Source organism: Xenopus laevis, chromosome 5L, assembly GCF_017654675.1.
Source record: "Xenopus laevis strain J_2021 chromosome 5L, Xenopus_laevis_v10.1, whole genome shotgun sequence".
Lineage (NCBI taxonomy): Eukaryota > Metazoa > Chordata > Amphibia > Anura > Pipidae > Xenopus > Xenopus laevis.
In genome coordinates, this window is record NC_054379.1 from 144,320,403 (window position 1) to 144,464,581 (window position 144,179).

Consider the following 144,179-nt stretch of genomic DNA (forward strand, 5'->3'; position numbering starts at 1 on the left):
TCCCACCCTTCCCAGCTATAGTCAGGTGATCCCACTGGTGTCTAATAAAAGGGCAGCCAAGTTTGGGAGTTTTACTTTGAAAGCAGCTAGTAAGTTGCAGGTAAAACGTATTCGTCCCTTTTATAAAATGTATAATGAAGCAATAGAATTCTTAATGAATCAGATGAAAATTAAGCATAGGACTGTCCAGATATGGGATGACTTTGACGTAGTTGGCCAGCTTAAATATATTGCAATATATGGACAAACAATCCCTGTTTTGTTTAAAGGGTAAGGCATTTTTTAGTAGCAGTATGCACAAAATGTCTCTGTCTTAAATATATTGATAATGGGTTGAGTGCAGAGGACTCTTGTAGTTGACTTTATGTTTTTTGTGGTCACACCCTCATTGCACCCCCGCCTAATGATTTTAAAAACTAGTGGTGAGCACAACTTTCCCTTGTTTGTTATATATATATATATATATATATATATATATATATATATATATATATATATATATATATATATATATATATATATATATATATAAAAATATATAGTCTCTGTTGAGCCATAGAGCCACAGTGTGATACAACAATTGGCCTCATGGCCATGAACAGATCAGCCAAATTTGGAAATTTGGTTTTGTACTTGGGTGGCCAAATCGGGAAAAGATTAGGTTGTTTAACAAGGTCTTCAGGTATATTGTCAACATTGCATTTTAAGCAATGTAACTGTGTAAACCTCTTTTGTAAATACAATGTAAAATAATTTTTACACAAATTTAACTGAAATGGGGGACAAAGCACATTGTTGTTTCATAACGTGTTGTAAAAAGGTGAGGCTACCAATAGAAGGCTTTTCAATTGGAAAACCTTAATAATATAAGGACATTCAAAGCAGCCGGTTCCTAAAAGCTTAGCATCCCAAATTCACGCAACAGGGCTCTAACACCTCTGGTAGCAGAAAAGCCCAGATTGCTGCTGCTTCCGATCCACTGCTCTGTAGGGGCCCCAGGATATGAAGGGCTTAGCATATTCATTCCCTATTTCATTTTGATAGTAGTATCAGAAACATACACAGATATTTTGGTTTGTGGAAACCACCAACAGGAGTTTTTCTATTAAATAAATTTAAATATAAATATACAGCATCTAGTCTCATTTGGGGAGGTTGTGCCTCTCTAAATCCTCATTATTATAAAAGCAGTACAAATGAATGCACATAGTAAACAGTAAAGAAATGTTAAATGTATTTAACAGCACCTTTGCCAGAGACCTTTCTTTCTATAACCCAAACCAATTAAAGAGACCAGTAGTGTGTTTTACTTACCGCTAAGTATGTTGGGTCCAGGTGCAAAAGCTCCTTTTCTTCAGCTTTAGGGTGTCAAACTAGGAACATACACAAAAATAGGCCGGCATACTCCTGCCCACAACAAAAGTAGTAAAGTCCCAGCAGCTCAATTAAATGTAAAAACATTCTAGTTTATGTTTGTGAATATTCCCATTCATCCAGGTCATAGTAATTCTGTAGAAATAAGTCAAATCAATTGGACTTGTTGTGGTTTTTTTTTCTTGAAGATGTTTCACCAGTCATTCAGTTTTATAAGCACCACATTTCTGTCTGCTTTAAACGCAGCAACACACTGAGGCAGCAACTGTTTCACCCAAAATACCCAACCCCAAAGCACAAGAAGAGTAACATTAAGGGGCCCATTCATTAAGTTCCAGTGAAGGAATAGAAGAAAAAAAACTACTTCGACCATCGAATGGGCTACTTCAACCTTTGACTACGACTTTGAATCGAAGGATTCGAACTAAAAATCGTTAGTCGAAGTACTGTCACTTTGACCCCCTAGTTCGCCACCTAAAAGCTACCGAACTCAATGTTAGCCTATTGGGAAGGTCCCCATAGGCTTGGCTAAGTTTTTTTGGTCGAAGGATAATCCTTCGATCGTTGGATTAAAATCCTTCGAATCGTTTGATTCAAAGGATGTAATCGTTCGATCGAACGATTATTCCTTCGATCGTTTGACTTCGATATTCGAAGTCGAAGGATTTTCATTCCCCAGTCGAATATTGAGGGTTAATTAACCCTCAATATTCGACGCTTGATGAATTTTCCCCTATGCAGTGCAGTGAAGAGTGCACTTATTTGTATGTGGGAGAAACTAAACAACAGTTACCCCCGTGTATGGCGCAGCACTGAAGAGTCAGCTCCTCTGGTCAGAACTCAGCCGTGTACCTACATCTAAAACAAAAAGGACACACATTTAAAGACTGCCAAGTCCAGATTCTAGACCGGGAGATCGACTGGTTCAAAAGAGGTGTTAAAGAAGCCATATATGTAAAAACTGAAAAAACGACATCTAGGGGCAAATTTACTTATGGTCGAATATCAAGGGTTAATTAACCCTCGATATTCGACTGCCGAATGTTAATCGATTTACCGCAATTCGTTCGGATTTTAATCCATCGATCGAACGATTTTTCTTCGACCCAAAAAAGATTGCTAAGCCTATGGGGACCTTCCCCATAGGCTAACATTGACTTGGGTAGGTTTTAGGTGGTGAACTAGAGGGTCGAAGTTTTTTTTTTAAAAGAGTACTTCGACTATTGAATGGTCAAATAGTCGAATGATTTTTAGTTCGAATCGTAGTCGAAGGTCGAAGTAGCCCATTGGATGGTCGAAGTAGCCAAAAAAAACATTCGCAATTCTAAGTTTTTTTTATTCTATTCCTTCACTCGAACTAAGTAAATGGGCCCCCTATTGTCCGCCACATCCAATGCTATTATGCATCTGGAAGGTTTAATAACACATCAAAGCTTCAATCATGCTCATACAATCAACACCTAACTTCATGGCATCCTTGCTGATTATGATAAACAGATTATGCTGATTGGAGCAACATTCCAGAGGATATATATTCCCGAAAGATCTTATTTACATGACTGGTGAAACGTCTTCAAGAAAAAAAACAGAGCAAGTCCAGTTGATTTGACTTATTTCTACTGATACATTCTAGTTCATTTTAATCCGTACACCGTTATAAAAAGCCTTGCGCGTTTTGTGCCTCGGGGGGGCACTTACTTTCTATATCTTAAATTCTTTATCAAAATAACATTTAGTTCCATATCTTAAATGTGGGGGAAAAAAGATTCCACCTGAGTCATATGATTAAGAAACCATACTGAGATGCAATTTCCTCAGTTTGCTGGTTGTTTCATTTTGTGTAATAAAACCATGTTGTTGTTGCAGAAACCATAATTATATCCCTAGATGTTACTAAAGGTTTGAGACAAGGGGCCTTCCGTGTTCCCTTTCCCCAGAGACATCAACTTTGGAGAGACCTGACAGAAACTTTGACCAGTAAAACGATCCACTTCGGGGGAAACACTTGTAACATTTTTAAGAACATCATTAAGTTTATTGTTGCTGGGGCCTTCCTAGAATCCCAGCGAAACAAAGAGATGCGAAACTCCAGAGGTTTATAATGTTGGAAGCAGACGTTGAAGTTCATCTCTGACATATTTTAATTCACTTCAAGGATAAAAAAAAAGGAATATAAAATTAAATATACATATACAGTATAGGGGCAATGCATTTCCAGCACAGGGTCAGATTCTGAGAAGTGGAAGGACTTTTGGAGTGGAATGATGGGTTCAGGTATGGGATCTGTTATCCAGAATGCTCAGGACTTGGGGGTTTGCCGGATAACGTATCTTTCCGTAATTTGGAACTTCATACCGTAAGTCTACTAGAAAATCATATAATTAAATAAACCAAATAGGCTGGTTTTGAGTCCAATAAGGATTCATTATATCTTAGTTTGGATCAAGTACAAGGTATTGTTTTATTATTACAGAGAAAAAGGAAATCATTTTGAAAAAAATGGAGTCTATGGGAGAAGTCTTTCTGTAATTCAGAGCTTTCTGGATAACGGGTTTCAAAATTTAATGGCCGACATATTGTCTGCTGCAAGTAAACCACACTATGGAGCAAATTTACTACCGGTAAGTGGCCAACGCTAGCGAAAATTTGCCAGCGTGACGTAATTTTGCCACTTCACACCCTTAAGTAGCGCTCTGGCGAAGGGACGTAACTACGCTAATTCAATAAGTTGCGGATTTTCATGAAGGTTACCTCTTGCGCCAGACTTTACTTCGCCACCTCAGACCAGGCGAAGTGCAATAGAGTAGATAGGACTTGCTTCAAAAAAAGTTTTTTCTAAGTCCCAAAAAACGCTGGCGTCTTACTTTTTTAAGGGTGATAGGCTGAAAAAGATTGTACATTTTTTTGGGGGGTAGCTTCCTTCCCCCTACATTTCCTAACATATGGCACCTAAACTATACAGTGGGCACATGTGTAGGGCAAAATAATAACTCTATTTTATTTTATGAAGCTTTCCCAGGCTTGTGTAGTGTAATGTATTTGCTGCTACATATACGTCCATTGTACTTTAACTTGCCACCGTGTGCAAATCAGGCATCGCTAGCGTAACTTCATACCGCTGATCATATCATCGCTAGCGCAACTTCGCAAACGATCTGTAACTTGTGCGCAACTTCAGATCTTCGTGAATTTGCCCAACCCTGGCGGATCTATGCCTGGCGAAGTGCGGCGAAGCCAACGATGGCGCAACTTCGGAGGTAAGTAAATTTGCCCCTATAAGTGTCATAATAGCCCTTAACATTAAGTTGACCCCAGATAATCATGTATTTTTAGGTGAATTCCAGACGGCCAAAGATATCTTTCAACTCCAAATTGCAAACAGTCATGTCTCATGTGCTTTAAGGCGGGCAATGTATTTTGCGATACTTTTTGAGGTTAAGTGCCGAATTTTTTGGGCAATTGCAAAAACAGTATTTACTGTCCACAATGCACCTTTCCCCTGGAGTTGAGTTTGACACTGACAGAGGCATCTCTTTGCCTAAATTAAATGAGCTGTACCTCCTTCTATATGCAACTGTGAGTGTGTCTGATGTGTTTTTTGTACTCCTTATCTTGCAAAAGCCAGGTCCCAAGCATTCTGGACAGGACCACCATCAGAAATCGCAGAGCCCCATACGACAAACTTTCCTGGGCTGCGCCCACCGCAAGCCCCACCTACAGATCCGCCCTCCCCACCCCACAGAGCTGCCCTCCCCACCCCACAGGTCCGCCCCCCACCACACATTAAAAAATTATCAGAAAATTGGTGGCCAGGGCCCCTTAAACATCCATGCCTTCCCGAAGTCAGCAGCTCTCAGAAAGATGGGGGGCCCGGCTAATCAAGTAAGTGTGGTGTAGCCGGGCCCCCCTTACCCTCGGGGCCCCTACAACTCTCCCCCCAGGATAGCTGCCCTGATTCTGGATAATAGATTCCATACCTGTACATGCAGAAATGTGAGAAAACAGTTGAGATGCAGAACAGTGTAAAAAAAACATTTTGAAACGTTATCATTTAAGTGTATCATAGTGGCACTGAAAAACTGCAGCACTGTCTATGGGGGTCCATTGGCAACACACACAATTGCATGACATTGGCCGTGTTTGAACATTTCTTTTTCATTCTGGCTTACTGTATAACTAGGTAAGGTCAGAGAATGGTTACTATGAAGAGATGTGGATGATACGAGAAGGGAGTTGGGTTTTTGCAGAGCATTATTACTGTGAGCTCAAATGAATTGGTCACACCTGCATTTGCTCAGTAAGCTGAAACCTTTACACCACAGGCTTGTAAAAGAGAAACCATAAAAGTAATGGTAGTCTATTTTAGTGCAACGTAGGTGTTGCTGAAGTCAAAATTAGAACAAAAGGGCCATAAAACCCAAAGTAGTTTCATTTGATAACTAGATTTCCTGCAGAATTAATGTGCTTGTCATAAAGTCACGCAAATGAATAATTATGTTGGTTTAAAAAAAACCCAACATATTGTTCTTCAACTTAAGCTTCTTCTTCTTCTTCTGCTTATTGTTAGCACCCCCCATTTTCTAAACGCATCTCCTCCTACAGTTTTTGGGGTACAACACCCAAACTCTCCACACTTCTTCGTCCTATAGTGGAGCAGGTTGCTTTTGCTTTTCTAAGCGATCCCACCATCTGCCTTTTTTGGGGCAGCACCCTCAAAACCCCTATTTTTCCATTGACTTTGACAAAGAAGATTTTCAAACATCTGCCACTCTTACAGCTTTGAGGCTACAGTCACCAAACTTAAATCACATAGTTATGGGATCAAACTAAATGAAAAGGTAATATTTGTTGTCTTCCCAAAAGTGAGAGGAGCTACGAAAAGCCAATCAGATTTCACCCATTAACGTTCACGGTGGGAATTGAACCTGCTGCTATTTTCACAGTATTAACACCAGGGTCCCCAAACTCTTCACAGGTGGTCACTAGGGGGACTGCAATTTTTGGGTTTGAAAAAGTAGGTGGAGCCACAACTGCCAATCAGATTTCACCTATTGAATTTAACTGCTGCCAATGTTAGAGCTTTGAAGCCGCGCTCAACAAACTGGAATCACATAGTTATGGGGGGTGAACCCAAATGAAAAAAAGACCATATTGGTTGGATGCCCTAAAGTGGTAGGAGCCAACAATAGCATTGGCTGTGAATGGGGAATTTCAATTACTGCCACTGTTACAGCTTTGAGGCTACACTCACCAAACTTGAAACACATAGTTATGGAATAAACCAAATAAAAAGGTGATATTGGTTGGATGACCAAAAGTGGGAGGAGCCTACAACAGCATTGACTGTGAATGGGGAATTTAAATTGCTGCCACTAGAAAACTTGTGTGGCGCCAACAACAGCCAATCAGATTTCATTCAGTGCGTTGACATGTTATTTCAAACCAAGTTTGTTCTTAAAATTCCCTTTCTAGTTTTTTTTGTTCTTTCATAGGATCGCCAAACTTCCAGGCCACTGATGATGACAAACACAAGTATATAAATGTTTCCAGGTAATAAAATATAATATTAAAACAAGTAAAAAATCAACAGCACCCATTTAACCCATGCTAGAGGGTTGATCAACTGCTACAATATATAAAATGGCAGAACTTGGTCTAACCTGGACATATTGTAACCCAATATTGCTTCTAGCAAGCATTCAACCTACAGTATTTCTCCATAAGGGTACCTGAATTAGCCAGACATGCAGAGTTTGAGAAGCACTACTAGACTTTCTGTTTGGACTAAGCTGTGACTAGAACAGATCAATAGCGGGTGGGATGTCAGGAATGAATATAATGGTAAAAACTGAATAAGGGTATAAGGCAGAGATGCTTATTCTTTTTAATGTGTTAAAGCCCTCCTTTGTGGTCTAACATTTTATGTCCTTACAGCTCATTGCCTTGATTCAGCACAGGAAAGCATTGTTGTAACAACTTCAAATTATTGACACTGACTTTCAAAGCACTTCATAACTCTGCCCCACCCTACCTCTCTGAACTCATCTCTATATACTCACCCAACCGCTTACTACGCTCCTCTTCTGACCTACTACTCAACTCTTCTCTCATTACCTCCTCACACGATCGCATTCAAGACTTTGCAAGGGCTGCACCCCTCCTCTGGAACTCTCTCCCACGGTCTGTCCGACTTTCTCCCAACCTTTCCGCTTTCAAGAAATCTCTTAAAACGCACTTCTTTCGAGAAGCCTACCCTCACTCTGCTTAACTACCAAACGCAACACCGCATTTCTCTCCACTTAATTCGGTCTTGCCCACTCCCACACCTTGTGTATTACTCCCTTCCCTTTAGAGTGTATGCTCTTTTGCATAGGGCCTTCCTCACCTTTGTGTACCGGTATTGATTGTGATGTATGTAACTCCATATGTTCTATGTATATAATTCATGTGATTTAGTTGTATAATCACATTTACTTTACAGTGCTACGCAATATGTTGGCTCTATATAAATACATGTTAATAATAATAATAACTGTGAAGCTATCTAGGACAGTGGCCCCAACCTTTTTTAGCCGTGAGCCACATTCACATGTAAAAAGAGTTGGGGAGCAACAAGCATGAAGCAAGTCCCTAGGGTGCCAAATAAGGGCTGTGATTGGCCCGTATATGGATTGGAAGCCTATAGGAGGTTCTGTTTTGCAGTAGATCTGGTTATGTTGCAACCAAAACTTGCCTCCAAGCCAGGAATCCAAAAATAAGCACCTGCTTTGAGTCCACTGGGAGCAACATCCAAGGGCTTGATGAGCAACATGTTGCTTGAGAGCCACTGGTTGGGGGTCTGTATTTTAACAGATAATCTGTCGTGTATTTGCTTGTTTAGCTTTAAAACTTCTACACAAATAAATTTAAAAGAAGGCGACCATAGAACAAGCTGTATATCAAATGTAACTTTCCAACTAGGCTCCATTATTAACTCTTTTTAGCCACCCTGGGGGCCCACACAATTGGATAACCCTTCTGAACCTCTACTGATAAGAAAATCGGTTTTGTTCCTTACTGGCATAAATAACTGCAGAAAACATGAATCACAAATAACCATGGTGCTCTAATGGTGTTTCTGTTTTTTCTTTAAAAGGCCAGTTACCAATGTTTTTATCTGATTAGTGAGAAAATATTGGAGAATGCCAGTAATCCCGATAAACATGAGAAATACCTGAGCGCTAGTAATCCCTCACAATCAACACCCCAGCAGCCTTTACTTATCCAGCAGTATGAGCTATTCCACTAAATACTAACAGGATTTGTTTTCTACTTCAAGGGCTCTGTGGTTAGAGAGCTGTGTCTGTATTGATCAACGTCCCCCATACAGAACAGTCATATGTGAACTCGTTAAGCAATGCCACATATTTTGTAAATTAAGAAAAGATTTTATTAGTTCATAGATGCAAACTATCCCATAACAGTTCCCAAAATGGTTTTAGTTGGACTTGAACCTTGTTCTTGGTGCACCAGCAATTAATATCATTGGCACAAAACTCAAAAACTTTTTTTTTTGTATTTTATATATAAATATATTTTCATAGACGAAACAATATCAAACACTCAATTTCATCAGATCATTTTTACATGTTACTTCATGGATACAGTAAAACCTCAATTTTATATCCCCTGATTTTGAATCTTCCTTCATTTTTCATTGCACAACATATTTTTGTGGCTCCACAATATACAATACATTTCCCTGATTTTTTCATTTTCTAAGATTTTACACCATTTCTTTTTTAGGTCCCCTGAAAAATATACAATGGGGGTTCTACTGTATAACTATATGATATTGAATGATATATATTTTCTATATGGCACATATGAACAGAAAGTAAGACAATGTGAGACATAAAGGCCACGTAACAGTTACAGTGTATAACACATTCATATTACAGGTATGGGACCTGTTATCCAGAATGTTTTCCCAGATAAAGGATCTTTCCATAGTTTGGATCTTCATACCTTAAGTCTACTAGAAAATCATGTAACATTAAATAAACTCAATAGGATTGTTTTACCTCGAATAAGGATTAATTATATCTTAGTTTGGATCAAGTACAAGGTACAGTTTTATTATTACAGCGAAAAAGGAAATCGTTTTTAAAAATTTGGATTATTTGGATAAAATGGAGTCTACGAGAGACGGCCTTTGCATAATTCGGAGCTTTCTGGATAACAGATCCCATACCTGTATTTGATAAGAATAATTTAAACTAATTAGTTAACTGAAACATAATTGGCTGGAAAAATGCCAATGTTTCCTTTGAGCTTTCCCTCCCACCAATCATACTGCGAATTGGTTTTCGTCAGCACTGTGATTTTATCTCCAGCTTGGAAGGGGAGGTCGCCCGAGTGTTGTCCTTCGAAAGGATAAAGTGCCGTTGCTACAACGCAGTCTCCTCGGGAGCTCCCTACGAAAAAGAGAATATAACATTACTAAAAGGTGCATGAATCATTTTGTGAATGTATATATTGTAGAGAATAGGTATTGGGCTTTATCCTCTAAAGGAGAGACAGTTTTAAGCTTAAATAAGGGGTTGGATTGCTTTTTAGCAAGTGAGGGAATACAGGGTTAAGGTATGGAAGATAGCTCATAGTACAAGTTGATCCAGGGACTAGTCCGACATTTTGGAGTGATGAAGGAATTTTTTCCCCTCTGAGGCAAATTGGAGAGGCTTCAGATGGGTTTTTTTTGCCTTCCTCTGGATCAACTGGCAGTTAGGCAGGTTATATATAGATTTAAGGTTGAACTTGATGGACAAGTGTCTTTTTTCAACCTAACTTACTATGTTACGATGTAAGTACTTTACACAACAAAGAGTCATAGAGAACACAGACAGAGCTACGCGCAAACAGAACAAAGAGAAAGAGCAAGACACAAGTTCGGAGCAAGCCATGAATCCTTCCTACAGGGGGCCGGGTGAGGATTATGGCAAATCAACTGTGCTTTGGCCCTGCTCCAGACTTGTACAAATGGGACGTTGCCAACTTTATTATGTGCTTTTTATACTGTTTATTAAATTTCTTCTAAACATTCCTGTAATAAATTAGATTTGTGTGTCAAAAGCTTGTTCAAAACACTCACTTCTAATCCTTTTCACACCACATATGGTACATTTATAACTGACATTATGACTATTTTTTTTAAAATTAATATATCAATAGAAATATTGAAATGACAGTTGTAAACATTCTAATTAGGTGTAAAACACAAGTCAAGTCATTTTCTCTCTATACAAGACAGCAGTAACACAACTTGTAGGCAGATTTCCCATTGGACAATTCTTTTCCATCTGTAATTCTATTTGAGCTGCCTGCCCCGATAAGCTGGGAAATGCCAAGGTTGAATTTTATGGAAAACTCATGCCTTCTTTAAAAGATGAATGTGCCATTATAATGTTAAAAAGCATCTATAAAATGTGTAGTATCTCGGCCAATAGACTCTTAAGCAGTGATCCCCAACCAGTAGCTCGTGAGCAACATGTTGCTCTCCAACCCCTTGGATGTTGCTCCCAGTGGCCTCAAAGCGGGAGCTTATTTTTGAATTCCTGGCTTGGAAGCAAGTTTTAATTGCATAAAAACAAAGTATAGTGCCAAGTAGAGCGTCCTAAAGGCTGCCAGTCCACATAGGGGCAACCAAATAACCAATAACAGTCCTTATTTGGCACCCCAAGGGATTTTTTTCATGCTTGTGTTGCTCTCCAACTCTTTTTACATTTGAATGTGGCTCACAACGTTGGGGACCCCTGCTCTAAAGGGTCCATTGACATAACTGTAGGCATAGAACAAAGTGCAAGGGGTGCAAAGCATTGGAGGATATTGTATTCATTTAGGGCAGGTGGTGGGCAGCCCCTGGGCATCCCCTAGAATGTTTCAGGCTTGTGCAATGAGGGTGTGCAGGCTAAAGAAGGGACAGTGGCAGCAGTCTCGATTAAGGATCCGCACACACGCTATTTATATGCAGTATGTTCAAAACTAAAGACGGATAGAGGCCACATGGTTGGGGAGAGCTGCCTTGCGTCAGACATTGTTATACTCTGCCCCTTGCAATGGATTGTGATGCAATTCTTTGCCCCTGCACCCAGGGCATTAGTAAATGTCTCCATAAAGCCCTCTGTTCCATGTGCTGAATATTTAATCCAGAGTAGGGAACAGGCAGCCGTGTTGGAAGGGCAAAGTGTTTTATGCACGGGGCTGGAAGGACTTGGTCTTGGTTAGTGACCATTTCTGCCCTTTTTCACAATTTTTTCTTTTCTTAATTCCCACATCTGCTGGTTTTTTTTTTTTTTGCCTCTGTGTTTCTGTGTGAACAAACGCCACAAATAGCCATCTCTTTTGATAACTTGGCCAGTGTGTGGCCAGGGCGACTTTTTGGGAAAATTACATTTTTTAACACAATATAAATCACACAATGCATATATTATTATTCCTTTTTGAAGTTGCCTTTTCCATTCCAAAACTCACCCTCCCAAATCTAAACATGCTCCCCATATATAAGCTTATATCATCCTTCTTCCATATGAAAAACAACATACAGTAAGAGTAGATGACAATGTTACGTAGCCTGGACATGGTTCTTTTTGGTTTGGACTCTGTAGAATTGTGTGCATGTGGCCAGCAGACTGTACTTGGACTGACTGGTATTGGGCAAAAGGGTTTCTCTGCTTCCAGCAGCTGTGGATGAACATTACGTTTATGTCTTGGCACAATATTGTTCAAGTAATTATTGGATCCCTTTTATTAAAGCAAGCAGAGCTCTCAGTACAAATGGCACTGAGATGGTTCACTTCTTCACAGTGACAGTGACATATTTATACTTTTTGTCTCCTAACCTTACAAAAATTTATATACAGTGATACACCAAAGATACCTGAATGTCTTGGAAACAAGATTCCAGAATTAAATTTTAAGGGGGTTATTTATTAAAGTCTAAATCCAAAAACTCAAAAAATAGATTTTTCTTTAATATATAATCCGAATTTTTAGTGGAAGAAAATACTAAAAGTTTTGGTGATATGTTATACCCCGAGGCCTCACGAGGAAACTTTAGACGACTTCAGAAAACGAATCGCTCCGAATGCCATCCCGCAGGCGATTTCGATTCTAGCCAGTGGGAAGGCAGTTCGGGGACATAAGTAGCACAAAGAAGAAGAGATTTGTCGCCAGGCGACTAATCTCCCTGAATCTCCCTGTGTGTCTCTGCCCTAAAAGTTCGAATCCGAAAATAGTCCATCTCCAAGGTGTCGGGTACCTGTAGAAGTCAATGGAAAAGGACCCATTTCAAATTTGAAGATATCATGATCTTCTCTGAGTTTCGGCCAAAAATCCAAAAAATTCTGGGGTTTCAAGCAATTTAATGAAAAATAAAACCCGAAAAATATGTGTTTTTTATAATGAAAAACGGAATTTTCCCAAGTTTTTTAAGGAGGCCTAAAAAAATTATACAGTGGGACAGTTGCAGACCTCTACTAGAACTCCCTTGAGTCATGGGGGTATATTTATCATAAAGTGAAGTTAACAATCGCCATAGTCCGCTACAGTGAAATTCCGCCACTCTCCATTCATTTTAATGGGATTTTGAAAGGGCAAACTTTCACTTTCACCCATTGATAAATAGTCTTTTAAAAATCCCATAGAAATGAGTGGAAAGTGGTGGAATTTCACTCTAGTGGACTGTGGTGCGCTCTAACTTCACTTTTTCATAAATATATCCCTTTGAGACCTAGGGTAGGTTTGAATACCATGCCACCCTGCCAGCACAATGTGAGAGTATGTATATAAGCTATGCAAACACAGGTGACATGCCAGCAGGCATAATTTACTGATCAACTTTTTGAAAACACAGATTGGTTGCTACGGGTTACTAGGCCTGGAGCACATCGTTGCTAACGTTTGTTACAATTTACCTTAATCCATTTTAGTGACCCTGTAAATGATTTTCAAACGTTGGCAGCTATGCATGATCAAACGTGTTAAGCATCAGGATTTATCACCAGATTACAAAAGAAAGGAATGTCTGTGTATGCTGACAAAATATAGAAATATAACTGCACTGAAAGAAAGTGCTAAAATAAGAACTCCATATATATATATATATACATACATATTTACACATCTGCTTTATCTGCAATGATGTAGAATGTTCCGAACATCAGAATCTGGTATTTGTTTACACATTTTTTTTAACCTTACCGTTGGCTGATGTTACATTTGGCTGAAATTATATTTGGCCTAAATATTTTGTTTATACTTTATTTTCCTGATATGTAGCTGGGAGATGAAAATGTTTGCAAGTATACCATTAATCATTACATTATGCCTGTGATGTTTGATCGGCGGCTTACTACTACGTGTGTTGGTTACGGCTCAGGAATGTGGAGCTGTTCTTGGAAGGAGAAGCTAAAAATAGTGCAGCAGCGGGTATTCTTCTGCTAGAAAAGCACCGAGAAGAGACTTGCAGCTCTCAGATTCACACAAGGAAGGACACCGTGGAATGGTACTAATGGCCATGTCCACTAATGGAAAGCTAAACATAAATAGGAGAATTTACTCATCTGCACTAATGCAGAAATAAGAAGACAAAAGAGGGGAGATGTACAATTTTCCATTGCTGAGCAGAGCTTTAATATATTTGTAATAAAAGTGATTTTTTAAGTTGTCTACGAGCTTTTAGCTATTTTGATCATTAGAGGCCTCTACTCACAACTCTATTTTGTTTAGTACTGAAGATCACCTGCGGTTGGTGCTTGCATTTTCTACGTTTGGTTCCCCAACCTTTTTTACCAGAAAGATAAAAAAAAGTTCCCGGGGTACCAAATATGGGCTGTGATTGGCTATTTGGTAGCCCCAAGTGGACTGTCGGCCTGCAGGAGGCTTTGTTTGCCTCACAGTTGGTCTTTATACCTCAAAAACTTGCCTTCAAGCCAGCAATTCAAAAATTAGCATACACTTTATGATCTCTGAAGGCAACATCAAAGGAGTTGTGTGAGCAGCATGTTCCCCATGAGCTACTGGTTGGGGATCATTACTTTAGTCCCTTAACCAAGTCTCTCTAACACACTATAGGGTGTTAGAGAGACTTGGTTAAGGGACTAAAGCAACGATCCCCAACCAGTAGCTCATGGGGAACATGCTGCTCACACAACTCCTTTGAGTTGTACTGTTTGAATACTTTCAAACAGTACAAAACATCATATTGTTCAATTATGGGCCTATTTCTAAGTTATCTGCTGCCCCTTGGTCCAATCATGGACTAAAGGGCATGCTCCATGAATTGTTCAATTTTAAAAAGTAACAGGGAACAAAATATTAAATTTTCAAGGTTGAATAGTCATGATTTACCCATCAAGAGCGAATCTTGAAAATTCAAATGAAAAAGATTCAGCAGCTAAAACCTAGTGAACAACTACAGAAGTCAAAGGGAGATGGATTTCAACATTCAAACTATTTTTTTTTCATGTTTTTTTAAAACAAATTTGTAAAAACAAAGGGAACAACTCGCTTTTTAGTTGGAATTGAGTTTTCTTTATAACGTAATACATCAAGTTTTTCCAATTCAGGTACTTCATAAGTATGCTAGCAATCACGAAAAAAAGATTGTACTTCTTAGCACTAAAAATCTTGCATGTGAAGAATGGTTATAACACATAACATTTTCAATATTTATTGGAAAAAAACGCAAAAAAAACTCTTAATGTAAAGCTGTCAAGGTCATGAAGAAGTCTTAGCAAATTGTAAAATATTTAGCTACTTCAATGTTTTCAAAGTTTATTCTCTTGTAAACGCACAAAGAATATGGAGTAAATGAGTATTTCAAGGTTTTTCTATTGCTACTTGGATTTGTTCCATTTTTTTTATTCGTTCATGCTTTTAGATCTTTTAATAAATAAATACACATTCATGCTTTTTTTAAAATGTGAGTTTAGTCGTCATTCATCGATAAAAATTTAACACAACAATTGATTTTGATAAATAGGCCTTTAGGCGTCTAATGTGTAGTTATGTATAGCTCTGTGGTCAATGCATGGACACAATATGGATAGGAATCGATTATAGGACTAATATTCAATATAAAAAAAAATCTAATTTCATAGTATATGGATATCCTATGTAGGGTATTAGGAAATCTTGAATCTCTCATTGAAATGTCTCTGTGATTGAAAATGCCTCTGGTAATAGGAGATAATATTTACAAACAATATAATCACTAAACAAACAATAACTTCAAAACACTTGTACATTGGAATGTCCTTGTTTGTGTAATTTCTAAAGCAAATATGCGTCAAACTTGTCCCGTAGCCTTGGGCTTTTATATGGTCGAAAAAAATGCCTAAGTGACTTGGCTTATACATATCAAACACTGTAGGGGGTACAGTATATGATCCTATATATTAATAAGTGCTATTAGGTGTTCATTTGTCTCTTTTGTAATTGTGAAGCTTGTGATTTTGATGCCTCACCCTTATTCCTGACCTGTGTGGGAGTTTAACCATGACCTGATGCAGGGGCGTAACTATAGAGGAAGCAGACCCTGCGGTTGCAGGGGGGGCCCAGGAGTGTAGGGGGCCCAGGGAGACCCTAATTAATTATTCAATTTTAATATATCTTGGTAAAATAGGCCAACTTATAAATATTTTGGGGCCCTAAATTGAATTTGCTATGGGGCCCAGTAACAACTAGTTACGCCATGAAAGTGATAACCTTATCAGCTCACACAAGATGGTGCTAAAGTACCACAGAATCTAAAGGCTAATGTTCCTGTTTTAAAATGTGCTAGAGGGATCTTGTCATCTATTTCCATGAACATTCTTGCCTTTCGTTATTTTATATAACGAGAGGCAAGGAAAGAGAAAAAAAAAAAAAACCCTTTCTCTGGATTTTAAGCGGTGTTATGTGTACAGCCAATTATAGGATCTAAAAAAATTCTCCTGAACTGCCCAGCATAACTAAAACAAAATCATTTAATGGAAACTTAGCATCAAAATGTAGTAATGACATATAAAATTACAATATAGAGTTAATATAGTGTAATGCTATTATTAATAAAAAGCTAACTGTGTTGGTTTGGTAAACTGGGCAATAATTAGGCATTTTCAGTACTTATCGTACTATGCTTACTATCATTAACCTTCCTCCCAACCCTTTCTTCAAACTACCTAATGTATTCAGCACCCTTCACCTCCAAATTGCTTTAACCTGGTGCAAGTCCAACGGCTTCCACCTTCCATCCGTTCAGTCAAACCATATTAGATATTGACAGCACCAGTCAGTAGTTTCTTTTCTTAAAATGCCTTTATGGGCCCTGACCCCAAACATTTGACAACAAGTCGCAGAAAGATGGCGTCACATTTACAAATGTTTGGGGTCAGAGCCCATGTCCTAATAAAGGCATTTTAAGAAAAGAAACTACTGACTGGTGCTGTCAATATCTAATATACCTAATGTATTCGCCATAATAGCTGTTGTAGGGAGAGAATGCCACCAGTTCACATTTGCCGCAACTCAAAGGACTAGTAACACTAAGGGGCAAATTCCCTAAGTGGCACAAATTCGCTAGCGACTGATTCGCCCACTTCGCCAGGCGTAAATTCGCCAGGACAACACTAATTCCCTAAGATGTGTAGTTGCGTCCAGGGCGCCGAACGCTGGCGAAGTTGCTCTAGCATTGGCTAATTTGCATACGGCGGGAAGTGAACGTTGAATGGACGTATATGTTGCAGCAAATACATTACACAAGCCCAGGGAACCTCAATAAAATAATTGTTATAATGCCCTACACATGAGCCCAGTGTATAGTTTATGTGCCATATGTTAGGACATGTATGGAGGAACCTGGTTACCCAAAAGAAAATTTACGGTCTGTTGCAGGCTATCACTCAGAAAAAAGCAAAAGACGCCAGAGTTTTTTGGGACTTTGGCACTTCGCCTGGTCTGAGGTGGGAAGGCAAGTCTGGTGCAAGAGGTAATGTTCAGTAAAATCCGTATCTTAGTGAATTTGCGAAGTTACGTCCGTTCACCAGAGTGAAAATTTGCCTGGCGTTAGAGTGCGAAGCAACGCTAGAGCCTATCTCCTTTGCTAATGAAGTGACACCTGCGCCCCATAGGGAATCAGTGTAGTTACGAAATTACGTCACGCTGGCGAATTTTCGCTAGCGTTAGTCACTTCGCCCTTTAGGGAATCAGCCCCAGGGGTGATATGATAACTATGTATAAATATATAAGGGGATCATATAATAATCTCTCTAATGATTTATTTACCAGTAGGTCTTTCCAGCTGACACGAGGTCACCCATTCTGATTAGAAGAAAAGAGGTTCTGCCTAAATATTCGGAAGGGTTTTTTTTTACAGTGAGAGCTGTGAAGATGTGGAATTCTCTCCCTGAATCCGTTATAATGGCTGATGCATTAGATAACTTTAAGGGGTTCGATGGCTTTTTAGCAAGTGAGGGAATACAGGGTTATGGAAGATAGCTCATAGTACAAGTTGATCCAGGGACTAGTCCGATTGCCATTTTGGAGTCAGGAAGGAATTTTTTCCCCCTCTGAGGCAAAATTGAGAGACTTCAGATGTTTTTTTGCCTTCCTCTGGATCAACTGGCAGTTAGGCAGGTTAAAATAAGAGTTCAAAGGTTGAACTTGATGGACGTGTCTTTTTTCAACCTAATTTACTATGTTACCATGAATTAAAAATATTTCTGTGACAAGAGAAATGTTTTCATTTTATAGTTCAGTGAAATCCATCTCTCTGGTTATTCTACACAGATTATCAACTATGTTAATGTAGGCTCTGAAATCATTGTTCCCACCATGGCCAATAATTTGTAAAAACGATATTCAAGTCTCTGATGCAAACTTTTTTTTTACCATTCATGGGTAAAATATTCATGTATTGAAAACACGATTATTTTTTTGGTGAAACTGGTCCTTTAAGATCAGACCTCTTTTCTTTATAATTTCAAGGAATGTTGTCGTGTCCTCTAGAAAAATCTGCTGGCAAACAAGGAAACAGAGAGTTTATATATTTGTTCATTGTGATTACATCCCCTCAAGCACCTCTTCTCCTGTACAAACAATCACAACTTAGGCAGCCTTTCTTCATAACTGAGATCTTCTTTTCCCGTTTATCGGTTTATTCACAATTATCTGGACTTAAATTGACCATATGCATTCACGGAGCATGAGTCGGATTAAAAACATTTATTGAAAAATATTAAAAGTCATAAAGCACACCATATTATCTTACTGCTCCTAGCTTTCTGCATCTCACCATCCAACTCTGCTGCAAATCTTTGTATTACCATTGCCAATTATTCAATTGTGGGGTAGGTGTTAAAATGCATCAGTTTACGTTTATCTAGCAATTTGTTGCTTTCTTTAGTGAATAGTTTGGTATGTCCATTTTATTGCTATTGATGTCTGTTAGATGACCAGACTCAGAGATTCTTCTGTCTTTAACTTGTCTTAATTAATCAATTGCTGGCCCTCACCCATGTGACCCTGCTGTATATCAGGACATTCATTCTAGGGGAAGCATAGCAGGGGTGAGCATGGCAGGAGAGCCATGGCAGATTTAACAACTTAAGTCCATCAAGTTAAAGTACAGAAAGTTTAAGTACAACATAGAGTTAGACAGAGTTGAACAGCAGTTGGATCAGAGTTGGACTGGAATCTCCAAGCAAACACTGGACATCACTGCTCAACAATTCTTCAATCAACAAGATAAGACGGATTATACTGTCCAACTATGTTTAATCTGATTGCCTTCTTTTTCTCTCCCTCCTCTATACTTCTGCATATATCCTCTGCACTCCAACATCCATCAAACTATCCTGAAATTGAAATCTCCTCTTCACTGCTCCCATCACCCTCTCTCAATCTAAGCACACTATCTTGTATTGTTATATCTATTATCCTCTCTCATCCCATCAAACAATACAGTGCTCGCACTGTCAAATCTAGGTCACACCTTGTCTCACTCTCACTATTACTGTTACTTGCAGCTGGGGATATCTCCCCAAACCCTGGTCCAACTCACTCATTTGTACCCTCACTTATTCCTACTCTCAGGCATTCAACAAGGTCTTTTTCAGTCTCTCAGACTTCACGCACTTCTAATCTTGCAAACCTAATTCATATAAAACCAGCACCCTCCCTGCCTTTCTCATGTGCCCTCTGGAATGCACGGTCAATCTGCAATAAACTAACAGCAGTCCATGACCTCTTTATAGCTAAATCCCTTCACCTTCTTGCAATCACTGAAACATGGCTCTCCCCCTCAGACACTGCTTCACCTGCTGCCCTCTGCTATGGAGGCTTCTCACTTACTCACACTCCTAGACTGGATGGCCGTCATGGCGGTGGGGTGGGATTTCTTCTCTCCCCCAAATGTAGGTTTCAAAATCTAACTACACCGACTTCTCTCTCCTTCACTTCTTTTGAAGTCCACAGCATACGTTTGTTTTCTCCAATCTCCCTGCGTGCATCTACTCTCCTTTCAGATACTGCTTTCACCTGCACCTTCACAACCATCTCTCTCTACCCACACGTACAGAAACCTTAATGCCTTTGAACCACAACAATTATCAACAGTATCAGCACAATCCATATCTCATATTAATACTCTCTCCTGTCCCAATATGGCAGCTTCTCTCTACAACGATGCCCTTTCAACAGCACTTGACTCCCTTGCACCTTCTACCACCCGTCACAGCCGGCCCGCTAAACCCCAACCCTGGCACACTAGTGTAACATGGTACCTCAGAAGATGTAGTAGATCAGCTGAGCGACGGTGGAGAAAGTCACGAACTGATCCTGACTTCATACACTTCAAATTCATGCTCTCCTGCTATAACCGAGCTCTATCATTAGCCAAAGAACAATACTTCTCTTATCTAATATCTACTATGTCCTCCAAACCACAGCAGCTGTTTGCCACATTTAACTCACTCCTATGCCCCCCTCCACCTATTAATGTTACCGCCCAAGACCTTGCTCATTTCTTTAATGAAAAAATCGATCTCATTAGGCTGAGCATACCGTCCGACAACAATTTCAGACCAACGTGCAGTCCACTCACATCTACTTTGCACTCCTTCACCCCTGCAACTCTAGATGAAGTTAGCAAACTTCTAGTCAGCTCAAAACCCACCACCTACTCCCTTGACCCCATACCCTCTCGCCTTCTCCACCCAATCTCTGATACACTCTCTCCTGCACTTACCCACCTATTCAATCTTTCACTCTCTACTGGTACCTTTCCATCATTATACAAACAAGCACTGATCACTCCTATCCTCAAAAAACCTTCCCTTGATCCCAGCTCTCCCACTAACTATCGACCAGTCTCCCTTCTTCCATTCGCATCCAAATTACTAGAAAGGCTTGTTTACAAACGCCTGATCCAGCATCTCACTCACAACTCCCTTCTCGACCCATTGCAATCTGGCTTCCGCCCATCACACTCGACTGAAACTGCACTCACCAAAGTAACCAATGATCTTCTATTGGCAATATCTAAAGGTTATTATTCCATTCTAATCCTTCTAGATCTCTCTGCAGCCTTTGACACAGTTGACCACACACTCCTCCTTGACATTCTACATTCAGCTGGCATTCGGGACACTGCTCTTTCATGGTTTACATCTTATCTGTCTGACCGTTCCTTTAAAGTTTCCTTCTCTAACTCTACTTCTACTACTTTCCCACTCTCTGTTGGAGTTCCTCAAGGCTCTGTTCTTGGCCACCTGCTGTTCTCGCTCTATACAACTTCACTAGGAAAACTCATTCAGTCATTTGGACTTCAGTATCACCTTTATGCTGATGACACCCAGCTCTACTTGTCTACTCCTGATCTTTCTAATTCTGTCCTTTCCCAAGTCACAGACTGTCTCTCTGCTGTCTCCTCCTGGATGTCACAGCGCCACCAGAAACTGAACCTTTCTAAAACAGAACTCATCATATTTCCTCCAAGATCTTCCCCTGTCCCTCAGATATCACTCATCGTAAACAACACCACCTTTCATTCCACCACACAGGCACGCTGCCTAGGAGTCATCTTAGACTCTCATCTGTCTTTTTCACCACACATTCAAACACTTGCAAAATCTTGCCGTATTCAACTGCGCAACATTGCTCGAATACGACCCTATCTCAGTTCAGAATCAACTAAAACACTGATTCAGTCTCTCATCATCTCCCGTCTTGATTACTGCAACTTACTCCTCACAGGTATTCCAACAAGTCACCTTTCACAACTCCAATCTATTCTAAACGCGGCCGCTAGACTCATTCATCTAGCTCGCCGCTCAACATCAGCTGCTCCCATATGTATGTCACTTCACTGGCTCCCAATCTCTTCTAGAATCCAATTCAAATTACTTACACTCACATTCAAGGCCCTTAATAATGAAACCCCTCCTTATATTTCATCTCTAATCTCCAAATACTCTCCTTCACGAAACCTACGCTCTGCTTGTGATCTTCGCCTCACTTCTCCTCTGGTCACTTCTGCCCATTCTCGTCTACAAGACTTCTCTAGGGCTTCTGCTTTTCTCTGGAACTCTCTGCCTCGAGCTGTCAGACTTTCTCCTTCTTTCCAAACTTTCAAGCGCTCCTTAAAGACCCATCTGTTTAAAGAGGCCTATTCGATGTACCTTAATTAATCATTGCTGTATCAAAAATGACAAAGTGTTTATATAATCCTAATGTCTCAATTGTACCCTAACCTTTTAGTTTGTAAACCCTATTGTACTCTGTAATCCTTGTCTGTTATCCACCATTTATTCCCTGTTTGCTATAACTGCAGTAAAGCACTGCGTATCTTGACAGCGCTATATAAATAAATGATGATGATGATGATGATATTATCCATATATTTAGGTAGTCCCCTTCTGAAGATTTTAACACTCACAATCCCTTTGTAACTAACCAACTAATGATTTTCAGGGTTTTCGAATGAACTTTATCTATTTCATAAATTTTTTGGATTAATTAATGGATCTTCGTGATGTATTTTTCTATTTTTTTATTTCTCTATTTTTCTAATGATTTTTTCCAATTGATTTATCTCTATGAATTCTTGCTGAATGACTATGATTATGTATTTTCTACAATGTCCGGTTCCCTGCTCGCCTTCTTACGTGAAATGTTACATTCTAGGATTTATGAAACATCCTTGCGAATAGATTTTTTTCTGATACAATGTATAAAGTGGTTGAAATTGTTTATATCAGATTGACTTTGATATGTGGGATTTGATACCCACAACTAACTGCTTAAGTGTTAATGTTTTTAATGGGATGTGGCTTTGTCTATTTTAAATAGTCACGTGGATGTACGGATACACGGCTTTTGAGAAAATTGCTGCAACCACATGTTAACTATGGTGTGCTTTATTACTATTTTTCTATAAATAAATAATGTATATGATTGGATTGGACTCACCACGCTCCGGGGGCGATACCACATGTCAGCACAGAGGAATATCCAAGATGAATTGGTGAGTATTAAAATAGTTTCCGACAAGACAACAGAAAGGCGGCCATACTATGTATGTCTCCACATATGATCTCTGTCTATTTAGCCTATAGGTGTTTTGGTAGAAAGGAGCAATTGACTTGTATTTGAAGGCCTTCTTTACAGTTTCAATAAAGTTTCTTGGAGAGTAGCAAAAAAAGGAACCAATTCTGGTTTTGGTGAGAAGGGCTGAAAGGAGCCAAAAAGCCCTTAGCTAGCAATTGTATGTAAAGTATCTGTGCTATAAACCAGCTGGATGCATAGTTGGCCAAAGGGACACAAAGGAGTGATTTGCATGTCTCCGCCCATGATGCCTTATGGGAGAATCAAAACTCGAATTTTTGGTATCTAGGCAGTGCTGTGTGTATGGCATGCGACAAGTAAATAACTTCTGATTTCAGAAGGCATCACTTTGCAAATAATGTTTCTTATAATTCTAAAAGGGGCATCACCAGTGCTAAACATCTTTGAATACAGTATAACATTCTAACCCTTGCTGCTGCTGCTGACTGTCACATCTTATTTTTATTACGTTTATGATCCACAGATACCTCTAGGCCATTCTCCAATAAAATGTGTCTATTGCAGTCCAATTACAAGAGCAAGTAGTCCGCATATTTTGTTTCTTAAATCCCAAGTGCCTAACCTTACATTTAGCCATATTGAACCTCATTGGCCAATTAGCAGATCGGATCGGCAGTTTATCAAGATCCCCCTGCAGGATGACACAGCCTGGATTGATTGTTTTTTTGCATAGTTCTGTGTCATTGAAAAACACAGATAAGTTGCTTTCAATGCGATCATCCACGTCATCAATAAACAGAATAAACAAAAGTGGCAACCGTAGTCATGTATCATTGACATTATCCTCTATACATAATCCTTCAGCCAGTTGTCTATCCATATACAAACAGCATCACCAATGCCAACAAAATATAGTTTATGTTTCAAAAGCCTAATACAACACATCTATTGCTATATCACAGTCCAACTTATCATAAAACACTATCTGGCATGATCACCTAATATGATTGGTGCTTTTAATGCAGTTTTCAACGACTTAAAGGGGCTGTTCACCTTTAAATTAACTTTTAAATTAAATTATTATATAGAGAGTGATATTTTGAAACAATTTTAACATTAATTTCATTTTTTATTTTGAGTTATTTAGCTTTTTATGCAGTAACTCTCCAGTTTGGAGTTTTTAGCAATCTAGTGGCTAAGATCCAAATTAACCTAGCAACCATGCACTGATTTGAATAAGAGACTGAATTATGAATAGGAGAGGACCTGAATAGAAAGTTGAGTAATTATAAGTTGCAATAACAATACTTTTGTAGCCTTACAGAGCATTTGTTTTTTAGATGGGGTCAGTGGCTCCTATTTGAAAGCTGGAAAAAGTCAAAAGAAAACTGTGAATAATTGAAAAAAATTTAATAATGAAGACCAAGGGAAATGTGCTTAGAATTGGCCATTCTATAATATACTAAAAATGGACCACCCTTTTAGGGCTAAGGGGCGCCCCCTGGGATCATACAATTCCTGGTGCACACACAAAAACCAAGGGCACACATACATGTTAGATCACATGAGCCAATGAATGGGCAACATTCTGTCTTTTACTCCCACAGTTAAAGTTAAAGCTGCAGTATTTCTGGTCAGGTGATCTCTGAGGGAGCACACAGTTCATCACAAAATGGTGGCTCAAGGTAAATATTTACTGATGCCTATAATCCAGTTTGGTAAGATTCTTTAATGGGCCACTTCATTTGATATACAGTTGGGTCCATAAATATTTGGACAGACTTTTTCTTTCTAGTTTTGGTTCTGTACATTACCACAATGAATTTTAAATGAAACAACTCTGATGCAGTTGAACTGTAAATGAAAGTCCAATTAGGGGATTACGTAGAAGCCCTGGCCTAGCCACTCGCTAATAATATACAATTTGAAAAAGATAGATGCATCGCTGAGGAAGGGCCATGTGGTCCCGAAACTTTTGATCACTGTGAAGTGTCATGAGCACCATGGAATAAAAATTGGGAACCCCCTATTTGCAGCAGACAAAGCAGTTGAACTGTAGACTTTCAGCTTTAATTCAGTGGGTTGAACAAAAAGATTGCATAAAAATGTGAGGAGCTAAAGCCTTTTTTAACACAATCACTTAATTTCATGGGCTCAAAAGTAATTGGACATGGGGTTCAAAAGTAATTGGACAATTGACTCAAAGGCTATTTCATGGGCAGGTGTGGGCAATTCCTTTGTAATCAGATTAAAGAAAAATAAATAATTTAACATATATGGTTTCCAAAAATCCCTGTAACTAAAGTATCTGCATTTTATATGAACCCACACTCTCAATCTTGTCAGGGCTGATACTGTAGTTTGTTGGAAAAAATAAACTCTTACATTTTAAGTCACTTCTTTTTAATTCCAAAAATATTGTCTCCAGGACTGAGCGATGTCTATGCAGAAGTATTTTGCATTCATAGACGAGAATATTTCCGCCCTGATGCCTGTTCTGTTCTTGCCTTTTTATATTCACTTGCGTTTTGAGCAGATAAAACAGAAAAAGATAACAATGAACTACAGTATCTGGTAAAAGAACCTTATGTTACAGATGTTTATATTGTGTGGAATTATTCTTGAAACCGTACGGTGAGTCATTTCATTGCCACGGAATCCATTCTTCAAGCCTTCAGGGTAAAACAATAGAGGTAGTAGCAGTTTTTTAGTTCAGACTCATTATTCCTTCAGCTGAATGTGTATATTTAACATATCCCATTTTAGTCTACTACTTTCTATTCTTCATGATGATAGCTTCATATGCGCTCAAGGAAGAATTAGCAACTCAGGCATTTCCTCTTAATAAAAATCAAAAATGTACTGTTGGACAACAGAAATAAGAATCATAAAAGGAATTATAGATACGGAGTTCACTCTTGTGTCCAATGTAAGGTTGAAAACTAATCTAATGTGCACATCATATTGTTTCATTCTTCATTTCTTATTACTTCCTGTAGCTACTGTGTGGTTCTATAATCACCATACAAATGACCAAGGGGTTCTTCTCTGATGTCACTGGCAGCATGCACAATAGTCCAGTTCAGAGCCGGACAAAGCCGGCCAGTCGCCATAGGCAACCCGGCCACCTCACCCCCTCCCTTGTGTGCGCTCCTTAGCGCACTGACGTCACGTGTGTGCCGCTCTGTTGCATGATGATATCAGGAGGGGGTGCCAGAGAGCGCACATAGTGTGCAGAAGAGGGGTAAGTGGTTGGAAGAGGTACGTGCCCGTCGCCCCCTTCAACTTTCTCTAGGCACGTGACTCTTCTGCCTACCCCTAGTTCTGGCCCTGGTCCATTTAAAGGATCACTAGAAACCCTTCCCTATGTTTGATCACAGCAAGAACAAAGAAATATGGTTTAACTATACCGTTATTACTCTGGAAATTCCCATACTATGACACTCCTTGAGAGCTCAAGATAGACAACAGAGAGAAAACTCAACAACACATGGGGGTAAATTCACTAAATTTTCAAACAGCAACCGCTTTGCTACACTCTGCGCCACTTTGCCAGGCACAAATTCGTTACCACCAAGCTAATTCACTAAAATGCGAATTTGCGTCTCAGCAGTCGAACGCTGGGGAATTTTCGATATCGTTACTTCGGCCGGGCATGCATTTCATAGCGAGGTTTCGCTTGCGTTCATTTCTGCCTAGCGAAACTTCGGTAGCACGCTTGCTCTTAGGTTCATTTGAATAGGGCGGGTACCTAAAAGTCGTATGAACGTCTTTATTAGTAATGTTTGTTGCAAATGCTTGAAGTGCCCACTTTTTCAAACACATGTCCAATGAGCCATAATAAAGACAGAGGACATCCCCTAATGTCCTCGACATAAGCCCACCCTCAAACAAGTGTGGCATGCCCCTCAAATTAGTTTTAAAAAATTCCTCACACATATAGTAAATCTTTAATAGTACGGACTTTTGAAGGAAATCCCGCTTTAAAAAAAGAAAATTGTCAGCGTTTTTTACAACTTTAATGAATTTCCGGCAGACAGGATATGATGTCACTGACATAAGATTGAGGAAGATGTAGCTTCGTTTTATCAGTTCGAATGGTCTGAGGTGGCGAAGTAAACTCTGGCGAAAGAGGTAACGTTCACTAAAATTAGTATCTTAGTGACTTTGCGGAGTAACGACCTTTCACAAGAGTTTGCATCGTCTGGCGATATGGTGTGAATGAACGCTAGTGACGGTCTCGTTCGCTAGCGAATTGTCCTCTACTCCTGTTAGTGAACTAACGATGTCCCTGCGGATGAGATTTCTGGTGAATTGTCGCTAGCGACCGCCACTTTGCCCTATAGTGAATCTGCCCCATAGTTGTGAGCAACACCTCGCAGCGCTCACACCACCCTGTCCTTCAACCTATTCTTTGTGTCTTTATGCTGTCTGATTGGTGCTATTTGGGTCACGGTATGGGTGTGTATGGTGGCCTTCCTATAATTCTGAGCTTTCTGGATATCAGGTTTTAAGTATTACAGTGATCAGGAAGGAATCTAATAACATACTTTGCACATCACGACAGTGGCTACAGACAAGGTTCTATGAAAAGGTGAACAGGATGGATTTATATATTCTCTAAACAAAATAACTTATTATTATATAGGCACATCTACTTATTATTATTAACATGTATTTATAAAATGCCAACATGTTGCACAGCATATGTCATCGTGCTTGCTGACCATTCATTCAATACCAAACTTTTGCTGTAGAGTCTTCTGAGCACTTTTGCAATTTACATAATTTTTTTTAGTTTTCATGATATTAGCAGATTGTTACTAGACTGTTATACTTTCAATAAGCCCCAAAATGGGCTTATTTATTTCACCATTCTGAATTCTTTTTACAACTGTGAGCCAGTCTGTGACCTGATTCCAATCTAAAGTCTTTCTATCCGGTCTGTCCTGAGAAGGCATCACTGTAGCGCAAAGTTGTCTAAATTTAGCACTTGGCATCCCATGACTAACCCTAAGCTTTTTCTGGCAGATTACTGAATTAGAGCAGGTCATGCCAGGGAACAAACTACATGGGAAATATACAGCTGTACGAACACTGGCTTTTCTTTATGTCTGACAAAGGAAATCTACTCTAAAATTTGCTGCACCACCGCCCCAACCCAAATTGCTTAAATCATTATGCTGCAGATATGCTGAATTCTCCAGCAAACATTTTCTCAGAAATCATTGTATTACATGTTATTAACTGCTAACAACCTAAAACTGAATCCAAAATGCTTTTAAGCATAGTGCCATTGCAGGGGTTTCCCCCAGAAAGTGACAGATAATCCAGATTAGCTCTTTAGAGTGGTATTCTCATTCAGCAACAGGAAACAGTCAGTAAGGATTACTGCAGCTCAAGGCTACATTACATTTCTGAAACAAAAATGTGAGAGGTCCTGTGGAAAATAAGAATGGGATTTGTTTATATAAACATGCTTTGTGTCAAACAATATATATATATATCTCAAAGTGACCTAAAATTGCACTAAAATAGCATATGTCTGGGGTTCCAGGAAAATCTGGATTATGCAAGTCTGGATGCTACTATGCTGAGCTTTATTTGGAATATTGAAATGCCACAATAACATGGTTTGCCCAGAAATAAAAGTGTAGAAGATGAGATAACAAAAGAATGTATCAAACGGGTTACTGTACTATTGCTGCCCTTTCGAGGTCCTCCTCCAACAGCAAGAATCCTCGAGGGGCGGAATCACGGGGAACCCGCAGTTACATATTTTTCTCTATCTTTTTTCTTGTTCAGTCTACAGTACTCATATTGTAACATATATGATCTACTTTTGAAATGATGCATCAGCCCTGTAGTTTCAGCTTATATTACAGACACCTCATTTTCTGCTTGATAATTAGTGACGACCCATAAGCTTAGCTTCTCAACAGCTGCTCAGAGCCCACTGAGCATGTGAGTGTCACAGACACTTTCCAAGATGGTGACCCCCTGTGACAAGTTTGAAGTCCTGGATCATTGCTGCTATTGAGATGCTGAAACTTTAGGCTGGTGCAATAAGTTCAGTATATAAAATATGGCATTTTTAGCCACATTCAATTTTAGGGTTTGCTTCTCCTTTAATGCCTTCATATTAAAATGGGATACTTATTTATTACTAAATGTACTGTTTATTCTGCAACTCTCAGTCTGTAATTTAAACTGGTATCTTGTTGCTAGTGTCCAACCTATCACAGAAACCCAACAGTGGCTTTAATGCCATGCTGTAAAAATAATATGAGAGGGTCTGTAGGGCTAAATTTGAAAAGCAATTAAAAGTTTGGGGGTATCATGTTAAATAGGCAAAATAGAAAGGAAAATAGTCCAAAAAGCACAAAATTATTGATTGAAAGCAAATGATTGTCTCAGAATATTCATGTTGACTAGTAATATGTGGGCTGGCCCAAAACCCCCGGTGTGTTGGGCGGGTTCGGGTCAAAGGCAAAAGGGAACAGTTGCATAAATTAAGCCTTCATGATAAATGAAGTCGATATGTTAAAACTGAATTCAAAGTAAACCTCCCTGTCTTTCAGTTATTCTTTATGTTCTTTAACTGCGACATTTAGAAAAGTCTAGTAATGAAGTACCTTAATGAGTATCCATAAAGTGCCTTAAACAAAACGTATGAAATACATGGAAACACAACCGTCCTGAATCTGTGAGAACTTGGTCATTTCCCTTCAGCAGAACCCACAAGATTGAGCCCATCATCACAATAATTCCTGCCTCTAGTCCAAATGAACTGATAATGGTAACCATCTAATAAAAAATAGTCTAATAAGTCGAATACTAATAATTTGTCTTTTTTTTACATAACATAACATAACATGTATATTATTAAATATTAACCCTATTTATTAAAAATATGTTCATTATTTAAGGCTATAAATAACTCATGCAATAGTACTGCATGCATCTCTGAGTAATGATTCAGCTTAAAAGGTGATAGGATCAAACATTCTATTCTAAGCGCTGGTACCATCTTAAAGCATCTCTTTATAGCTATCCTGATCCATAGAGGCGGCAAGTGATGGTAGAAACCTTTCAGCATGAATGGGATAATCTCTGGGAAGGAATCCCCTGTAAGCAGCAGACTGACTATACGCTCTGTGGATTTTCCTGTTAACAGTAGGGGATGTAGGAGCAATCGGAAACATAGAGGGGACCACCAGATGGATTAACATGCTTAAAAGTTAAAAATAAATGTCAAAGCTTAAACGTAGATAGATGGGGAAAACATCAGTACACATAATAAGTACTTTATGGTATTCCTTTTTTGATATCTATTGAGATTGACACTGCAGAGCTTATGATACATATGCCTACATTACCTCCTGCCTAGGATCTCCTTCAAAGGATATTCAGTGTAGGGATTGGGTTGTATCTACATCACTTTAATAGTTCTCTACCATGATAGGAGGTTTATATATTTTTAAATGTGGTGACAGCAAGACATATGCAAGCATGCCTATAAAGCCTACATTTTTACAGCTACGTATTGCCAGTGAGTACATTGTTGCAACTGAAATGCCAAATCCTGTGCAACTGTAGGACATGGAAGTTCTCAGCCAAGGCCATGGGACACCCACATACTTCAGGCTGCCTTCCTAACCGTGAGACCCAGCTCGTTTTAAAGATAATATATAAAAAACTTCATTGTGAGGTTGATCTGAACCACAAAGTGCTCTGTGTGTATTGCACTAACCTTATAGTCTGGGGAATGCACAAATCCATACTCTAAAAAAGGCTTATTGTGTGGTCTTTAGTTCATATGCCTCAGCCTGCTCCATGCATGTGAAGGCCTCAATGACTCTAGTATCCTTCACTGTTATTGGTATTACTCTGTCTACAAAAGGTTAGCAGTTCAAAAGCTGGAGGCAAAAGGGAACCGTTGCATATATAAAGCCTTCATGATAAATGAGCTCCCATAATTAAAACATATCCATACTGTAATATTAACAGAAAGGAGTAAGGTTGATGTGCGTACATGGAGCTAAAATGCTTATTTATTTTAGATCTGTCATTCAACATTTGTACAACTTGGACTTTCATGGAGGCAATGGCTTATTTTTGTAGATAGCTACTGTTAATTTCCCTATCATAATTTTTCCGATAACATTTCTGGACTTGTTGAAATAGGCACTAAATAAAATATGTGAAAACGAATGGCGTTGATTTTTTTTTTTTTTTTTAAAAATGTGGTTATTGTGAATTGGACGGGACCAACTTTGATGAAGTTGTAATTGGTGAAAAGCAAAACTACAAAACGCAAAGCTTACACTGTAGTTGTAGAGTGATAGAAAGACCCAAGTGCTCATTTACAACCACTAAGTTAAGTTGCAGTTATGCAAGTTTGCCGCCATCAGTTTCACCCCCCCAAAATAAATCCCAATTCATTAAAGGTACTTGTGCTACTTCTGCACTCAGTCTGTCCCACCACCTTCTTGTGAATTGTGCCTATGGACACAGGGAACCTACCCTACAGAGAACCTAGCTGCCTGCATCAATACATACAGCACAATTGTGTTTAGAGACACAAAATCCAAATTTTTCTGATTTTTTAAATTAAAAAAGGCAGACCAAACAATTTGACCAAAAGCACAATTTAATCTGTTCAGGTTAAAAACAAAAAACCTGCATCACTCGATTTTTTCTGTTTTTTTCCCAAAAAGCCCAAATTTTTGGGATTTTTGCCTGAAAAAGTTGGATAATTGGGCTAATTCCAGTGCAGAGCACATAAACTTCAAAATAGGATAGGGACCTCTGCCACTGACCTCAGCAGGTCTGAGATGGCAGATTTTAGGGTTTGGACTTTTTACAGCATCGGCTTTAATAAATCCCGAAAAAGTTGAGTCTTAAAAGAAAAACCTTAAAAACTTGAGTTTTGCCCCAAAAAGCCTGACAGGAGTTTAATAAATAACCCCCTGAGTGTCAGAAGTGACAAATTACCAACATTGAAGATTTTCCACAAAACTGCATCTGATTCACATTGGAGCAAGTGCAATTGCATGCATTTATCGCATTGGTCACAGTGGTGTTAAAACTCATTGCTCGCCAACCTGGATTACCCTGGAATTAAGGGAGTAAATGTTGCATTGTGTATAAAAAACTGCACGTTTTACGCTGCACAATGTTCTCAAAATCACTTGTAAATGAACCTACATATAATGTAATAGAGTGCTTTTGGTTTGCATCTTCTTAAGGATAGCTATACCATCATAGTTCTAGCCACACCTTCTCTTTCTGACAAAAGTGAACCATGTATCCCCTGATGACGGACTCTTCTGATTGAATTTTCAGAACAGTTTAGGTCATGTCCCAATGCCCCATGATCACACTGAGATATGCCCAACAATGCCCCCCATTTAGTGATTTTTGTTATGCCAGTGATGCAGTTTGTTACTACTTCCTTTGATCTCCACAGAATTAAAATGTACTATATGCACCGTATCCTTTGAAAGAGCATTTTCTCTGCTTCAAACACAGTGCTGGAGGCATCACCAGATAACCAATTGTATGCTTCACATTAAATCTCAACATCACGGTCTGATAGAAATCAGTGGATGAAGTGTTTCCTTCAATGAGCCTATCTGGAAAGATTAATAACCCTATCCCTAGCTTGTGTGCTAGTTCACTATTACAGTTCCGCCCTAATAGCACATGTAGCGTGAGCAAAATGACTGGACAGGTTCAGTATTTTTGTAATAAAGATATAGTCATTTCATATTTAGTTTTACTGATACTCTATTTTTCAAAATGTTCAATTTTTCCTATTGGTTTAATTACATTATCATTTTTTTTTTATTTGTTGCGCTTAACAATACAGAATGGTAGCACTGAAAACATTTTTTGTTTTACACTTGAACCCTCCTCCATGCTTCTTGTAAGGGAAAAGTAGTTTATTAAAGGGGTTGTCCACCTTTGAGTTAATTTCAGTACGTAGAGAGTGATATTCTGAGATAATTTGCAATCAGTTTTCATTTTTTATTATTTGTGTTTTTTGCTGTAGTTTCTACGTGGGGTGGGTGGTACAAGGTTTCCTTCTCAGTTGAAGATCAACTTTGGCGTGAGTGACTAAAACTTTAACTCAAAGCTTGAGCAAAACATAAAGGGGGCTAGATGTGTGTGTTGTCAGTTAATGTAATTTTGAAAGGTAAAAAGAAAAAAGGGAAATCACTCAAGTTTGTAACTTCCCTTTTTTCCTACCTTTCAAAATTACATTAAGGGGCCGATTCACTAACTTCGAGTGAAGGATTCGAAGTAAAAAAACGTAGAATTTCGAAGTATTTTTTGGGCTACTTCGACCATCGAATGGGCTACTTCGACCTTCGACTACGACTTCGAATCGAAGGATTCGAACTAAAAATCGTTCGACTATTCGACCATTCGATAGTCGAAGTACTGTCTCTTTAAAAAAAACTTCGACCCCCTACTTCGGCAGCTAAAAGCTACCGAAGTCAATGTTAGCCTATGGGGAAGGTCCCCATAGGCTTTCCTAAGTTTTTTTGATCGAAGGATATTCCTTCGATCGTTGGATTTAAATCCTTCGAATCGTTCGATTCGAAGGATTTAATCGTTCGATCAAAGGAATAATCCTTCGATCGTACGATCGCAGTATTTGCGCTAAATCCTTCGACTTCGATATTCGAAGTCGAAGGATTTTAATTCCTAGTCGAATATCGAGGGTTAATTAACCCTCGATATTCGACCCATAGTGAATCAGCCCCTAACTGTTTGCTGACCTTATTCAGGCCAATAAAATAGACGTGCCTTTGGGGGGTGTGGTATCGCGTGGACATGGCTATATTTTTTCTGCCGCCCTACGAGCGCCGACTGTTTTTGTCCCTCTTTTTTATTCTCAAATGTTGAGAGGTATGCATCTGAAAGAAAATAGCAATGGTGTTGGGCAATGAGGACTAAAGCTGGACGCAAAGATTTCCCTGCAATATCAGACGAATCGTACGTCCTAATCTCACGACCTGCCACTAACTAACCATTCAGATCAAACAAAGCAGTAAAGAACAGATCAGCCAATGTTCTGCCCCACAGCAATCGTTGGAACGTTTTAGTCAGACAAAGCGGACAATGACAGTCTCCCACTGAAGATTGTCAGATCGGCAATACATGCAGAAATATGATCGTCAGCCGACAGAAATCTTTTAACCTGTCCGATCGACTGAACGATGGCAAGATAAATGTCGGGACACTCCACACATGATCCGAAAATCGTATGAATCGAAAAATCGGATCTTTGCGTCTATGGCCATCTTAAGTCTTTGTTTAGTTGGTTAATAATTGGCAGCTATTGTTAAAGAATAATATGTGGTTATTGTCTTCTTTGTTGGGTTGTTTACTTTGTAGAAAATATGGCCTTATTAATGACATTACAATTACAACCAAATATAACGTGGTGCATTTTCAAATATAGTTGTAAGCAACAAGAGGACTCCTACTAGGACTCCTTTGTATCTACCCACTAAGGAGCAAGGCTACTCAGGGCAGTTCAATTGCCCAACCTGAGCTTTATATACCCTCCTCCTATTACCTTTTGGCCTGTGATTTGAAGAATAAAAGGGACGTCTGCTTGGAGTGTAAAAGGCAGGTAAATTAACAAGTGCGCGTTATTTCTCTATTATGATGTCAGAAAAATTAGGTTTTTCTTGGCGGTAGTAAGCAAAGGAATTAACAGCTAGAGAAATTGTGCAGTGAATGTTCACACTTACTGTCCGGAACACTGTGGCTAGGAAGATCTGGGTAAACTTTGTGTACAGGTCTTGTAACTGAAAAAGAAAGATATGGTTATTTTGCCAGTTCTAGTATAGAAAAAATACATAAAGTACAATATCTATGTCTTATAATTTAAATATAAAAGAAGGGTAGCCTGCTCACAACTACAGCCACCTCTACAGACCTCCCTTCCATCCGGAACGGCACCACCGGAGATTTTTTCCCCCCTGAATATTTTGGTATTTCATAACTATTAGGACCACCTTATTCTGTTTCACTCAGGGTTACCAGATCCCTAGAAAATTCAGGGACACCAGCTTGAAGGCTGCACTGATCATGCAACCCTGCCACATGCATTTATTAGAGGTGTCCCTGAATGTTCAAGGGATTTGGTATCATTATTTTAAATGGACATGGGATCAGTTCTCAAGACAGAGAAAGAGAGCGGGAAAAGAAGAGCACTCCCTAGAAAATTCAGGGACACCAGCTTGAAGGCTGCACTGATTGCAATTAAATGCAGCCCTGCCACATGCATTTATTAGAGGTGTCCCTAAATGTTCAAGGGATTTGGTATCATTATTCTAAATGGACATGGGATCAGTTCTCAAGTCAGAGAAGAGACTGGGAAAAGAAGAGCACTAAGTGGTGCTTATTTATTAACACTGGGCAAAATTGCTCATGGGCAGTTACCCATAGCAACCAATTGGCGAACAGCCTTTTAAAGCCAGCTGCAAGTAGCACAATGAATGCAGCAATTTGATTTGGTTGCCGTGGGTTACTGCCCATGGACAAAGTTGCCCAGTGTTGATAAATGACCCCCAGTGTGTTTTCCAATCTTATATGCAGCAGGGAGGCTTTGAAATCGCTTTCAGACTCACAGTAGCTGAGAATAACCCCAAAAATACTTCTTACAAATTTATTTATTTATAATAAATATATATTCTATCATGTGTACTTTATAAAATGGCTGCAGTGTTCTTTAAAGTTCAAAATGCAACTTACGCTGGCCATCATTTCCACTTGAAGATGGGAAGGAGCGCGGCCTGGATGACTTTGCTTCCTATAATAAAAAGAAACAATAAACTAATATCAGGTATATTCAGCCTGTGCCTCTTAAGTTGTTGTTTAGCCAAGTAACTGCCATAGAATAAAATGGGGGAAAATTGCAGATCATGTACAAAATTAACAAGAGCATCCATAGGGGATACAATACGGTGTGTATTAATTGGCTTCTGTCAGAGGCTGGCTTGCATGATTGGCTGTCCACAAGCCCTATTCAACTTTGTCTGGGGAGCCCTTACCTAAATACATTTGTAGATAGGAAGTGTATATCAGGTTTTTCCAAAGTGCAAGAGTAGGCTGAGTGGAGTAACTTCTAGGAATGGAAAAACAGACACACAGGATTCCCCAGGTGGAGAGGAGACTGCAACCTTCCGCCTCTGATTCACACGGCCATTTCTCAACAATCCTGCAGAACCATATCTGCCATCGTCCCCGTTTCCTGAACCCCCAAGTGCCATCCTCAAACCGACCCACCACTGCCCACCATCTGGAGTTACACGATAAACCTTCATGCTACCTCCATGTGACCATTCTGTGTCTTCAGCCAGGTAAGTCGCACACATACTATTGGGCAAATTCACCAAAGCACAAATTTTTGCTGGCGAGCGCTTCGCCACACTCCGCACTTTGCAGGAGCAAATTCGTTACCACTACGCTAATTTACAAAAATGCAAAGTTGCGTCTCAGCAGCCGAACGCTGGTGAATTTTTGATATTGTTTCTGTCTAGTGAAACTTCGCTAGCACTCTTGCGCTTAGGTTCATTTGAATAGGGCGGTACCTAAAATTCATATAGACGTCTTTAATAGTAATGTTGGTGCAAATGTTGGAAGTGGCGCTTTTTAAAACAAATGTTCAATGAGCCAAAATAAAGACAGAGGAGATCCTCTAATGCCCTAGACATGAGCCCACCCTTAAACAAATGTGGCATGCCCCTCAAATTAGTTTAAAAAATTTGTTCACACATAAGTCTTTAATAGTTAGGACTTTTGCAGGCAATACCGCTTTAAAAAAGGAAATCGCCAGCATTTTTGACAACTTTTAAAAGTTTTTATTTTAAAATTTTCAAACATTCAACATACACAATATGAATAGTAGAGGTAGAGAGAAAAGAAATAGATATTAGAAAAGAAAGTTGTGAAGGAAGGGGGAGGGGAGGTAAGGTACAGACTGGCATATACATTATATTAGAATACTTGTAGTTAACCTGTTTGTACTTTCAACCAGGTACCCCAGACAGCATCAAATTTTTCAGGGCAGCCCCTTGACAGATAGGTCTGTTTCTGATTTGAGAGAGAATCATTTATCAACTTTTGCCAATATTGCAGTGTAGGAGGGTTAAGTGACTTCCAATGCATTAATATGGCTTTCTTGGCAAAATATAAGAGCTGTAGGTAACAAAGTCTAGAGTAGGAGCGTAACTGGAGGTCACCCGTTATCCCCAATAAACAATTTTCCGGTGAACGAATACTTGGTAATGCGAGTTTTTCATTCAAGAATTGAAGTACAACACTCCAAAATCCCTGGATTACCGGACAGGTCCAGAATACATGAAACAAGGTACCCGGTTCCTCTCTGCACTTGGGACATAGGTCTGAAACATTTTCATAAATTTTAGCCAATCGGTAGGGAGTTAAATAGACTCTATTCAGGAATTTTATTTGTATAAACCTGTCCCTCATAGAGATAGATAGCTCAGTGACTAACTTGAGAGCGTCCTTCCATTTCTCGTCATCTAAGTCAGGAATATCACTTTGCCATTTGCCCTTAATCCTCTCAAGGGGGGAGGGACCAGCGGTAGATAGGATAGTATACAACCAGGATAAGGGTTTTGTTAGGTCCACTCTATGTAAATATGTCTCTAAGGTTGTCATCTCTAAACTTACAGGTCTCACTGGAAATTGTACATTAAAAGCATGTCTTAATTGCAAATAGCGAAACAGCATATTTGGGTGAGGGTGTACTTCCCGTTGTAGTGAAGCATATGTTTTACATTCACCCCCAGAGGTTATATCACCAAGCGTTTTTATCCCCAGCTGTGCCCATCGTGCAATGTCAGGGAGTGAGTGAAAATTAGGTAGGTGGGTATTACCCCACAATGGTGTATAGGGAGACCAGGCTGTAGAGGTTCCCCTGGCTAGTGTTTGAGACTTCTGAAATACCTGTACCACCGTGCGCATAGAAGTAGTGGTAACGTGATAGGGGGAGACACCCCTGTAAGGGAGTTTGGCAAGGGCCTCAAGGGAACCAATCACTGCGACTTCCAGGACCACTGCCGAGTTGCTCAAATCAGGGACAAACCACCAGTGGGCATATACCAATTGGGCCGCAAGGAAATAAAGTTTGAGATTAGGCAGTGCTAGGCCTCCTCCAGTAACCGGTACCTGTAGCACCCTAAAGCTCAATCGAGGGTGTTCTCCTGCCCAAAGAATGCTTCTAATTATTTTGTCTATTCTGGCGAACCATTGGGCTCGAGGGTTTATGGGAGAATTATGGAAAACATATAGAAATTTAGGTCGGTTTTTTTGACAACTTTAATGCATTTCCGGCATCCAGGATATGATGTCGCTGACATAAGATTGAGGAAGATGTAGCTTAGTTTTATCATTTTGCCTGGTCTGAGGTGGCAAAGTAAACTCTGGCGAAAGAGAGAACGTTCAGTAAAATTCGCACTTTACTGAATTTGCAGATCAAAATTTGCTCGCCAGAGGAAAAAGTCACCTGCTGATAGAGTGCAAACGAATGCTAGTGATGGTCCCATTCACTAGCAAATTGACCTCTACGCCTGTTAGTGAATTGGCGATGTCCCTGCAGATGGGATTTCTGGCGAATTGACGCTAGCGTTGGCCACTTTGTCCTTAAGTGAATCGGCGCCTTTGTTTTGGATTTTTTTATATTCCGTACATACTACTTTCCATGTTGCGTTCTATTCTTTCTGAACTAACTGCTTGTTCTGATGTTTGAAAAAAAAAATGTAACAGGTCAGATCTCCTCAAGGTCTGTTAATTAGCCGGCTTCTTCTACATTGTTTCACGGATCAGAATGTAGAGTGAAAATCAGCCAGACAGATATCATGTTCAATAGAAATTACATGTACAAATAACTCTACATGCCTGATAAATGGCACTAAAGCAACAGCATGTTTACACAGCAAACATACCTTTCTTTGTTCTCTAGCCATTTTCCTCATGTTAACGCTCTGCTCCTCAATTTCATATTTTTCCGTAAAAGAGTCAAGAATTTCATAAAGTTCTTTAGCCTCGGTAGGACGAAATATTTCACCAAACAATATTTCATATGCGCGAATATCGTCCTGACCGTAAAACCTACACAAATAGTAAGCAAACATTTTAGACAATGAAACAGGAGAGAATATGAGTATGTGTGATGATTACAAGATTATCAGGACATTTATTCTTTTAGAAGTCTACATGAAATGCACCTAATCAGTTATAAAAGCTGAACTACTATAGTGGAGTGTAATATAGAGTATTCTTGACTTTACACAGACTTTAGGATCCAGGTATGGAATCTGTTAACCGGAAACCCATTGTCCTGAAAGCTCCGAATTACAGTTTTTTTTTTACAATTTTTAAAAATTATTTCCTTTTCCTCTGTAATAATAAAACAGTACCTTGTACTTGATCCAGCCTAGGATATAATTAATCCTTATTGGAAGCAAAACCAGCCTATTTTGTTTTTTAAAGTTTAAATTATTTTCTAGTAGACATAGAGGTAAAACCCTCCCCCTACACTGGTTAGAATGAATAAAATGAATATCCAAATAAAGGAAATATCCATTATCTACAAAACCCAAGGTCTCAAGTATCCTGGATAATGGGTCCCATACCTGTATATATAAGCTTCTAGGGGCAAGTGAGTATGAGTTAAGCATCAGATTTGATCTACTAACCTTAAGGAATCAAACGTCTAATAAAAAAGGATCTTTGCACAAACTTTTTCTAACAAATAATCACTGCTGCAGACTGTTGCACTCGAGAGTGCAGATGATACCATCAGATATTCTATGTAAATGTCCTTGCCTCAAAGCACTCTGCACATAAATGATAAAGAACATCCTGGTATTTCAAACTTTTGGGGAAAAAAAATAGGCTTATAGTGGTGATATATGTCACCCACCTGCTGTTGAGTTCTATATTACACATGAAACAGACATGACTGATTACTGCTACTTGCTAATGACCAGAATGTATTATTTTACTCTCTATATAAACCAGTTTACAAGTGTAAACCTACTTTCTGTTGGTTTCTTTTCTTTCTATCAAACCAGAACCTTCAAGAGATATTCCAGCAAAGAGTCCACGAGACTTGCAGTAGGTGTATACAGCAGCCGAGCTTCGTATGGCCACATCTCCTTCCAAATTTCTATGAAAACAGAATACTCATGAAGCAGCACCCTGCAGTTAGCATAATGAAGACACACTTGTAAAAGATCCAAAATAAAATCATATTAAGGTTGATATCTTGTCCATTGTTTCTAAATGTAATCGACACACATGGTACATTCCATTTTCCCAAGATGGTCTCCTGCCAAGACATTTATGAATAAACATTCGCACTAAGGTGCCTTTTGTAAAGAAGCCTCAAAAAGTAAGTTGGTGCTGATACAGCGAGTTATCAGAACCAATCTTAAATCTGAGTAGAATGAACATCACAGTATATTGTCAAGTAACTTCACTAGCTCTGCATATGCTGATCAGGATACCCTGCACTACGCTGATAACCCCAATAAGCTTGAAACTGATCTGTAGCATGAGAATCTGATCAGCATACTACCCAGTGGGTGAGCTTCCACTATAGCATATTCTATGTAAATGAAAATTTTAGGTGCAACAGTGGGTTTCCTTCTCAGAAGTCCTTCTGCTATACATCATCGTGTTATGGTGGTAATACATGGGCAGATGTAAGAGAATTCAACCCTAAAGTAAAAAAAACCCTACCCACTACCCTACATAGACCCCCTCCTCCCCTCCAGCCTAGCTACTATCATGGCAAATCCCCCTAAGTCTTTACTTACCCCTCGGTAGCCATCTTCTGGCTCTTCGGTAACCTTCAGAATGAGAGCGGCGATTCAACAATTTCCATGACTTTCGGCGCAAGCGCAATTGTCGGGAGACAGAAAATTGCTCTAACTGCGCATGAGCCGATATGGAACTTACTTCTGAAAAAGACCGAAGAGAAGAAGATGGCTGCCGTGAACTACGCTGGACAGAATCTGCACCGAGGGGTACGTAAAGACTAGCAGCTAGGCTGGGGGGGGGGGGTCTATGTAGGGTAGGGTTTTTTAACTTTTCTGTTGAATTCTCCTTTAAAGGAGAAGGAAAGCCCCAGGGCGCAAAACCCCTCCCCCCTCCCGTGTATTGCCCCCCCTCCCTCCTCCCCCCTGGCCTACCCCTCCCGCTGGGCAAATGCCCCTAACTTTTTACTCACCCCTCTGCGCAGGTCCTGTCCACGGAGTTCGCAGTCGCCATCTTCTCCCACGCGCGTCTTCTTCCTGCTCTGATCGGCGTTTTCTGGCGCATGCGCAGTAGGAACAGGTACCGGTACGGCTCTACTGCGCATGCGCCGAATGTCACGAAGTGAAATCGGAAAACTTCGTGACATTCGGCGCATGCGCAGTAGAGCCGTACCGGTACCTGTTCCTACTGCGCATGCGCCAGAAAACGCCGATCAGAGCAGGAAGAAGACGCGCGTGGGAGAAGATGGCGACTGCGAACTCCGTGGACAGGACCTGCGCAGAGGGGTGAGTAAAAAGTTAGGGGCATTTGCCCAGCGGGAGGGGTAGGCCAGGGGGGAGGAGGGAGGGGGGGCAATACACGGGAGGGGGGGAGGGGTTTTGTGCCCTGGGGCTTTCCTTCTCCTTTAAGCTGCTGATTTGGCCCATTCAGACCGAGTTGGAAGTATTGGTATTGGTCCGTGTATGGACGCCCTCCATTTAGCACTAAATCAAGATCGAAGTCAATCAAAGCATTTTGATGTAAATATTTAATGGATTAATTGTTCACCTTACCTTCCTAATGGTCCAACAGCAACAGTAAAATTGCCTCCAAGTGTCAGATTGCCACCTTTTGCAAAAGCTCTAACAGCCCGTTCATGGTTTAGGATAATGACTAAATCAGACACCTGTTATATGTACAAGCAGAAAGGCACATGAAATAGGATTTTATAGCTCAAGCATAATTTGTGATTATGTTACTACCACAAGATGTGTTCTAGCTTTAATCAGACATATTTATATACCATGTGTATGGGGTTGTATGTTGAAGTGATGTGTGGGCCAGCCAGAAACCCACAAGACCCATGGGTTTACCCATGGGTTGGGCGGGTATGGACTGACTGCCACACCCAATTTGCTGGTCACGGACGGCTTCCTGTGATGGCATCTATTTATAAGCACGTGCCAGCTCCACACGCTTTTATGATGTCAGAGATGGTGGGTCGAGTACAGGCCTATAAATAGAAGTGCCAGGTGGGTTCGGGCCATGTGCCTATTGGGCTTAGGGTCTCGACTTTTTGTCGACCCGCACATCGCTAGTATGTTGGGTTTTGATCATAGTCTCAAAGGATTGTTGTAACTTTGGCTTGTACAGAACACTCAAATACGTTCTATGAAGATAATAAGGAGGTTTTGCAATTGGAGGTTCCCCTTTAGAAAGCCTTCAAACAGCATTGTATGTCTTGCAAACTCAAAGAGAATATTCATCTTCGTGTGTCAGTGTTAATCCAGTAAATGCTTTAGAAATGTTGTCCAAAAGGCTATCCATCACGTTATCCATAACAATCATATTGATCTACAATAAAGCGTCTCAGTGGTCCCCCTAGAATGCACAGTTTTGTCTCTCCCATGGATACAACCCAGAATAAATGTGTTCTCCTTGCTGATATACAGATAGCATTTAGGGGAATTTTGTCCCACTATTGCTGGTCAGTGGTGGAACTACCGGGGGAGAAGGGGGTGCGAGTGGACCAGGGCCCGCGCCCCCTCAGGGCCCCCCGGCAGCTCGCTCGCCAGTGAAATCCGTTGTGTACGGGGGGGGGGCGGGGCCCGGCTGTGCGTCACGCACCAGGGCCTGTCCCCCTCTAGTTACGGCACTGTTGCTGGTGTATAGATGGGGTTATGTAAAATCAATGTTCACGGTTTTCTGTTTAATTCTAGCAATGATTTTCAATGTACATATAGAGGCAAGCCCCAAAACAGAGTCAGAAACACCATATATCAAATGCACTTAAACATCAGTTTTAAGGTTGTTTATAATGCCCATATAACAGCTATCCTATTCTAGATCATGTCTCTGGTGGTTTAGACATTTCATTGTGCGTAAAGAAAGCCCGTTAGAAGTATTTTGCCTAATTTTGACCATGGCTGAGGCTCCAAAAAAATTACAATAAGGGCAATAAGGTTGGCAGTTGCTGAAAAATGTGAAAATAACAAATATAATTGGAAGCTTGAAATAAACCAAGGATTTATTATGGTTAGCTAACAGAATATGCCCAGAGATAATTTCACAGTGAAGAAACAAAGATGTTGTGTGTCTTTTTAATAAGATGCAACACAGAACTAAAAATACAGAAACTCTATAACATTCTGGGTTCATCATAATGTGCTGCTTCTGTAAACCACAAATAACTGAACTCCATGCACATTGCTCTGTTTTATTTTAGGTTTTCATGAGACCTACCATAGGCCAGCAGATCTCTGATCCCCAAGGGCTTGCCTAATTGTAACAAGAGACTCATGGAATATTTCCTCAAAAGGCTCCGTTTATTTTCCTGTCTATCTTTTGGGAGGATTATATAATTTAGACCCGTTAACATATCGGAGATGATAAAACTGTCAAAATAATGTACATCCGCACATCTCCCTGCATGGATTAACATACAGTCTCAAGTCTATAGCACCTAACTAAACATGTACAACTAAATTGCTTTTAATGTTATTGTTGGATAGGTAATATGGTTTTGAATTTTTCCAGCAAATGCAGTTTTAATTGTCAGAGCGGGGGAAATTCATGTACAAGAGAAATATAGGCGAACCACAGGGAACGCTCATAATTGTACTCCTAAACACCAGTCAGTTATAATGCTGCACAAATAAAATGTTTCCCCAAATGACTGCTTTACAGAGGATTCTAATCTGTTCAGTATGTTAAGTCTGTTCAGTCTGTTAAGTGGCTTTCTAAATGTTCTAACAATGACATTTATCATGGTAGCAATCCTGTAAAAATCCCTTCAATAACCTTCTATATATAAAAAGCTAGTTCAAATATCTGTTGGATGAAACCCCTTTTATCAACATATTTTATGTTCCAAATTTTGCCGCTCAGAGCTTTTTACATTTATGTTTTACCTTTTAACGTTAATATTTTAACACTAATAAACTCTAAATTCTTCGTACAGATAATGAGACATTTAATAATAGTAAACACTTACATAAAGTATATAATTTTATTAATGTGACTTAATTTTCTGTAAATGTATGCAGCTGCAAAAGTGAGAAAACTGTCCCAGAAGAAATGGCCTGCCCTGTTTATATACAATCAAAACAGACCAAACAGTAGTTTTACCTATGTACGCTTAGGGGGTTATTTACTAAACTCCGAATGCAAAAATCATGAAAAATGTGTGATTTTTTTTATAAAATCAGACTTTTAAAAAAAACACCAATTTTTCGGATTATTAAAGCCCGAGAATAGAAAAGTCTGAATCTGAAAATCCGGCATCTAAGACCTGTCGTGAAAATTGATAGAAGGCCCGAAAAAAATCGTGAAATTCGGATTTTTTCCCGCAAAGCAAATTATCGGGAAAATTTAATAATAAATAAGCGTAAAAAAACCCGAGCGGATTTGATCAGAGTTTGTAGCAGAAAATATTGACATAAGATAACCCCCTTAGTAATGTAGGTCCATATAAATTTGGGAAACTGAAATAATGGAACGAAAATTACAAGGAAATAGTAATATATTACAGAAATCATATTATAGGTATGGGATCCTTTATGCTGCAAGAAGATCCATTTCCCATTTTAAGTAAACAATTCTAATTTTTAAAAATGATTTCCTTTTTCTCTGTAATAATAAAAACTGGAAAACCCCAGGTCCCAAGCATTCCCAATAAAAGATTCAATACTGTACCTGTACTTTAAAACCATTCAAAAAAAATCAACAGGTGAGAAAAATGTCTCTTGACATTTTGAAGTATCTGTAGAAATTCCTTATGAATAATAGCCTTAAACTACAAAACATTTCTAATTAGATATGTGTAATTGATGTAGAAAATTCAGACCTTATTCAGACTACTTTTGATGGTTAAGAAATAGAAATCAATGTCAGAGAAGAAGACTATTACAGGAGAAAGCTAAAATAAATGCAGTATTGTTGATAGTCTACAATAACTATCCGTTTGTACTTGTAAAGGGACACTTGAAACGTGGCAATGTTCTGTAATTCTCAAGAGTCACTAAACAAATGCCCTTGAATTATTACTTATCGCTGTAACAGAAATGTTCTGAAATAATGTAAGAGACATAAAGCCTTTATGCTATTGGAGTATCTGAAGGAAAACTCACATACAAACTGCTTGCAGATAGTGCCCTGGCTGGAATTGAACTCAGAACCCCATCGATGCAACGCCACCCACTCAGCCACCTCGCTACACTACGGGCCCCGATTTAAGAAAGCTTGAGTCATCAGGGAAGAGCAGTGATCCCCAACCAGTAGCTCGCGAGCAACATGTTACTCACCAACCCCTTGGATGTTGCTCCCAGTGGCCCCAAAGCAAGTGTTTATTTTTGAATTTTGGGTTTGGAGACAAGTTTTGGTTGCATAAAAACCAGGGGGCACATTTACTAAGGGTCGAATATCGAGGGTTAATAAACCCTCGAATTCGACCCTCGAAGTAAAATCCTTTGAATTCGAATATCGAATTCGAAGGATTTAGAGCAAATGCTACGATCGAAAGTAAAAATCGTTCCATCGAAAATCACACGATTCGAGGATTTTAAAATCCATCCAATCACACGATTCGAGGATTTTAATCAATAGAAGGATTTTACTTTGATTAAAAAAAGCTTAGAAAAGTGATGGGGAAGGTCCCCATAGGCTAACATTGTACCTCGGTAGGTTTAAACTGCCGAAGTATGTAGTCGAAGTTTAAAGAGACAGTACTTCGACTATTGAATGGTCAAATGATTTTTAGTTCAAATCGAAGTCGAAGGTTGTAGTAGCCTATTCGATGGTCGAAGTACCCAAAAAAAAACGTCGAAATTCTAAGTTTTTTTCATTCGAATCCTTCACTCGAGCTTAGTAAATGTGCCCCCAGGTGTACTGCCAAACAGAGTCTCCTGTAGACTGCCAATCCACATAGGGGCTACCAATAGCCAATCACAACCAACCAACAATAACTCTCAGGAGTTTTTTACATGCTTTTGTTGCTCTCCAACTTATTTTACATATGAATGTGACTCTCAGGTAAAAAAAAAGTTGGGGATCCCTGGGCTTGAGCATGTGGGTACTGAAACCACGCGACAGTTCTGTAACTCTTGTTATATCTTCCTTCAAATATCTGGGCTTCCTGTCCAGGTTTTCCTTCCCCAACCAAAAAATAAAAAGATCACCAGGTTTTAGGTGCCAACCTTTTTATTTCTGGAAAAACCTGCTCAAGAAAACCGAACGCTCAGCAGGAAGCTGAGGTATTCAAAGGAAGAAACCACATAATAGTTTAGGAACTCTCAAGTGGTTTTAGAGACGGAAGCCTTGAGCACTCTTAATTTAGCCCCTACGTTTCTCAATGGAGTCTTCAAATAAATGAATACCTACCTCAATCCCAATTTCAAATCCACCTCCAAGTCCAGCTATGCCAATGGCTGAAGGAGCTGACCACCCTAGCATTGAAAATGAGATGAAAATATCTTAGGCACTGAATGTACTAAGATTAAAGTTTGACAATATTAAGATGCTATATTAACATTGACTCAATATATGGATATTTGTAAAACAAACAAACATACAACAAAGTGCAATGAAAACTGGAAAAGCTGTTTATAACAATAATCCTTGTTTACAGAAATCTACAATTAGTTTCATAAGAACAACATAAGTTCATAACACAGTTTATGCTGCCATTGCTACAGCACCAGCTTTCACCAGAGAATGTTATGGTTCTGTAGCTCAACAACAGGGTAGCAATATGCTCTCCTGTATAACATATATTAAATAGAAGAACTCTCTACTAATCTATTGAAGATATGCCATCTGGATTTAGTTTGGCTTTCCCCAGTGCAGCTTCAGGTACAATAAACTTAAAGGGAAACTATTTTGCAAAAATGAACATTTAGGGGCCCATTCATTAAGTTCGAGTGAAGGAATAGAAGAAAAAATGCTTCGAATTTCGAAATGTTTTTTTGGCTACTTCGACCATCAAATGGGCTACTTCGAACTTCGACTACGACTTCGAATCGAACGATTCGAACTAAAAACCGTTCGACTATTCGACCATTCGATAGTCGAAGTACTGTCTCTTTAAGAAAAAACTTCGACCCCCTAGTTTGCCACCTAAAAGCTACCGAAGTCAATGTTAGCCTATGGGGAAGGTCCCCATAGGCTTGGCTAATTTTTGATCGCAGGATAATCCATCGATCGTTGGATTAAAATCCTTCGAATCAAACGATTGGAAGGATTTAATCGTTCGATCAAGCGATTATTCCTTCGATCGAAGTATTTGCGCAAAATCCTTCGACTTCGATATTCGAAGTCGAAAGATTTTCATTCCCCAGTCGAATATCAAGGGTTAATTAACCCTCGATATTCGACCCTTAATACATCTGCCCCTTAATATAAGCTTCATCATACTGAAATAAGATATTTTCTATATATTATCAATAAAAATTTCTAAACCATTTCTGAAATATTTAAGTCACTTTTCACCCCCCTCCCCTTTCTCTTTTCATTCTGTCTTCATGCAGGAGTTTGGAGCCTGATTTTGACATTTAAATCCAATACATGTTTTAGAGGGGCTTCTTTTGCCTAGAAGATGTATTAGAGCTCACTCTCACTTAAAATCACCAGAATTCCTGTCTCTCTACATGCAGAAGGGCAATTTGTGAGTAAAGGCCAAAATGCAAAAAAAAACCAAAACAAAATAAAACAATTATATTAAGATAATTTTAACTCTATATCTAGGAATTAAACATTATAAAAACTTACTTCCACCTGGCAGGCGTGCTAGAACTATTCCACTTCCCCCTCGGGCAGTTACCAAAAATCCAGCCTTTATTACAGACAACACTGCAAGGCCCTGTGCTTTCGCTATAACATGAGCTGAACAAACAAAAGCAGGAGCATTAATGACGGATAATTTATACATGAGAATTTTTTGTTTTTTTGTTTACCTCTTTGATTAGATTACCCCCCAAAGATTTAAAGAGTTAGATGTGAACAAATTATAAGTATTTTCAAGCAGCGCCCACAGGCTCCTGCTATATCGGCCATTGCTGAGTTCTAGCAACATTAATAACATCCCGACTGACAAGACAAGAGACTGACAGAACTGCACAGGATTCAAAATTAAAGTAAAATTGGGACAAAGAGATGGCTGGGGAGAACATTTGCTCTTTACAGAGATGATCTAATGCTGCAAAATATATCAGCCTAGTTATAAAAGCAAACAAAGATAATGGAGAACAGATCGTACTAAATCAGGATGATCTCTATTACAGATGTTGTTCTATTCTTCAATTATTTATGGTCTATTAAGTATACGCTCCCATATTCTTAAGAATTTACTGCATTGTATCATACAGAAGCCTGCGTGAGAGTCAAAGAATTATCCCAGGAGGCTTCAAGTTTCGATCCTACAAACAGGAATAGGACCTATTATCCACAATGCTCAAGAACTAGACTCTTCCAGATAAGGGACCTTTCCATAAATTAATTCTACTTAAAATTAATGTCTACATTAAATAAACCTAATAGAAGTGTTTTGCCCCTATCAAGGATTAATTGTATCTTCTTAAAAAAAAAAAAAAAAAAAAAAAAAAAAAAATCTTTAGATCTTTTTCAGCCTATCACCCTTAAAAAATTAAAAGCCGCCAGCGTTTTTTGAGACTTAGAAAAAAATTCAAGCCCTGGCTACTCTATTGCACTTCGCCTGGTCTGAGGTGGTGAAGGCAAGTCTGGTGCAAGAGGTAACGTTCAGTAAAAAGCGCAAGTTAGTGAATTAGCGTAGTTACATCCCTTCGCCATAGCGCAACTTTGCCTGGCGTAAGGGTGCGAAGTAGCGCTAGAGTAGGTCCACTTCGCTAATGAATTTACGCCAGCACCCGTTAGTAAATCGGCGAAGTAACGAAATGACGTCACGCTGGCGAATTTGTGCTAGCGTTAGCCGCTTTGCGCTTTAGTAAATTTGCCCCAATGAGTGAAGTTAATAAATGTGCATTTGTGTGTTTAAATATATACTTTACATACGAGGAATGATTTTATCCGGTCCATTCCTAGAGCTGATTGTTGTAAATTCTTTCAGAATCTTTGCGGCTTTTCTGGACTCAGATTTGAGGTTTGAAGGGATTGGGTTATTCACTGCAAAAAAAGAAAACAAATTAAATTACTATATGACTACAATAGGAATTGAAGGACCTGTGATGACAGAAAATGACAAGCAAACTTCAGTTTTTTTAAAAGGAGAAAAAGGCAAAAATCATAAACTATCTCCCTCTAATGTACTCCTCAAGATCTCCTAAATAGCTATAGTTGTAACTCACCAATGCCTAGCCTATCGTATAAAATATGTTCAGTGAAAGTGAGTAGGAGAAACAATAGCTTATCTGAAAGCAGTTCCATTACAAATTGCTGGCTCTTTCATGACCAGGCACAATGCCTTGAGATGGCTGCCTACACACCAATATTACAACTAAATAAAAAAAGCACATTTATTGGTTCAAGAACATATTATTAAAAGGTAGAATTAATTACTTGCAATGTACACAGTGTAATTTTGTTATAAAAACGATATAACTTTTTCTCTGTAATAATAAAACAGCACCTTGTCCTTGATCCCAACCATAGCTGTGAAGTCGGAGTCAAGAGCAATTTTGGGTATCGGAAGTCAGAGTTGACAGAAATGTACCGACTCCTAATAACTTTTTTTTTATATATGTTTTTATTTTTGCATTTTAAACAGAAGAAGACAAAGAAAATGAACCATACATAATAAATAACAATTGTACTTGGCGCTTGCAGAAAAGACTGGATACAGTTGTTTGCATATAGACAGTGGTTGTCATATCACATCAAAGGGCACAAGGCCACCAATCAACTCAGTGTATCTCAATTTGTATTTAGATTTCAGTTATCTGCTTCGATTCCTAATAACTTTAAATACAAGCACTAAAATTAATCAAATCAGATATTTAAGAGCTTCTATGAAGGAGGATATGGCAGAAGCAATTCTGTTTCTAACAATACTTTAGTTCATTTGGGATTGTATTTAAAAGATATTCTACAGCTATATGCCAAGTTCAATTAATATACAAGTTGTTTTCAGGTTTTCCGATTGTTTTTGGTTAATGTAGTTTAACTTTGATTTTGTTTTAGAATTAGGATGTGGATTATATTTTCGTGCTTTGGCAGTGATAAAATGCCTTGTATGTTGTGTATTTAATTTCTCTTAATCAACATGGAAAATACATTAGTGTATTAAAGGAATTGTTCAGTATAAAAACTGGGTAAATAGATAGGCTGTGCAAAATAAAAATGTTTCTTACATAGTTAGTTAGCCAAAAATGTAATGTATAAAGGCTGGAGTGACTGGATGTCTAACATAATAGCCAGAACACTACTTCCTGCTTTTCGCGGTTTCCACAGATTGGTTACCAGGCAGTAACCAATCAGTGACTTGAGGGGGGCCACATGGTTTGACTAACTCAGAGTTAGAGAGCTGAAAAGCAGGAAGTAGTGTTCTATTCTGTTCAATATCCAGTCACTCCAATCTATTTACCCAGTTTTTATTTTACACCAAAAAATTAAAGTACTTAACATGTAATATACTGTTATCATGCACTGGGAAATGCTGTGGATTTGCTACAGAAACTATAGTTTATGTAAACAAGCTGCTGTGTAGCCATGGGAGCAGCCATTCAAGCTAGAAAAAAGGAGGAAAGGCACAGGTTACATAGTATAAAAATAGGGGTGTGGAAGCACTCTAAAGGCTAAGTAATAGTATATTTAAGTATAAAGGAAGTGCTAGTTTTAATGCACATTCCCTGGGCCCCTGTCTCAAAAGTAAGTTTACAAAACAGGGGTTTTTAGTTACAAAGTTATGATCATAAAGTTGAAAAGCCACCATACCACGTCAAGGTAAACCCCACATGGCGGTCCCTAACTTGTTTGCCTTTCGGCCATAGTATAAAAAGTCTTACTGCATAGTAGCATTTAGTGTAATCAGTGTCTGTTGAACCTTGGTTTCAGTGAAAAGGATCTATCCTCCCCCGCCAGTATGCGGCTTTTAAGGGAGAGGCATTGTCCAACCAACGCCCATTTTTAAAAGTATAGGGCCCCATTAAAAAAAAAAATGGGCGTTGGTTGGACAATGCCTCTCCCTTAAAAAACTAGCACTTCCTTTATACTTAAATATACTATTACTTAGCCTTTAGAGTGCTTCCACACCCACTATTTTTACACAGGTTACATAGCCCATAACAGATCAGCCTTATCCAATACAATGGTGTTTTACCCATTATCTGCTATGTAATCTGCACCTTTACTCCTTTTTTGCATCTTAAATGGCTGCCCCTATGGCTACACATATCACTCAAATTTGCACTACAGCAGTAAAGAGTGACTAAAGTTTTCAGAGCACTGCTATCTGGTTAACTGCCCATTGTTCTGTTGATAGGCTGCTTATGGGCTACTGGAGGGAAGGGAGGGGGCGATATCACTCAAAACTTGCACTACACAGTGACTGAAGTTTAGCAGAGCACAAGTCACATGACTGGGGGCTCCTGGGAAACTGAAAATATGTCTAGCCCCATGTAAGATTTCAAAATTATATAGAATATTAAAAAACAGTGCAGAAGTTTGCTAGAGCAGCTCTATTAACAGTAGGTTGTTAGGTTAAACCCAAGCCAGTAAGACATCTAGAATTACACTAGTCTTGCTGTAGGGTTAGGGTCGCCGTCTGTCTGGTTTTGACCCGGACAGCCAGGTATTTTGAAGGGCTGCCCGGGTCAAAACTTCCTGGCCGGTTTTCCAAATTAGGAAAACTGGGTAGGATTCCCCATGATTGACATGGCAACCCTGTGTAGCATGTCAGACCATAATAAGACAGCAACTTCATAGAAGAGTAAGTCTAATCATGGTTCATGGTTCCAGACGTGGTGTTTTTACATTGCATTTTTAAAAAAGCTCTGTTGGGCGTAGATACGCAGAAACTGCACTTCCACTAAAACTAATGGAAAACGCACTATGGCAATTCTCACAGGGCACTTGCAAGCTGAAATCCGCGGGTGACGTAATTACGTTGCGTTCTGACAATCATTCCTTCTCCATTTTGCATGTAAATAGTTTTTCTATTTCTAAATAGCTTTTCTATTTTCTGATTCCAGCCAGCGGAATTATGGGGAATGAGAAGTGCATGTTGGGAAAACAAACCTACGTGCTGAAAAACACATGTTGATGGTCACCTGTGGTTTCCGGTGCTTTTTTAAAAACGCGACGTAAAAACACCACGTCTGGCCTTGCCCTTAGAGGTTTATCTAAGCCACATACTGCAGTCAGTAGCCCATGGAATGAATGGATAGATACAGAATTGCCTTTGCCTTACAATTGTTTGCTATTCAAAAAATATCAAGGTTTTTATTCTTTTTTAGAACTTTCCAATGTAAAAGGCAGAGACCACAACTGTGGTATGAGGATGCCAATATCTATAAGGAGGCCTTTACAGCAGTTTAGAAATGGAGATTTCTGAATTGATCTTTCTCCAACTTGCATTAATTTTAATTTGCCTATTAAAGGTGCGTCTGTCGACAGCAGATTTGAAATAAGTTATAATAAATGTACATAATTGTTTATTGAGTATTCAGACAGTGTGCAGGATAGAGATAAACTGGAAAGCAGCGCAAAAACAATTTCTGCCAAAAAATTCACAAAATTGATGGTTTTCGAATGCAATGATTAGTGACTGTTCTGCTGGGACCAGGCTTCATTTCCACTGTCAGTTGTTGATGGAAGGAGAAGATATTGAGTCTGCGTGAGTCAGCAAAGAGTCTATCAGAGAAAAGCCGACTGTTTCATTTATAGGTTTATGAGGAATGTGCGTCAGCACAGTATCATTTGCATTATGTCTATATTATACATTTTAATAACTGGAATTTAGAAGAAAAGTAAATACTATGTATAAAGCTAAGAAACCTGCCTCATCATGACAAATAAATTGTTGGCATATAAGATGGTGTTAAAGGTTGGTAACCTTTGAGTTAAAGGGGAACTATTATGATAATGAAATCTGAAACTTTCTGAATATAACCAATTAACAATTCTGTTCTGTTTCTTAAATAATCATGTTTATCTGAACTATCCCCCTCAGCATCTGTTTCTCTTTATTCTCTCTTCATGCAGGATTTTGGGTGTCAGTTTTTTATTTACAGTTCCAATATATCTTTTTTTTTTTTTTTTGGGGGGGGGGAGGCTTCCTTTCCTAGCAGATGTATTAAAAGCTAACTTGTGTGCCATACTCTGCCTGCCCTATGCTGTGTGTCTGTCATACTTTGCCTGCTCTTTGCACCCTGTTTATGCCATACTCTGCCTGCCCTATGCTCCATATGTGTGCCCTGCTTTGCCTGCTCTATGCTCCCTGTGTGTGCCATACTCTGCCTGCCCTATGCTCCATGTGGGTGCTCTACTTTGCCTGCTCTATGCTCCCTGTGTGTGCCATACTCTGCCTGCCCTATGCTCCATGTGGGTGCTCTACTTTGCCTGCTCTATGCTCCATGTGTGTGCCATACTTTGTCTACCCCATACTACATGTGTGTGCCATATGCTGCCTTCCCTATGCTCCCTGTGTGTGCCATACTCTGCCTGCCCTATGCTGTGTGTCTGTCATACTTTGCCTGCTCTTTGCACCCTGTTTATGCCATACTCTGCCTGCCCTATGCTCCATGTGTGTGCCCTACTTTGCCTGCTCTATGCTCCCTGTGTGTACCATACTCTGTCTACCCCATACTACATGGGTGCGCCATACGCTGCCTTCCCTATGACCCCTGTGTGTGTCATACTCTGCTTGCCACATGCTCCCTGGTGCGTCATACTCTGCCTGCCACATGCTGCCTGGGTGTGCCAAACTCTGCCTGCCCTATTGTCCTTGGGTGTATCATACTCTGTGTGTGTGCCATACTCTGCCTCTGGAACAGAAACCTGGTATTTGTTCTGGGGGTTTATCATTTAAAAATTATTGTTAGGGCCCCTAAGATGGTTAATCATATGCTGGGGGTACTGTGTTATCCACAGGGGCGGAGGAGGTATATGGAATTAAGGGTATGTCTTAATATGACAAAACTCACATATGAGTGACATCTCAGCAGTGAGCACCAACCATTTGGTTTTTTGGTGTACTATTAATGTGGACATTGTCTTGTGGTAACATGGGTGTGGTCTAAAGTGGGTGTGGTCTAAAAACAGGGAGTGGCTAACACTGACTTTCATTATCGGCCCTCCACCATGTAGACAAGAAATATTATGGCCCTCGTACCACAGAAGTTGGACAGCACTGTTCTAGGCAAAATTAGTCACCCAAAAGACTATTAGACCAAACCGTCATTCAAGATCAGACTCCTAACTCCTGCATGAAGACAGAATGAAGAGAAACAGATGCTGGGAGGAGGAGAGTGAAGAGTATCTTAAAGGAACAGTAACGTTAAAAAATACAAGTGTTTTAAAGTAATGAAAATATAATGCAGTGTTGCCCTGCACTGGTAAAACTGCAGTGTTTGCTTAAGAAACACTACTATTGTTTATATAAATAAGCTGCTGTGTAGCAATGGGGGCAGCCATTCAAAGGAGAAAAAGCTCAAGTTACACAGCAGATAAGCTCTGTCTGTCTAATAGTGTTATCTGTTATCCATTAGTTAACCTGTGCCATATAGCCGTTTTTCAATTTCCGCTATTGCTCCACAGCAGCTTCTTTATATGAACTATAGTAGTGTTTCTGAAGCAAACAGATCAGTTTCACCAGGGCAGGGCAACAGTACATGATATTTTCATTACTTTAAAACACTTACATTTTTTGGTGTTATTGTTTCTTTAAATTTTAAGGAACGGGTCCGAATTTTTAATCACTTACATATAGTTAACTTCCTGTTTTAGAATGATAAAGCTTATATTAAATTTTCATTTTCGCGATAGTTCCCCTTGCTTTAATTTTTTTCTTTTTTATAGTTTTTGAATTATGTGCCTTCTTCTTCTAACCCGTTCCAGCTTTTAGAAGGGGGCCACTGACCCCATCTATAAAACAAGTGCTCTGTAAGGCTATAAATGTATTATTATTGCTTTTTATTACTCATCTTTTTATTCAGGCCCTCTCCTATTCAAAACAGTGCATGGTTGCTAGGGTAATTTGGACCCTAGCAAACTGGAGAGCTGCTGAATAAAAACCTAGATAACCTAAAAAACACAAATAACAAAAAATTAAACCCCAGCTGCAAATTGTCTCAGAATATCACTCTCTACATCATCATACTATAAGTTAATTTAAAGGTGAACAATCCCTTTAAGAACCTATTACTGACAGGCCAGCCTGAACAACATCACTGCAGGGCAACTGATGTCCCAACCTTGCCTCATAAAATAATTCTGTCAACCTTTGCATCACAAACTAGACCTATAGTATCGACCAGAAAACAGCACTCTTATTTTGGAGCTTGTAGATGCTATCGTAGTAAGAAATGTATCATTTATAGGGACTGTGGCAGTCACCGCAATTGAAAGGAAATGATGGCTGCAGAATCAGAACATTTCTATGTTAAAGGGGTTGATCACCTTGAACTTTTAGTATGATTTAGTGATATTCTGAGACAATTTGCAATTGGTTTTAATTTTCTATTATTTGTGGTTTTTAAGTTATTTAGCTTTTCCCTCAGCAGCTCTCCAGTTTGCAATTTCAGCAATCCGGTTGCTAAGGTGAAAATGACCCTAGCAATCATGCACTGATTTGATTAAGATACTGGAATATGAATAGGAGAGGCCTAAATCTAAAGATGAGTAATAAAAAGTAGCAATAACAATACATTTGTAACCTCACATAGCATTTGTTTTTAAGATGGGGTCAGTGATCCCACTCAAAAGTCAGAAGAAAAAGCCAATTCATTAAAAAAAAAACTATAAAAAATAATTAAGACCAATTGAAAAGTTGTTTAAAATTAGCCATTCTATAATATACGAACTTGAAGTTCAACCACCCCCTTTAAAGTTTTTTTTTCCCCTAAAAGACCCTGAAGCTGGCTTTCCCAGAAGCACACAGCCAAAACCACAATAAGAACTTTACAATTACAATTGCTATTGAATGTTTCATGACAAACTCCAACTTAAAATCCAGCTGAAAATGTGTTGCATGACTTTCAGATGACTGTCCATCACACCCTTGTAAATGTTTCAATTTCACAGAGAACATTCAATCCCAGCTGACTCACTACTACAGTGAAACTGTACCCTGATTTAAAGTTTTCACACATTTTACTTTTTTATACTTGTGGTCCCACCAATTTATAATGCATTCCAATGGGTGCATTTCCCTGATTTTAAGTAATGTTTTCTGTATTTTACATCAAAACGATTAAATCCTTCGAATCGAACGAATCGAAGGATTTTAATCCATCGATCGAAGGATATTCCTTCGATCAGGAAATTGTTAGGAAGCCTATGTGGACCTTCCCCATAGGCTAACATTGGCCTCGGTAGGTTTTAGGTGGCGAACTAGGGGGTCGAAGAAATTTTTAAAGAGACAGTACTTCGACTATCGAATGGTCGAATAGTCGAACGATTTTTAGTTCGAATCATTCAATTCGAAGGTCGTAGTCGAAGGTCGAAGTAGCCCATTCGATGGTCGAAGTAGCCATATTTGACGATACAAAATTCAAACTTTTTTACCTCTATTCCTTCACTCGAACTAAGTAAATGGGCCCCTAAATATTGTATCTCAAAGTAAAACGGACTCCTGTGCTTATATCCTTTCAGTACTTGAAGAAAAAGTTACTTTAACACATTTCCCTGATTTTACATGCCTGGATTTTACATCATTTTTTTCTGGTCCACTGAAAAACTTAAAATTCTACTGTATAAGTATTTTTCACCAGCTAAAATGAAAGGAAACCATTATGTTTCAGGATATATTCAAATACCTGTACAGGTATGGGAACCCGTTATCCAGAATGATCCAAATTACAGAAAGACCATCTCCTATAGACTCCATTTTATCCAAATTTTTAAAAATTTACTTTTTCTCTGAAATAATAAAACAGTAGTTTGTACTTGATGCAAACCAAGATATAATTAATCCTTATTGGAAGCAAAACCAGCCTATTGGGTTTATTTAATGTTTAAATGATTTTCTAGTAGACTTAACATATGAAGATCCAAATTACAGAAAGATTTGTTATCCAGAAAACCTCAGGTCCCGAGCATTCTGGATAACAGGTCCTATACCTATATATGATTTTATTGCAGTAAAAAATTCTCCAAAGGTATACTGAGTGCTGATAAATGGAAACAGAGCCAGATGTGTGCATTTAAATTCAACAGAACACTGGGGGTTACTTCCAAAATATTTTTATAGTACATAAGATACATTATTCAAACTAAATGAGAGACCACGGGCACAGAGAAGCTCTTTTGGTGAAACGATGAGTCCACATCTAATGAGCAGTGTAAATGTTTTAAGAGGTGCACTAACTTCTTCTTCTCTATTTATTTATTATATCTCCGCTACTCCCACTTGTATGCTGATTAATTCATGCTGATGAACCAGCCATCAAAAAAATCTCTCTCGGCAGTCGGCAGTGATGTTCAGAACAGAAAGAAAACTAGAAAGAAATGTTATAAAGAATATGCTGTACAGGTATGAGAACCGTTACCTGGAAACCTGTTATCCAGAATCTCCAAATTACGGGATGGTCTCCCATAGTCTACATTCAAATAAACAAATAATTAAAATTTTTAAAAAATGGTTTTCTTTTTTTTCTGTAATAATGTAATGATATAATGCAATAGTCCAGCCTATTGGGTTTAATTCATGTTTACATGATTTTCTAATAGACAAGGTAAAAGGATCCAAATTACAGAAAGATCCCTTATCCGGGAAACCCCAGGTACCAAGCATAACTGTATCAGGATTAAAGGGGTGGTTCACCTTTAAATTAACTTTTAGAATGTTATAGAATGGCTAATTCTGGTTTTTATTTTTACACTGAACTGTTGCTTTAAGGCTGGGCTTCTAATATATTTCATATGATCTTGAAATATGCTGTCTATGTCCTACTTTGGTACATTTTAATGTGAACTACCCTCTTATGGTCACATACCCAACTGTAACCACCTGAAGGCCAACATTTTTTATTTGCCTTTCCAGACCAATAAATACAAGCTGGTGAACATTTTCAACACATACCTAAGGTGCCCCAGATATGCTTCCAACAAAACCCTTTGCCCAATTAGAAGTCTTGAAACTGTATGTGATTTATAATTCAGAATGCTTTGGGAACTGGGTTTTTTGGGATATATTTTTTTTTTTTATAATTTGGATTACCCATAACTTAAACCCAATAGGATAGTTACCCATAACTTAAACCCAATAGGATAGTTACCCATAGCTTAAACCCAATAGGATAGTTACCCATAACTTAAATCCAATAGGATATTACCCATAACTTAAACCCAATATGATAGCAACCCATCACTTAAACCCAGTAGGATAGTTACCCATAACTTAAACCCAGTAGGATAGTTTCCCATAACTTAAAACCCAATATGATATTTACCCATTACTTAAACCCAATACGATAGTTACCCATCACTTAAACCCAATACGATAGTTACCCATAACTTAAAACCCAATACGATAGTTACCCATCACTTAAACCCAATACGATAGTTACCCATAACTTAAAACCCAATATGATAGTTACCCATCACTTAAACCCAATATGATAGTTACCAAGCGCTTAAACCCAACAGGATAGTTACCCTAAACTTAAATCCAATATGATAGTTATCCATAACTTAAACCCAATAGAATAGTTACCCATAACTTAGGATAGTTACCCATCACTTAAACCCAATAGGATAGTTACCCATAACTTTAACCCAATAGAATAGTTACCCATAAATTTAACCCAATAGGATAGTTTTGCTACAAAAATGGGGTTATTCTAGCGTGCTGCAGTGAATGTTTTAAAAGTAGAGCATAAATGGGAATGATGGATTGTTGTTGTCTGTAGTGGAGAACCATGAGAAAGTATTTTCTCTTGGTTCTCTGTATTTATATCACATGCTTATTTTAAGTGAAAGACTGAAATAGTTCATTTCCTTTCTCCTTGTTTACCTGCACATATGCCCAGTTTTAATAAATGAACCCCACCAGGTCCTGAGAAAAATATTTGTCTCTTATCTGCCTAGCCTTCTGAATCTGTTTCCTAAACGTATTTATTTATGTCTCAGGATTGTCACTAGACTCCCTAAACTCACGATCACCTACCTCTATAGTTACATCCCTGAAGCAGGCTTACACAGTTAAATATGAGATCCCAGTAGCTTTCCGGTATTTGCCATAATTACCACATTCTATTAGATGCGCACCAAATCCATAATGTTGGGTGCAGCCAAATAACCCTATTATTCCGCCTAATACAAAACCCAATCCTAATCTGCATAATCGAATAAGCAAAAGCGATTTTTTAAAAATGTGTACTCTGAAAAAAAAATCATCGCTTTGAAATGACAGGACTTTAATGGGGTTATTTATTATAGGTCCAGTTGTATGTTTCCAAAAAAAACTTGACTTTTTCAATATTATACCCCTGAAGTTGCTAAAAGCCTGAATCTGAAAATGCTCCCGTTAAAACCTGCCGAGGTCATGTAGAAGTCGATGGCAGAGGTCTCTTGAACCATTTGAAGATGTTTTTTGCCTTCATGATTTTCAGGTTTTTCACTCGAAAACTCGATCAATTGGAGGTATTACAGTTTTTGTTTGTTGATAACTCGATCAATTTGAATGTTTGAGGTTTTTCCCCCCTTGATTGCAAAGTTTTTTACATTCAGTTTTTTTTCATAAACAAGCAAACATTTGAGTTGTGAGTTTATTTGAGAAAAAAAACTGACAAACTCAACCTTCGATAGATAACCCTCTTAATATTTGAATTCAATTCAGCTAAACAGTAACAGGATTGACCCAAATCCAAATCTTGCAAAAACTGCCGGGATTTGGACACAACTCAAGCCTAATCCTGTACCTGGTGCATGTCCTGCACAGGTCCATTTTTTGGAACCCGTACCCGCATGGACCCACTACCCGACCCTACCCGCAAGTACCTTAGCCGCAACAAGGACCCGCTGACCATCAAGAATCAGGAAGTGCTGTCATTGTAAACCGGAAGTGACCTCATCGGAAGTAGACGATGCCAGAAAAAAGGAGTAAAAATCACTATTGAGAAGACCCGAGGGTCGACCCGCTACCCGCAAAACCGCTGACCCGCGTCCAGAACTTCTACTCGCAACCCGCAGGGTACCGCAGGTTTTTGCGGGTACCCGACCCGCTGCAGGACTCTAACAGGAGCTGCATACACTGATAAGCCATTTATTCAGTCATTAGTCTCACTTATAATATTTATGGCGCAGACACTGGTGACATTTACATGCCATATGTCATTTTCACTAGCTACAAAGGTAGTTTCAAAGGTAGTTTCAAGGGCCTACACATAAAACTGTACATTTTTCAAAACTACAAATGATCTGGTGTGCAGCATTTTCTAAGGAAGGATATTATCATTTCTTGGAAAATGGTCTTCTAATAGTGTTCGTTCACAAAAGATTTCAAAGTAGAGAGAACCGAAAAAACCCAAGTTTATTAAGCAGAACGTTTTGATTTGGATAATTTAGCCGCAGAATACAAGCCAAAAACAATGCTCCACCTTCAGCCTAGGAATTTCCTTTACTTGCCATGGGGGACGTAGGATATTTTGGTTTAGGAGGCATGAGCTGACCTTCCAGAGATTATACATCCAGATGTTTCGTACATATCCATTGCATGGATTAACACGAGACACACACAAATACAAAGCCTTTAGCTCCTTTGTGAACCGAATCATCTTCATTGATGCACAGTCAATATCTTGGGCCTATGGCACATGGGTATTTTGATCACTGTCTGCCAGGAGAGAGACCATCAGCAATCAAAGTGTGTATGTACCCAAGTTGGTTGAAAGACCCCATACACCGCAAGCTTTCAAGTAACCAGAGACATGGACACTGGTAGAGCTCCAGCTAGGCAAAACTACTTCCAGCACACAACACATCTTTGTCTAATGGTAAAGTACTTTTACCTAGAAGACTTAAAGAAACAGTGTAAAAATAAAAACTGGGTAAATAGATAGGCTGTGCAAAATAAAACATGTTTCTAATAAAGTTAGCCAAAAATGTACTTTATGAAGGCTGGAGTGACTGGATGTGTAACATAACAGAACAGAATGCTACTTCCTGCTTTTCAGCTCTCTAACGCTGAGTTAGTCAGTGCCTTTAAGGGGGGCCACATGGGACATAACTGTTCAGTGAGTTTGTAATTGATCCTCAGCATTCAGCTCAGATTCAAAAGCAACAGATATGACCCATGTGGCCCCCCACCCTCAAGTCTCTGATTGGTTACTGCCTGGTAACCATCCAGTCACTCCAGCCTTTATACATTACATTTTTGGCTAACTAACTATTTTTACCTTGAAAATGTGAATTTTGACCCACAAAAAATAAACCCGAAAACGCAAATTTTTGTGGAAAACACATCTCGATTCTTAATAAATAAACCTGAGAGTGTGCATAGTGGTTAGTCAGAATGACTACTCATACACCCACCGACTAATCAGTTCCTATGGGATTTATGCACAACATGGAACCCGTGCAAGAGGGAATGACATTCCCATTCATCTAAGTGGAATCGGCATACAAATCAATTTCATATGACAGACAGTTTACACTGGACATTAAATCTTTTCAAACACTGGTGCTATTTACATCTGCCAGACAGTTTGCAGCAGGATGCATCGCATTATGAATGGCTAACACAAAGCATTTATGGCTAACAATAGAGCATTTACCCATATACAAATCCTGCAAGAACAGGCAGTTGCCGTTACAATAGGATTTGCTATAAGCTGCACTCCTTGTTGATCTGGAAAAACTGCTTGTAGATATCGAGCAAATTTTACATGTAACTTTCAGAGTCAGCATAAAATACTGAACAAAACTGTACAGAACTAACACTAACTACTAACAACAGGCCTCATGAAGTAACTTGCAAGCTGTGATTGCTAGGAATTATGTTCCAAATAAAAACATACACTAATTAGTCACTTCTGTGCCATTTCCCTCCAAAAATGGATACAAATATTTTTTCACAAGGTGTCCACTCCCAGCACCCAGGACACTCATTCATTAAAGAGCAGATTTATTAAAGGTGGAAGTAAAAATTCTAATAAAAAAATTTTTTTGGTCAAAACTCTCAAATTCGAATTGTGAACTATCCAAATTCGACTTGAGTTTTAACTCGAATTTTGAGATTTATCAAACGCTGGGCCTTAAAAAATTTGTCACTTAAAACCTGCCGAGTTCATGTATACGTTAATGCGAGTGATCCAGGCATCAATTTTGACGTTACTAGCCTTCCTGACATTCGAGTTTAGTCTAAACTTGAATCGAGTTTTGAGTTTTCGAGTCTGTAAAATTTGTGCGAGTTTTAGATATTCGATTATTTTATATAACCCCCCCAATCCAATTTCGAGTAAATTCTAATATAATAGAGTTAAAAAAAAACTCACATGAATTCGATATTCGACGTTTGTAATAAATGTTTATCACCTGGCTTCCACATCATGGACATACTAGGAAAGTGTTGTGTGACTTTGGGACACTCATTTAGTGTGTGACACATGGGGCCGGCACAACTACCCACACCAGGAGTAGGCACCCAGTGTGGACTGCAAAAGTGCTTTGCAGGGGGTGGCACTTCTTTGAGCCTATAACACTTTTTCTCCCATTTAGATTACAGGCTCTCTCAGTCTGCAGTTGCGGTGGACTAAACAGGTTTTTGGCCATAGGTTGCACTTTAATGGGGAAGTAAAGCCTATGCAGCAATTTTATTATTTTAAACACCGGCCCTGTAGCCTCCCCCAACTGCAGTAATGTAACTGTGCACCTGTAGTGCCTCGAGTCCTGGGCCACATCACATGCTCCTTGCATTTAAAGAAATTAACAAAAGTGAAGTGGCTAAAAATGGAGACCACAAACAGCACTGAAAGTCTGGGTGTACTGCAGTGGCATTTCCCAATGATGGGGTTTAGGAATGGGAATTAGCGCTAAAAGTAATCATTACTGGGGAGACTTTACTTCCCATTTAACTATTGTATTGACAAAAGCCCTGCTTACATCAGACTTCCTTTCTAAATGTGTCAAAGATAATAAGAAAATAATGCAAATAATAATCATGGGTTATCTTGAAGCTGTCATGAGCAAGGGGAGTAACCTGATCCCCATTTGTTTTTTATTTGTCCTAATTTACTATAATTATAAACATGTATTTTTAAGGCCCCGTGACTGTACAATAAATGGGTGTACACAAATAGCAGCCAGCACCTCATATAAAATGCAGGCATTCAAAACTCAGCCCTCTTGGAATGCGTCCCATTCGCTGTTTTTGTCAAAAGCCACTTTAAAGAGCTGTGCAGCGCTGTTTAAAGGGATTCGGTCATGGTTTTTTAAACTTATAATATTGGTGGTGTGTAGGCGCCATCTCAGGTCACTTTGCCTGGTCGTGTGCTTTCAGAAAGAGCCAGTACTTTAGGATGGAACTGGCAGGCTGTTGTTTCTCCTACTCAATGTAAATGAAGGAGTTGCAGTGGGACTTGGATTTTACTATTGAGTGGTGTTCTTAGATCTACCAGGCAGCTGTTATCTTGTGTTAGGGAGCTGTTATCTGGTTACCTTCCCATTGTTCTGTTGTGAGGCTGCTGGGGGTAAAGGGAGGGGGGTGATATCACTCCAACTTGCAGTACAGCAGTAAAGAGTGACTGAAGTTTATCAGAGCACAAGTCACATGACTGGGGGCAGCTGGGAAACTGACTATGTCTAGCCCCATGTCAGATTTCAAAAATAAAAAAATCTGTTTGCTCTTTTGAGAAACGGATTTCAGTGCAGAATTCTGCCACAGCAGCACTATTAACTGATGTGTTTTGAAAAAAACATGTTTTCCTAAGACAGTATCGCTTTAAGAAGTTGGATAATTCTGCTCAACAGAGCTCACAATCTAAATGATGGACATGTACATGTATGGCAGAGCCATTGTTAGATAAAAGGGTGCTCCGACCCCCCATGTGAGAGGTAATTTATGAGAAAAAAAAATTCAGGAGTGCCCAACCTGTAGCACCTTCAAAGCTGAACAAAAGCTCAGTGTTTGCAGTTTCACCACCATCTCTGATCATCACAATGGTGCTGCTGGATGTGTTGTTTGATTCCAGATAAGACACAATTCTCAGCTCTATTCTCATTCCAATAACATACAGGTTAACTGGCTCCTGCTAAAACTGACCATAGAAACACAGTAAACTTCACTGGGCAGGGGCTGATGTAGAATTACTATAAAGAGCTGCAGCCTGTACCAATGCCGTGGAAAGAATGTTATAACATACCTCCCAACATTTTGGAAGTAAAAAGAGGGCCAACAAATTTTTTCGCACGTAGCGCAGCAAAAATTTTTGACCAGGCCCCTTTTCTGTGGCCACACCCCCTAATTACCATGTTCATTTTACAAAATTTGGCAGGTTATGAAAGTTTGAAAATATTTCTCCTTATCTAAACTGGTTTTTTGTGTCTCAAAATTGTTACAAAGTATCTTATTTGCACCTGTTAGCTGTTCTGGGCTCTCTGCTAAAAGCCAATTAAGTGAGAAACTTTGTTTCTTTTTCTGGCTGTTCAGTGCAGAGAAAAGAGGGACTTTCCAGTACAAATGAGGGACTGCGGGTTGAGCTGTCAAAAGAGGGACTGTCCCTCCGAAAAAGGGACAGTTGGGAGGTATGGTTATAATTATAATGATTCGGCCGAATCAGAATACTGCTGAAAAAGGCCGAATCCTGGCAGAATCCCGAACGGAATCCTGGATTCGGTGCAACCCATTTGCTTTTATCTTTGTTCCAGGTCCGGACTGGCCATCTGTGGGTTCTGGCAAATGCCAGAGGGGCTGCTGTAAGATGCCATAGGGCATAGACACTCACTGTTTAATGGGCTGGTCGGGAGCTGATTGGGCCTCTGTGTAGTTGAAATGCCAGGGCCTAGTTTGACTCCCAATACAGACCTGCTTCGTTCCCCCAAGGCAAAAAGCCATTTCTATATTCCTCCCCTCAGGCCTGTATATGGAACATGCCAGTGACAGCCCCTTCCCCTGGTGCCAGTTACTCACTTGTGGCCGCTGCCTGTGCCAAGCCCTGGAGTCCTCGCTGTGGGACTGTGAGAGGAAGTGAAAGACCTGGCACTGATCTAATAGCTGCTACTTCCTCATAGCCAATAGCTACCTCTCCAGGTGAGGGAGGCACATACACCTGTCTTTAGCTGCACTGTGGGTGCCCAGTCTCCTGTCTGACCTTTTTTCACGTATCTACCCCGCCGGCGGCTCAGACACACACAATCCCCCACAACCCTCGTCTCCGCCGCATGATAAGAGAACAGCCACCCAGCAAACGCTAAGCCGCGACTCTCTGTAATGCTCGCAATCCAAACAGGCAAACTGCGCGGCCACCTAAGTGTCACAAAGCGAAGGGCGTGCCGTAAAGCAAGACGGCTGCGCCAATGAGTAATTAGAAGAAGCAGTAGGAGGAGGAAACCGGGTATTCGGTCGGCGGACACTTACCAGGCGACATGGCTCAGGGCAGCGGCAAGTCCGTGTTATTCGTGTGTTTGGGTAAGTGACTGCTGCTGAGCCGCGCTTTGTACCATCCCTGTCTGCTGCCTGCGTTAGACTACTCTATAGCGCTCTCCGGGATTCTGGGAGTTGTAGTTCACTGATTCTGCTGTAGTTGCTTTCAGGCTGCAGACCTCTGTTTAGGCAGGAGTTGGCTACGTGGGCTGCTGCTGCTGCTGCTGCTTCTATGCTGTAGGCCAATGGGCAGATTTAGAATTAGGAGCAACCAGAAATTGCCAATATTTGGCTTTATTTCCCAAGGTGGCCGACCGTATACATGATAATAATACATGATAATAATACATCATAATACATGATAATGCAGGCACTTTATTTAGTTTAACGACATGGTTTGCCCAGCCTGTAGACTGACAGCGAATAGAAGTTATTTATAATACAGATATGGGACCTGTTGTCCTAAATTCTCCTAATCTGTCGTTTTCTGGATAAGGGATCTTCCTGTAATTTGGATCTCCATTCCTTGAAGGGGTTGGTCGCCTTTGAGTTAACTTTGAGTATGATGTAGTAGAGAGTGATATTCTGAGAACATTTGCAATTGGTTTTCATTTTCTATTATTTGTGTTTTTTTTTTTTTAGTTATTCAGCAGCTCTCCAGTTGGCAATTTCAGAAATCTGGGTGCTAGGGTGCAAATGACCCTAGCAACCATGCATTGATTCGAATAAGAGACTGGAATATGAACAGGAGAGGCCTGAATCTAATGATGAGTAATAAAAAGTAGCAATACTTATTTAGGGTTTTATTCAGCAGCTCTCCAGTTTGCAATTTCAGCCATCTGGTTGCTAGAGTGCAAATGACCCTAGCAACCAGGCACTGATTTGAATAGGAGACTGGAATATGAATAGGAGAGGCATGAATAGAAAGATGTGTAATAAAAATCAATAACAATACCTTTTTAGCCTTACAGAGCAATTGTTTTTAGATGGAGTCAGTGACCCCCATTTGAAAGCTGGAAAGAGTCCGAAGAAGAAATTTTTTTTTAAAACAACCAGAAAAAACAAGCGCGCACTCCTGGAGCCGGTATTTTCTGGCTATACCTATGCTAACGTATCGTCAGAAACGAAACATGTTAGGACTTGGAACTTTTAGAACTATGTAATGAGCTTCGATTTTAAACTCATCGGCTGGTTCCAGGAGTGCGTGCTAGTTTTTTCTGGTTGTGTTTTTACCTCAAGCTACGGGTTCGGGGCACGGCACCTGAGCCAATTGCGGCCCTTGGTGAGTGTGAAAAGAGCTGATTTTATCTACACTTTATACATTGTACAGATTGAGTCCGTTTTTACACCCAGGTCATTTTCTCCATCGGGTGAGCTGCAGTTCAATTTTACTTTTCAGTTTTAATCGCAATGCTCGGAGATTTATATTTCCGCGCTAATACTTATTTGATTAGTAATTCACAGTTCAGGGATTAGAGCCGGCTTTATACATTTGTTAAAAAAAAATAAAAAAAAAAATACTAAAGACCAATTGAAAAGTTGCTTCAAATTGGCCATTCGATAACATACTAAAAGTTAACTGAAACAACCCCTTTAAGTCTGCTTCAAAAAAAGTTAAACATGAATTAACCCCAATATGATTGTGTTTCCTCCATTAAAGGGAAAGTATAGTGAAAATGAAAATTTAATACACTCAATTTAAAATTCTGTACCGTTTCTGAAATAATCAAGTTTCTCTTCACTATCCCTCTCTCAGCATCTGTTTCTCCTCATTCTGTCTTCATTCAGCAGTTGGGTGTCAGATATTCATTGACAGTTAGATCCAATGGGGCAAACTTACTAAAGCGCGAAGCAGCTAACGCTAGTGCAGTGTGACATAATTTCGTTACTTCGATTTACTAACGGCGCTGGCATAAATTCACTAGGGATGAGGACCTACTCTAGCGCTACTTCGCACCCTTACGCCAGGCAAAGTTGCGCTCTGGCGAAGGGACGTAACTACGCTAATTCACTAAGTTGCGCATTTTACTGAACGTTACTTCTTGAGCCAGACTTGCCTTCGCCACCTCAGACCAGGCGAAGTGCAATAGAGTAGATAGGGATTGCTTCAGAAAAAGCTGAAATTCTTTCTAAGTCCCAAAAAACCCTGGTGTCTTACTTTTTTTTACGGGTGATAAGCTGAAAAAGTTTACAAATTTTTTGGAGGGCACCCACCTTCCCCACTACATTTCCTAACATATGGCACCTAAACTATACAGTGGGCACACGTGTAGGGCAAAATAACAACTCTATTTTATGTTATGAAGCTTTCCCAGGCTTGTGTAGTGTAATGTATTTGCTGCTACATATACGTGCATTTTATTTTAACTTAACGCCATATGAAAATTAGGCATCGCTAGCGTAACTTCGCTTTGCTTGACTTAATTAAATTAGAATTAAAGCTAGCGCAACTCTGCTACCTTTTTCACTCCCTGAGCGCAACTTCAGATTTTAGTGAATTATCGGTGCCCTGGCGAAGTGCGGCTAGCGCAACTCTGCAGGTTGTTGAATTTGCCCCAATATATCTTATATGTAGAGGGGCTCCTTTTGCCTAGAACAGTGATCACCAACCAGTAGCTCATGAGTAACATGTTGCTCTCCAACACCTTGGATGTTGCTCCCAGTGGCCTCAAAGCAGGAGCTTATTTTTGAATTCCAGGCTTGGAGGCAAGTTTTGGTTGTATAAAAACCAGGTGTACTTCCAAACAGAGTCTCAATGTAGGTTGACAATCCACATAGGGGCTACTAAATGGCCAATCACAGCACTTATTTGGCACCCCAAGAACATTTTTCATGCTTGTGTTGCTCCCCAACTTCTTTTACTTCTGAATGTTGCTCAGGGGTTCCAAAGGTTGGGGATCCCTGGCCTAGAAGATGTATTAGAGCTCACTCTATTAAAATCGCCAGACATCATGTCTCTCTACATGCAGGAATTGTACAAAAGGCAGTTATTTTGTTAGATTTTGTTTGTACTGGAATCCGTTATTTGAGTGAGCTCTAATTCATCTGCTAGGAAAGGAAGCCCCCCTATAAGATATATTGGATCTAACTGTCAATGAATATCTGACACCCAACTGCTGCATGAAGACAGAATGAAGAGAAACAGATGCTGAGAGAGGAATAGTGAATATAAACTTGATTATTTCTGAAAAAATGCAGAATATTTAATTGATTGTATTTAGAAAGTTTCTTACTTCAGTATGATGAAGCTTATATTAAATGTTCGTTTTCGCGATAATTCCACTTTAAGGGTTAACTGTGTCTTCGTTGGGAACAAGTACAGGCACTGGCTACACCAGTAGATATTGAGGTGGGAAAGGGAAATGTGAGGAGCACAGTTATATCTAGCTAGTGCTGGATGTAACAAGAAAGTGTTTGCCTGCCCCGCCTCTATGCCCGAGGCATGCAGATGGATCAGGCAATAAAGACTGACAGCTGAGGGTTTTTTTAATACCTTTATACCAGGTATGAATGTTTTACTGCAAAAACGAATTTGGGTTCCATGTTTGATTTAAAAATAACTTTTATACAGCTTTTTATGTCTGGGTGACAGGTCCCCTTTCATATAGACAGGTCCCCTTTCTCCATGGAAATGGAGAAATAGTTGCTGGCTCATGTCTATACCGACTCCCCCCCCTTTTCAGCAAGGGAAATACAGGCTTTTCATCAAAATGTACATATATAGATTTGGGATCCCTCGCAGAGCTGTTTGAACTCTAATATGTCTACACATCAGAGAAATATAACGGTTGTTTCCTCTGGTCATACAGGATATAGTATGCATATTTAATTTGTAATGATATAATTTACATTATATATACAATTTATATGTTTTCAATGCCTACGGGTAAGACTACACATGCGTTTTGTTGCAGCGTGTCGCATCGCGCCGAAAATGTCCATGTAGTGCTACCCTTAAACAGATTATGGCTGGTGGGGGGGATTCACACAAACTAGAGATCTACAGAACAAAGAAGTTGTTGTTCGAAAACTGCAAGTATAAACAGTGAGGCCCATTAGCATTCTATAATGACATTGAATTACTTTATTAAAGGGGCTGTTCAACTTTGAGATAACTTTTAGTATGACGTAGAGAGAGATATTCTGAGATAATTTGCAATTGGTTTTAATTTTTTATTATTGAAGGTTTTTGAGTTATTTAGCTTTTTATCTGGTAACTAGGGCCTGAATTACCCTAGCAACCATGCATTGATTAGAATAAGAGACTGGAATATGAATAGGACAGGGTCTGAATAGAAGGATCGGTAATAAAAAGGGGGACAGTGACGCCCATTTGAAAGCTGCAAAGAATCAAAAGAAAAAGACAAATAACTATAAAACTATAAAAAAATAAATGATGAAAACAAATTGAAAAGTTGCTTAGAATTGGCCGTTCTATAACATAATAAAAGTGACCAGGTGACCCCCTTTAAAGCTTTGTTTTGTCTTTTTTTTAATTCTGAAAATCCATTTTTATTTTACTTCAGGTAATATCTGTCGATCTCCCATAGCTGAAGCTGTTTTTCGGAAGTTGGTTACTGATGCTGGAATATCTAAAGAGGTAAGTGCTTTAGAGAAGATAGAGTTACATTTGGAGGCTCTTGACTATTACGTTCTCCTTATTAATTGATCAAGCAGAAACTGTTCTTCCATGCTTATTTAAAGCGTAACACGTGTTGACCTTATGGGTAGTGATTAGGTATTCACCGAATCTACTATTTTGGATTCGGCTGAACCCCCCCGAATCCTTTGCGAAAGATTTGGCTAAATACCGAACCGAATCCTAATTAGCATATGCAAATTAGGGGTTGAAAGGGGAAAAAACTTTTACTTCCTTGTTTTGTGACAAAAAGTCACGCAATTTCCCTCCTCACCCCTAATTTGCATATGCAAATTAGGATTCGGTTCGGCCTGGGAGAAGGATTCGGCCGAATCCTGCTGAAAAGGCAGAATCCTGGCCGAATCCCGAACCGAATCCTGGATTCGGTGCATCCCTAGAAGTGATGGGCGAATTTATTAGGCAGGCATGTATTTGCGGCGAATTTCCGCATTTCACCACCTGCAAAATCTTTTGCGAAACTGCTGTGCAAAAAGTCGCTTGTGTAAATATTGTCGCATGCAAAATATTTTTGAAGCCCATTGACTTTAATGCATTTGAACGAAAAAGTTGCACATGTAACAATTGTCAAGGCCATAAATACTGTCACGCGTTAAAATTATTTTTAGCCGTAATTTTTTCGGTGTTTCGCCAATTTTTCGGTGAAGCGAAATGGGACAGATTTGCCCATCACTACTCATGGGCTTTATAAGGCTGTGGGTATACGGGCTGAAAGACTCCACTGCTCTCAGCCTGAAGCGGATCCGCTCTATGTCCTTGCTCAATTGATTTCAATTTGGTCTGCCTGCGTGCGAACACACACAAGCAGCGGAGCAGAAGCGGAGTCAGCCTGAATTTGCAATAGGTGCCATCTCCGGGCTGACCTCTGTTGCGTGTGCGCACATGCAGGTGGATAAGATCCAAATCGATTGAGCAGGGACACAGATCAGATCTGCTTCTCTCAGCCTGCAAAAATATGCTGAGCCCTTCAGCCTGTGTGCTGCCCACAGCTTAATCTTTACCTGAAGTTCTGGGGCCAAAATTGAGCTGTGTATTGTCTTTGCTGTTTGCAACCAGATCAGTGACTTACAAGGCCACACACTAGGCAGCTGACTTCTTATGGAGGACCTCATGGACCACTTGAGTCCTGTCACCTGGCCATTAAAATATATATAGAAGTTTAATTATATATAGAAGTGATTAAAGGACCAGTAATATCAAATTTGTTTAAATGTAAATTTGTTAGTATACAAAAAAAAACAAAGACAAATTAAAACTTTGAAATCGCTAAGTCTTTATTAAGAAATAACTTACCGAAACTCTGCTTGCTCTCCTCTTCAGAAAAGGCGATCCGGTTATCCATTGTGTGGCGCTCGATTTCTCCTCCCTGCCTCCGTATAGCAGATAGCCAGGGAGGAGAAATCGAGCGTTGCACTATAGATCGTCGCCCTGTCGCGTTTTCTGAAGAGGAGCGCAAGCAGATTTTTGGCAAGTTATTTCTTAATAAAGACTTTCAAAGTTTAATTTGTCTTTGTGGTTTTTTATCGGTTGTATACTTGAATTTAAAAAAAAAAATTGATGTTCCTGGACCTTTAAGAAAAAGGGACTGCAGCCACCTAGGGAATTTTGACTTTCAGGGGGTTATTTTATTAAACCTCAAATTTTTCTGGACTGGCTTTTTGGAGCAAAAACTCGATTTTTTTTGTGGAAAAAACAAACTCAGTTTTTTCGAGATTTATTATGCCCCAATGCTGCAAAAAGTCCAAATACAAAAATCCACCATCTCAGACCTGTTGTGGTCCTGTATAAGTCAATGGGAGAGGCACCTATCTGAAGTGATCTGCTTTGGGTTTAGCCCAAAAATCTGACGTTTTTTGGGTTTTCAGGCAAAAACCCCAAAAAAATCAAGCAATTTGGGGGAAAAATCCCCAAAATGTGTATGATTCGGGTTTTTCGATTGTTTTTTTTTTTTGTTGACGATCCGATTAAATCAAGTTTTTTATTAATAAAGAGGCTAAAATCGGGCATGGGAGTTTGGTCGAGCTTTTTTATTAATATTATGAAATAAATTGAGATTTTAGTAAATAACACCCTCAATGTTGACTCTCAACAGCAGCTGAATTTTGGGGCGTCCATGGCAGGTGCGAGTCGGGTGTCAGTCACACTGGGCACTACTATACTCTAGCGCAGTGATCCCCAATCAGTAGCTCGTGAGTAACATGTTGCTCTTCGACCCCTTGGATGTTGCTCCCAGTGGCCTCAAAGCAGGAGCTTATTTTTGAATTCCAGGCTTGGAGGCAAGTTTTGGTTGTATTAAAACCAGGTGCACTGCCAAACAGAGCCTCAATGTAGGTTGGCAATCCACATAGGGGCTACCAAATGGCCAATCACAGCCCTTATTTGGCATCCCCAGGAACTTTTTGCATGCTTGTTTTGCTCTCCAACATTATTTTATACTTGAGTGTGGCTTATGCGTAAAAAAGGTTGGGGACCCCTGCGTATGTTTTTTGATTCCTACAATGGTAACATATTGTGGGTTAGGGCCGTGTGCTAGTTATGGTTTTGCAGGTTAGGGTCAGGTGCAGGTTGCGTTTTTCCACCGCTCATCACTAATGTGTTTCATAAACCATAAGGGCATCAAACATTTTTTTATTTTTTTAAATTAATTGATGCAAACTTCAGGAGATGATACAAATTTTGTTATATCTTCTGCATCCAACCCACAAATTGTGTGGAATCAGTTATGTTGTGTAAACAACCCTTTTTTAATTTAACAATTGTTAACATTTACGCACAGTGTAAAATGTCTTTATTTCATGGGTATTGCCTTTTTCCTGCTAGTGGAAGAGGCAGGCACTGGCCTAATATCCCCGGGCTCCTGCAAGTTATTAGGGCCCCATGATTTGATGAATAAGCAGCTGCAAAGAAAACTACAGGACCATGACAGATCATAAAATAAACACAGATGGAGGAAATGTATTAAATGTAAATGTATTAACTGGAAAATCCTTGAAGCCTTTTTTTTTTTTTTTGGATCACACTGAGTGCTTTTATACAGGTCATAGACCTCCTCATGTTTTCCAATAGAGAACACAGAATTGTTTTTTTATAAAACACCTTTCAGTAAGTCATGTTACACAAATGACATCATTAAGTACCAGTTCTAAATGATGACATCACTAAATATATGTTTTACGCTTTGTTTGTGACTCTTCTGTGTTACTTTGAGTCGGGCAAAGGGAAGGCAATGGGTTACACTTCTTGTCTTTTTGTTCTAGTGGACTATAGACAGTGCAGCAACGTCAACATATGAAATAGGGAACCCACCGGATTATCGAGGGCAAGCCTGCATGAAGAATCATGGCATCCCAATGAGCCACACAGCCAGGCAGGTACTGTACCACCATTTCATGTTGATTATATATATATATAGAGCATAGCAAGTATAACGCAGCATTTTAATCCTGGTTTTTGGCATATTTTATACAGCATCAAAATATGAAAAGGCCTCTGGTTTCTGGGTCCCCTGCCTCTGGTTTCTGGGTCCCCTGCCTCTGGTTTCTGGGTCCCCTGCCTCTGGTTTCTGAGTCCCCTGCCTTTGGTTTCTGAGTCCCTTGCCTCTGGTTTCTGAGTCCCCTGCCTTTGGTTTCTGGGTCCCCTGCCTCTGGTTTCTGAGTCCCCTGCCTCTGGTTTCTGAGTCCCCTGCCTCTGGTTTCTGAGTCCCCTGCCTCTGGTTTCTGAGTCCCCTGCCTTTGGTTTCTGGGTCCCCTGCCTCTGGTTTCTGGGTCCCCTGCCTTTGGTTTCTGAGTCCCCTGCCTTTGGTTTCTGGGTCCCCTGCCTCTGGTTTCTGGGTCCCCTGCCTCTGGTTTCTGGGTCCCCTGCCTCTGGTTTCTGAGTCCCCTGCCTTTGGTTTCTGAGTCCCCTGCCTCTGGTTTCTGAGTCCCCTGCCTCTGGTTTCTGGGTCCCCTGCCTTTGGTTTCGGGGTCCCCTGCCTCTGGTTTCTGGATCCCCTGCCTTTGGTTTCTGAGTCCCCTGCCTTTGGTTTCTGGGTCCTCTGCCTTTGGTTTCTGAGTCCCCTGCCTTTGGTTTCTGAGTCCCCTGCCTTTGGTTTCTGAGTCCCCTGCTTTTGGCCTATCTATCTATCTATCTATCTATCTATCTATCTATCTATCTATCTATCTATCTATCTATCATCTATCTATCTATCTATCTATCATCTATCTATCTACAAGGCTTTCTCTCTCTTTTGTAAAGCCATGTCTAATAGAATGTCTGTCTCATATACAGATTACAAGCAATGACTTTCTTTCTTATGACTATATCCTGTGTATGGATGAAAGTAATCTTCGGTGAGTACAGAGAATATATTACCTTATTGCACATATACACATCATTTCCTCCTGTTGACTATATACTAAGCTTTGTTCCTTAGATAGCTAACACTAAGTCTGTGCCCTGGAAACGAATTCATATTATTGCAGAATCCATATCATACAGATGTATTGAGGCCAATGCATTCTATATTCCCTGCACAGGTATGGGACCTGGGGTTTTCCAGATAACAGATCTCTCTGTAATTTGGCTCTTCATATCTTAAATAACCAATATGCCAATTAGGGAGCGCTCCAACCCAACTACATTCCAAGCCCTTTAAAATAAACTGGCATAAATCATGCGACGCTCACCCTGTGAGTGAGTGGGTCCTGGTGCAGCTGCCCCAGACCTTTCGCTTAAAATTGAACTTCATAGTTCAGTAACCTTTTAATGTTAACAGGTCACTCGTTGCTCCACGTCTCTGGTCCGGGTGCAGCGCCCTGATCCTGGAGCTTGGGGAGACTTCACAGTGAAGACGATTTCCTTGCAGCGCGCACTCAATGGAACAGCAGACAATGGTGTGATTAAAACTAGGGATGCACCGAATCCACTATTTTGGATTTGGTCTAACCACCGAATCCTTCGCGAAAGATTCGTCCGAATCCTAATTAGCGTATGCAAATTAAGGATGGGAGGGGGAAAATTTTTTTTACTTCCTTGTTTTGTGACAAAAAGTCATGCAATTTGCCTCCCCGTCCCCAATTTGCATATGCAAATTAGGATTCAGATCCGCTTCGGCCGCATCCTGCTGAAAAAGGCAGAATCCGGAACTGAATCCTGAATTCGCTGCACCCCTAATTAAAACATCTTTATTCACCGGACAATCCTTTTAACGCGTTAAGTGTGAACTATGTGTACAAGTTAGGAGGATTGTCCGGTGAATAAAGATGTTTTAATCACACCGCTGTCTGCTGTTCCGCTGAGTGTGCGCTGCAAGGAAATCATCTTCATATCTTAAAGGAGAATTCAACCTATGGGGAAAAAAACCCGTAACCCCCACCCCAGGTAGACCTGCCTCCCTCCTCCCCCCAGGCTAACTACCCCCCCCCCCCCCGGGAAATGCCCTATACTTTGTACTTTTTCTCTGTAATAATAAAACAGTACCTGGTACTTGATCCAAACTAAGATGTAATTAATCCTTATTGGAAGCAAAACCAGCCTATTGGGTTTATTTAATGTTTACATGATTTTCTAGTAGACTTAAAAGAGAATTCAACCTGTGGTGCGGGTTTTTTTCCCCACAGGTTGAATTCTCTTTTAAGTCTACTAGAAAATCATGTAAACATTAAATAAATCCGATAGGCTGTTGTTGTTTCCAATAAGGATTAATGACATCTTAGTTGGGATCAAGTACAAGCTACTGTTTTATTATTACAGAGAAAAAGGAAATTGTTTTATAAAATTTGGATTCTATGGGAGACTTTCTTTCTTGATAACCGGTGTCCGGATAACGCATCCCATCGATGTATTATGTATATGCTATACTAGCAGCTTTCTTGCTGGTGGGTGACCAATTTATTGATTAGACTTTTTGCACACTTTCATTGAAATGAAAATGTGAATCCTACCCAATACATGTCAAGTATTGTTACTCTACACTCTCTACACATTTTGCAGTTTATACTGGGTGCTCAGACAATTCCACGTGTCCAGCCTTGCTCCAGCCACATAAAGTGACACTCTTAGACAGCAAAAAGCTAATTTGTTGAACAGAAAATTGTGGAGCAAACAAAATTGTGACCCCTTCTTCTGACTCTTTCCAGCTTTCACGTGGGGGTAACTGACCCCATCTAAAAACAAAAATTCTGTAAGGCTTTTTATTGCTCATCTTTCTATTCGGGCCTCTCCTATTCATATTTATTCAAATCAATGCATGGTTGCTAGGGTAATGTGGACCCTTGCTGAAATTGCAAACTGGAGAGCTGCTGAATAAAAAGCGAAATAACGCAAAAAAACACAAATAATAATAATTGAAAACCAATTTTGCTCAACAACTGTGGCCATTTTGTGCAACTCCAACTACTATTCTCCTAATGCCACCTGCACTCAATAATAATCATCAATGGAAAGATCCTTTTTGTTTTGGGATAGAGTTTACCCACTGAGCTGTGATTTCATATTTTATCATCTGAGTTTCTGTTTCAGAGATCTGAAGAAAAAAGGTGGCCAGGTGCAGAACTGCAAAGCTAAAATTGAACTGCTTGGTAGCTATGACCCACAAAAAAAGCTCATTATTGAGGATCCCTACTATGTAAGTTTTTGTATTATTTACTTATAAAGAGCAGGAGCATTCTGCATTCTTCTGTAAAGGTGTGTTTGGGATACAGAGAGGTGATCCCAAGAGCATTTAGATAGGGCAGTGTTGGGGTACAGGAAGATTTTATAAAACGGGCAAGTTCAGGTAGAAGTCAGCGGGAGTTGTATTTCTGAATTACAAACTTTTTGTATCGAGATTATATTGAAATTTTGCATATTCGTTATAAATAAAGAACAGAATGTGTCTGTGCTATGCTCCAGGTTTATTTAGTATTTTTGAGGGTTTTTCTCATATTTTCAATTGAAAAGAAAAATTTGAAACCTGCCCCGTAGAGTCTAATGTTGAGAAATAAAGGAAAGTATTACATGAATCTAATATAAAAATGCGTTTACAAATATCTTTCTTACGTGGTGTGTTTATTTTGTTTCCAGGGTAGGGACGAGGATTTTGAGACCGTTTATCAACAGTGTGTTCGATGCTGCAAATCATTTTTGGAAAAGTCCTCTTAGCCGCAAGCATAAGAACAAAAAAAGTGAGACGGAAGACTAATCTTCATTTATTCTCTGCTGTTTCACCATGTTCATTTCTTAGCGTTTTACCAGGAAGCCAAACTGCTGTTCCGTACAAAATGTTGTAAAGAGTTTGTGTTCCTCTGTCGGGGCATCAAAATAATATTTCCTTCTTTGTGATTCTATAAATAAAGAAGTTTTAATATAGCAGATATTTTTGTTTTTTTTGTTTAATAAACAAATGGATGTAGAGGAAGCAGACCCTGCAGTTGCAGGGGGCCCAGGAAAAAGTTATTGGACAGACATAATATCAAAGGCTATTGTGATACTAAACGCTATAGTTAGTATAGGTATGGGTATATAGAATTTAATTAAACGTAGGGAGGGGTGTGTGTATGGATGCTGGGTTTTTATTTGGAGGGGTTGAACTTAATGGGTTTTTTTTTTCAACCTGATTTAACTGTAACAGTGGGGCCGGACTGTGGGATCTGCTTCCTTTAGAGCTTACGACTAAAGGGCACTTTTATCAAAGGTTGAGGTGAATCTTCGAATTCAAAAAATTAGAATTTTGAGCTATTTTTTGTGTACTTCGACTAGGGAATAGTCCAAATTCGATTTGAATTTGAAAAACATTAGAAAATTCCAATATTGAAATTTATCATGTACCGTTTCTTTAAAAATTCAACTTCGACCACTCGCCATCTAAAACCTTTGTTTTAGCCTATGGGGGACCTCCTAGAATCTATTTGGAGTCAATTGGTGGAATTCAATCGAATGTGCTATTCCTTCGATTCGAATTCTGCCGAATACGGACCTATTCGATCATAAAAAACTTTAACTTAATTTTGGTTGGTCTTTTTGAATTCGAATTTCGACGTTTTTTTCAATTCGATATTCAACCCTTGATAAATATGATCCTAAGTGTTTGTAAACACGAAATGCGTAAGGCTGAGGACACTAAGTTTTTTCTACCCTTTTTGAACAACCTGGTGGAAGATTGCCTTTATTCTGAGTGCCTGCTCCATTGAATTTTCAGTTTGTCCGCTCCCCGCGCTGAGGGCTCAGGGCAGTGCAACTGGGCCACTTCCAAAATGTGGTGATTGAAAACTATAGTTTAATTGGGGACCCCCATCCCAGTTTATCTTCTGCTTTCTCTAAAGCTAATAAGAAAACTCTCTCCTCCCAGCCACTTTCTTACCAGCGAGGAATGGGGATGCAGGGTGGGGAGTGGGTGGGGGCGGGGCATGGGTGGAGTTGGGGTGGGCAGGAGGATGGGGGTAGGATGTGGGTTGAAGGTTTTTTTGTAGGGGGGCCCAGCTCACTCTAGTTATTTCACTGGATGTATATACCCAGCAAAAAGTAAATGTTTGAGTACAGGGAGGACCTCTGTGACCTCCTCATGCAGGAACCCTACAGCTTCCACCTAATATGGAGATGGCAGAAACCCCAGGGTTCTCAGCATCAATTTGCACTACCACATTTTATCTGGAGGCTGGAAGGACTAAGCAGCTCTAAGCGGTACTATGGAAGTGCAAAGAACACCTTTAAAGAAGAATGAAAGTTATCTGAACAACTTGAATCCTTTTGCTTGGTCTCAAGCCCCTCTTAAAATGCACCATTATTTTTTTTCAGTCCGCTTACTCCTTTAGCAGATTTCACATACCAAACCTCTGTATTGTCTTCTCTTTGCACCTGCCATCTTCCCCAGATGCAATGTAATTTACCCCCCTCCCCAGAACATTGAAGAAGCGGGCATGCGCTTTTTTTAACAGCACTAGGGGAAAACTAGGAGCCAGAAATGCTGCACTAGGCCTGGGACAATTTCACTGTGCATGATCAATCCTTCTCTGCAGTGCTTTGTTCTAAATCAGGATATTTGGTGATTATTACCCTATTTGTAAGGAAGCAGAAGTGATATAGAGTGACTGCAGTATCTGGGGATTCCACAGAGCACTGCAGTCAGTTACAGACCATTTTTAAGGGGGTTATTTATCAAAGGTCAAAGTTTTTTGTATACCTTGAATGAACTCGCATCTAGAACGGTTTCCTATAGAATCCTGTGCGGGTCCATTTTTTGGAACCCGTACCCGCAACCTGCATTCTTACCCGACCCGCAAGTACTTTATCCGCAACCCGGACCCGCTGACCATCAAGAATCAGGAAGCGCTGTCATTGTAAACTGGAAGTGACATCGGAAGTAGACATGATCAGAAAAAAGAAGAAAAAAATCGCTATTGAGAGGACCCGCAGGCCGACCTGCAAACCCGCAGAACCACCGTCTATACTCTCACCCGGAACTTCTACCTGCAACTCGCAGGGTATGGCAGGTTTTTGCGGGTAATCCGCGGGTACCCGAACCGCTGCAGGATTCTTATTTAAGAAAAAAACTCGAATTGAAAAAAACTTGAATCAGGGGGTTAAGAACCCAAAACTCGAATTAATCAATTTTTTTGGCAAAAAACCCCTCAAATCGCTCAGATTGATAGTTTTCTGGCAAAACCCTCCGAAAAAGGCTATTAACATCTTCGAATGGTTCAAAGGACCTCTGCCATTGATTTCGACATGACCGTGAGGTTTTAGATGGTGCATTTTTGGATTCGAGCCATTTCCAGAGTCTGGAAAAAATCTTGAAAAATTAGTTGTTTTTTTTTTTAAACAAATTGATTTTTGACCAAACCTCGATGCAGGGTTGGACTGGGCTTAATGGTATTTAGCCGTAAGTGACTGCACAAGAAAATTTTTGCGACTGCAACTGTTGTTGCACTCATAAATGACCCCTGTAATGTAAATGACCAAAGTGCTCAGAATAGCATAGAATAGAAGAACACTCTTTTTTACAATCAGTTATATGAAAGGGTAGGTCTCCTTTAACTCATTTTTTCTTAATTCCAAAATATTGTGGTAACGACATTAAGTGGCCCATTCACTAAGTTCGAGTGAAGGAATAGAGGAAAAATAGTTCGAATTTCGAATGTTTTTTTTGGCTACTTCGACCATCGAATTGGCTACTTCGACCTCGAATCGAACGATTCGAACTAAAAATCGTTTGAATATTCGACCATTCGATAATCAAAGTACTGTCTCTTTAAAAATTTCTTTGACCCCCTAGTTCGCCACCTAAAACCTACCGAGGCCAATGTGGAAGGTCCCCATAGGCTTGCTAACAATTTTCTGATCGAAGGATAATCCTTCGATCGATGGATTAAAATTCGATTCGAAGGATTTAATTGTTCGATAAAACGGTTATTCCTTCGATCGAACGAATTGCGCAAAATCCTTCGACTTCGATATTCGAAGTCGAAGCATTTTAATTCGGCAGTCGAATATCGAGGGTTGATACATCTGCCCCCCAAAATACTATACTATGAAATAGGAAATGCTTTGGAAATAATTTTATTCCTCTGGATTTGGCCTATTTCAGCAATTTTATAATCGTGGATTAAATCTGTTTTCAGTGCTTTATGCTGCCATTTTTTTTTTTTTTTATTGTAAAGCCCCCCGGAATGTTTGGTGAAATAAACAGGGCAAGAAATATTCTGAATATAAAAGGAATCTGAAAAACCAAACACCTGGCATGACTAGCTGTATAAAAACAAACACTTTATTATATATGGCCTATTTACAGTTATTTACATATTGCACATGTGGGCTGGAATGTTTTGTTTTTTCTTTACATGTCATTTACATAAAACCAATGGCATTAGCCTGTATACGTTTGTACAAATTCACATTTTTCCAACATATTTATTCACACGGACCTCTATTGTATCTTACATAAAGTGAACCGTACGCGACAATTTATTTATTTGTTTAATAATGGTGTCCTGCATAAGAATACATTGTCTTGCGCGGACAATGAACAAGGCAATAGTCATGCAATTAATAAATAACTCCAATAATACTTTGTGATCCTAGCATTAAAAAATGTAGGTTCGGGGGAAAAAAAAAAAACGGATTATTAACTCTGCAATTGGCAACCGAAGCTTCAGTTCTCGGGCTCCTCTGGCAAGTGGAATGCTGGGAAGGTGTTCTTCTAAGAACCAGAGAGCCGAATGTGCCTTTCTCCTGTTCTAACTTTCCATTGCATAAGCTATAATTGTAACAAGTGTGCAAAGCTGTAACTACTACAGTCTAATATTGACAGAAAAATGAATACTGCCATTATCAAGTCACATACTAGTGGACATCCGCAGATGGAAACAGAATATGACGGCAGTTGCATGGTACATATACACAACTCTTTATAGAGCGGACAACGTATAAAATGTAAGAGGAAACATGGAAGTACAGTATTCCATCAGTATGCAAAAATAAATCTTCTATAGTTCACAATGGAATATGCTACATACAAGTCAAATGTTTCCCTGTTGGTTTCCAAGGCACTTTTTCGTAGTTCTTGGGTTTTCTTTTTTGGTTTTTTTCTTGGTTATCTTTCAGATCTGCAATAAATAATAAATGAAAGTACAGTAAGTATTCTTATTTCCTTGATGAATTTCAAGATTAGGTTAGTCGTTCAGATCAATGGCGGCTGTCATCTTCCTATAATAAGAAACGCCAAGGTCCAATTCCTCTAGAAAAGTGCTCACTGAAGGGCAGATTTATCAAGGGTCGAATTTCGAAGTAAAAAATACTTCGAAATTCGACCATTGAATTAAAATAGGATTTTTCAGCAAATCGAACGATCGAAGTAAAATCGTTCGATTCGAACGATTTCATCGATCGATCAAAGGATTTTCCTTCGACCTCTAAAGACTTTAGAAAAATGTTGTAGAAGGTCCCCATTGGCTAACATAGCATTTCAGCAGGTTTAATTTGGGGAAGTATTGAAGTCGAAGTTTTTTTTAAAGAGACAGTACTTTGATTATTGAATGGTCGAATATTCGAACGATTTTTACTTCGAATCGAAGTCTAAGTAAATTCGACAGAGGCGGGCCAGGCAAGCCAGGCGCCCAAGGCAGCCCAGCTGCCAGCTCGCCCCCTCCCTTCCCCCGTCACACGCGCATGCGCAGTAACGGCGCTGGTGCGCATGCGCAGTAACGGCGCGCATGCGCAGTATCGTTTGGGGCGCATTGCATACGACAAGTTCCAGGTGAGTCCGGTCTAAGGGTAGGCAGAAGAGGTAACTGCCCAGCGCCCCCTAATCGTTGCACCCTAGGCAGCTGCCTCTTCTGCCTACCCCTAGTTCCGGCCCTGAAATTCGAAGTCTCCTATTCGATGGTTGAAGTATCCAAAAATTACTTTGAATTTTTTTACTTCGAAAATTCCCTCGTATTCACCTCGACCCTTGATAAATCTGCCCCTATTAATCTGATTAACCTGATGCAAGTACATTGCTGAGGACTCCCAAAGGACAAAATATGGAGAAATGCCTCAAGATCGGGGGGAAAAAATGTCCTAAAAGACCTCTATGTTGGACATCTATGATTTATTTCTTGGTTGTGGTCTTGTTTTTCCAAGTATTGGCACCACTTTGGTTTTGTTTTTCTCTTGTGAAACAGACGCCAATAAAAAGAAGCCAATAAACATTTGAAATAATCCTCGATTATTTAGCTTCCTCTGTTTAATGAGGGGTGGGGTTGATAATATTTTCCTACATAAATGAAATCAAGGACAATATTCCATTTTTAGCGATCTGTGTCATACTGCCCTCGCTTGTTTATACTGCAGGTCTATCCACTGAGCAGCTTCAGTCAAACCACTTTATTTCCACTTTACATTTGTCTAATGAAGAGGTAAATGTATGATCGTTCTTGGCTCTGCTGCTGCATTCATAGGTTTACTGATGTCAAAATATGGCCATAAAATTCTGTAATATCAGTATAAATATTTGACCATCAGTTATCCAAACTGCTCTGGACCTGGGGTTTTCTGGATAAGCGAATAACGGAATATGGGGCAAATTTATCCAAATGTGAATTTAGAACTTAATTAATAAAAACGCATCCGCAATCTATTAATTCCTATGGGATTTTTACTTTTCAAATGGTGATTTCTAACCTTCAGCCGCTGATGGATCCTATGGGATTTTTAGAATTGTAATAGAAGTGGGTGAGTTGTTATTAATTAAGCTGCTAAACTCACATTTTAATAAATCCTCCCCTAAGTTTTTTCTCTGTAATTTGGATCACCATACTTTAGGGCTACCAAAAAAACATTTGAACATTAAGGGGCAGATTTATCAAGGGTCGAATTTCGAAGTGTAAAATACTTCGAAATTCGACCATCGAATTAAAATAATTCAAATATCGAAGTCGAAGTATTTTTCACCAAATTTGGCCATTGAATGATCGAAGTAACAATTCGAACGATTTTATCGTACGATCGAACGATTTTACTTTGATGTGTAAAGACTTAGAAAATGGTTGTAGAAGGCCCCCATAGGCTAACATAGCACTTCAGCAGGTTTAATTTGGCGAAGTATTGAAGTCGAAGTTTTTTTTAAAGAGACAGTACTTCGATTATCAAATGGTCGAATATTCAAACTATTTTTATTTTGCATCGAATGCGAAGTAAATACGAAGTCGTAGTATCCTATTCGATGGTCGAAGTATCCAAAAAATTACATAGTTACATAGTTAAATTGGGTTGAAAAAAGACAAAGTCCATCAAGTTCAACCCCTCCAAATGAAAACCCAGCATCCATACATACACCCATCCCTACTTTTAATTAAATTCTATATACCCATACCTATTGCTTTGAATTTCGAATTTTTTTACTTCGAAAATTCCCTCGAATTCACTTCGACCCTTGTTAAATAGAAATGGGAATTCTAAAAAAGACGACCAATAGAAATTTACTAGAAAAATTCAAATTTTTCAGGTGAATAAGATCGACCTACAAACTCAAATCAAATTTTTTTTTTCCCAAAGTCCACCAAACGACTCCAAATGGATTGTAGGAGGTCCCCCATAGGCTTTAACACAGATTTGGCAGGTTTTATATGGTAAATAGTGGAATTTGAATTCTTAAAGGGACAGTACATAAATAAAGATAAGAAAAAATTTTAAATTCGAAATTTCAATTTTTTTTTTTAAATCAAATCAAATTTGGACTATTCCCTAGTGGAATTACACTAAAATAAACTCGAAATTCATTATAGCTTAGCTGTGATCAAGTACAAGGTACTGTTTTATTATTACAGAAAAAAAGGGAAATTTTAAAAATTTTAATTATTTGATTCATTGAGTCAATGGGAGATGGCCTTCAAATAATTTGGATATTTCTGGAAAATTTTAATTTGATTAAAAGGGACTCTTGTTGGGGTGATGGCTTTTTTCTAATTAGGAGCTTTTTGGATAATGGGTTTCCCATGTATACTAATACAATATTCCTTTTTAAAATAACCATACCAGTGTCATTTAGACATGGCTAAGAAAGCGCTTTCTCCATTATTTACACATATTTAATTATTCACCGTCCTTCGAATAATCACGCTGTAGCTGGTTCAATTATATATTCTTTTCTTTTGAAAACAAATAAAGACACTGTAACCTCATTTAATGAGGGGATATATAAGGAAATCATGATTCATTCCTTTAGCTATGGATGACCTGTATTCTTCAGGACTAATGAGAAAAGGTGCAAGTTCTCATACATTGTGGCCTTTCTCTTTACTGTTCATGATTTTGGCGAATAGCACAAAGAACTTCTGATATCAGAAATGAATATTTTCTTGCACACAGGTAAAGAATGCTTTAAAAGCAACTGTAAAACCTAAACTGCACCAGAATGTAACTTACTTTTCCCCAACAATGTTTGTGTTTCCATCCCAACTTCCACCCTTTGGCTCATGGCACGCATGTGCTTATTTTTGAATTCCTGGTGTGGAAGCAAATTTCGTTGCATAAAAACCAGATGCACTGCTAAATAGAGCCTCTTGTAGACTACCAGTCCATAAAGATGCTATCAAACGGCCAATCACAGTGCTTATTTTGCACCACCCAGGAACATTTTTTTAATTGCGTTGCTCCCCAACATGTTGCTCACCAACCCCTTGAATGTTGCTCCCACTCCCAGTGGCCTCAAAGCAGGTGCTTATTTTTGAATTCCTGGTGTGAAAACTAATTTTGGTTGCAAATAAACCAGGTGTACTGCCAGACAACCTCCTGAAGCCAGTTCATACAGGGGCTACCAAATATCCAATCACAGCGCTTGTTTTGCACCACCCAGTAACATTTTTATGCATGGGTTGCTCCCCAACTCTGTTTACATCCGAATATTGCTCACCTGTACAAAAGGTTGGGAAAAATAGCTGGATGGTATAGATACCCAGTGATTTTACCATTTCAGTTTTACAATATGAATTTTTAAACTTTTTTAAACAAGACATATATCTCGACTGATATCCATGCATAAACTATGTTTATCAATGGATTCAGGGAATGGAAAAATCTGCTAATGCAGCATGTCGGCCAGTTCATGGTGCATTAACAGATGAGGAAATGAAGAGGAGCATTCAACTACTTTGGACTGTTTGAAACAATAGAAAGGTGGCTATAACCAGTTCAGCCCACGTATGGCTGCTTTTAATTGGTACATAGTTTTAAAGGAGAACCAAACCCTTTTTATTAAAATCCCCTACCCCCCAACCCTACATAGACCCCCTCTCTGCTCCCCGCCAGCCTAGATTTTACCCTGGGTCAATGCCCCTAACGCTTTACTTACCCCCCCTTTGCAGATTCAGGGCATTGCAGTTCACGGACGCCATCTTATTCTCTTCAGTAATCTTTGGGTCTTCTTCCAGCGCTTCAGCAATGTCCGTGGCTTTCGTCGCATGCACAGTTGTTCGGGACCGGAAGATTGCGCTAACTGCCCATGCTCTGATACACCGCTTCAGGAAGATTACCGAAGAGAAGAAGATGGCGCCCGTGAACTCAGATGTGGAGTAAGTAAAGAGTTAGGGGCATTTACCCAGGGTAACACCTAAGCTGGGGGGGGAGCATGTAGCGTATGGGGTAGGGGATTTTAATAAAAAGGGTTTGGTTCTCCTTTAATGTTATTTAAAGGGATTCTGTTATGATTATCATGGTTTTCTTTTTATTTCTAAATTACAATGTTTCCATTGCAAATAATTCACTCTAAAATTTAAAATTGTATTCTTGAACCAACAGATGTGGTTTTTTTTAGCTGTAATATTGGTCTGGAGTCGGCCATCTCAGTGCATTGTGCCTGATTCTGAGCTTTGAGAAGGAGCCAGCATTTCAGGATGGAAGTGTTGTGAGACTGCTATTATTTCTCCCCTTCCCATTGTATTATACCATGACATGGGTTGTGTTTGCAGTGCTAAAATACACGAGAATAGCACCATAACAGGAAAAAAGCTGTTTTTTAAGCAATGCAAACAAATCCTTCAGCAGGGCTGCAATCTGGTTACCTGCCCCTAGTTCTGTTGATAGGCTGCTGATGGGTTGCTGGAGAGGGAAAGAAGGAAGGAGGCTGAAATCATTCCAACTTGCAGTGTAGCAGTAAAGAGTGACTGAAGTTTATAAGAGCACAAGTCACGTAACTTGAGGGCCCCTAGGAAACTGACAATATGTCTAACCTCATGCCAAAATATGTTTGCTCTTTTAAAAAACGGATTTCAGTGCAATTCTGCTGGAACAGCGCTATTAACTAGTGCGTTCAAAGTTGATTTCAGTGAGGCATGAAGATAGACCCACTGAACAAATATGTGACATTTCCAGAAAACAAGTCACTGCTTTGCATTGGGATGAATGACCATAGAACTGTTTCCAGCCCCCTTCTTACTAACTGTGTGTCTTTTCAGGACTACCATGCAGGAGCACAGGTAAATCAATAAGTAGATGAGTCATTCTGAAAGCTCCACCTGTGCTGCTGATTGATCCTCCTGTGAATGTATGTGAATTACTAGAACACGCGCACTGCTGGATAGAACCGGATTAAAACAATGGCCATGTACCTCTTGTGCTTTATGTGTTCATGCTATAGAGAAATGTCTGCTTGACATAATAATAATAAAATACTTCCGCTTAACTTACAGCAGAACAACCAAGTCTAAGAATGTAAAAAACAGTACAACAAAATCAGTGCTTCAGCAACTGTACTTAAAGGGGAACTCATCCATTCCTAAAAAATAAGCTTCTCTGTTCCAAAGTGAGGCACATCCTGTACATGGGAAAAGAGAAACCATAATCCTGTGCAAATGTTACAAATGACTTTCCATTGACCTAAAATGTCCTATTAAACCAGAACCCTAACAGGACAGGCCTCTAGAATTCTGCAAAGGACAAAGACTACAATTTTAAAATATGCAGTTAAAAGGAAAATCAAATATACAGAAGACTAAAATTATTATAAAAGTGGGTAACGCAAGAATAATTTGGCGACGTTCAAGCTGCGGTCACCAGCAGCAAAAGAAGGTGGAATTATGTAACTTAAAGGGGATGCAAACCTTTAAGGTATGGTACAGTAAAAAATGAAAAGTGGGTAAATAGATAGGCTGTGCAAAATAAAAAATGTTTCTAATATAGTTAGTTAGCCAATGTAATGTAATGTATAAAGGTAATGTATAAAGGCTGGAGTGACTGGATGTGTAACATAATAGCCAGAACACTGCTTCCTGCTTTTCAGCTCTCTAACTCTGAGTTAGTCAGCGACTTGAAGGGGGGCCACATGGGACATAACTGTTCAGTGAGTTTGCAATTGATCCTCAGCATTCAGCTCAGATTCAAAAGCAACAGTTATGGCCCATGTGGCCTCCCCTCAAGTCTCTGATTGGTTAGTGCCTGGTAACCAATCAGTGGAAACCAAGAGAGCTGAAATCAGGAAGTAGTGTTCTGTTCTGTTAGACATCCAGTCACTCCAGCCTTTATACATTACATTTTTGGCTAACTAACTATATTAGAAATTTTTTTATTTTGCACGGGCTATCTATTTACCCAGTTTTCATTTTTTATACTGTACCATTCCTTTAAGTTTACTTTCAGTATGTTATAGAATGGCCAATTCTATTCAACTTTTAATCAACCTCAACTGATATTCATTATTTATCTTTTTTCAAAGTTTTTTTTAATTATTTGCCTTCTTCTTCTGACTCTTTCCAGTTTTCAAATGGGGGTCAATGACCCCATCTAAAACACAAATGCTCTGTAATGCTACACATTTATTGTTATTATTACTTTTTATTATTCATATTTCTCTTCAGGCCTCTCCTATTCATATTCCAGTCTTATTCAAATCAATGCATGGTTGCTAAGGTAATTTGAACCCTAGAAACTAGACCACTGAAATTGCAAACTGGAGAGCTGCTGAATAAAAAGCTAAATAACTCCAAAAACACAAATAATAAAAAATGAAAACCAGTTGCTAATTGTCTCAGAATATCACTCTCTATATCATACTTAAAGGTAGTTCATAAATGAACAACCCCTTTACCAGATATGGAGGATTGCAATTTGTACAAAGCTACTCTATGTGATAAAACAACTACATATACTATAAAGCCTGATAATCAGCAATAAGTAATTAATCATTGGGCCAGCTTGCTGGTCCCTGAAACAGAATGGGTCACACTGCAACAGGTCTGGACTGAGACTTTCAAGTACATGTGAGGAAAACATATACAGGTATTGGACCTGTTATCCAGAATGCTCGGGACCTGGGGTTTTATGGATAATGGATTTTTCCATAATTTGGATCTATACTCTACTATAAAATCATGTAAACATTAAATAAACCCAACAGGCTGGTTTTGTTTCCAATAAGGATTAATTATATCTTAGTTGGGATCAAGTACAAAGTACTGTTTTATTATTACAGAGAAAAAGGAAATCATTTGTAAAAATTTGGATTTTTTGGATAAAATGGAGTCTATGGGAGACGATTTTTTCTGGTTTCTAGATAACGGATCTCACACCTGTATTTAGAAATTGGATTTCTAAAGATGCTAAAAACATGTCCTCCTCCCATTTAACATCCGCCACTATTTTTATGAATGTATAGCATTTAGTGTCTTGTGCTAAGCCTCCCTAAATCTTCATTTTTCTCTACCTATGATTAGACAGTAGAAACCAATCCTTGCACTCCACCATCTGTGAGCAGAATATGGCACTGCTGAAAACACCTTTTTTTAATGTAAGTCACTGTCATCAAATGTTCCAAGAGAAATATCTCCTCCAATGTAAACCTAATAACTCAATGATAAATAAATATTAAAGGTAATTTACTGAACTAAGAAACAGTCTTACAGATATATCCCTTTTATATTATTGTAAGATTACAGATGGTGAGTCATACCATCCATTTTCTATGAGACATCGATTATGACTCAACAACATTTTAAAGTCACAGGATAGCACAAAGTCCAAAGGGTCTTGGGGGGTTTATAGAACACTAGGGATTACAAAGAGTTGGGAACCTACACTCCATTCTTTCCCTGTTGTGGCTTTTGCATTTATGGATAAAGCATTGACATCTTTTCAGTCGTCTAACTGCGCACAAAGCAGCGGTACCAAGTATATATATAGATTAACGTCAGTCAGGGAATTGGATATCTGCTATGGGCAATTGTTCCAGTCGCACCATAGTGAGTGCGTAGGTGTTGCATTAAGTGTCCAGCAGACAAACCTTTTAAACTGGGGTAGAACATGAAGGAGTTGGTTCCATTGACTTGAGAACATTTATCAATAAACTGTCCAAAGTGCTCAGTGGTGAAACCATTAACAAGAGATACATACTCAAGAGAACAAAGATATTTCCTATAAATTCCAATCGTGTGAGTTCAACTTCAGCATACATAAATCAGATTTTAGAATTTTCGCTACGTACCAAAATGTAAACGTTCATGTAAACTATATATAGTTGTGCACAGCAAATAACTGAGCCCATTGAAGCACAAAAATATTCATTCATTTTTGACAATATAGCAATAGTGGGGGTCAAGTTGCTTTAGAACAGTCACATAAAAGGGGCATCAACAATGATTGTTTCCTCCACTGAATGGAACCTGCACTCCAGTTTATGGAAACAATACTATATGTTCCTTGCAGGTGCTATGTTCATCCAAAAGTAATGGCTCACTTTGTTTACTGGAAACACTTCTGTTTTACATCCAAGCACAAGCCCAGATTTGTGGCGAGGCCATGAAGGCCTGGGCCTAAGGCAGCAAAATATAAGGGGTGGCATGCCGCTTTCCAGGGAGCACAGCTCCCCAGCATTCCTGTACTGGTGAGCATGCTCGCTCGCGGGGAGTATGAGGGCGGACGATAGGACCACGCCACCGGGCATCAGGACCACAAGCCCATGGGCACCTGCCCACTAAATCCGGTGCTGTCCATGCATAGTCCAATACAATGCTTACCTATACAGATCCTATAAGTGAAGATGCACTAAGTGGTGTAACTAAATATTACTGGGCACCACAGCAAATTATTTTTCAGGCCCCCAAAATATCTAGAGGTTGACCTGTTCTACCAATATTTATTGAAATTGTATATTAATTAGGGCCTCATTTGAATGTTGGGGATCCTTGAACTAGAACCCAAGCTCTGGAGAAAGTTACTCCCACCAAGCAGTGACTGCTCAAATCCCTATCTCACATTTAGAGGCCCATTCACTAAGCTCAAGTAAAGGAATAGAGGAAAAAAGAGGAAAAAAATTTCGATTTTCGAATGTTTTTTTTGGCTACTTCGACCATCGAATTGGCTACTTCGACCTTCGACTACGACCTTCGACTTGAACGATTCAAACTAAAAATCATTCGAATATTCGACCATTCGATAATCGAAGTACTGTCTCTTTAAAAATTGCTTTGACCCCCTAGTTCGCCACCTAAAACCTACCGAGGCCAATGTTAGCCTATGGGGAAGGTCCCCATAGGCTTTCCAAGGTTTTTCTGATCGAAGGATAATCCTTCGATCGATGGATTATAATCCTTCGAATCGTTCGATCGAACGAATTGCGCTAAATCCTTCGACTTCGATATTCGAAGTCGAAGAATTTCAATTTGGCAGTCGAATATCGAGGGTTAATTAACCCTCGATATTCGACCCTAGGTAACTGTGCCCCTAAGAGTCGAGAACTTGGTATCTTTAGTGTCTTCTTTTAATCAATAAATTATACTGACGAATTGGGACTTTTTAAAAGGGATTGTCCATAAAAAGGCTTGATCCATTTGAACCCCTCACTCTTACTGGACTTATCTCATGTGCTCATTCCATGAATCCAACTTCTTCAGCCATCACCAATCTTCCCGAAGTTCACATAAAAAATTCACACCATCCAAAGTTATAATCTAACCTCTTCAAGTAGACAAACTTGCCTAACGCCCTAACGCTTCTTTCTTACATTGAAAACCCAAATATAAAAGTGTACATAGTGAAAGCAAAATACATTTTTAGAAACATTTCAATATGCATTACTTATTTTTAATGAGCTTAAAGTAATTTGTGAAAGTAATTGCTATTCAAAGCAATATTTGTTATTTTTTCCGATACATTGGAAACAATGGGCAAGTCTCCAGTTCCAAAAATGTCTTGTTTTATAGCTCCTTCCTGTGCATAGTGTTATAAAATATAATATATTATAAAGAATAATAATATTATAAAATATTAATACATTATTAACCTATACACACATTTAAATGTGGCTTGCTTACTAAATAGCTATTAACTTAGTCCGCCAGATGGTGGACTGTTTTTGCCTTAGCAGCAGTCTGATGGAAGCAAATTTTCTCTGCATGCTTCATTTCCTATAACTGGTTTTCCTAAAGTGCAAGGAAAACAATCAAATCAGTTGACAGTTGCTAGACACCCGTGTTCTGTCCTTATCAGCTGCAAATAAGGTAGATCTGGGTTATCTATGGATTCCAAGGACTTTAATCAAGTCACTAATGCAATATACGTTACAGATGATAGAGTGCTGACTTTTTACTTTCAGCAGTACAAAGTGCCACATTAATCTGCCAGCCAACTAACCATCTCCACCATGAATGACACTACTGTATAACTAAGGGGCAGATTTATGAATCATTGGTAATTTTTTTACTGAGTGGTAACAATGGCTAGCGCTCTGAAAATCCATTCAGATTTAACAAGCTCTTTTTAGCAATGGAACAAATGAATATGTTCCCATTAACTTACATAGCAATTAGTTGAGTTCTAACACCCCCCCACACAGAAAACAATGTAGTTCAGCTACTCAAAAAAGTTTATTTCATATATCTGTGTCCCCTAAGAAAAACCAAACATATCTAAAAATCTTTTATAATAATCGCTATTGCTAAGGCTAACGTAAAACACTTAGGGGCCCATTCACTAAGTTCGAGTGAAGGAATAGAAGAAAAAAAACTTCGAATTTCGAAAAAAAATTTTGGCGACTTTGACCATCGAATGGGCTACTTCGACCTTTGACTACGACTTTGAATCGAACGATTCGAACTAAAAATCGTACGACTATTCGACCATTCGATTGTCGAAGTACTGTCTCTTTAAGAAAAAACTTCGACCCCCTAGTTCGCCACCTAAAAGCTACCGAAGTCCATGTTAGCCTATGGGGAAGGTCCCCATAGGCTTTCCAAGTTTTTTCTGATCGAAGGATAATCGAATCGTTCATTATTCCTTTGATCGTACGAATTGCGCAAAATCTTTCGACTTCGATATTCGAAGTCGAAGGATTTTAATTCGCCAGTCGAATATCAAGGGTTAATTAATCCCTGATATTCGACGCTTAATACATCTGCCCCATAAAGTAATGCAAATGAGGACAAGCCCTTGAACTGCAAAATTGCAAAGCCAATAATTTAATTTGCAAATGCTAACAAAATGATATGTATGTCTAATGTTATTAATTGGTTTATTAGATAAAAAGTAAATATACTTAAAGTAAGAATATGTTATCTACATATATGCCATAGGAACCTAATTATATTATTTTAAAAGTACAGAATTATATATAATTGTTTTTTTTTTTTGCTTCATTTTTATAATGATAACAAGATACGATTGTTTCCCTTTGGCACTGATTGTTTTTTCTTGTTAAATATACTGTATATAAGGTTTTCCCTTGGCACTCGACATTAAAGTCAGCCGGGGTTAGGAAAATTGGCAAATTTAATTTTTGATGGAATAATTCTAGATTTATTAATAAAACAATTCTTGGCCTAAGTTATACACGTTCCAAATCTAGTTTGCCATTGGCCCAGTGAATTTATATTCAAAATAAATTATTACATTCTCATTAATGTAATAATTCACTGTTTAGTTACTTTAAATTACATTTAATGTTGAACTTTGGTACCTTTCCGTGAGCGTTAGCTTCTTAAATCAAATTAAAGATATCAGTGAATCTGGGCCCTTTTTTTAGCATATTATTGCAGCTATATCCTGGAGGATATATTATACTCCAATTGTAAATGCATTTTTTTTACATTTTAAATGAGAACTCTTGAATATATTGAATGCGGTTTCAATTGAGACTTATTTAAATTCAGATAAAGTTTCCAGAAAGATAAATAACTGAAAACGAATAAAGGCTTAGTAAATAAAATGACATACAAGATTATTAAATAAAATGACATTTCAGGTTTTACCTGAAACATAGACTTAATTATTTTTAAATAATTTGCAGCCAGACTGTCCTACACCCCCTGTTTCAAAACTTCTTAGATCGGAATGCTGAAGCGAATATTATATTTGTTAGTCCCCAAAATTATGTCAGTCCTACAAATGCACTTAAATACAGAAAATGTTAATAATTAAAAGGCAGCCATTACTCTAGCAGAGCTAAGTCTGCTCATTGGGAAGTAACACAGATTCAGAAATGGCAATAATGGGACCTCCAGAGAATTTAAAGGTTTTTCTTATAAATAATTAAGGCTCAACTTCTTTTCCCTGGAAGCGAGATAGGATGTAGCCAAAACATATGTATAAAGTAATAATAAAGATAAAGGAAGAATATTTAGCCGCGTTATTTTACATTTTAGGATGAAGAAGAGAAATGGAAAATAAACAATTTAAGAGAAAATACATCTAAGCTGCTAATAATGTTTCCATCTAAATATGTTTATAAGAAAAAACATTATAGTCCTTATATGGCATTAAATATGTAAACTAATTAGACTTAAAGGGTCAATATAATGTTGTGTTCAACAGAGCCAAACATGCTGGGTTTGTAGAGAAACAGGACAAGGAACATCAACAACAAAGATGGCTCTTTTAAAGCATTGAAGGAGTCATCTCCAGCTGTAACCAATGCCAGCCCTATGCTCCCTTTACATGAAGCTTCTCCATGCCATCGGATTGCACACACTCTTTTTCCTCAGCAATGACACAGTCATAGTGGGACACCTGTACCATAACTACACACAAGCTCCTTAACAAATATGGCCACCACATCCAAAGGAATATACCAAAGAAGAAGATAAGCAGTAATAACCCTGGATATGTGATCTACAGAAATAATGAAAGTCTTAGTTGATCTGTTGAGCATTTTGAGCAGAAAGAGAAGACAGGAGTTTTAAACCGATGCTTCACAACTCAAGTAAAATTCATTACTTCCGTCCTCCAATAGAAGACATGGAAACAAGACCAGTTGTTGATGGTTTTATGGGTATCTGTACCAAGATAATGTTTTTTTACATAACCTCTTGTATCTTCATTGGGGATATTTAAACATGTTGCATGTCCAGGGATTATATATTGATATCAAATAGTGATAAAAGTCTGCATAAGAAAATAAACAAAGAATTTTGTAGAGACAGTGTTTTTGCTCTATTCACCCTCAAATATCTACACTCTTTTTCGTGTTTTCATTATTTGGTAACTTTGCCTCAAATAGCCAAAATCGCTTACCTTAGTATGTTATCCATCCATACACCTAGGACTGACTGCCAATCTTGTAAGGAGTCTTGCACATCTTTTATAATCTGCCACGGAAATATATTGGGGAACGTTAAGTACTCTTAATATGAAGTATAGTTTGTAACTTTAATATGTTTGTAAACACTACTTCCCATGCTTCAGGCTTTCAGGGCCTCGAATCTAGACACCATGGGGTATATTTATCAAAGAGTGAAGTTAATAGTGAAGTCCCACCACTAGAGTGAAATTCCGCCACTCTCCATTCATTTCTATAGGCGTATTTATCAAAGGGTGAACTTTCACTTCACCCATTGATAAATACGCCTTTCCAAATCCCATAGAAATGAATTGAGAGCTGCGGAATTTCACTCTAGTGGCGGAACTTCACTCTTTGATAAATTTACCCCCATGGTGCTTGCATACAGTAAAAAAGACCATAGTTCTGGTGCTGTGAATTCTATGTTTCTGGCCCTTCATCTCTGCAGGCTGTTTATTTACATGGCATCACACAGCACAAATTGAAGAGCTGACTGCTACTGAAAGGATTGGTCTTCAGTTTTTAAAAAAATCCTTGATTCTCTCTTTTTAATGTAATAATAGGTGCAATCTTTGCTTCCGTTCTAGTTAGAGCAACCAATCAGCAGGTTGCATTTACTGATCTGTTGGTTGAAATGGAACATCTTTTTGGTTGTTATGGGTTATCAGACCAAAAACAAAGTCTGCACCTGTTATTACAAAAAAAATGACCGATTTCATTCAGTACATGCAACATGAGTCTATGCGGTAGGTGCAACTCAATGCTCTGCACTGGAATTGTTGCAAATAATGCTACAAATCTGCTGTTGTATGGCCACCATTAGTCCTGAGACCCAAGTCCAGAGAGGAAGCGTGGGCTTAGAATCAATAATCATAGAAAAAAGTGGGTGTTTACAGCTTGATTCATACACAATTCTGCAGAAAAGAAGAATAGCATGTCTAAGGGCAGCACAGTCTACACGCTACATATTTCTGCAAATATTTATATAGGTTGTTTGCAGTTTCAGCTGCACTAGTTACCACGGGATTTATGGGATTTTCTGCACCTCCAAAAGGGGGAAAAAACAAAAATATAGAGATCTTGTTAATCAAGTTTCCCTGACGGTACTGCCAATTGTCTTGACACTGCAAATGTAAAATGTAAATAAGGTGGTGCTCTCAAGTCCTTTATAAGGATCCTCCCTGAAGGATTATTGATACTCAATAGTCTCTATGTGTCAAGCTGTGAAATCACCATCACCTGCCAAACAGAGATTTGTGACCTGCTTTCTGCTATTGCTGGTATCAAAGACTCACTATAGGGTCAGAAAAAAAGTGCAGTTGTTACACCCTTACAAGCAAGGCACAAACAAAAGGCAATTTCAATAGGTTCTCACTAGTAATTTGTGGGTCAGTAAAAACTCAATGAGCACCCGACCTGATGAACCTTTACCCACACCCGACCCTAACTCCCAAAATGTTGTTAGTCTAGGCAGGGTCAGACAATAATGTTTACATGAATATTTTGGAAAGAGTCAGTGTTTTCGTGAGCTCTGTTTCTCTCCACCTAACATTTGTTTTTCCATGCCACAACTCATACTCCTGGTTGGTTGGTTGGTTGTAGCAGGGTAACATTTTTAAAATTCCTGGTAGCTCTTTAATTCATTTGGTGAGTTTCCTGGTCTAACAAATGGATTCCATAGGTCAGTGATCTGGGATACCAGTTGCCAAGCAGTATTATTACATTTGCAGCAAGAAAAGGCTAGATTGGGAAAATTGACTAATGATATATCAAAACAATAAGAAAAAATAACAAAATCTGGGAACCCAGTTTATTGAGCACCCAATAAACATTGAGCACCATTTTTATAGATATGACAGTTCATCATTTACAGTTGAACACCGCACCCATGTAAGCAGCTATCAGTGAGTTCTTCTGCCACTTGATTTTCCATCTTCATGGTACCTGGTCTAAACTAACACAAATATGGAAAAAGTGTCTCTCCTGTGTATGTCACTCACCAAAGGGAGTTAGTAAAGAACACCTGAGTGCAAAGTATCTCTGGAAGAATTTCAAGGGAAGGCAATTTAACCTCATGTGTGTTACATTAAATCACATTGTGTTATATTATGACTCAAACAAATGGGGGGGGGTCTTGCAGCAGAGGAGGGGCAGGGGACATAATATATACTTTGATAGTGGAATCACCATTAATGGGCATAGCAAGTGGTCCAAGTGTTCACATTTTTAATGCCCTTTTCAGAGGTATGAACACCACTGAGCACATTCTGGGCATAATGTGGTTATTTTACCCCTTTGTACCTTCTGCCAACTGTCGATTGTCTTTCCCTAGTTATTGGGTCACTCTTTACCTAACATTGGGTCGGGGGTGAGTGGATAAGACTCTTAACCTCCCACCACTTGTCTAGAAAGCAACTAAATTGTTTTTCCTTACTCTTATGTAGTAAAGGTCAGTGTTTCTAAATGAGTAAGAGAAGGGATGGAGGACAACAATGAGGAAGGGAAGAAGGAGGGATGTGGAAGAGAAAAAGAAGGGATGGATTGGAAGGAAAGGGAAGAAGAAGAGAAGAAGGAGGGAAGGAAGGGAAGAAGGAGGGAAGGATGGGAAGAAGGATGGTAGGAAGGGGTGGGAAGAAAGAGGGAAGGAAGGAAAGAAGGGGCAATTAAAATGAAGAGGGAAGAGAAGAAAGAGGGACGGAAAGGACAGATAGAAGGAGGGATTGAAGGAAAGAAGAAGGGAAGGAATGGAAGGAAAGGGAAGGAAGTGAATGGTAGAAGAAGGGAAGGAAGGGAGGAAGGAGGGAACGGAGGAAAGAAGGGTCGGAAGGAAGGGGTGGGAAGAAAGAAGGAAAGGAAGGGAAGAAGGGGGAATGGAAGGGAGGAAAGAGGGAAGGAAGGGAAAGGAATAAGGAGGGAAGGAAGGGAAAGGAAGAAGGGGGAGGGAAGGGAAAGGAAGAAGGAGGGAAGGAAGGAGGAAGTGAAGAAGGAGGGAAGGAAGGGAAAGAAATAAAGAGGGAAGGAAAGAACACAGGAAAGGGAAGGAGGAGGGAGACAAGAGCAGGTATAAAGAAGGGAAGGGAGGATAGAAGGAAGGGAAGTGAATAAGGGGAGAAGGATGGCGGGAAGGAAAGGGAAAGGCATTGAAAGGAATGAAAAAAGTCCTAATTAAGCATTTTCATAGAGCAGGCTTAAATTAATGTTTTAGGCGTTGTGTTTGGCAAATCCATTGTTAAAGAAAATGAGCAAACAATACAAGCACCAAAGGATAATCATGGGCACCATAGTAAGTAGCTTTATTCTTTCTGTTTTTAGTGTCATACTAAGTATCTCAGTTATTTTATGGAAAGGGAGCACTGTATTACTACATATTGTAAACCTACTTGAATATGGTTATAACCACCATATTGCTGTGGACCCATTGTTACTTTGGGTCCATTACTTTTATTAGGCACATGGCATATAGGATGTTTTCTCTTGGTGTTGTTACGCTTTTCCCATCCAATTGAACAAGAGGCAACAGGGGCAGCTTCATTTGCTTCTCCACCAGCAAAGATAATGACCCAAGTGCCATCAGCTTCACTATTACTCCTGAATGTACTAACTTTCCAGATCAAGAGCACTGACTCCTTATAATAAATCTGCATGCTCGAATGCCTTGTATCGAACATATGCTAAAATGATTTGCTGTACATATAAACTGATCACACAGTATTTGTTTACACTGCTAGTGTTTATTGTTTCTATCATAAACACGCAGCTTCCTTCAATAAGGCTTTTTATAAAGAATGAGTGCGGTGTCTACATGCGAACACAGGAAACTGATCAGACCTTTCTACGGATGCTGGTAATATTCCTAATTGTGTCTATCACTGATTAGTATTGGCTAACAAGCTGCAGTGCGCCAGTTAAAACCATATTAAGCTCCAAGTCTAAAGTGAGGTGCGGTCCTAATTCAGTTACTTTATCTTAATGCCTTTAATTTAGTGAGGTTAGGAAAGAATGCTTTCAACATACGTGCAGGGGTGGTGCAGTCCTTAGTAGTGTTGTAAAGTCTGCGAAATAGCTTATTGCAGCTCGGGCTGTTGAACGATAGTCGACCTGGAAGACGGGAGAGAAGTGTAAAGGCATTTATTCAGCGTCTACTCAAGGCCACTCATGCTACTTGCATATCTTCCTAAAATTTAACAGGAGAAGCATTCAACCACTAACACACTTTACCTCCTAGTGATGAATGCAAAAGCTCCAATCCTAAAGCTCTAAATGCTAAAGAAAGATTGGCCTTTAGTTCTAGTACATAGTGTATGGACATCATCTGAAATAAGTCAATCTTTAAGTGAGCAAGCATGCATTTCACAATATTCTGATGTAGAACCCTAACTCCAGTTTATTTTCTGGGTTTTTCAGTATGATTGGCTACATCACCAACCGGCTGTACCACACGTATGACTGGACATATTGGACAGATCCAGTTATTAGGAAGACCACTGACTTGTAGTTAAAGAAGTCTTCACACTTTCCACATCCAGGTTATTTGAATACATTACACTTGTGCCAATTGATGATATTATTTGAATGGATTTCTCTTCTAAGTGGTCACATCATCTCAGATTTAAATCATTCAGAAAGAATTTCAAGACATGTAGTTTTTGCCCAAAATCAATCTGTGTCTATTATCCACAATGATAGGAATCTAGGATTTTACAGATAATTTAAATCTCCATACTTTGTGTCTACTAAAATATAATTCAATCAGGTCAAGACATGAAGTTTATGACCCAATCAACCTGTGTCAATGGTTAACTGTAGGCAGTCTTCTAGTACAGGTATTGGACTTGTTATCCAGAATGTTCGAGATCTAGGGTTTTATAGATAATTTGAATCTTAATTCTACTAAAAAAAATATTTAAATATAAATTAAGCCCAATAGAATTGTTTTGCCTCCAATAAGTTTTAATTAAATCTTAGTTGAAGTCCAGTACAAGGTATTTTTTTCTCATTACAGCAAAAAAGGAAATAATTTTAAAAAACTTGGCATGGTTTGGGATAGATATGGGCAGATGTGACATGTTAACAGACACTGTCTGCCCTAATTGTGGAGGATGTATCTCTCTAGCTTCAGGAGATCGCATTCAAAATTGCATTGACATCCAATTCACTGACTGCAAATCTGCTGCACCTCTTGACCAACCAGTTATGGAAACCTTGGAGCAGCCACCAGTTCAAGTGTGATGGTAGCTCCTCAGTAGGTGCCTTCATAAGAAGAGGCAGGATAAACCCATTGAAAACCATGTTGTAGTGCTGGAACAAACATATCTTAAAGAAGCATCCATTTTGGAGCACTTGTAGGTGCGTTTGTAAATGTCTTAACCAACCCACACTCAAGGTAAACGAGCCTGCCTAGTAACAAAGATAACTGAACATAGATGGATTGCCAAAACAAACCACCACCCCATAAAAAAGAAGTAAGAGGACCAACTTACCTTTACCTGTAAGATGCTTCAAAAACTTGTCTTTCATCCGAAGATCTCTCGGAAATATTTCTGCAGAATGAAAAAAAAAAAGAACGGGTTAAGTTTGTCGTTTGCAGATGCTGCAGAGCATGTTAAGAGGAAGTGCAAAGTGGTAAATCCGTGATAGGCAGTTCCAGTAATGAGTGAAGGGATTTAGCTAATGTACACATGAAAGGAAAATCCTGGCTTCCTAACTGTTAGACCTGACCTGCCAAGTCATGATCCACTTTAACGCTCCTTTCCCTGACCCTATGACTGACTGCTGCTCCCCGACTCCTCTCCGGCCTGCCAGGGAGATGCTGTCACAGCTTCCTAAATGTGTTTATTTGAATTAGATATTTCTGCTGGGAAATAAAACACACAAACTAAGAAGATAAAAACCTTAGGATGACCAGTAAATTTAAAAATCTCCACCCCAGGGAACAAAGCAGGAGCACAGCTGTTGCTGATCAACAATTCCCAAAAATTAGGGATGCACCAAATCTACTATTTTGGATTCGGCCGAACCCCCAAATCCTCTGTGAAAGATTTGGCTGAATACCGAACCAAATCCGAATCCTAATTTGCATATGCAAATTAGGGGTATCAGAGGGAAACATTTTTCACTTCCTTGTTTTTTGACAAAAAGTCACGCAATTTCCTTCCCCGCCCCTAATTGTCATATGCAAATTAGGATTCAGATTCGGTTCGGCCTGGCAGAAGGATTCAGCCGTTCCGAATCCTGCTGAAAAAGGCCGAATCCCGAACCGAATCCTGGATTCGGTGCATCCCTACCAAAAATGTCCATTATCTGATTCTGGGAGTCGCACTTAAACAAAGGATGGAACCTTGCATTGAAGGTAAACCTTCTGTTAATGGTAAATCTCTTAGAATGTGCATCCAATTCAGCATCAGACTCAGTCTACAAGATATTTAGGATTTTAAGTTAATTTATTAAACCACTAAAGACAAAAAAGATTGTCCAGACCAAGTGAAAGCAAAACTCCCCAAACATCTTAACATCTTAACATCCTTCTCCACATGCAGAAACATGTCTACAAAAGCTAGGGTCCCAGGACAAAATGGTCAGCAAACACTTTTCTATATTGAAACTTCAGTGGTTAGAGAAAAGGAGCAAACTAAGCCACAAATGCTATGTTTCTAGACTGGATGTCCCACTCTGTTGGGGGAAGGGGTTTGGCCCAGTACATTTACTACTAAACTAAACACCACAAGGCACAGAAAATGTCAGACTTAACATTGAACTATGGGCTTTTCCCTGATACCCAATAGACTAAACCTTAGCATACATTGTCCACTTATCTGGATTCACTATCCTGTCCCATTACATTAGGGAAACCAAAGACCATTAGAGCAGAGGATTTAAATTTTTTCGTTGCACAACCACACCCACCATATTTTATACAAATAAAGAGAAACAATTCTCTGGCATACACAATTCCCTTATAATACACAAAAGCCATGAATATCCTGTAAATTATATCCTTATAAACGGTGAGTAGTGATGTCATCAGTTATAAACGGTGAGTAGTGATGTCATTTCTGTCACATGACTCACTAAAATTTGTGTATTATAATAAATAAAGTACCCCCAGTTGTAAAATATGAGGATATTAGAAGTTACCTCGGAGTTCCATGACCTTCGGCCTCGTGTTTTTATATGGTCATGAAACTCCTCGGTAACTAATAATATCCTTATATTTTACAAGAGGGGGTACTTTATTCACTATATATTCCCCTTCTTCCACCATTTTTTTAGGTACTTCTCTAAAATTCCAGATGTTGTTATACTTTTTCATTCTTTTATCCATGTCCTCCTATTCTGCCTTTCCACCTCCTCAAACATTCATCACCCTCTTCTCTATATTTCTGTACTCTCATTCCCCTTTCTCATCTATTCTCCCTATATACCGTCTCCCATTCCATCCCCTAGTTTTATGGCCCCTTTCATGTATTTTCTTCTCTTTGCAACTCCTTCCTTCCACTCCTCCTCACTTCATTTTTCATCTGCTTTTATATTGTCTCTTTTCATCTCTCACTCTTTATTTCAACCATCTTTTTTTCTCTCTTTCGTCAACCTTTTTATTATGCTTTCCTTACCATTTATTTTTCTTGCTCTTTTTATGCTCTTGTTTCCTCTTCCCTTTTATTTCTTTTGTCTCCTTGTTCTTGCCCACTTTACTTTTATTTGCTCATTTGCTTCCTATTCTATTCTGCCATTTTTCTCTCTCATGTCCCATGTATTTTTCTCTCCAACCTCCTTTCTTTCTTATTCTTTTCTAGTCTTCTGCTTCCCTCAATCTTTTGGCTTTTCCTTTCCTTTATTCTTTCTGATATACAGTATTTCTCTTTATTTATTTTGGCCTTCCTTTATTTTAGTCTCTCCATCTTCGATCTATGCCCATTTCATTATTTCTTTTCTTTCTTATCCCTTGCTCTATCCCTCTACTCCCCGTATCATGTATCTTATTATTTACTCTCCAGTGCACCCTTCCCCTATTCCTCAGTGTGTCCTAACTGTAGAATTAGTACAGTCCTATGCCAATGATAATAAGAACTGTTCTCCACTTGGACAGGTATAATAATATAGGAGGTAAGTAATTCCTGCACCAACAGAAGGGAGCTGTTGAGTAGTGGTTTAGGTTGTGTTATCATTTCAATGGAACAGAACCAATAACATGTTTTTAACTGCAGGCTGCAAATGCTTCTACTTGTTTATTCTTAGACTAGTGCCTAGTGCAGTGGTGTAGACTGCTAGATGCTAACATGAACTAGCCTGCTACTAATAATACATTACAGGAACTGCAAAATCATTGTAAATGGATTGAGTACCCCCATAGTTTGAGAGACACTCAACTAGATCCTATTAAAAATAAAGCAGCATAAGGGAGCTAAGGTAAAGCTTTATATGCCTTGATTAAGTGATATAGGTGGACTGAGGGGTGGGATAATTGGGATAATGGAGATGGTCATAATTGGGAGCTTGATATTGATCCACCATGTCAGTGATGGGTCGATGACATTACCCATCCATCATAATCTTGACAGATATCAAAATGAGGTGCTGTTTTGTGAAGTGCCACCCATTTATCATGAGTAATGTTTTCTGACCTGCCCTTATAATGCAATCAATAGGCTGTAGCCTAATTACTGTAACAAAGCCATGGAAACAAGCCAAACTCAAGTTTATTTACCAAAACATCCAAATCTCCGTCAGAGCCAGGGTTGTTTTAATTAATTGCCAAAAGGACTGGGGGCCCACCATCAGATATTTCATCTGCTATCATTTTTGACTGAAGCATCCCCCAGAAATGGCAGACCCCTCATATTAATCAGGGTTCCATTTATTTTTATAAGACCAGAGCAATATATCACAAAAGTGCTTAGAATATCAGCTGACATGAATCCAATAGCTATCACTGCTTGTTAGTCGAGTGATGAATGGATTGGGTGTGTCTATGACTGTTATGTGTAGACGAATGCATTGTGGTCTATTTTTGCACACATGATGCACGTAACTGTTGTCGATTGCCAGGGTAATAGTGCTGAGGATGCTGGGAAGGGAAATCCAGCCGTGACCGAATATCAGTGTCCATGATGAATCTGGACACTGATATTTCCCAAAGCAACACCCAGGGGAACCTGATCCGTTCGGCTGTGCTTGCTGGCAAATGGATGTATGTGGGAAGAATCTTTATACGACATTACAGTACGTCCTTATTAGTCTATCTGACCTCATTCACCTTCTTCTCCCCCAGTCTGGGGATCCCCTCCCTTCCCTTTGAGAAAGGGGTTGGCACTCACAACGATTAAGCACCTAAATGAGTACCCGTCGGCTTTCCCAATGCCAAAGGTTTCCCTGTTAAAGTCATCATAAGGCATAGCTACTACTGCTTGTATGCAACCCCATGCACTATACGGGCTCCCATCACATAGCAGCTTAAAGGGACAGTTTAAGAAGCAAAATAATGTAACACATTCAAAAATTCAATAAGCACAAAAAAGACCAATGCAAAATGTCTTAAAATTCCATTAACACTGTGTCCAAAAAGAATGTGAGAATCTCCAATAATAAAGAAACAAATGTAAAAAGTAGAAAAATTTATTATGACATAAAACCTAAAACCTTAAAATTCCATTGTCTTAAAGTCACAGCGGCACCTACTTAAAAAGTGCCCTTAAAGGAACAGTTCAGTGAAAAATAAAAACTGGGTAAATAGATAGGCTGTGCAAAATAAAAAATGTTTTTAATATAGATAGTTAGCCAAAAATGTAATGTATAAAGGCTGGAGGCTGCTGGAGTGACTGATGTCACAGAATAGAACAGAACACCACTTCCTTTTCAGCTCTCTGAGTTAGTCAGCGACTTGAAGGGGGGCCACATGGGACATAATTGTTCAGTGAGTTTGCAATTGATCCTCAGCATTCAGCTCAGATTCAAAAGCAACAGTTATGACCCATGTGCCCCCTCCTTAAGTCACTGATTGGTTACTGTCTGGTAAACAGTCAGTGGAAACCAAGAGAGCTGAAAAGCAGGAAGTAGTGTTCTGTTCTGTTAGACATCCAGTCACTCCAGCCTTTATACATTACATTTTTGGCTAATTAACTATATTAGAAACATTTTTCATTTTGCACGGGCTATCTATTTAACCAGTTTTTTTTTATACTGAGTAATTCCTTTAATTCCATGTCAGCACAATCAACCCTTGTCATATTGTCCAACAAACTAGCGTCAGTGGTACGAGGCCGTGCTTTGGAAATGAGTGACAAGTCAGGGCACACTTAATTTATCAGCATCATCATCATCAACATGCTCCTGTTCTAGAGGCAGAGGATGGGCAGCAAGCGCCCTGATGTCATCAATGACACGCCCCCACACTAGAGATTATGGCAGTTTGGGCAGTGAACAAACGGTGCCGGATGAGTTGGAAACTAGTGAGCATAACGTTATGGATCACTGGTAATGTGTTCTCAGGGCATGTTAAGGCTAGTTAAGCATTAAAAGATTTTTTTATATAAAAGTGATGTATATCACTTTAATTAGCCTTTTTAAAATTGGAGGGAATAATATCCCTTAAAGGGGTGGTTCACCTTTGAGTTAACTTACAATTCTAAGCAACTTTTCAGTTGGTCTTCATTATTTATTTATTATAGTTTTTTTTAATTATTTGCTTTTTCTTTTGATACATTCCAGCTTTCAAATGGGGGTCACTGAGCCCATCTTAAAAACAAATGCTCTCTAAGGCTACATATTTATTGTTATTGCTACTTTGTATAACTCCTCTTTCTATTCAGGCCCTCTCCTATTCATATTCCAGTCTCTTATTCAAATCAATGCATGGACGCTAGGGTAATTTGGACCCTAGCAACCAGATTGCTGATATTGCAAACTGGAGAGCTGCTGAATAAAAAGCTAAATAACTCAAAAACCACAACCCCTTTAAAGTGCCACAGCCAGTCCAAGGACTTACATTTCTTCAGCTCAGTCGAGAACAAGTTAAAATACTATATACCTGGTTAATATGGTTACTGCACCAGTGTGCATCTTGCAGCAATGTTATTAAATGAGAGCAGATCTTCAAATACACAAATTCCTGCAGATATCAGGTGCAAAAAACGTATAAAGCCCCCTTTGCTAGCAATAGATCAATCCAGTAATCCAGTAAGGAAAGGGTGCTATAAATGGTAACAACCGATATTCCCACCAAACAGTGGGACCCTCTGTGTGCTACAAGCAGAAAAGCAACCCTGGCTCTTACAATGGCACAAAACCCTCAGGAATATTCCACTTTTGTCAGATTTGTCAATTGCTCTACATCCAGCCCACAGTCCAGACTAAAGGCTTTTACTTTCCCTTGAATTAGGATATGCACTTATATCTGTCCCTCGCTCGACGGCTGATAATGACAGATACAATAGCGACTCACACACGTGCGCACATTTAGGCACCAGAAATCCATCTGAAATCAGCGCAGTCGACTCTGGCATCACTCCCTTGTGTTACTTATCCTTTAAACTCCCCTGTGTTATTTATCCTTATATAAATAAAGAACCTTCCCAGTAATCCCTGAGCAATAACAGCAAGCAAGGTCTGTCAGGGGATGCTGGGAATTGTAGGACTGGACTTGCAAATAACTGTCCTAAAGACTCTAAATCAGGGGGCAGGAATTGGATCTATTATCCAGAAACTCATTATCCAGAGTCTAATGTAAGCAAATTATTTGTTTTATTTTAATAATTCCATTTTTTCTGTAATAATAAACCAGTAGCTTCTACTTGATGTTAACTAAGCAGCATGAGTCCGTATCAGTGGCACAAACATTTTAAAAACACGAGCAGCCTTAAAGAGATACTGACATCAGAAAATAACATTAATATTTATTATAACATTGTCTTTCAATGCTATTTATAATTTTGCCATAAAGGTATTTGCCTGATGCTTTTACATTACCTTTCTTACCCCCTCCTGTTCCTCTATGAGGGGGCTGCCATATTTGTGCGGCAGGAGTCCGTTAGCATTAGAATCTCCAACTGACAGTTTAAGAGGGGACAGTCAAGTTGGCAAAACTTCAAGTGACAATTACTTACAAAAGCAGAACTATCAGCGAAAAACAATCAACATGACCTATAGATCATTTTTAATGTAGATTAATATCAGTCAGTATCACATTAAGGCAAGCTACTCTAAATCACAGAAAGACTCCTTATCCAGAAAAACCCAGGTCCCAAGCATTCAGTATAATACCTGTGTACCTTTATTAGGGACTGTAATATTTGAGCTCATCTGAACACACAGTAACAGCCGTGCACTTACCCACTCGCTGCTCATCCGGATAATATCCATAATCCGGGACTGGGTTTTCTCTCACGTCCAGGCTGTAGTCTTCTTTCCTGGCTAAATGCTGCTTCCCATTGCCTTCCTGCAGACGATACACTTTCACCTCTTTAATGAGTCTCACAATGATGTTCATCAGGTTTTTCTCAGTGAGGTTTCTGGAGTCTGTCCTCTCTTTGCAGTGCCCAGCCGGCAGTACCAAGAGCACCACAACCAACATGGCAGCACCCCTGAGTTTATTCATAGCTGCTCCAGGTGAGTGGAATGTGTCCCGTCTGGAATCCTGCTGCTTCACGGACAAGGAACGATAAAGAAGAAAGAATGAATAATCATGAAGTGGGTGTTTTTTTTTTGTTGGGAATCCCAGCCCTGTCACTGGTTAACCCTTTCCTTTTCACCAACAAAACTCACATGTTTACTTTTTACCTAAACAGGGGGTGAGTTAGAGATCTAGGTGCTCTGGGTATTGTAGGGGTCCCTAAAGGGGGAGAATGCAAAATAGAACATAAATATACAAGCTGTCACCCTACATCTGTTGCTGAACTCCAAATATTTCAGCTTTGCAGTTCAACAACAGCTGGAGGTCCCCCAAGGATACTGGGGAATCATGATAATGTCCTATTTGTCCTACTCTATAATAGGTCCTATTACTACTGAGCATCCCCAGTGATCACTAATCCCCAGCAAACTGATACAAAACACCAGCAATGAGTATAAACTACATGAAAATCATCTCACCTTGTCTGCTGCTCCCTGGCACTTTGGGAAAAGCTTCACCTCTCCTGACTGCTGAATGGTACAGACCTGGTGGCACTTTGGGAAAAGCTTCGGCTCTCCTGACCAGGGAATGGCACAGATCAGTGGCACTTTGCAGTTTGGAGCTGGTGGGAAAAAGTTGCAGCGTCTCTCAGCTGGTGGAAACCATGGGCAGCCCCGTGTGTCTGACTCTTCTATATATAGTTTAGGATGTGAGGAGGAGGCTGCCGGGTCTGATATAATATGGAATTGGATGTGGGAGGAAACAATGCAGGTTGGTGTGAGTGCGCGGAGTCCCCCCCGTGTGACTTAGTTTGGCAGGACAGCAGCACAGACGCTCTTTATCCACTTGCGCTTCAGACGTACGTAGCGCTGTGTCTCCTACAGGGCTCGCTCGTTAGTTTGCGCTTCCCATTGCCTTATTCCCGGTCACACACACTCCTACTCACTCCTGCGGGAATCGCTGCACTTGCGGGATACTCGCCTTTCTACCATTATCTGCTTCAACTGGAAATGTTCCTCTGGTGCAATACTTGCAACCCGGGGCCCTCCAGCTACTGATACCAGCTGCTAGTCAGGGGCCCCACTCTCATTTACTATCAGTGAGTGGCCCCTTAGCTATATCTGTAGATATAAGTGCCTCCAGCTCTAGTTTTTCTATTGAAACTGCTACTGTGTTGCCCCAACACTGCTTTTTTGTAAGATCTCACAGTGACTGTTTCCTCTCCTGCTGCTAGAGAATATTCTCCTCTGAACCCACTCTGTCCTCCCTTTTGGCACAGAGACAGACATTTACACATCTTCTAAAACAATACCCCAAACTCTTCTTTCCCAACTAGCACAGGCACTTTCAGGTAACCTATAGGTGCTCTAGCATGGCCCTACAGGCACATGGAGCTACAGGTGCAGATATGCGCGAGAATATCCCCCCACTCTACCTGCCCAACTGGCTCAGGGACCTACAGGTGTGTATATATGCAGGAGAATATCCCCCACTCTATCTGTACTACTAGCACATGCACTTTCAGGTAACCTATAGGAGCTCTAGAATGGCCTTACAGGCTCAAGGACCTACAGGTGCAGATATGATTGAGAATACCCCCCCTACTCTACCTGCCCAACTGGATCAGGGACCTACAGGTGTGTATATATGCAGGAGAATATCCCCCACTCTACCTGCTTAAATGGCTCAGGGACCTACAGGTGAAAATATGCAAGAGAATATTCCCCCACTCTACCTGTACTGCCAGCACAGGCACTTTCAGGTAACCTATAGGTGCTCTAGAATGGCCCTACAGGCACATGGAACTACAGGTGCAGATATGCCTGAGAATATCCCCCCCCCACTCTACCTGCTCAAATGGCACAGGTACCTACAAGTGAATATATGCAGAAGACTAACCCCCCACTCTACCTGTTAAAATGGCACAGCGACCTACAGGTGTACATGTGCTTGAAAGTATCCTCCACTTTGCCTATATTACTGGCACAAGTACCTACAGGTGTATATATACAGGAGAATATCCCCCACTCTGCATACATTACTGGCACAAGGACCTGCAGGTGCAGATATGTTTGAGAATACACCCCCCTCCCCAGTCTGCCTGTTCTACTGGCACAGGAACCCTCAGGGGCAGACAATATGCTTGAGAATACCCCCCTCTGCCTCTCCAATAAGCTGCTCCAACAGTAGTGCACGCACACCGTGTCAAACTGGAGGATGCCAATGGCAGGGGAGGCTTTCCCAAGCTCAGGCAGCCAAGGTGAGTGATGGAGAAATCTGATCTTGTTGAACTTTTTTATTTGCTTTCATTTGTGTGTTTACCACTCCCAGCAGAAAGCAAATACTGTGTATAACTGAGGCTTTTCTGGATGTGAAGAAGTGGAATGGGATAGAAATAGGGAGTAAATAATGATAGAACCCAGAAGAGCGACAGTTTCATCCTTAAAGACTTATAGGCACACTATGTAATTTAGGGATCAAAGATCATGCCTTTTTGTCACACTATTCCTGTTTTAAATGTCCTCTCCTTGAGCGACACATAGTGGTAGATTCTGGAATTACACTCTCTCTTCAAATAAAGATGGATTTTTTGCTTGAAATACCAAAACTATGATTATATCATCATTTAATATCCATATCTACTCACCCTCAGTCTGTATTATAACAACATTCAGATTGACCAGAACCATTAAAGGGGTTGTTCAACTTTAAAATAACTTTTAGTATGACATAGAGAGAGTGATATACTGAGAAAATTTGCACTTCGATTTAATTTTTTCTTATTTGTGGTTTTTGAGTTAACTATTTATTCAGCAGCTCCCCAGTTTGCAATATCAGCAAACTGGTTGCTAGGGTCCAATTTACCCTAGCAACCATGCATTGATTTGAATAAGAGACTGGAATATGAATAGGTTAGGCCTGGGCGTCGGACACTGTCAAATTTTCGCTATTGTTACTTTGGCAATGCGAGCAAATCAAAGCAAAGAAGTGCTAGCGTTCAATTCTGCCTAGCGCAACTTCGCTAGAGGTCTTGCGCTCAGGCTAATTTGCATACAACGAAAAATCAAAAGTTGAATGGACGCCTTTATGTTACATGCTGCATCTAATACATTACATTTACACTGATAATTACACATGCCAAGTGAATTGAGTTGTTATAATGCCCTACACAAAAGCCCAGTGTAAAATAATGTTCGATATGTTATAAAATTTATGGGTAAACCAGTTACACAAAAAAAAATTTAAACACTTTTGCAGCCTATCACCCTGAAAAAAGGAAAAGACGCCAGCATTTTTTGGACTTAAAGGTTTTTCCACTCCAAAAATATGATGTAAGTTACAGAGGATTGAGGAAGATCTATGCACTCAATTGCATTTCGCCTGGTCACAGGTGGCGAAGGCAAGTCTGGCGAAAGGGGTAATGTTCAGTAAAATCCATATTTTAGTGAATTAGCGTAGTTACGTCCATTCGTCAGAGTGAAAAGTCGCCTGGCATAAGGGCTCTTACTGACGAGCATTTTTACCTGCGCTCTCCTGCATTCCGTTTTTCTGCATTCAGCCGCAGGGGAGCGCAGGAATAGACGCATTACATTTTCCAATGGGGCTGTACTCACACAGGCGCGTGTAGGCGCCGAACGCAGGAAAAATGCAGCATGTTGCGTCTCAACCTGCGTTCGGCACCTACACGTGCCTGTGTGAGTACAGCCCCATTGGAAAAAATGTAATGCGTCTATTCCTGCGCTCCCCTGCGGCTGAACGCATGAAAAACGGAACGCAGGGGAGCGCAGGTAAAAATGCTAGTCAGTAAGAGCCCTTAGAGTGCGAATCACCCCTAGCGTTTATCTCCTTCTCTAGAAAAGTGACGCCTGCGCTTGTTAGTAAATCTGTGAAGTCCCTGAAAGCGGTAACGCTGGTGGATTGATGCTAGCGTCAGCCACTTCACCCTCCAGTAAATCTGCCCCCAAGCCTTTTCCGCAAATTGTCAACCATGGATAGACTATAGGTATCAGGGCTCACTACCAAGGTACTTGCTCTGTTTGTAAAGGAGCAGTGGCAACCAAATGGGCCAAATTAATATGCTGCACATGAGGGGTTGGCTCTACTTAACCAGTTCGGTTTAGAACTGTGACATGAAAGGCATATATGAGCAATACCATTTCCCCCTTTTTGTTTGTTCTTTTTATTATTCAGCTATTTAAGGTTTTATTTCAAGTGTGTACATTTTTCTCCTTGTTTTCCGTTTTTCTTTTATATTATTGTTGATGCTTTGATGTTTAAATCACAATTATGTGTAAATTGGCGTCATGTTATCTATTGGGAATTCTGAGAGACGCTGGAATATGGTGCAATCTTTTCCTGCTATGTAATAAATAACTACTAATGACGCCTTAATAAAAAATGTTTGAAACAGAAAATGTACAAAGATGTATCCATTTTTATTGGTTTTCACTGGGTTTTGTATGCATAGACCTATTAAGAAATACTCCAAATCAGGCACCCTTAAAAGAGGGGATACAAACTGTAGGGGAGCCTGCAAAATACTATAGTTTAGCCTCACTTTATAGGCTGGAGTGCTGGCTACTGAAGGGCATGTAAAGGCAAAAAAATAAAATCCCATTTTTACTTTCTTTAATGAAAAAGAAACCTATCTCCAATATACTTTAATTAAAAAATGTGTACCATTTTTATAAGAAACCTGACTGTATGCAGTGAAATTCTTCCTTCATTTACTGCTGTGGATAGGAATTGTCAGACGGTCCCTAACTGCTGAGCAGAGAAACAATCATAAGTATGAACAGCAGGGGGAGCCCCGCCTTACTTCCCAGCCATACAGAACTCAAGCACCTTTGTTTATGACAATCCCTAAGCAGCCCAGACCACACTGAGCATGTGCACAGTCTTAGTCTTGCAAAGATGTTTAACAAAGTTACAAGATGGTGACCCCCTGTAGCCAACGTTGAAAGCATAAATTATTTATTTGAAGAGGCTTGTGGTGCAGTAAGTTCATGTTTATATTTAGTATACAAAATACAGCATTTCTAGCATTTTCTAACATATGGAACATAAATTATACACTGGGCTCATGTGTAGGGCATTATAACAGCTCTATGTTATTTATTAAGGTTCCCTGGGCTTGTGTAATGTAATTGTAGACCCTATTTGGCGGTATTTCGTCAAATACCCACTAGCAGGATAGAGCATTGGCTACATGCGACTTACACAACAGGGTCAGGGCCTTCGCCATGTGGAAGTGTTTCCTCTAAGGTGTAGTGCAACTACCACCCTCAGGCTACTGTGCATACATAACATACAAAAGATGGGCGCCAGGAGGTTCTTTCAGTAAAACAGGAAACGGTTTATTAACTATGCACAAGGCAAGTGACCACAGGTTTAGTACTCACGCAGGAGCTGGGGCAATAGTAACATTTACTCACACAGAGCTGCAGGCATTAGGCATTTCTCACAGAGGAAAGGTCTCCATTAGACATTTGCAGTATTCACACTCATTCCCTCCTGGAAGTTGTCAGGAAAGCAGCTTCTACCCTACAGTCCCTCTTCACTGAGGTCCCTGACTGGAGGCAACACATAAAGCTTCTGGGAAGCTACTCCCTTACTGCAAATCCTTGTTAGAGCTTCAGCTGCTCTTTCTCTCTCACCTCTCTGCCTTTCTCTCCTAGAGAGACTATAACAAGTCTGTCCTAGTGTAACTATTCCTCATTCACGGGGTTTCCTGGTCCCCGACTTGGACACATGCCTTCTTCTGGGCCTTCTGTACCCAGCCCCTGAGCACACCCAGCTGGATCAGCATCCACAGGCCAAAGAGGAAGAGGCCACTCCCTACACTCACTATATAGCAGTGTAGCAGGGGAGTGTCATTACACCTCTCAGCCAATAATGCTGAAGGTTATTCTTCTACAGGGTCTCTTACCCAATAACCCAAAGAAAGAATGAAAAGATTAACTCTCTATAGGGCCAATTAACCCTATAGGGCCCTACATAATGTATTTCCTGCAACATATACGTCCGTGTAACTTTATCATTTCCCGCCATATGCAAATTAGCCAATGCTAGCGAATCTACGCTTTGATTGCCGAAGTAATGCTAGCTAAATTCACCAGCGTTTGGCACCCTGGACACAAGTTCACACTTTAGTGAAGTAGCATTGTCCTAGTGAATTTACGTCTGGCGAACTGTTGCGATGGCAAATTTTCGCCTGTTAGGGAATTTGCCCCTAAGAGTGGCTCCCAGTCTTCTACAAAGTGTTTGGGGTCAGGTCTATCCATCACCCTCCTCATCAGTTTATGGAGAATTCTGGTTAGAGGTTAGCAAAACGGTTGGACCCAAATATAACTGCTTTGTGTCCCACACAATGCTTCATGAATACATGGTCAAAAACAGCAAACTTCACCTTCCCCCACAATGTCTCCTCCTTGGATCACACTGTCTTCTTCTGTCATCTGGTGCTTTGTGTCCCACAAAATGTTTCATGAATACAGGGCCGAAATCAACAAGTCAACAACAAAGTTAACTTTCCCTTACCTTAGCCAATAGCCTAAAGGAAACCCTGAGCTGATGTTCCTATTTATCTCAATTGCTCAATGTAGACTGAAGAGGGTGCATTCAAGAGATGATCTCTGATTCTACTCAAGTTCCATTTACTGAGGAAGTACATCACACTCTCAGCAACTACAAAAATCACTAAATGCCATGCAGAGAGAACACATCATTTTGGGTTGGCAGTTGTGTGGCCTCTGTAAGATGGTCTGCGATATCTAAGAGAATTACTGGGGGGGGAGCAAGGTTGTGGTCATTGCATTTTACACTGACGTCTTCTTTTTTAACAACTACACAGTTGTTAAATGTTATTTTCTCTTCAGTCGGTAAGAACTCTGTTAGTGATTAAAGGTGGCAGAAGAGGCCATCTCTAAAGCTTCACATTCCCCCACAATGTCCCCTCCTTGGATCACACTGTCTTCTTCTGTCATCTTGAGTCCCGGCCTATTTGATAGGAGCTTACTCATCACTAAAGTAACAAAAGGAACTGATATTCAATGTGAATCTTTATACTGTTCCCTCGATACTAAACAGTGATATAAAGTATCTGTCATTTCACTTTTACATTTATTGAGACTTATTTTTGATTATTGATTTAACTTATACAGGTATGGGACCTGTTATCCAGAATGATCTGAACCTGGGGCTTTCTGGATAACGTATCTTTCTGTTATCTGGATCTTCATACATAAGTGTACTAGAAAATCATGTAAGCATTAAATAAACCCAATAGGCTGGTTTTGCTTCCAATAAGGATTAATTATATCTTAGTTGGGATCAAGTACAAGGTACGGTTTTATTATTACAGAGAGAAAGGAAATCATTTAAAAAAATGTGGATTATTTGGATAAAATGGAGTCTACGGCAGCTGGCCCATCCGTAATTTGGAACTTCCTGGATAACTGGTTTCCGGATAACTGATCCCATATCTGTACTTATTTTCATATATATTAATGTCTAGAAAATAAGTCCCTGTTGTTCACTGAATATTAATATTTTTAGGCTAGAAACATTGCAATATTTGTTTTACTCAATGTGACCTTCTTATTATATATAAGCTGAAGCTAAGCTCTATAGTAGGGATCCACTGAATCCAGGATTCGGTTCATGATTCTCATGCATGGCCGAACCGAATCCTAATTTGCATATGAAAATTAGGGACAGGAAGGGAAATCACGTAACTTTTTTTTATCACAAAACAAGGAAGTAAAAAATGTTTTTTCCACTTTTTCCCTTCTCAACATTATTTTTCATATGCAATTTAGAATTATGTTTCGGTTTGGTATTCAGCCGACTCTTTCATGAAGGATTCGGGGATTCAGGCAAATCCCAAATAGCGGATTCGGTGCATCCTTGCTTTATAGCAGGGGTCAGCAACCTTTACTATCAAAAGAGCCATTTTGCCCCTCTCTCACTAAAGAAAAATAGTCTGGAGCCGCAAAACTTAACACAGCTTATAAACTTTTTTAACCTTTTTTTAATTTTAACTGTTACAACAACAGTTCCCTACCCCTGCTTTATAGTATACCATATTATAAGAAGCATTTGGTCTATATGGCTCCCATTGAGAAGGCTGCACAATGATTCCCATTGTCTATAATGGGAAGCTATGAATTTCTTTCATAAAGCCAACCCCTATACAATGCCATTGCCTTAGAAAATATTGATATAAAGGTTGATCATCAAATTAAAGTGATGGTAACACTGAGCCTCCATTACCCAATAGACTTGACATCCTGTTGAGGAACCCATGACTTGTAACCCAACTGGCACCACTTCCACTTGTTCCACCACTGTTCTTCCCATTGTTACTGAAAGGTTATTATTTCTAAGGAAGGAAAGAGCAATAGAAATATTTTCACTTTGTTCAGTAATTAGTCAATGACTGCAACCTCTGATTACATTTCTTACAGTCCCAAATAGTGCTGCATCATAATTTCTCAGTACAAGGTCATACATGGATTTAGTTTGATGATCATTAATGGTATGCTTTCCTCTTTCAGTTCAATAATCATGGACCATCAAGTACAGCTGAACTTCATTCATTGTATTCAGCTGAACTAGATCTCCCACCTTCCTTAGGGCTCTTACTCACACGCGTTTTTACCTGCACTCCCCTGTGTTCTGTTTTTCGGCGTTCAGCCACAGGGGAGCGCAGGAATAGACGCATTTCATTATTTCAAATGGGGCTGTACTCACACAAGTGCGTGTAGGCGACGAACGCAGGAAAAACGCAGCATGTTGCATCTCAACACATGCGCCTGTGTGAGTACAGCCCCATTTGAAATAATGAAATGCGTCTATTCCTGCGCTCCCCTGCCGCTGAACGCAGAAAAACGGAACGCAGGGGAGCGCAGGAGCGCAGGTAAAAACGCGCGTGAGTAAGAGCCCTTAGGCTTGAGCCTAAGTGTCCATATGCATTTGGGGTGGTTGGAAATATCTCACTTTAAATGCATTCACGTCGGTTTGGCTTGCATTGCATTTGCTGCTTTTTTCAAAACACATTTTTCTCCTTGAGGCATTGATTGCATTGCAAGTTTTGGTGCATAAAAATCAGTTGTACTGCCAAACAGAGTCTCCTGCTCCTGCTGCCAGTCCACATTGGGGCTACCAAATGGCTAATCACAGCCTTTATTTTGCACCACCCAGTAACATTTTTCATGCTTGTGTTGCTCCCACTTTTTTCCATGTGGCTCATGGGTAAAACAAGTTGGAGACCCCTGCCTTAGTGCTTGATAAACTGATCCACTGATTTCAGTGTCAATATTATCTCTTTGCTACCAACAGCCAAAATCATCTTATCAGGCTGATATACTGGAAATTTGCACAATTATTCATAGATTCTGATCTGAAATTGGGCTCTTCGGACCCACTTCGCCAGGCAAAAATTCGCTCAGACAGCGCTAATTTACCAGGGCTCCGAACACTGGCAAATTTTCGCTAGCGTTGCGTCAGCAATCAAAGCAAAGATGCACTAGCATTCAATTCCTAGTGCAACTTCATTAAAGGTCTTCGCTCAGGCTAATTTGCATACGTCGGGAAATTATAAAGTTGAATGGACGTATATGTTGCAGCAAATACATTACATTACACAAGTCCAGGGAACCTTAATAAATTAAATAGAGTTGTTATAATGCCCTACACATGAGCCCAGTGTATAGTTTATGTGCCATATGTTAGAAAATGTAGGGGGAACCCAGTTAGCCAAAAAAAAAATGTAAGCACTTTTGCAGGTCATTACTCTGAGAAAAGGAAAAGACGCCATCGTTTTTTGGGACTTAGACAATTTTTCCACTAAAAATTGAGGAAGTCCTATGCACTCCATTGCGCTTCGCCTGGTCTGAGCTGGCGAAGAGGTAACGTTCAGTAAAATCCGCATCTTAGTGAATTTGGGTAGTTACGTCCATTCACCAGAGCGATAGAAATTCGCCTGGCGTGTGTGAAGCAACGCTAGCATCTATCTCCTTCGCTAGCGAAGTGACGCTTGCGCCCGTTAGTAAATTGGCCAAGTAACAAATTGACGTCACGCTGGCGAATCATCACCAGCGTTAGTCACTTCGCCCTTTAGTAAATGTGCCCCCAGGAGTTTATGGGAGGAGAAATATACCTACGTGAACATCAACACCTGCTACCTATTGAATGAAGAAGCAAGAAACAATATCATAATAAATTATAAGTAATAAAGAGGGAAAAATAAAAGAAATATCATAATAAATTATAAGTAATAAAGAGGGAAAAACATAAAACAGGAGGAATGGATGAAATAAAAGAGGACTTAATAAAATGAGTGAAACCATTGTTCCCATAGCAAATAATGTGAAGTTCATAATATGACTTTTAATAAATATGAGTTTAGATGTTAAAGGCACATTACTAATTTCCTTATGATTTCCCCTCTACTTTAACTTATGACTTGAAAATCAGGTCACAAGTATTACTTCTCATAAAACTGGATTTAACAAACCTCTTATAATTAAAATAACGCAAGATTGCAAAAATGCAATTACTCTGGAGTCATTCGCATTATTCTCATTTTGTATTTAATCAACAATTTATAAAAGAACTGTAAATCATATATTCCTGTCGTATGTTCCTAACGTTTTCCAGAAAACAAAAGTAGCTTTCTGCCTTAAACATTGGACCCTCATAAAAAGTTTTTTTTTAAATGGTATATTATTGAAATTGGATTTAGGGATACATGTTGTGTGCTGTCTGTTATTAGAGTGACAGCTAAAGAGGTCTGGATGGAGAATGACCCATAAAATTATCTTTAAGGCAAGTGATATATCAGTTTATAATTGGCTACAAGGGTGGGCTTTATTAAACAGCTGCTTATTTGAATCTCACTGTGTCTTTATTTATCCGAGTCCTAGAGCCCACCTTTGACCTCATCCAGTTGTTGACTTGTTGGCTTGTAGAATAACACACAAGAATAGAGCAGTAATAAAACCCTCGAAATCTGTTTCCAGTTGCAACACAATGGCGTTCATTAAAAACATATAAGTATCCAGAATGAACATCTTAAACGAATTAGTCGTACAGAAACAGAGTGGAAATCTTACGTCCAAAAATGCTCTTTCGTTCATTCCAGTTGACTTTGGTTACTGGGTAAACACGGGATTAATTATCACAGGCGTGGGGTTCTGTTATTTGTTACTTAAATTCTCTTGTTCTATAGTTTACCCTTCTCATTATGATATTTTTCCAAGCACTGGATGTCTTGTCCAGTCATGTTACCCAACATGGCTCCCAAACTTGTTTTATAAGTTCACTGGGCAAATAATTCTTCTACAGGGATCCCATTGTTCGCAATACTTAGTATTAATATGATTAAATATTAAACGATGCATTATGCCAGCCAATAGATGCCAGCAGGCAGAACTCTCACCGACTTAGTGGAAGAGTTCAGAGAGCCTGTTGCTGGAACAGTTTCAACAAGTCACCCGAATTCTGTTCTTTTACAAAGTAGGCATTGCTCAAAACTCAAAACAGTATTTTCTTGTGGTTTCTGAGATATTTGAAGTTTTAGACTGCTAATAGCTCAACTTGGAACAATCCAAGGATGAACTGAATACAAAATGTGAGTGGGAAATGCATAGGCATTTAGAGTTGCTGACACTCTGGGCATTCAAAAAACTATTATATTGTTTAAAACGGCTAGTATCTCAGAAACTGAATGAAAATTGGAAAAGTTTGGACTACGTTAACATTAATTCTTTTCTGGCGTTTTAATCCCCTCTAAGCTTTTACTGTTCTAAACTGATTCTATGAAAATATTTAGGGGCATTCTAATTCCCCCTTCAGGCTAGGGCCTTCGCTAAGTGGAAGGAATGATGTAGTGCAACTACAACTCTCAGGCTACGTTGCAATAAAAATAGGAAAAGATGGGCTCCAGGAGATTATTATGATGAAACAAAAAAGTATCAGTTTATTTATACTAAACAAATGACCTCAGGTTTACTTACAGTCATATGAGGTACAGGTATAGGATCCCTTATCCGGAAACCCGATATCCAGAAAGCTCCGAATTACGGAATGGCTGTCTCCCATAGACTCCATTTTATCCAAATAATCCAAATTCTTAAAAAAGATTTCCCTTTTCTCTGTAATAATAAAACAGTAGCTTGTACTTGATCCCAACTAAGATATAATTAATCTTTATTGGAAGCAAAACCAGCCTATTGGGTTTATTTAATGTTTAAATCAATTTCTAGTAGACTTAAGGCATGAAGACCCAAATTACGGAAAGATCCGTTATCTGGAAAACCCCAGGTCCCGAGCATTCTGGATAACAGGTCCCATACCTGTATATGCAAATGATATTAGCAGTGCTGAGACAGGTTGGATAATACCGCTGAGGCTGCTCTTGCTATCTGTACTCTCTATCTCACTCTCCTAGAGAGTCTATAAGAGATATAACCTGTTTCAAGCTAACCTCGTTCACGGGGTTCCAGGTCCCCGACTCAGTCACTAAAGGTGCTGGTCCCTTTTGAGCAATGGCTTTACTGAGCCTTGGTGTACCCAGGCTCAATGGGAATGTCGATCAGGACACCAGCAGCCACCCCTATCCAAACACTATATTGAAGTGTGGTAAGAAGTGGTCATTACACCTCTTGGCCAATAACTGGATAGGTGAAATACAAACTAGATACATGGGGGCAAATTCACTAACCTGCGGAGTTGTGCTAGCGCAGGCTTCGGCACACTTCGCCTCATTTCGCCAGGGCGCTGCTAATTCACTAAAATCTGAAGTTGCGCTCAGGGAGGCGAAAGGTAGCGAAGCTAGCGTTAATTTGTCAAGCAAAGCGAAGTTACGCTAGCGATGCCTAATTTGCACATGGTGCCAAGTTAAAGTACAATGGACGTATATGTAGCAGCAAATACATTACACTACACAAGCCTGCGAAAACTTCATAAAATAAAATAGAGTTGTTATATTGCCCTACACATGTGCCCACTGTATAGTTTATGTGCCATATGTTAGGAAGTGTAGGAGGGAAGGAGGGTACCCCCCCAAAAAAATTACGATCTTTTTCAGCCTATCACCCTTAAAAAAGGAAAAGACGCCAGCGTTTTTTTGGGACTTTTCAACTTTTTTTGAAGCAATCCCTATCTACTCTATTGCACTTCGTCTGGTCTGAGGTGGCGAAGACAAGTCTGGCGCAAGAGGTAACGTTCAGTAAAATGCGCAAGTTAGTGAATTAGCGTAGTTACGTCCCTTCGCCATAGCGCAACTTCGTCTGGCCTAAGGGTGCAAAGTAGCGCTAGAGTAGGTCCACTTTGAATTTACGCCAGCGCCCATAAATCGGGGGAAGTAACAAAATGACGTCACGCTGGCGAATTTGCGCTAGCCGCTTCACGCTTTCGTGAATTTGCACCATGGGCTTTTGTCCAGCAACTAGGAAAAAGGAGGAAGGGTAGGGATTTAAAGTCATAGGGACATATTAAACCTATGGGTAGTATATGAGGCGGGCATTCCATAATTCAAAACTTTCTGGATAATGGGTTTCCAGATAACAGACCTGATACCTGTATTTAACTAATTACTTTAAACCATGAAAAATTCAATATTTATTAAGTGTAAGAAAAACCCAAAAAAACTCTGATACATAACTTCTCCATCTAAAGGCTGGTATGGTCATGTAGAAGGCAATGGTGACCATCTATAGCAAATTGTAAAATCTTTCTTTGCTTTCAGCTTTTAGAGGGTTTTCAGATTTTTTTTTCTTCGTTTTTTAATCACATGAATTTTTTTAGGAAAACGAGGATTTCAAGGTTTTTGTACTCATATTCAGATTCGTTCAGCGTATTTATTTGTACGTGCTGTAGTCAGATCTTTTAATAAATAAATAGACATTCTTGCTTTTTTTAAAATGTGATTTTAGTCGAGGTTGAAAAAAACCTTATCTAGTTTGACTCAAGTGGTAAGGAAGAAAATCTAAAGAAAATAGAAAACATTTTTTAAACTCAAAAGAGACAGACACATTGTTTACGATCTATACATTTATAAAGTGGCATAGAGGTAAAAATGGAAAATGGGGAATTGATTTATTCACTTGCACAGGTCAATCACAAAGTATATAAATAGTGAAAAGAAGCGAGTACAACTAAATATAAAACTTAGTTCAAAGGGAATCTAAACAACTAAATGTCCTAAAAATTTATTTTACTCAGTGTGTACTGTACTCAGTGTATACATGAAACAATGGTACAGAACTCACAGTAGTAGAGAAGGCTTTGTCCAGACAAATTGTCAGAGGCTCACAAAAGATATGATACTTTGAGCTTTTAATTCAGCTCAACAGCTTTTTAAAGACCCACAGTCAGTGCCTTTTCTATGCACTTACTGTATTCAGTTAACCCTTGGGTTGCTGGGTTGAGCCAAAAGCCTGCTATTAGCAGTCTTAAAGGGTTTGTTCACCTTTGAGTTAACCTTTAGTATGACAAAGAGAGTTATATTCTGAGACAATTTGTAATTGGGTTTCATTTTTATCTGTGGTTTTTGTGTTATTTAGCTTTTTATTCAGTTTGCAATTTCAGCCATCTAGTTGCTAGGGTCCAAATGACCCTAGCAACCATACATTGATTTGAATAAGAGACTGGAATATGAATACGAAAGGACCTAAATATAAAGATGAGTAATGAAAAGTAGTAATACTAATAACAATTTAAATTAACTTTTCGTATGATGCAAACATTCATATTTTAATATAATTTGCAACTGATGTGAATTTTTTTTTTTTATTAGTTAGCTTTTTGTTTAGCAGCTCTCCAGTTCCATTTCAGCCGCGGTCTCTGGTAAACTGGACTCTAGCAACCAGGCAGCAGTTTGAATGAGGGACTGGAAGATCAATAGGAGAGGGCCTGAACAGAAAGTCAAGTAATAAAAGAATCAATAACAATTTAATAGTAGCCTTACTATTTTTAGGCTGCTGGGGTCAGTGATCCCCATTTGAAAGCGGGAAAAAAGTAGAAGAAGAAGACAAATAAAAAAAAATGAAGACTAAATGAAAGGTTGCTAAATATTGTTCATTCTATAGCAAATTAAAGCTGACTTTCTTTTTGTGACACAGTAAGTAGGAAGCTAAACAGGGGAAGGGGTTGCAGATTTGTCTAAAGTTCTTATGGTTGTCAATGGTCTATTCTGTTATTGGGCTTGGAGATGCTCTGTACCAAATCCATTCCTTTGAGAGGGACACTAAGGGGCCCATTTACTTAGCTCGAGTGAAGGAATAGAAGAAAAAAAACGTCGAATTTCGAATGATTTTTTTGGCTACTTCGACCATCGAATTGGCTCCTTCGACTACGACTTTGAATCGAACGATTCGAACTAAAAATCGTTTGACTATTTGACCATTCGATAGTCGAAGTACTGTCTCTTTAAAAAAAACTCCCTACTAAAAAACCTACCGAGGTGCCATGTTAGCCTATGGGGAAGGTCCCCATAGGCTTTTTAACAATTTTTAGGTCGAAGAAAAATCGTTCGATCTATGGATTAAAATCCTTCGAATTGAAGGATTCGATGGATTTAATTGGTCCATCTAACGGTTTTTCAGTAAATCCTTCAACTTCAATATTCGAAGTCGAAGGATTTACATTCGGCAGTTGAATATCGACCCTATATAAATCTGCCCCTGCTAGTAATGTTATCTGCAAGTGCCGTTGACAACTAATCATGCAATATAATACTTATACCCATAATGAGGTAATTCTTGATGAAGAAGAACCAAGGAGAAAGTATTATGTAGGTGGCCTCTCACCTGTACCTAAAAAAGATTATTACACATGACTCTGGAAATATTACACCTGCATGCCTCGTGGCTTCATAGCCCCCTGTTTGTTATTTCTTTATGTTTCTTTCCTTTGTATGAATCAGACTGCAGTGCAGGTACATTTTGAAACTAGTGAAACTAAAGGTGAGAGGTGCAACATTGCCTTTTCCCCTACTTTCTCAAGCTATTGTGCGCTCAGAGACGGCAAGGATTTCTGTTGTTTGGATATTTGTCTTTCCCTCCCCGGGTGTTTAGGAGCCGGTATGCAGGAATGGCTCAGAGCGAGTTGTTTTCTGTGTTATTCATCTCACCATTATGTGTTCACGTTTTTTTTTCCCTCACTTGACTAATTTCACATTTTCTGGTAAACAAACAACAGACTTTGCATTTTTCCGTCGTGAGGAAGGTCACACTGCGGATATTTTTGGTTTATATTTCACAAAAGGGATCTGCCTCTCTTCTGTGGGATGTTTTGCTTATTAATGGCCTATTGTGGTGCATTTTTTATTAAATAATTTCATTTATTTCAATTCACAGGGTATGTAAAGTGTAGAAAGGTAAATTAAGATAAAGATAAATTGTCACCTACATGGAAATTTTTAACCAAGGTCTACCTAGCTGATGTGGGCTGGATATCTCAAGATTGTCCAGGGGTTCCACTGACTTCTTTATCTATCTATCATCTATCATCTAGTGAGAAACTTTTAATCAAAAACATTACACGTTTTCTAATGAATATAAAACTTATATTCCATATTTAAATATAAAGCTTGTTTCTGCCTCCAATTAAATTTAGGGTGGGATATTGTGAAGTTTTGTTAAATATAGATATCATGTATTTACAGAGGTCGTGTCATATGTATAGACATCTAAGAAATGTGAATGGATGATTCATTGCTCGGTTTAAATGGATTGTTGGTAAACTACAAGAGAAAAATAATCTTGCGCCCCTGGAAAATTTTCTGTGGACACCCATGCACTCGCCCATTATGTGTACGCATGTGCCCCAACATCATCCACACCAGGAGTTCCTTCCTGGCACAAAGGTGGTTTTCTTAAAAATGTCTATTGTTTTCAAGCCATACAGAGAGATATGAATCCCCCATGAATACACTGCTGCTGTGTTCTGGGTTCCAAGGGTTTCCATCAATCTCATGTTCCTCTTGGGGGAATTACATGCATGGTGCACTTTCAAGGGGTGCAGAGCACAGATGCACATCAAGTGGCCTCCACTCTGAGGCAATGGGCTTGAATGAGCAGGGTCACTTTGGAGGAAACCAGAATGTTAGTTATGGATGTCTGAATGGCTAAAATAAAGGTCCAAGTTTTGTATTAGAGTTTTTTTGTGGCTCTTGCACTTCATAAATCTCAAATTTTGTCAGTTTAAGAGAATTTTAAAAAACACATTTTTAGAGAAAAAATGCAATTTGTGAAAAAAAATGAAAGGCCAAAGTTAGTAAATTGAACCCTTAGGTTTTAGCTTGCTGATAACAAGACATTTAAACTGCCGTATGCCACACATCTTCCAAAGGCAGAACTTGCCTGTACATGACCCAGTCTACTTTCATCCCCTGTATTGTAAAAGAACCTACTTGAAGCTTGATGACATAACTTCCCAAGACATTACTGAGGTGCATTCCATTGCTATGTCTCTGAACTAATGGTGTGACACAGGAATTTTTTTTGGACCCAAAGAACTGGGTCAACAAGCTTTGGCAAAGGTCTCCTTCATAAGTCGACCCTATTCAACCACCTTCTTGGAAACTTACTTGCTGTAAATAGACTGGTGCAAGGTACTGAATATATTATTATTATTTCTAAAGGGAAAACCTGTTCCCACACTTCTGAAGCTGAGAAAGCTTCTCATGACCAGTAACCGTAGGGTTTGCTGATAGATCACCGGCACTTACAGCTATCACTTTGCCATACAAGAAAACACCTGCTTCTTGCATTGCGGGAATATTTGGAAGTCAGTCTTTGCACTGGCAGTGAAGCAGAACCAATGGCTTTTTGAATAGCTGTCACTGGGATATTGTGATCTCTGTGACTGGTGAAATGGTGCACGTGTTCTTTGCTCTGCAAATACTTCCTTACTGTTGTCTTTAGCATGGTGTCATGACATTACGTTGCACTTTAACCATTTATACATTAGTCATGTATCTATTTGCCCATGTACTGTACAGCAAAGCTGAGCTGGAAAGGGGAATGTCTGAGCAATATTACTTAAAGGAGAAGGAAAGGTTAAAACTAAGTAAGCCTTATCAGAAAGGTCCATCTAAATATACCAGTAAACCCCCAAAGTAATGTTGCTCTGAGTCCCCTGTCAAAAGAAACACTGCATTTCTTTCCTTCTATTGTGTACTCATGGGCTTCTGTATCAGACTTCCTGCCTTCAGCTTAAACCTCATTGCCCTGGGCAAGAGCATGCTCAGTTTGCTCCTCTCCCCCCACCCCTCCCTTCTCTACTGTAATCTGAGCCCAGAGCAGGGAGAGACTCAGGCAGGACGTGATGTCACACCACATTAATACTGCAACTCCTATTCTAAACAAACAGAGAGTTTCTAGAGCTTTTTACTCAGGTATGGTGAAACATTCTACAGAATAAATATAGCATTCTAGCTTGTACTATTGTGGCTAATCTATTGGCAACAAAATGCCTCTGTAGCTTTCCTTCTCCTTTAAGGGAAAATTTAGTATACTATGCTGGTCCATGCAGAACTATGCCGGACCATGCAGAGAAAAAATGTATTTGATACCTGTGCTTGCAGAAATGTGAAACAGAGTACATTCGAAGGGAAAGAGATATGGAGATGCCAGTCTTCAGCCTAAGCCTGCCTACACTGGGATTTGTTTATAAGTTGCATAACACAAATATGTGGCTAACTGAATGTTAAATATGCGCTATTGTGCATTTGTTCCTATTTCATCCAGTGTGTACAAGTATCGGAAACCCATTATGTTCTGAATTACGGAAAGGCCTCCTCCCACAGAATCCATTTTATCCAAATAATCCAAATGTTTAAACACGATTTCCCTTTTCTCTGTAATAATAAAACAGTACCTTATACTCGATCCAAACTAAAATATAATTAATCCTTATTGGAGGAAAAAAAAGCCTATTGGGTTTTTATAATGTTTACAGTAGACTTAAGGTATGAAGATCTATTATCCAGAATACCCCAGGTCCTGAGCATTCTGGATAATAGGTCCCATACCGGTACTGAGTAGACATCTTTAGGATGTGTAGTTTAGATGCTACATCTTTATTATTTTCTATTTGACTTAAGGGGGTGGTTCACATTTAAGTTAATTTTTAGTATGTTATAGTATGTTATAGAATGGTTAATTCTAAGCAACTTTTCAATTTTTTCTTCTTTATACTTTTTGAATGATTTGCCTTCTTTGTTTCCAGCTTTCAAATGGGGGTCACTGACCCTTTTTAAAAACAAATGCTCTGCAAGACTACAAATGTATTGTTATTGCTACTTTTTATACTATCTTTCTATTCAGGCCTCTCCTATTCCTATTTCAGTCTCTTATCCAAACCAATGCATGGTTGCTAGCGTAATTTGGACCCTAGCAACCATATTGCTGGCATTGCAAACTGGAGAGCTTCTGGATAAAAAGCTAAATAATGGAGTGCAAGAAGAACACGGGCACTAACTGGTACAGTCACTCCCAGCAATCAAATCACAGAAGTTACTACATCATTTATTGCTGAAAATTACAATGCCATTTAATATAATTGTTTAGTTTGGTGAAAGTCAGGTTTCCCAAATCTGCTATTGAGACCCTTGTGTTTTAACATTTGGTCATTTACACCTCATCAGATAAAGGGGTTGTTCACCTGTAAATTAACTTTTAGTATGATGTAGAGAGTGATATTCTGAGACAATTGGATTTCATTTTTTATTATTTTTGGTTTTTGAGTTATTTAGCTGTTTATTCAGCAGCTTTCCAGTTTGCAAATTCAGAAATCTGGTTGCTAGGGTCCAAATGACCCTAGCAACCATGCGTTGATTTGATTAAGAGACTGGAATATGAATAGGAGAGGCCTAAATAAAAAGATGAATAATAAAATGTAGCAATAACAACAAATTTGTAACCTTACAGAGCATTTGTTTTTAGATGGGGTAAATGACCCCCATTTGAAAGCTGGAAAGAGTCAGAAGAAGAAGGAAAATAATTCAAAAACTATAGGAAATAAATAATGAAGGCCAACTGAAAAGTTACTAAAAAGTTAACTTAAAGGGATACTGTCATGGGAAAATTATTTTTTTTCAAAATGAATCAGTTAATAGTGCTGCTCCAGCAGAATTCTGCACTGAAATCCGTTTCTCAAAAGAGCAAACAGATTTTTTTATATTCAGTTTTGAAATCTGACATGGGGCTAGACATATTGTCAATTTCCCAGCTGCCCCTGGTCATGTGACTTGTGCTCTGATAAACTTCAATCACTCTTTACTGCTGTACTGCAAGTTGGAGTGATATCATCCCCCTCCCTTTCCCCCCAGCAGCCAAAAGAACAATGGGAAGTAACCAGATAACAGCTCCCTAACACAAGATAACAGCTGCCTGGTAGATCTAAAAACAACACTCAATAGTAAAAACCCATGTCCCACTGAGACACATTCAGTTACATTGAGAAGGAAAAACAGCAGCCTGCCAGAAAGCATTTCCCTCCTAAAGTGCAGGCACAAGTCACATGACCAGGGGCAGCTGGGAAATTGACAATATGTCTAACCCCATGTCAGATTTCAAAATTGGATATAAAAAAATCTGTTTGCTCTTTTGAGAAATGGATTTCAGCGCAGAATTCTGCTGGAGTAGCACTATTAACTGATTCATTTTGAAAAAAAACATGTTTTCCGGTGACAGGATCCCTTTAAAGGTGAACCACTCCTTTATAGTTATAATGAAACCTTGAACTATTGAGCATCTGCTACAGTTTCAAGAATACGTGTGACGGCACATAAATGTTCAATTTAAATCATGCCTTCAGGTTCCGTCTCTGTTTTGGCCGGGCCACTTTAAGGTACCATTCAGCTAAGAGCAAAAATCTCATTGGAGGACCTTGTGTAGGGTCCCCAAAAAATTAGTTCTAGTGAAGCCTTCAAGCAGGTGAACTTAAATATAATAAGGCAGGCAATAAATCAATTCTTTGTGCTAACTGCAATCCAGCAATCATCGGAGTAGATAAATTTTATTCCCAAAATAGCGTCTCCACAAGAAACAATACAGCATATCTACAATTGGAAGGATACCTTAGGAACACTAAGGGGCACATTTACTAAGGGTCGAATATCGAGGGTTAATTAACCCTTGATATTCGACCATCGAAGTTAAATCCTTCAACTTCGAATATCGAAGTCGAAGGATTTACCGCTATTCGTTTGATCGAAGAAAAAATCGTTCGATAGAACGATTAAATCCTTCGAAACGAACGATTCGAAGGATTTTAATCCATCGATCGAACGATTTTCCTTCGATCAGAAATTGCTAGGAAAGCCTATGGGGACCTTCCCCATAGACTAACATTGGTGCTCGGTAGGTTTTAAATGGTGAAGTAGGTGGTCGAATTTTTTTTAAAGAGACAGTACTTCGACTATCGAATGGTCGAATAGTCGAACGATTTTTAGTTCGACTATTCGACCATTCGATAGTCGAAGTACTGTCTCTTTTTTACTAGATGTAGTAAAAAGCAGAAGAAAAGTAGGCCCTTGACAAATGCCCCATTTGCCCATTTTTTGAAAGAACCCTGCAGCTAGGAGGGACTGAATACTTTAAGAACCTTTACCATAGACTGTGCACTTTATCAAGAAATTTAGCTGTTGAAGGGTGTTGGAAGTTGCCCTTGTTCTTACTCTTATGAAGACCATCACAGGTAAAATAAAGGTAAAAAAAACGGAAAATAAAGGATTTTTGTACTGTAAATGCTATAAATAAGATATATCTTGGGAACTTGCTGGGTAAGGGCAAGTAAAGTGTTAAGTAGTCTTATTTAACAAGCTGTGAGGGTGCAAACAAGATGTTATTGTAAAGAAGGCTGCTTCCTGTAAACTAATAAACGTTCCAGCACTACAGAGATGCTCCAGCCTTTTAAAAGCTTATTTTTTAGCCCAATATTTACTTTAGAATTATTGAAGCCACTCGGTATCTGCAGAGCAGGAAGTTTGTACAAGGGCTGCATTCAGGATTCATTGTCCGTGATTGATCCTTTTTTATTTAAAGCCACTGAAACAAAATGCGTTTTAATGCCAGGCAACTGAAATACATTAAATGAGATAAAATGTGTTTTAATGCCAGGCAATTGAAATGCATTAAATGAACAGGTAGGGGGTCCATTATTTGGAAACTGGTTTTCCAGAAAGCTCTGAATTACAGAGAGCCCATCTCCCATAGGGGCAAATTTACTAAAGGGCGAAGTGACTAAAAATCATTTTGGAACTTCGCAGATTTACTAACGGGCACAGGCGTAACTTCCCTAGAGAAAGAGACTGACGCTAGGGCTCATTCACACTCAATCGCCAGACGAAGTTGCCAGTTATGTCCCTTCGCCAGAGTGCAACCTCGCCTAGCGATTGAGTGTGAATGAGCGCCAGCGTCAGTCTCTTTCACTAGCGAAGTTACGCCTGTGCCCGTTAGTAAATCAGCGAAGTTCCAAAATGATGTCACGCTGGCGAATTTTGCCCTTAAGTAAATTTGCCCCTTAGACTCCATTTTATCCAAATAAAACACATTGTTAAAAATGATTTCCTTTTTCTCTGTAATAATAAAATCAGTAGCTTTTAATCGATCCAAACTAAGATATAATTAATCCTTATTTGAAGTCAATGGCAAAAGTCAATTGAACCATTTGAAGTTTTGTAACCTTTTGGGGTTTATTTCAGTGGGTTTGCTCGAAAACTCAATTCATTCAAGCAATTAGAGGGTTTTTTTGCAGAAAACTCTATGCATTCGAGTATTCTTCACTGATTGTATTTTTTCCATTCAAGTTTTTTCTTAAATCGGAAAACATTCGAGGTGTGAGTTTATTCGAGGTATAAAAAAACCTCACAAACTCGACCTCTGATATATAACCTCCTAAATATTTACACGATTTTCTAGTAGATATAAGGTATAGTGATCCAAATTACGGAAAGATCCGTTAACCCGAAAAACGGCAGGTCATGAGCATTCTGGATAACAGTTCACGTACCTGTATATATATATATCAGCAGTAGAAGTGATATAACTCACATATTTTAAAAATATTTAGAAATGATTTTGTTTTCAACGTATTGGACACATACCTTCATCAATATGGCATTGGAATGTTTATAGTACCTGGGCAATGCTAATGAAAAGTGGTTTATCTCCTGCTGTGGTTAAGCTGAACTACAATCCCCATCATCTAATACTAATGTTAAGTTGGGTAAAATATTTGTTATACTAAACGGAACATTTTACTTTCATGATGCTAGTTTTTTTCAGGCCAACCCTATACGTCATTATCGTAGAGACAGTGATAGGAAACGATACATCCGTAGATTGATACATCCGTAGATTGAAGCGCTCAAATCTTTTGGATATTAGTGTTGTGCTACGGTATTGCAATGTAAGCCAGCACTGAACAACAAATGTAGCATCTGAACCCTGTTTGAGTCATCTCTATATCGGTCTTATTGCTTGCTTTTGTTTTATTGGAAAAACAGACTTACTTCCCACAAGTTTGGATTTGGGTTAGCAATATTAATATGACTTTTTCATATTCTCTCTTTCAGGCGCTAAAGAAAATAGGTATAATTACTTTGCGGTTGTGAGATACTTCATGTTCTGTCCCTCTGTCTGGAAGTGATGGGGTGCAAGATATCTGCACAAGTGCTCTCTGCATGGACCCTAAAAGGTGTCATTAATGAGCTGAAGCAATAATGACTTGGGAAAAGCTAGGGAAAAGTAAATACACATATGGGATCTGTTTTCTGGAATTCCGTCATCCAAAATGCTCCGAATTAAAGGAAGGCCATCTCCCAGACTTCAAATAATTCACATTTTAAAGAATAATTTCCTTTTTCTCTGTAATAATAAAACAGTAGCTTGTACTCGATCCCAACTAAAATATAATTAATCCTTATTGGAAGTAAAACAATCCTATTGGGTTCATTGGGTTCACTGTTTAACTTATATTTTAGTAGACTTAAGGTATGGTGATCCCAATTATGGAAAGACCTCTTATCCGGAAAACCTTAGGTCCAGAAATTCTGGATAACAGGTCCCATACCTGTATAGGTTCCCATTAATTTCCCCACTGGACAAATACAAAGGGAACAAAGAAACATTTGTTGGGGGTCTTTTAAGCTATCTACGCTACATTTATTTTAAATTCTATGAAACAAATACCCGTTTCAAAACAAAAGATAGAAAGTGGTGTTTGTTTCCTTTATCAGCAGATGAAATTAAGCAGTATTGTAACAATAGGGGCAATGTCTAAGGCTAAGGGCACACTAGGCGATAGCGCCGCGATTTGACTCGCGGCGACTTTTCGCCGCGACTTTTAATCCGCAATCGCTGGGGAAACTTTGGCGCTGGCGTCTATGGGGAATCGCGACAAATCGCCAGCGTAAAAACACACGCGGCGATCTTTTTTCTATTGTCGCTCGAAATCGCCTAGCGAGGCGATTTCGAGCGACAATAGAAAAAAGATCGCCGCGTGTGTTTTTACGCTCGCGATTCCCCATAGACGCCAGCGCAAAAGTTTCCACAGCGATTGCGGATTAAAAGTCACGGCGAAAAGTCGCCGCGAGTCAAATCGCGGCGCTATCGCCTAGTGTGCCCTTACCTTTAAGAATGCAAGTTCTGTATGAGGAGGAAGATCCAATATAATTTAATTTAGAGATTGCATCATGTTTACATACTTTAGTGCAGACTGTCAGGCATGTTGCTGCAGATAGAGATACAGGTATGGTATTATCTGGAAAAACTTGTTATCCAGAATGCTCCAAATTACGGAAAGGCCATCTCCCATAGACACCATTTTATCCAAATAATTCAAAATTTTTTAATTAAATGATTTCCTTTTTCTCTGTAATAATAAAACAGTAGCTTGTACTTAATCCAAACTAAAATAGAATTAATCCTTATTGGAGGCAAAGCCAGCCAAATTAGTTCATTTAATGTTTAAATGATTTTCTAGTAGACTCACGGTAGGAAGATCCAAACTACGGAAAGATCCGTTACCCGGAAAGCCCTTGGTCCTGAGCATTCTGAATAACATGTACCATACACGTAACACTAGGGGGCAAATTTACTAAAGGGCGATGTGAATAAAGCGGGCGTAAGTTTGCTAGCGAAGGAGATGGACTCTAGCACTACTTCGCTCCCTAACATCTGTGCTCCGCCGAATGGACGTAACTACACAAATTCGCTAAGATGCAGATTTTACTGAACGTTACCTCTTGTGCCAGACTTGCCTTCAGCACCTCAGACCAGGCGAAGTGCAATAGAGTAAACTTTGACTTCTTCAAAAAATAGTTGAAAAACGCTAGAGTCTTTTCCTGTTTCAGGGTGATAGGCTGAAAAAGAGTGTACATTTCTTTTGGGGTAACTGGCTTCCCCCCTACATTTCCTAACATATGGCACATAAACTATACACTGGGCTCATGTGTAGGGCAATATAACAACTCTATTTTATTTTATTAAGGTTTCCCAGGCTTGTGTAATGTAATGTGTTTGCTGCAACATATACGTCCATTGTACTTTAACTTCCCACTGTATGCAAATTAGCCAACGCTAGCGCAACTTCGCTTTGCTTGGCGCATTAACGATAGTGCAACTTCGCCAGCGTTCGTCACCCTGGATGCTACTTCGGAATTTAGTGAATTAGCGTTGTCCTGGCGAATCTACACCTGGCAAAGTGTTGTGATGTGAGCAAAGCCGTCGCTGGCGAATTTTCGGAGGTTAGTAAATTTTCCCCTAAGGTCAGGGCACACGTTCAGATTCGGGGCAAATAATCTCCCGAACTGCCTTGGAGCGCTTCGTTCCAACTTTGGGTGACTTCGGAAAATGAAGCGCTCCAAGTGCCATGCCACCAGCGATTTACATTCTAGCTAGCGGGAGGCAGTTCAGGCCGATTAGTCCCCCAGAAGAAGAGGAGATGTGTCGCCGGGCGACTAATCTCCCCGAATCTGAGCATGTGCCCTGACCCTAAGTGAAAGGAGTAAAAAAAAAACAACATTACTGGGGAACAAGGTACTAATTTCTTGGAACTGTACTAATCATGCCAAAGGTACTTTATAAAATCCTGAGGCAAACTGTGCTCTTACAGCTGCCTGAAGAAAACAAGACATGACAGAAAAGCAAGAAAGACAAGAAAGCTAGAAAGAAAGAAGATACCATGTGAAACACCAAGGGGCACATTTACAAAGCTCGAGTGAAGGATTCGAATTAAAAAAACTTCGAATTTCGAAGTGTTTTTTGGCTACTTCGACCATCGAATGGGCTACTTCGACCTTCGACTACGACTTCGACTACGAATCGAACGATTCGAACTAAAAATCGTTCGACTATTCGACCATTCGATAATCGAAGTACTGTCTCTTTAAGAAAAACTTCGACCCCCTAGTTCGGCAGCTAAAAGCTACCGAAGTCAATGTAAGCCTATGGGGAAGGTCCCCATAGGCTTGCCTGTGTTTTTTTGATCGAAGGATATTCCTTCGATCGTTGGATTAAAATCCTTCGAATCGTTCGATTCGAAGGATTTAATCGTTCGATCGAACGAATAATCCTTCGATCGTTCGATCGTAGGATTAGCGCTAAATCGTTCGACTTCGATATTCGAACGATTTTAGTTCCTAGTCGAATATCGAGGGTTAATTAACCCTCGATATTCGACCCTTAGTAAATCTGCCCCCAAGTGAAAGGAGACAACTTAACTGGAGAGCAAGGTACTTAATTCTTAGAACTGTAGGAGAAGACATGCCAATGGTACTTTATAAAATCCTTAGGCAAACTGTGCTCTTACAGATGCCTGATTAATAGCATAGACACTGACAGATATGTAGAGCTTTATATGCAGTTTGCAGCTGTTTCAATCTTGTTAGATCTTATCAATGTACAATCTGGAACAATTGCTTCTACACTCTATACCCATATAAGCAACCCATAAAGCTGGGTGAAGTTGGGCTGCACATATCCAAGTAATCCCCTATTGAACATAAAAAATGCAAACAATAAAATATACAAAGAAGAAAGCCATCTATGTTTCTATACTCACTGGAATAATGCCATGAAAAGGAAATGAAATGTTGGTATTACATGTCTGCACACATTCATTTAAACACCTGTATATATAATAGACTTAGTAGTGTGCAAGAGATCTATCCATCCAGTTTATATTGTATATCTATCACTGGTAGTGATAAATGGGTTCATTTAATTGCTGGGCAGGTGGGTTTGTGGGACCAGATTGTACTTCATAAGCCTAGGCAACAATTTGGTACAAACAATAGCCACTAAGATCCCCCACCCAACATTTTTTATGTTTTTGTTAGGTTTTTAGGAATTTTGGACAAGTATCCTCAAGTCACCTTCCTACAACTTCATGGTTCATTACAAGGCATGTGTTGGACTGTTTCCTTCAATGTCTAAACCTATGTTTTTTCACTGACCCAAATAAAGCTGAAATACTTCATTAGCAAATTTCAGAAGATGAATGCATAGCCAGTATGTTGGGGTGTTTAGCAGCAAACAATTAGGGTGTTATTTACTAAACTCCGAATGCCAAAAACTTAAAAAAGTATTTTTTTTAGTATAAAATCCTGAATTTTTCGTGGGAAAAAAAAAATCATGAATTTTTCGGGATTTATTATACCCCGAGGATGGAAAAAATCAGAAAATTCATCATCTCAGACCTGTCGAAGTTGCATATAGAAGAGAAGTTTCAACAATTTTATGATCTGCGCTGGGTTTTGTGCAATAACCTGAAGATTTCAGAGTTTTCAGGTGGAAATTCTTCTTTTTCGTTATTTTTTTCGGATTTTTTCCCAAAATTTTTGGGAAAGTGTATTAATAAATGAGCCGAAAAAAACCCGTGCGGATTTGGTCTGAGTTTTTTTTTTTAGAAAATATTGAGATAAATTTGGACTTTCATAAATAACCCCCTTAAAGTTTAACTTTCCCTTATAGACCTGAGGTAGAGATAATGACATGGTTCCACAGGGAGTTTGAAGGTATGATGAAGGTCTGAATTTGGGGCTGAGTTTTCTATCTACAGTATTTACATAACTTATTTCTGTTAACCTACTACTATATTATACAGGTATGGGACCCAAAATGCTCTGAACCTGGGATTTCCCAGATAATAGATCTTTCCTTAAGTCTAATAGAAAATCACAGAAAAATTAAATAAACCAAATAGGATTGTTTTCATTTCCTATGAGAATTAATTATATCTTAGTTTGGCTCAAGTAGACGGTACTATTTTATTATTACAGAAAAAAAGCAATCATTTTAAAAAATATGGATAAAATGGAGTGTATGGGAGATGGCCTTTCCATAATTCAGAGCTTTCTGGATAATGGGTTTCCAGATAACAGATCCCATATCTGTATCTATATTTTATAAGCTGCAGTATATTGAAAATATTAAATTTTTTCCTTCTGCCTGAAAATGTCTTCTTTTCCAAATAATATTATATTTCACTATCCACTGCTAGATTCAATTTTAATATACAGTATAGGAAAATGGGAAGAAAATAGGAAGATCTGTGTCTCCAAAGATGCCCCAGTAGCTCCCCATCTTCTTTTCTGCTGATTCATGCTCTGTGCTGCTGTCACTTACTGAGCTTAGGGACCCACTCACAATATACAGTACACATAGAATAGAAATGTCACAATATAAGGCTGATTAGTAATTAATACAGATAATTACTACATAGCAGCACAGAAACCAGTCCAATTAGCATCAGAATTTAATAATCAGCCCTGTAGCATCCGCTTATATTACAGGTCAACCTCATTTTCTGCTTGATAAATTGCGACGACCCCTAAGCTTAGCTTCTCAACAGCTGCTCAGAGCCCACTGAGCATGTGAGTGTCACAGACACTTTCCAAGATGGTGACCCCCTGTGACAAGTTTGAAGTCCTGGATCATTGCTGCTATTGACAAGCTGAAACTTTAGGCTGGTGCAATAATTTCAGCATTTTTAGTCCTATTTATTTTTAGGGTTTCCTTCTCCTTTAAGCCAAAATCCCATAACCACACCAAACAATTGTTAGATAGTCCAATATCATTCAATGTGTAGCCAACCACGTGGCTGGTTGGCTTTCTGCAATCATAATAAATCATGAAAAAGAAATCCAAATATGTCATTGCCTTGAATCAGACTGTTATTATTCAGTGTTTATTGCTTCCTCTATAAGTGACATGGTTGTGACATTAATAAAACAGTCTTTGGAGAGAAAAAACAAGTTTTGCTTGCTTCTGGATTGGCAATATCAGCAGACACATCCGTTGATACAATGTTTTTTTGTTGTTGCATACTTTAGGGTTGAAATAGAAGAAAGATAAAATATCTTCACTATATTGAAATATTTATATTGTATTTGGTAATCCTTTAAGTCCCATAGAAGCACATTGTACTGCATATGTCACCGGTCTCTTGTTACTTTAAAAGCTTTGCCTTTGAGTAAAATGATTATTTTGAGTTGTCTGAAATCCTTACAACTTGCCATTTTTGTAGGTATAGAAATGTGTTTTGTTTCTTGAGCTCCACTTGAGTACTTTGTGTACAGCATCAAGTTCTTGAGGTAATGATCCCGGCACGTACGGCATGCAGAATACTTAGGGTAAGGAAGGAGGTTTATGATGAACCTGTTCCCAGACCATATGCTGATTCTGCCATAGCTCTTTCCTCATTCCAATTGGACGTCGCCACATGACCTTAACTCTTAAAGGGACAACAAAGGCCTGTGTTCAATGTATGTTGATCATCCTTTGGTTGACACTAACGGAGCAATGCAATAACAAGTCTTAGGTGTGCTCTTGTCTTGTTTGTTTACAAATAGTTCAGAGTTGTTGCTATGAGATACAAGACGAGTAGATTGATACTAGGGAGAAGTGACTAACACTGACGACGATTCGCCAGCATTACCGCTTTGGCTAGCGAAAGAGACAGACGCTAGCGCTCAATCGCCAGGCGAATTTTCATTCTGGTGAATGGACTTACTCTGCAAATTCACTAAGATGCAGATTTTACTGAACGTTACCTCTTTCGCTAGACTTGCCTTCTCCAGCTCAGACCTATGGGTAAATTTACTAAGCAGCGAAAATTCCCCAGACAAAAATTTACTAAAATGCGAAGTTACGTCCAGGGCACCTAAGGCACAATATAGAATGAAAGGAGCTCACCACATCATTAGATCAGACCTGTCCACGGGTATCCTGTGTCCGATAACCCAAATCAATATGTAGAACTGTAGTATGGATGTGGAACAGATCCAAAGCGGCAGTCAAACTGCAAAAAATCCGTTTATTGGGGAGTGTACAACATGTTTCGGGACAAGCCCTTTATCAAGTGAGTCCAGGGCACCTAACACTGGCGAATTTTCGCTAGCGTTACTTCAGCAATCAAAGCGAAGATGCACTAGCATTCAATTGTGCCTAGCTCAACTTCGTTAGAGGTCTTCACTCAGGCTAATTAGCATACGGCGGGAAATTGTAAAGTTGAATGGACGTATATGTTGCAGCAAATACATTACATTACACAAGTCCAGGGAACCTTAATAAAATAAAATACATCTGTTATAATGCCCTACACATGAGCTCACTGTATAGTTAATGTTCCATATGTTAGAAAATGTACGGGGGACTTTTGCAGGCTATCACTCAAAAGGAAGCAACGCCAGCGTTTTTTGGGACTTTTTCCACTATAAATATGATGTAAGTAACAGAAGATTGAGGAAGATCTATGCACTCCAATGCATTTCGCCTGGTCTGAGCTGGCAAAGGCAAGTCTGGTGAAAGAGGTAACGTTCAGTAAAATCTGCATTTTAGTGAATTTGCAGAGTATTGTCCATTCAACAGAGAGAAAATTTGCCTGGTGATAGAGTGTGACAGAGTGCGAATGAGTGCTAGCGGCTGTCTCTTTTGCTAGCGAAGTTACGCCTGCCTCCAGTTAGTAAATCGTCAAAGTGCCTATAAGCAGTAACGCTGGCAAATTGTCGCCAGCTTTAGTCACTTTGCCCTTTAGTAAATCTGCCCCTAGACAAGAGATTGTTTCTTACATGACATATTTGATGGATTCCTGTTTCATGACTTTCAACCTGTTTTGACTTCTTTTCTGGATTGTACTGACCCTGCCGGTCTTTCGGACTTGGCTATTACCTGCTTTGTCATCTGGCATGAGTCAAATGTTTGCTTCTGCTACTCCAGGTTGCTTAACAAAAATATTGCACAAATTCTATCTATCTGGCAGTTCTGCTACTCAGATGAGCTTGTCCTATTCCTACCTGTAGGTACCAAGAACTCAATGGAAGGCACTGTGAGGGTCCTAGTAGCAATGTCAATGCATCTATCTGTCTGATGGTCCCCACAATATACTAATGGAGCACACGTAATTCATGCATCTTCTTAACTGGCACACCATGTTATTCTTATTAATTATAGGCCATGTGTGGTAGATGCAAGAAGTAGGTATTAGTATTTTTTGTTGGCCAAGTGCAGCTGATACAAACAATGGGGGCTGTCAGGCACTCTATTATTTTCACAGGGCCAATGACTAAGTGCCTACAAGGCACAAAATGAGTAGGGCCATTGGAGATAATTACTTTTTAATTTAATTTAAATAAACATTGTTTTCTACTTATTTATGGCTTTGTGGATTTCCTAGAGTGCTCCCATTGTTTGTATTGCTGGCAGTTGTCTGCTCCCTAAGCTGAGGGTCTGGGGCTGGTGGCTGGTTGCACCTTCACAAGTGCAGATGATACCACTGGCCTTCCATAATTTTCTTTTTTATTCTTACCCTACTTGCATTTGTTTATATATGGCTGCTGGGTTACCTGAGTAATGTGACTATGTTTAAATATATTAGAACACACAATATGTTCATGCAATTTTTCATAAATACGATAAACAACTCCAAAATGTAATCCCTGTCTATGCAATAGTTACTTTTCTTTAGGGCTGCTCAAGATGCAAGATATCCACCTGTCTGTGTTGTCTTAGAATGGCTCATAAAGTCTGGCTGGCATGCCGTAGACCAGTGATCCCCAACTAGTGGCTCATGAGCAACATGTTACTCACCAACCCATTGGATGTTGCTCCCAGTGGCCTCAAAGCAGGTGCTTATATTTGAATTCCAGGCTTGGAGGCAAGTTTTGGTTGCATAAAAACCAGGAGTACTGATAAACAAAGCCTACTGGAGGCTGCCAGTCTACCTAGTGGGCTACCAAATGAAACAGCCAATTAAAGCCCTTATTTTTCACTGCTCAGGAACATTTTTTATTCTTAAAAAATCAGAATTTTGCTCATGGGTGAAAAAGGCTGGGGACCCCCACTGTAGAATGCTGTATCTAGATGTTTAAGGGGCCGATTCACTAACTTCGAGTGAAGGATTCAAAGTAAAAAAACTTCGAATTTCGATGTGTTTTTTGGGCTACTTCGACCATCGAATGGGCTACTACTACTACTACCTTCGACTACGACTTTGAATCGAAGGATTCGTACTAAAAATCGTTCGACTATTCGACCATTCGATAGTCGAAGTACTGTCTCTTTAAGAAAAAACTTCGACCCCCTAGTTCGCCATCTAAAAGCTACCAAACTCAATGTTAGCCTATGGGGAAGGTCCCCATAGGCTTTCCTAAGTTTTTTTGATCGAAGGATATTCCTTCGATCGTTGGATTTAAATCCTTCGATCGTTGGATTTAAATCCTTCGACTTCGATAGTCGAAGGATTTTAATTCCCAGTCGAATATCGAGGGTTAATTAACCCTCGATATTCGACCCTTGGTGAATCGGCCCCTTACAGTCAGAAAGATGATAAATGTTTTGTTTTATGTACGTGGCTCAGCACACAAGCAAACAATATTTTGCAGAGAAAGCTGGCTGCCTTCCTATTGTATCAAGTCAAAGTAATATCAAAGTATATCAATGTAATATCAACTGTTTCCCAGAATGATCCCATAACTAATAAAACTTTAATCTGTGGTTATATTTCTAAAATATTTCCTAGCACCCTTTGATTGGGTGTCGTATTTTTGGAAGAAGCAGAACATCTTGTCCAAAATCCTTACTAGTTTCCACATAGCCCCTTAAGAGATCATTGTGGCTGATGATATAAATGAACCCAAAAAGTATATCAATAATTATTTATCCTTCTGATTAATTGCTTTCTTGTCTCTTAGACCTCCTTCTTACCTCTGCTAGTTTGCATAGTTGCAAAGAGATATAAAGGTATGGGACCTATTATCCAGAACGCTCAGGACCTAGGGTTTCCGGATAAGGGATCTTTCTATAATTTGGATCTCTATACAGTAAGCCTACTTAAAATTAATTTAAACATTAAATAAAATTAACAGGCTTGTTTTGCCTCTAATAAGGATTAATTATATCTTAGTTGGGGTCAAGCACACAGTTGCAGAGAACAAATATACAAAAGGCAACTAATATCCCCCAAAAGATAACCTTTAGATCACCTTTACTAAAATAAATTGCTTATTCATTTGATTATACCTCTGTCATAACCTGATATATATGGGGATGCATTCTGCTTCAGGCTCACTTCAGTAAGACGTCACTCGGACTATTTTAAACTCCAGCTACATGGTTGTTAACTTAGTTATGACATACCTTTCATGGCTTTCTGTTAGAGTTCTAAGCACTTTCCACATTCAGTAATACAACAGCTGCCAAGTAGAAACAGTCATTTTGTGTTATATGTATCCATGTTTCATTCTTGCTTAATACTGCAAAGAAAAAGGAAGATTCATATGAAGCCCAAGGTTCAATTTAATGTTAAATATGCTGAAAATGTATTATATTGATTTTATTACTTTATTAACAGTTGATATATACATATATATATATATATATATATATATATATATATATATATATATATATATATATATAAAAAATATGTACAAATATACAAATATATGAGATACAAGATACAAATAAATGCATTTGATAAGGGTCGACTATTACTTTTCGTGTCTGGGGTTGGGCATAGTGTTGTAAGAAAACGTAGAGAAAATTTTTGTTTGTGAGCAAGATTTAGATCTTTTGTGCATTTTTTACAACAATATCTGAGTTAATTAAAACAATGTGTCATTTTCTCCCTTAAATTCAAACAAAGGTCTGTCGGCCTCTCAATATAACATGTAGATAAATGCAAACTTTTATAAATCTCAGAAAATTTGGTATTTTTAAAAGTATTTGCATTGCCTTTTATGAGCATCTTATATATGAACATCTGCATAATGCAAGTGGAATAAAGTAAAACATTTAGGGGGTTATTGATCAAACTCCAAATATAAAAAGAATGTTACCATTTTTCAGAATTTATTATAACCCGAGGCTAAAAAAAATCAGAATCTGAAAATCTGCCATCTCCAAGCTGCCGGAGTCCTGTAGAAGTCAATGACAAAGGTCCCATTTTAATTTCATGGTCCGCACTGAGTTTCCGCCAAAAATCCATTTTTTAAAAATAATTTTGGCTCCAAAAGTCCAATTTTGGCATGAAAATTGGACTTTTTGGCAGGAAAATCTGGCTTTTGGTGCGAAAATCGTTTTTTTTTTAGATTCTTTGCCCGAATCGATTTCAGCAAGCTTTTTCTATGATAAATAAGATCCAATCGGCAATTCGGAGTTGGTCAGACTTTTTTAATAGAAATAATGAGCTAATTTCGGGCTTTGATAAATAACCCCCTTATCATCCCGGAGAGCTAGAGAGTTGATGTCTAGCTGGTATAAGACAGGGAATCGCACACTGACTATTTTAAGAGTCTTAGATTCAATGTGGTTCTTTAGGACTTACTAAAGTGTCAGCAAAGCTTTTTATCAGGATAGAAGTGTTTCCCATACCTCAACATGTTCTTGTGTGAGTTTAACTTAAAGTTGTGTCCAGACTCTCCTACAAACAAAATAAGTTGTCTCCGTTGAAGATTTTTCTACGACAAGCCTTAAACAAGATAAACTAAAAGGCTATAAAAAATAAGTAACCAATAGTTTTGTCATTTACAATAATGAAATAAAATAGATAGCCTTAAGATGTAGGGATCATGTGATGACCCAGAGGAAGAAGAAATGATGCTCAAAGTATTTCTAAAAACACCTCATAGTAAGGAATGGGACTTTATCTTTGGAAAAATGATGTTCCCAGTCTATTGAAAGTTAAAGGTAACACAGGTGCTCAGGTGCAATTACCTTTATAGTCTACACACTGGAAAATCCTCTGATGCTCCTTTTTTGCAAAATAAATGCACAAATTGATGACAACTTATTGTCTATTCTCACTATCCCACCCAACACATTGTTGCTTACATTACTGTATTTTAGAACACACTTACTTCCTTTAGCATATTTAGCTCCATTATTACATTTTTGCAATGCTACTTTTTTTGCAACGTTCCCTCGGGGTCAAGGCAATATCTGGTTTGCCCTGTGTTTGAAGCAGTGGCGTAACTGAATGTTAATCAATCCAAGTAGATGGGTAAAGAAACCAATCAGCGCAGGTGTACTGCTGCAAGGTGCTTTTATTGAATACACCAATAAAAAAATGAATGTTACTGGGCCCCATTCCAAATTCAGTTTGAGTCCCAAAACATTGGTAAATTCATCAATTCTACAGATATATTAAACATGCTTATTAATTATGGCCTTACTGGGTCTTCTACTCTTATGGGCCCCATCTGCAATCACAGACTCTGGTTTGAAGGGTTTTCTTCCACAATCCAAAAACATGCCAATAATGTGTTTGACTTCCCTAAATTATAAAATATAAAAGTGGGGGGAAAAGCAGAGTCTTTTTTGAAACTATTATCATATTTTCAATAATCGGCATGTATTGGGTTCTAACTTGGCCAGAATATAACTCACAGATGACCAAAAAATGTTTACTTCTTGAAATAAGGGTTTTGAAAAAAAATATATCAGGAAACAAGTATCTTACATAAGAAATACAA

The 144,179-nt window shown here is 39.2% G+C and overlaps 3 protein-coding genes across 4 annotated transcripts; 1 reads left to right on the forward strand and 2 right to left on the reverse strand.

The window, feature by feature from the left end:
* Window positions 1-8,931: 8,931 nt before the first annotated feature.
* On the reverse strand, window positions 8,932-65,541 carry sh3yl1.L (SH3 and SYLF domain containing 1 L homeolog). The gene is given in 10 exon segments (NM_001093063.1): window positions 8,932-9,830; window positions 34,728-34,784; window positions 35,734-35,791; window positions 38,952-39,117; window positions 40,049-40,177; window positions 41,823-41,935; window positions 46,627-46,691; window positions 48,013-48,126; window positions 49,273-49,383; window positions 65,504-65,541. Coding segments are annotated over 10 exon segments (1,008 nt in total). The 5' UTR covers window positions 65,505-65,541; the 3' UTR covers window positions 8,932-9,636.
* A 376-nt stretch (window positions 65,542-65,917) lies between these two features.
* Window positions 65,918-77,939, forward strand: acp1.L (acid phosphatase 1 L homeolog). The gene is made up of 6 exons (NM_001095294.2): window positions 65,918-66,001; window positions 70,483-70,556; window positions 73,871-73,984; window positions 74,880-74,941; window positions 77,112-77,217; window positions 77,655-77,939. Exons 1-6 carry the CDS (start codon window positions 65,959-65,961, stop codon window positions 77,730-77,732), a joined length of 477 nt encoding a protein of 158 aa, NP_001088763.2. The 5' UTR covers window positions 65,918-65,958; the 3' UTR covers window positions 77,733-77,939.
* A 3,376-nt stretch (window positions 77,940-81,315) lies between these two features.
* On the reverse strand, window positions 81,316-108,797 carry alkal2.L (ALK and LTK ligand 2 L homeolog). 2 transcript variants are annotated; one of them, XM_041563519.1, is made up of 6 exons: window positions 108,670-108,797; window positions 107,911-108,217; window positions 101,067-101,126; window positions 99,601-99,684; window positions 95,541-95,614; window positions 81,316-82,171 (listed from the first exon to the last, which is right to left on the reverse strand). In XM_041563519.1, exons 2-5 carry the CDS (start codon window positions 108,173-108,175, stop codon window positions 95,550-95,552), a joined length of 474 nt encoding a protein of 157 aa, XP_041419453.1. In that variant the 5' UTR covers window positions 108,176-108,217; window positions 108,670-108,797; the 3' UTR covers window positions 81,316-82,171; window positions 95,541-95,549. The 2 variants fall into 2 exon arrangements, with proteins under 2 accessions (XP_041419453.1, XP_018117963.1); XM_018262474.2 differs by having other exon boundaries at window positions 107,911-108,220.
* Window positions 108,798-144,179: the final 35,382 nt, after the last annotated feature.

Bases quoted from the DNA above. Each gene is read 5' to 3' on its own strand.
- acp1.L (NM_001095294.2), top strand. From the start codon at position 65,959: ATGGCTCAGGGCAGCGGCAAGTCCGTGTTATTCGTGTGTTTGG. The intron at 70,557-73,870 runs GTAAGTGCTTTA...TTTTTGTTCTAG, and splicing joins ATGCTGGAATATCTAAAGAG to TGGACTATAGACAGTGCAGC. The intron at 77,218-77,654 runs GTAAGTTTTTGT...TTTTGTTTCCAG, and splicing joins TTATTGAGGATCCCTACTAT to GGTAGGGACGAGGATTTTGA.
- alkal2.L (XM_041563519.1), bottom strand. From the start codon at position 108,175: ATGAATAAACTCAGGGGTGCTGCCATGTTGGTTGTGGTGCTCTTGGTA. The intron at 101,127-107,910 runs GTAAGTGCACGG...TTCATTCTGCAG, and splicing joins TCCGGATGAGCAGCGAGTGG to AAATATTTCCGAGAGATCTT. The intron at 95,615-99,600 runs GTATGTTGAAAG...TTTCCGTGGCAG, and splicing joins GGACTGCACCACCCCTGCAC to ATTATAAAAGATGTGCAAGA.